This window comes from Dipteris shenzhenensis, chromosome 16, assembly GCF_047967505.1.
Source record: "Dipteris shenzhenensis isolate YYH24624 ecotype China chromosome 16, Dip_SZ_1.0, whole genome shotgun sequence".
In the NCBI taxonomy this organism is placed as follows: domain Eukaryota; kingdom Viridiplantae; phylum Streptophyta; class Polypodiopsida; order Gleicheniales; family Dipteridaceae; genus Dipteris; species Dipteris shenzhenensis.
In genome coordinates, this window is record NC_141611.1 from 53572913 (window position 1) to 53717091 (window position 144179).

At 44.9% G+C, this 144179-nt stretch overlaps 1 protein-coding gene across 1 annotated transcript; it reads right to left on the minus strand.

Moving 5' to 3' along the window:
- Positions 1-18218: 18218 nt before the first annotated feature.
- Positions 18219-105304, minus strand: LOC147893132 (monooxygenase 2-like). The gene is made up of 6 exons (XM_087387595.1): positions 104969-105304; positions 104588-104734; positions 103771-103833; positions 102693-102858; positions 63440-63665; positions 18219-18964 (listed from the first exon to the last, which is right to left on the minus strand). The coding sequence occupies exons 1-6, from the start codon at positions 105244-105246 to the stop codon at positions 18387-18389; spliced, it is 1458 nt and encodes a 485-aa protein (XP_087243721.1). The 5' UTR covers positions 105247-105304; the 3' UTR covers positions 18219-18386.
- Between the last annotated feature and the right edge of the window lie 38875 nt (positions 105305-144179).

Here is a 144179-nt window from a genome sequence, read left to right on the forward strand (position 1 = left end):
TACTACTCTCCCAAGTGGAGAGTGCCCCCAGTACTTCATCTTCTCTCAAATTTTTAATATATTGAATGTCAATCAATAATAAATATTCTCTACTTTCAATCAAAATATACTGAAGGGTTTGCATCAAAACCTCATCCGTCATACCTTCATTCTCCTCTTTTTGCTCTCCTTCTCTTCCTCTTCTGGCAAACCTGTGGGGGATGATGTCCCGCCTGCTTCGGGAACCACAACCAACTCTGTCGTCTACTCTATTTCTGTTGTGTGCTTTCCCTTGTCCAAAGTTGCACTAGACCAATCTAGAGCAATGGCGGTTTCTACAACAACATTAGGATTCTCCTCAATGTCCACATCTTCCCCTACTGTGCTAGAAAAAGAGTTGGCTCTACATTGATGAATGTAGGTGCGTCTGTGTCCTCCATTTCCAAAAAGGGATACAAAACGAGTTCTTATACGACCCACTTGTAGATCCAACTCTTCATCCTTGGAAATCCTTCTAAAACTTTTTGGACTAAGGGATTTGCAAATTCTTTGCAACCTAAACTTGAAAGTGCTATCAGCCCGGCGATAGTTAATGAGGAGATTCACAGGAACCCACTGTACTCTATCTATTTCTAGCCGGATCAGGTAAGGCTTGATTTTCTCTCACATAATCTACCACATCTCTAAAGAGATCTAGATGCTTGTGGACAATGCCGATGACATCTATCTGACCATCAAAAATGTCATACAACTCTACCTCTCTACTCTGATGATGAGTAGAAGCGACAAAGTCATGGTATGCCTTGCAGGGTGTGGCCATTGGAGATTTGTGTAAGATGGCAAGAGCAGAGGCTGCCTACGAGGTGAGGACAATAAAGGCTATGTCATACCTAATGGCCCTTTATATAGTTGACTTCAGTCTCTTTAAATACCTTAAAAGTCCGACTACAATTTAGGTAATAAAATATTGGACAACATAATATATTGGCCTAAATAATTTGCCATCATATTCCACTCCCGCCTCCCTTACCACTCAAAATAATGGATTTTTTTTTTAAATTTAGGGGGCCCTATGTTAGTACAAATGACATCACACTTAACAAAAACTATTACATTTAGTCAAGAACTATTTCAAAACTTTTACATTTATTCAAGTGCTATTACAACACACTTCAAAAACTATGTCATATTTTCAAAATTATTACAACGCACATCAAAAACTACTAATTTTATTAAGTATACTCATTGCCAGTACAAATGACATCACACTTCAAAAACTATTACATTTATTCAATACCAGTATGAATGGACAAGTTACAAGGAGGCTTCCCTTTCTCAAGCATTGATGTTCCTTCGAGTTGCCTTCTTACTATCTTCCCATTTAGTGTAAAGAAAAAATCACTATCATCAAAGGTGACAGCGATGTATTCTCAAGCGTGCTTCAAGGTCTAACTACCTGTGACCTCAAGATATTGGAAATCCCCATTGGGCATATGTACCTCTACCTCTGTGGTGTCCACTACATCACAATCCATAGGTATCCATGTGCCATGATTATTTTTCCAACATCTGTAAGCGTATCTCATGTAGCAAATACTTTGCACTACTTGATATCTTATTACTATACTCTCTTTAGTAAGTATACATCGAAAATGGTCTCCCTTCTGCAAACCCTCCCTAACATCCCACATTGGGTATATAATATTATCAAGAAATTCATTTTCTAGGCCTTTGCATACCCACATGGTCTTTGTCTTATGAATGAAGACTGATTTGAAAAAATAAATAAATATAATGGAGGGCATGAACCAACTAACATAGATTTTAAACCAAAAGTAAATTTAATTGATGATTAAATATCTGATCTCATCTTCATTCTAAATGCATCTATAGAGAATGGATCACGAAGAGGCCATTCTGGACTATCAAAGTTAGGGAGAGGAATAGGACGTAGGCTTCCATATGCACCTTCTCTTTGAGGAACTTGGTAACATGAATTATAGAAAAAAATACTAGACTTTGTCAAGGAGGAAGCACTCCATCCTGAGAACATTAATTCCCCAATATTTGAATGGAAAGCTTGAAATATTCCCGTGAGACTATCCAGAGGCTGGGTTTCAACTTTGGTAGAGGGAAAGATATCTACATAGAAAGCAAAGAAAGATGTTAATGGGCCAATCAATTTGTCTCTCTCACTCTCTACCTCTCTCTCTCTCTCTCTCTCTCTCTCACACACACACACACACACAAATCTCTCCCCTCTATTATCTCCCCCTAACACCCCTCAACCCCTCCATCTCTCTCTCTCTCTCTCTCTCTCTCTCTCTCTCTCTCCCCCCCCCCTCTACTATCACCACAAGACACCCTCTCTCAAAACGCATGCTCACATACAATCATTAGAATACACAATTGAACTGAAAATGAAAAGAAGTTAATGTAAAAGAGAGATACACTTTGAAGGAAAGCAAATTTGACTGGTAGGATCCAAGTTCATGTCTCAAGCAATGTACACATGCTGAACCTTCACCTTAAGTCCTTTTTTTGTATTACAAAACCCAACAATACTGAGAGTGCTCTCAACGAAGGCAAGAACGGAAGAAGGAGAGAGAGAGAGAGAGGGAGACACAGAGCCACACAATTTTTGGTGGGTGCATAACCACCCTAATCTTCTTTTTCATTCATTTAGATATGTGTTTGAGTATTGTACATAACTGGGGTTAAGGCACAGTGACCTTTAACCCCCACAACCTCCCACTTAAAGGACAATGTGCCTTTAAGAGAGAACAACTAGTGAGCATACTATCCAATGCCCATCAATACATGACAATACTCAAACCGCTGACTAGGTAGACTCTTCGTCAGCATATCTGCAGGGTTATCATCTGTATGAACCTTGACAAGCTCTATGCGCTTGTCCTCAAGTACCTCCCTGATGAAATGGTACCTGACCTCAATGTGTTTGGTCTTTGCATGAAAGACCGGATTCCGTGCTAGCTGAATAGCACTCATGGAATCACTATGCAATGTCGGTACACCTGTATGAATCCCCAAATCTCCCACTAGCCGGTCAAGCCATATAGCCTCCTTGCAACCCTCTGTGGCTGCAACATACTCAGCCTCTGTGGTAGACAAAGCAACGCACTTCTGTGCGCGAGACATCCACGACACTGCACCACCTGCAAAGGTGAACACATAACCAGAAGTGGATCTCCTACTATCCTGCATAGTCTGAATCTGTGTACCCAAGTACACGCATGTCTCCTTTACCAAAGCAAATGCACATCTCCTTAGTACCCTTCATGTACCTCATGATGCACTTAACTGCCTCCCAATGCCTCTTTCCTGGATTAGCCATATACCGGCTAACAACTCCCACTGCAAATGCAATGTCTGGTCTAGTAGCTATCATAGCATACATAAGACTCCCAACTGCTGATGCATAAGGAACCTTGGCCATCATGGCCCTCTCCTCATCTGATTTGGGACTATCTGTATGACTCAGTTTCACATATGGAGGCAATGGAGTACTCACTGCCTTCCCCCCCTCCATATTGAAACGCTGCAATACTTTTGTAACATACTCTTTTTGTGAAAGCCAAAGGAGTTTCCTACTCCGATCACGCGTGATGCGCATACCAAGAATATGACCTGCAAATCCCAAATCCTTCATATCAAAGGCCTCATGCAACTTGGCCTTTAATGCATCTAGCTCATAAGTATTATTGCTAGCCAATAGCATATCATCCACATATAGTGCCAAGATTATCAAGCTATTATCCTTAGCCCTTTTAGTGTAGAGGCAGTGATCAATTTCACTCCTTCTAAAACCCTGGGACCGAATGAAAGCATCAAACTTCTGATACCATTCTCTAGGTGCTTGCTTAAGACCATAGAGACTCTTCTTCACCTTGCAAACTAAATGCGCTTTGCCCTTTTCTTCAAAGCCTTCCGGCTGCACCATGTAAATTTCCTCATGCAAATCCCCATGCAACAAAGCTTTCTTGACATCCATTTGCATAAGCTCCATATCCTCTACTGCCACTAGTCCAAGCATGCATCTAAGTGTGGTCATCTTCACAACCAGAGAGAATATCTCATCAAAGTCCACACCCTTCTCTTGCTTGAACCCTTTAGCAACCAAACGGGCCTTGTACCTAGGCACATTATCACCTGTGACCTTCATTTTGTAGACCCATTTACATGGCAATGCTTTCTTTCCATGTGGCAAAGAAACCAAGTCCCAAGTCTTATTCTTCATAAGTGAAATCATCTCTGATTGCATAGCATACTCCCACTTGTGTTGATCCTCATGCATCATAGCCTCTTTGTAGCAAGAAGTCTCCCCGCAATCAGTAAGCATCACATAGTCTACCCCTGGAACAAACCTATCAGGCAGTCTAGACACTCTAGATGATCTTCTCAAGGGCATTTCAGCTTGCTGTCCCACTTGCATATCAGCCACATTTGGCTCATCATTTCCACCAATAGATGATCCATCATCTACCCTTGATTGTATACCTGTGGGAGTACTTGGTGGTACCATTTCTTGCACATTTGGTGCATGGACAGCTTGCTGTCTATCAACATATGCAGGTGGATTCACATCCTAGAAAGTGATTCTCCTCATTTCCACATCCCTCATGGGTGCCTTATGCATCTTCTTCTCATTGAAGACCACATCATGGCTGCGTATGATCTTCTTTGCTTCTGGATCCCAGAGACGATAGCCCATCTCTCCACTTTCACCATAACCCAGAAAGATGCATTTCCTAGACTTAGGATCTAGCTTCTTTCGAAGCTCTTTTGGCACATGTGCATATGCCTCACACCCAAATATACGCAAATGAGAGTAAGAGGGCTTCTTGCCACTCCATGCCTCTTCAGGAATACCACCATCCAAACTCTTACTAGGTGATTTATTGATCACATGCACTGCAGTCTTCATTGCCTCAGCCCAAAAACCACCAGAAAGACTTGTATTGGAAAGCATGCAGTGCAACCTTTCTTGAATGGTACGGTTCATCTTTCTGCAATTGGATTTTGCTCTTGAGTACGAGGGGATGTGAGCTCCCTCTTAATCCCACGTGTATCACAGAAATGCTGAAAGTCATGAGAGAGATACTCTCCACCATTGTCAGTCCATAGGCATTTAAGCGTTCTACCTGACTGATTCTCAACCAAGGCCAGCCATTTCTGAAATACTTGGAACACATCACTCTTCCGAGCTATAGCATAAGCCCACACTTTCCTAGTTGCATCATCAATGAATGTCACATAGTATTCAGCCCCGCCTAATGACCGTGTAGGCATGGGACCACATACGTCTGAATGCACCAAATCAAGCTTTTCAAACTCTTTCTTTCCCATTCTTTTATGGGCTGATTTAGTCTGCTTCCCATAGAAACAGTGCTCACAAAATTCAAAATCAGAGAAACTCAAATGCGGTACATAACCCAAACGGCATAAGAGTTTCATTCCATTCAAGCTCATGTGCCCCAACCTGCAATGCCACAAAGAAGTGCTTGGCTGCTCGGTTATTGCAACAACATGATCAAATACCCCTGATACATGTAAGGGATACAAAGTCCCATACTTGGCACCCCTGGCCAAAAGCATAGAGCCCTTCTGAATTTTCCAACTCTGATAGCCAAAAGTGGTGTGAAAACCAGCATCATCTAGCTGACCCACTGAAATAAGACTCTTGGTCAGCTTATGCACATGTCTCACATGTTTCAAAACAAATGCAGACCCATTTGCAAAAGAAAACTTTATGTCACCTGCTCCCACTATGTCACATGCATAGTCATTTCCAAGATGCACACAACCTGTCTTTCCACTATCATAAGTCGAGAACCATTCCCTATGGGGAGTAACATGGAATGAAGCACCAGAATCCAAAATCCAATCCTGGGAATATGCATCATCTGAAGTGGTAAGCAACTCTGTAGATAAACTAGACATGAAGAGAACATCATTGTCACTATCATGTGTGACTGCATTGATCTCCTCGATCTTCACTTTTCCTTTGTCCTCCCTTGGACTCTCTTCCTTTTGATTTGCACCCCAATTTGCATTCTTTTTCTTATCCTTTTGCTCTCTTTTCAGCTTGTAGCAATCCTTTTTCATATGGCCCTTCTTGCCACAGTGGTAACACTCAATGTTTCGTGCCCAGGATTTGCTACGAGACTTCCCTCTTTCTTGGGACTTCCCCCTGAACTGTGATCTGCCCTTTTGCACATTTAAGGCTGCATCCTGCTTGTTGCCATCCATAGACTTCCGTCTAATCTCCTCGGCCAACAAGCTACCCACAACATCATCAAATTTCAGTACTCCACTAGGTGCAGAGTTACTGACAGCTGTACGGAAGGTATCCCATGAGGATGGCAATGAACATAAGAGAAATATTGCCTTAGTCTCCGCATCAAAATTCATTTTCTGAGCCTGAAGCTGGCTGAAAATAATATTGAATTCATTCAAGTGAGAAGCAATGGAGACCCCTTCCTTCATCTGCAGCTCAAACAACCTCTTCATGAGGTAAACTTTATTAGAGGCAGTTTCCTTCTCATAAGTGGCACACAGTTTCTTCCACAAATCTTCAGTAGTCTGCTCATTTACTACTGTGAAATAAACTGACTCTGCAAGATGAAGTCTAATAGTAGACTTTGCTAATGCATCCAACTCATTCCAATCATCCTCAGACATATTTGCAGGCTTAGCTTCAATACCTGCCAAGGGTTTAATCTGCTTCTTTTGAATAAGCACATCCTTTATTTGTTCTTTCCACAAAGAAAATTTTGTCCCATCAAACTTTTTAATGCTGAAAAACTCCTTTTCAGACGTGGAAGAGGATGCCATGATGCAAATGAAACAAAATCCCAAATGCTAGTGCCTGCAAGAGAGAATCACACCAAATACTAGGTGCACCCAAATGTGTATGCCACAATAGACTGAAATATCACCAAAATTCAAAGCTCAAAGCATCAAAAGATGCATCTGACTCATGTGCATATACTATGCATCCATATGAGCAAATCTAGCCCAAAAGAAAATGCCAATAAGTGCCAAATGACTCAAGCATAAACACTGTCCACTGGCATATACATCAATTATATCTCATCCAAGAGAGCATAGCACTATCAGTGCATCACCAACAATGTGTCAAAGTTGTCCCTCAGCATAAAATAGCATCCATGTGCAAAGCGTCCATAAAAAATAGCATCCCACAAGGCAATTTGGGCCTATCAGTGCATCCAACAAGGACCGCAATGCATCCAAATGGCCTATAAATCATCCATTGCAACCCAATGCATACCACGAATGAGCGCACACTGCTCAAACACTGCAACCAGAGTGATTTGCATAAGGTATGCTCAAAAAATCATAGTCCCACGATAATGAGCGCTACTGAAAATAGAACCTGAGATGCTTCCAAATATGGGCGCCATTGCGCATAATCAGACTCGGCAAGAAAATCTGCAAATATCTCTCTTCTGCCAGAACTCCAAAATCCCAACCGATGAGTGAGAAATGGGAGTCAACACTTATCCACTGCCATGTGGCATAAATCTAAGGTTTCAAAACCTTAGTATGAAAAATGCATAACAGAGAGACGAAATCGAATACACAGAGATTTATAACTCTGGAAATCCTTCACCGAATCACGCAAGAACTGATAGGAAGGGGTTTTTGGGCGTCCGGAACGCAATGGGACAGACGGTTTTGGAAACCGTGGTCTCAATCACTGGGTCTAACACACGGACTGAAAAACGTTTTTGGAAATAGAGCTGTTTGTAAACTCCACCGGAGTGCGAATGATGAACAACATAGAAGTGTTAGGACCTCCTGAGTCCACCGGAACTAACAGATCTGCAAATGGTTGCTCCAAACTTGAGTTCCAACACCCGGGCAAAAAACGTAGGAACTGACACAGTGACTCAGAAATCCAATGAAATGATCCCAGATTCAGGAATGAAGGTGTTTCCAAGCTCCTGAAGTAATGTGGACACCAAAAGTAAGCAATAGTTGCCTCTACAAGTCAATATGGAGTCTTTGTCCATCGCACGGAACAGAGAAAAGCTCAAAAAACGACTTTTTCTTTCAAACCACTTAACAGTCTCTCAAAACCACTTCGTAAAGCCAAAGTGACTTTTCCAAAGCTTTCTCCAAGGTCTCTGCACACTCGGATGCAAGTCAAGTCACCCACAAAGCTTCCCACAGAGCTTCTCCTTCCTCCCACAGAGCTGCTGAGCTTCTAAGCATTCACACACGCTCAGCTAGATCACCTGAGCTCTGATACCAGTTGAGAGTGCTCTCAACGGAAGCAAGAACGGAAGAAGGAGAGAGAGAGAGAGAGGGAGACAGAGAGCCACACAATTTTTGGTGGGTGCAGAACCACCCTAATCTTCTTTTTCATTCATTTATATATGTGTTTGAGTATTGTACATAACTGGGGTTAAGGCACAGTGACCTTTAACCCCCACACAATACAACCCTTCCAATGCTTCTCTTTCTTTACTCTATCCTTTCTAGAATCCTTAAATGGACCTATTGCAGATGGTTGCATTGTGACCCATGACATTAACCTAAACTCTTGAGGGATCTAAATATCACTGTTGTCCTTCAAAATGTGACCCACACAAGATTGAATTGATAGATTTGGCCTAGGGGAAGGGGAGTGCTTCACCATTGTAGAAAGAATGGGAGCAAGCAAAGATAAAGAGGTTGGGAGGAGGAAGAGGTTGAGAGGAGGAAGAGGTTGGAAGGAGTCGAAGTGGAGGTTGAGAGGAGGCTGAGAGGAGGTACAGAGGAGGAAGAGGCTCAAAGAAATGTGGGGAGTTAATGGGGATAGTTTGGGGAGACTCTTGGAAGGAGTTTGGGGTGCTAGGGACACTTTTGGAAATTTTTAATTTTTTGGAAGGAAAAAAAAGTCACGGATTTGGGGGCTACCAAGCGAGCCTAGGAGGGGTATGGGGACCATCCAAAAGTGAAAGGGGGGGGTAAATGCCTCAAGAGGTGGTGGGGGTAAGAGAGAGGCAAGTGGACGCCTAGTGGGGACCAAGGAGAACTCTCCACCAATGAGAGGCCAATATGGAATCCTCTATTCTTTTAATGCCCAAGCCTTCCCATTGGCTAGTTTGCTAATCACAAATCTTAAGGGACTAATCCAAGAGGCCCTTTTTGGGTCCAAAATTCCCTTAATGTAGAGTGTTTGACGATTCAGCATGTCTATTCATTTATGCCTTATCATTATTTGTTCTATTCTATATTTATTTTTTAAAATTATGATTAGCATTATATATTTCTTTACATGTTACTAGATACCATAATGTACCAATAGCTTGACTGTAAAACGAGTACAAAACATCCCACATATCATCAATCTCATCATCGGTAGAGGATACTCCGAGCACAGAGACAGGAGCAGACTTCTTCCTCGGTTGATCCCTCTTAGAGCTCTATCATAGAGTTCTTTCACCTAGATCACATGGACCCCAACGAGATGAGGCCTCGACATGATTGTGACCCGCCAGAGCACGTGACCCGACAGCTCAGACTGAGGGTCGACACACAGATCACACTTGGAGACATCTCCTCCTTGTTTAGAGTCGGAGCCCGACTGACGGGGGTCACAGTAGCCCTGGTTAGACGCAGAGCTACGACTAGGAGACGTGCCAGGACCGCACCTCTGAGTGGCGACAGCACTCTATTGCCGACTTCATGCCTCCACTGCCTCATCCATCCTAATATCTTGCTGTTGCTGAGGTTGGAGACATGGCCTTAATGAGGTGCATGTTCACATTCATGGGCATGGCGACTGGGCCGACCAGATTGCATACTGAATTGATTGATGATGCCATGGGCATATTCCCCTAAATAATTTAATAGAACTAGTTGTAGGATCATGCCATATTTGCATGGATTCTCTTCCAGAGAGCGGCCTAGGCAAGAGTGTGAAGCCACTAAAAATTAGGCCAGAGTTGTATCTGAGCTGGTGTAGTCGAGACTAAGGCATCTTGATAACATGTAAACACCTTCAATATGAGCAAAAAGAATTGTGCATGAATTTCCTAGGAGGAGGATGTCGGTGCCTAGAGTCACAACGAATGCTATAGAATGAATCGTGATGCTTCCCATGCCTTGCACTTGAAGCTTAGCATGATCACCAAGATACACAGGTACAGGTTGAGAGAATTGAGTATAAGTGAGAAACTGGGACTTGTGAGAGGTCATATGTTGAGTGATACCAGACGTTCTCAGACTAGTCACGTGACAAAGAAAGAGTTGTCATTTTGCATAATAGATGTGGTTTGGGTGTAGAATATTGAATGATTTTTGGGCTAGGGCCATGATGAGATAGACTCTATTCGATGAACTTCAATGCCTCCTATGATGAGGCTAGTTGGGGGCACTTTGGAAACATCGAGACTGGGGGTTAAATATTCCTCAAATGAGCTAGGGTTGCCACCTTAAGAAGCATTATAGAATGCTTGTGGGGAAGAAGCATTGGGAGAGGATGTGTTCCTTCTCATTGTGTCTTCGTATAGTATGCGGCTTATTAGAGTATGGAGTTTGAGTCCGCTCGATTACTTTGAGTAGTAATAAAGGACCACCAAGAAGTTGATAATACAAATAGGAGGATTGTTGCTTCTTGTGGAGGTCGTGAAGATTTCATTGCCTCTTCTATTTGTTCATTAGAGAGCCTTGGTGTGGCCTTCCTAGTGTAGAATATTGGTGTGGCCTTCCCTTGTGTAGATTCTTGTGATGCTTCCTCTGGAGGCTATGATGCTCTGGGTGTACACTAAGTCTGTACTTCCTCTAGAGGTTGTGATGCTTTGAGAGCTATACACACTGTCTCCTTTTTTTAAATTGCATGCTCCTCCCCAATGGTAGCAATCAGTGTTTGTCATAAATATGTGTAGACCCATCTCTGTATAGTATGTCAGCATTGAGAGATTTTAGTTTGGTTCAAAATTTTGATTGAGGAGCAATATAAAGTTGTAGCACATTCTCCACCCACAACCAAGCCCGTCCTTTTGCTCTACTACTTTACATTCTTTGAACTTTATTGTTTCTTGCAAGTCACCTTCATGCTGCGTGACTAGCCCAATAGAAACTTTGATGTTGACCTACTCATCGTAACATATAAGAGAAATAAATGTGTGCATTGCACAGTCAAAACACATTGAGAGTACACTTACTCTTACATTGTGTGTCATGATAGGCTTGCATTGAATTGGATATATAATAGTGATTGGCTTAAAGATCCAAAATGAATAAACTCCAATGTGAGTTGCATGACCAATTAATTAACAATTATTATTTGACACAATCTTGATAATCAAAGAGTAAAAATAAGGTTACAATGCTACTTACTCCTAGTAATATGCCATAACTCGCACTGCATCCAAATTTAGAGGTTGCAACTAGGTGCAAACATCCACTATGGGCTTTTCCTTGTGGCTAAGTATAGCAGAAATGAGAGAATCGAGCATGTACACCTGGCTTCTTGTTCGAATCCTAAAAACTATGATATAACCAAACTAGATGAAACATAAAATAACATTAGCTCATTAGATCTAATCAATATATTGAAGTATGAAGCCAAGATTTTTTTTAGATCAAACCTGAGGATGGCCATCATTACATTGTCATTAACCTCTTCTCATAGTTGGAGGGATTGAAATCTCCCTTTACCAAATGAAAAATATTGAGGTTGTTGTCAAATGACAACTTTGACATCAAATGGCTTTCCATTTTCTTAGAACACCATAAAGAGGGCCCAATTTGAGTTCTCCACCCAGCCACGACTTTCCAGAGTGCTCCCCCTCCTCCAACACCATGAACTGCCTTGTTTCTTCTCTTTTCTTTTTTGGAGTCTCTCTCTGGAAGCCTCCCCTGAACCTAGTGCATGCCATGTGTTCTTCCTATGATGCCGTGTCATTTCCAAGGTCCTCACCCTTTTAACCCCTCTTGGCATCCCTCTTAATGCTAGATCTATTTTGCCTAGGCATTAATTTGTGTGTCCACCGTTGCACTGTCAAGCCCTCTAGCTTCGCGCCTTATACCATGGTCGCACGGTATTATAGTTGATGTAACACATTTTCTCCAATGTAGCCACGTTTCTAGAAAATGTGTGATTGATAGCCAACATCTTATCTTCACTCATCTTTAGCTCATTTGAGTTTGCAACAGAACAAAGATATCTTAACTGTGCATCTTCCTCATCCTCCACCGCCTATAAATAAATATGAAAGCTCATGAGACAAAACATTTAAATAAAATGCATGTTAAAGCAATAGTAAATTTAAGGAGAGAGATCTCATACCGTTTCATATTGTCGTGGTCTTTTTATGTAAACCTATGTAAACCTATTTTCCATCATTGTCATTAGTTTCCTCTTTGTCATTTGGCCTCTTTCAGTGCCTCATGTGCAACCATTTGTTCGTCATCATTCGCATCATCATTTACAACCTCCTTACCTTTAATTGCATCATCTGCAACCTCCTTAAGTTCCCCCGCTTTATGGTATTATGTGGTTAGATCAGCAAAAGCAAGCTAATGTGTTTTATGGCATTCTTTCTCTCTATAATATTTGTTGGATACCCTTTTCTGAGAACATCTTCAAATAGATACCCCATCCTACACAAGGTGACCTCCCAAGCTGGCGCCTGCAAATATTCCATCATGGTAAGCAAAAGACTGCCACTTTTTTTTGGATGGTTGTAGTATTTCTTTAGATGGTCTTTGGATCTACGAACTTCTTTCTCTTCTAGAATCAAGTGCAAAGTCTTAGAATTCCCTCTTATGTTATTCTATAGGCAGCGGTCGGTGTGTGGACTCCATATACACAAGATGAAGGATTCAAGGGTTTGGATCCTCAAGCCACATTCTCTCTTCAAATTCTTTTTGTTGCATAGACACCACTATAGATCTTGAAGCTTTCTCATATAGTTTTTCTAAGCATCAAGCATGCCCTCCTTGTCTTTGTTATCAACAAAAATGACAATATTACATATTGACACTCTAGTAATGGTGATGTGTAGTATCCTATTAATGAAGTAGTGAATTTCAATGCTAGAAATTTTGTCCATGAAGAATAGTTGCGGCTTCTCTCATATTGAATCATCAGGTAGGAAGTTCTCATATGAAACTCTCATATATGTCACATGCTTTTTAGATTCTAAAATTCTCTCTCCATTGAATTGAAAGCATTTGTTGTGCTCTCTTGATGCCCTCATTTGATGATCATTGGCCAACATTTCTACTATGTCAGCACCTGTTGTGGGATTCCTTTTCTCATGAACAAGGTCACTACTTATGACCCATCTTCTTGCTTTTTCATCCACATATGTGGCCATGCCTTTTCCTTGGGTGTGGATAGAGCTGCTATGTGTTTCACAATATTAGAGTCAATATCACATTAACCAACCCGGATGCCTTTTTGTGCAAGCAAATATTGAATAGCACTATCCACTATATCACACTTCACTTGCAATCTTCCATGTAGTAGTCTTTGTCCTTCTTGCCAAAAACCATTCTTTTTTGTAAATCTTCTCTACTGCCATGGTTACATAAGTGTCTAGTAAGAACTTTATAGGCTCCACATGCTTGTTGTCACCACTCTTTTCTTGGCCACCCTTATCTTTCGATTACAACCATCAATTGGCTCAAATATTCACTACAACAAGAAAATCCTCTTTGCATCCTTCGAATATCTCGGCATCTACCTCTATGTACCAGTGTCATGTGAGACTTGTTAACCGATCCGACTACCTCGATCGGATAGGCATATCAGTAATATGGCAACTCTGACCGTCGGAGTCATCCAGCCTAGACCCACCTCTGATAGGCCTTTAAGAGGGCGACTGCTCCTGTTCAATGCAATGATGCCCTTGGTTAATGCAGTACCGCACATGCGATCGTAGCCGTTTATTAATACTGCAGTTAGTTCAAACCCCATGGTAGCTTACGATGACCATTGGCGAGAAGTAGGGTTTATACCTTGCCCCCGTTTGTAAGTTGTTGATTCTAGACTTCTAAAATACAAGTGAATTTGCTCAGTTAGACTTGTCGATTGAGTCGTAGTACTCCACGGGAAACTCTGAGCTCTGTATTCCTCAATTCTGTGTGCTGGCTTCCAACCTTATCTTTGTGTGTTTATTGTGTTTCTTTTTGGTACTTTACCGTTGTGTTTGATTAAGCAACTCGACTTGATTAACTCGCTTGCTTCGTTTCCTGGATCGCAACGGTGCTAGAGAAATGTTGTGTTAATACGACGAGTTAACTAGCATAAAAATCATTTAACACTTTGACAACCACAGACTACTACGATTGTCAACCTTGGCTTTAACACTTTCACATCTACGTTGTTTTCTTTCCCTTGTGGTACATAGCTGTACGAGAAGCTCAATATAGAAACTGCGAGTTGCGTGGCTCTCAGGTTTTCCTCGAGTCCGTGGACTACGAGGAAGCCAGTAGCAACGCTCTCGCAACAGCTGGAGAGCATTCCAAAGATTCTAGCTCTCTTTCCGTACGCTTTATTGCAACCGTTAAGTGGTATCCTCATTGCACTTTCGTAAGCTTCGCCAATCGTCTTTCACTAGTTACGTTTCGTGTTCGCATTCGTCACCCAATCATGATTGTTAAGCTCGAGGGATTTACAAGGGCAAACTTACGATATCACGTGAGTGTACAATAGGAGGGGGTTTTGAGATGAGACATAAGCTTATGCATTAGGGGTGTGGGCCCTTTTTAGGTTTTCCCAATCTTAAATTTAAGTTAGGGGGGCCTTAACATCTATGGGGGGGAAGAGGAGGGGTGTAGGGAAATATAAGTTTTTACCCCCTAAACATCAAAAGTACACATACACAATTGACTAGTGACAATCAGCCATGTACAAGTGTGCATGAACTAACCCCAACCTATGGCTAGTTTTAGGCCATGGTAAGGAAACAAATGAATATTACCTATTGGTGAATATTTGAAGATGGTCTAATCAATCTCACATAAATTTTATTATGGTCTAATCTAAATAAAGGAGAAAGAATGTAGATTTAAGAAAAAGGGGGACAGTGTGCGCTTTTAGTGCTATTCTTAAAAGCTTCTATAGGGGTGTTTTATTATGCTACATGGACCGTATATAGGGCGTTTTCTTGGAGTTCATGCACGCAGGTGACGTCCCCCTTGTACTAAGAGTGAATTCCCCAGGCTGTTAAGTATCCCAGTTTCTCTAATTTCCTAGAGGAGGATGCCGATGCACGTGTTATGTTGCTTGAAAGTGCATGTCAGGCAAATGTTCCCATGGTGCAACAAGCCAAACCCATAAACATGGTGATGTTCCTAGCTGCTCTCCACACAACAGGACAATGATTTGGGCTGCACAGTACGTCGTTACCCCATTCCCAAATTTTGCTACCCTTCGTGTGGTCTTTCTTGCTCGTTCCTGCGTAGAAAAGAGGATAGTTCACGTCCTCGAAAAGCTTGGATGTATGAACCGGTACCTCACATTGCACGACTACGTCGCCAAGTTTCGCACACTCGCCAGTCGCCTACCACAAGCACAACACCCAGCCCAGGAAGTATTGAATACATGCTTCGCGCATGGGTTAAATCATAAACTAAAACAAGCCGTTACATCCTCAGATATGGCGACGTTGAACTTCGACAATATTGTCAATGGTGCATGTCGTGCCGAACAAATGCTAGTTCACACGAAGCGTGAATCAACAATCCATTGAATTGACCACAGTTCTAATATGGATTTTGATGATAGGAGCACATATGAGAAAGCCCGCAAACCTCGTGAGCATAGAAGAGCGACTAAGACACTCGAGACATCATCCATAGATCGTGGCCTCGTTGCCACCCACTTGCTTGAAAATGACACTAAAGCCTTGCAGCATCTATGTCACAATGTGTGGTGTCCCAAATGCCACAACAACGGCCATGGACTAGAAGAATGTGGCCTCAATTAGCTATGGTGTGCCATATGCCATACAGCAACTCATACAATCAACCAAAATTGTTTGCCCACACATGCACGCGCATACTTCTTTTTTTTTGTGTGAAAATTTCGTAGCTTTATATTACAAAAGCACTATCCCAAAAACGGGATGTGGAAAAATACATCACGAGAATATCTCAGTATAAGACAAATACATATCATGATCTATGTACTTAGTTTGCAAGCAATCATAGAAAGATTGTTGTAGAGAGTGCCTAAAGAAAGAAAAAGGTGAAAAGGTAGATATATATATAACCATTTTAGGGAAGGCGTTTGTTACACACAATGAAATGATGCACCTTATCACAAACTTCAATACAGATAGAGAATTTGGAAGGCATTGGCGCTTTGTATATGATGATTGTGGTATCTTCCTGCTTTGACTTTTGATATTTTACTGGTATTTGGTTTAGGGATCAGGGGAGATCATCTTTTATTGCTGCAGAGCAAATAACAAATTGCCGATTTATGAGGAGGAACAAGCTTCTACTTCCACATTAAGAAAAGGCCTATTAAGAAACCTTGCTAGTCTCAAGTTCATCCACCTCGTTTGATTCAGTCCCGGTTTAGAGAAATTTGAGTATATATATTTGAACACTTTTAAGGAAAGTATAGAAGATGATCAACACTTATGACACAGGGTGCAACACCTTGTGTGTGACATTGAGTTAGTTGAGTCCATTCAGAGGCAGCTAAACCTGACGTGAGTAGGCCTTATATTCTGCACACAGTTGCAACCCCCAACCAAGGGGGGAGGGGACTCAGAGGAGTTTGTTGACTACAGTCATAATAGGCGCACACAAAAAAATGCTCAGTTACAAAAAAGATTACAAAAGACAGTGTGGATATAAATTTAGAGCAAAGTTTGACTGACAGACAATTCCAGGAGCTGTGCAATCTATTAGTGGAGCAAGTTGATGTCTTCACGAAGTAACAGAAGGATCATGGAAAGCAACTACATAACTGGAAACTACCATGAATGTGATTGGCACTTTAGAAAAAATATTGCAGACCTCACTGAGACCATTTGCTAGGAGAAGAGAGCAAACCAAGACTTTCTCAGGAGTGCAAGCATGAAGGAGGAAGCCCAGCAGGCTCCACACAGTACAGAAGATGAGGAAATTATAGAAGTCTCTGAGTCGATGGTTACAGAGTTAATAAGCATAGTAGAATACTTTGTTGGACCAGCACATGCCCTTTCCAAGATTAAAGACCTCGGGCTGCTCCCAAGTCAGCCTGAGTCTGGTCATGTACCACTGATGTTCACTGTACCAGTTCGGGGGACGCATAGGTGGAAGGAAAACCAGTTGCTACAAGGAGGAAGCCAACTGCTAAGAAGGCCAAAGTATACCATGCACACCTGTCATCTACATTGAAGGTGTTATTCAGCCTATAGAGCTAGCAAGTTGAAGCAACCTCATGGTATCCAAAATGTTGTCTGCAGCAGATGAAGCTTCTCTTGCAGGAGGAGACGTTATGGTCCATGCAATGGGTGGTTTGATAACGAGTGTCGAGCTGCTCGGCTAGCACTCATGGATACATCAGGAGAGGGATGGAGGGAAAGAAAAGGAAATACAAAGCACTGCAGTTAGTTTATCTTTGAACCACGATAGAAAACTCAGAATAGCAGACTAGTTGAGGGGCCATACCAAGAATAGGAAGCCAGACTTCAAGAATATCTCACAAGAGGACATGCTGGCCTACGCAAAAGAGCTGAATGTCATCCAAAATGCTGAACAAGTGACAACACAAGACTTTCAAAGAAGAAGTTACCCATTTTTCTTGACGACTTCAAAGAAGTCTAGAAGAAGGATTCTAATGGCAAAGCAATGGACCCTCAAGGATTGTCAGTTGAATTGTTCAAGTGGAGGGGAGAACAGGTGTTGCCAGGTGCTGGTCAGTGGTATCACTTCTCAATTATTCTTTTTGTGAGGGCTTTCCCATGGAATGGACACTGAGTACGGTAGTGCCTATACACAAGGCTGGGGATTGTGACAGATAAAACACAATAACAATCCATACAGAACTCCTTTATTGCATCTTCCTACTGTCTCGTTACTGTTTTACTGATTGGATCCTGTAGCAACTTCATTAAAAACATATTAGTGCTGAAAGATGGATTAGGTGGTCACCTCCAGTGCTCTTCTTTCCTTCTTAAAAATTAGGAGCTACACTACATAAGATCATTTATTGCTCATGCAGGGAATGCTAAGCTCTGTGAAATGAAAATGCTTGACATTTAGTCCCATTAAAAATTTTCATATAAGTATTGCACTCTTGGACATCAAACAGCCCCTAGTAATGCTCCTTCACATCACATCTTAAAAGAATACCTACGACCTGCTTTTTCAAAAACTGTTGACGAACCTATCAAGTGCTTAGCACATGAAAAGAAAAGCATGCACTAAGGGGCTGATAATGTTCCACAGTCGTATAATGTGTGCTCAATGAAGCGATCTAAGTTGAATATTCTTGGTAGTAACTTATCACGCGTTGTACAAAAGAATTCAAGGTCCACCTGCAAAATAGCACCGATGAGATAAGATCTTAGAGCCAAAGGGAACATCCGATGCCGTCTTTCAGTTGTGTAAGATTCCAGAGCAAGCTCTATCCTCTTCAATTCTTGTGGAATATCATTCTCTTTTACAGGTCCGATGCCTTGTAGCATCTCTCTCTCAATGCTAGGGTATTTTGCTAATGCTTTAGACAGCATGCGACCAAGGATCACAGCATCTTCAAGAGCACAGCATCCTCCTTGTCCAAGGTTTGGTGTCATAGGATGCATTGCATCACCTGCTAATGTTACTCCATGATTGGAGGGAGAAGGGCTCACCAAGGGCCACATCCATCGGTCTGATATTGCACGTCGACTCAGACTGTCAAGTGGGGATCTCTTTATTGCATCAATGATCATGTATGGCCATCCTTGGACAAAATTTAAAGCTTCCTCCCTCACACGCTCAGGATCTGTGATCTTCCCACCTGATTAAAACATCCTACAGGCTGTTGATGAATATGATCCAAAGACATGAAAATTGAAAACAGCAAGTGCAAGAGCAAACAGAATTATTTCAGAACACATCAATTGATCCATCCACAAATGCTTGGATTTCTATACAAATTATCAAGATGCACCGACCAAGTGCTCAACCTCTCTCTCTCTCTCTCTCGGAAGGCCTTTGACTCAGTCCCGTGATCCTATATGATTAGGCGACTTCAGGAAATGCAGATCCCAAGAGACATGATTTGGAGGGTGATGAGCCTATACGAGTCAGTCAGAGGGAGAGTACGTGCCCTTGGAAGGCTGTCAGATTGGGTCGAGAGCATGATAGGGGTGAAGTAGGGATTCCCCCTCTCACCGACACTATTTGGACTCTACATTGATGAGACCACGACCTTCATTGACAGCCTACGAGGTGAGGGATCTCGTTGCTGGCTGATTTGATGATACATATACTGTTGTATACAGATGACATAGTCGTCTCTTCAGGTGCAGGCTTACAGAGACACCCAGAGGCCCTAGCGGTGTCTTGCAAAGCAAGAGACTTGATTGTCAACCTTGGCAAGACCAAAGTTCTGATTTTCAAATCAAAGTCATTTTTTGGAAAAACAAAAATCAAGGTTGCATAAATTCCTGGGACTGTAGTAATAAGATAACTGGAATATGGATTACTGTCTGGAAAAGAGTCCTAGGTGGAACCAAGGTGTTTTAGCCTTTAGAACAATGCAAAAGGCACACTTCTTAAATTAATAGACAATATTCCTTCATGCTATGTTGGCACAAACAATACTCTTATATGGGTGATAATCTTGGGCCATTAGGCTTGTCAAAGAAGCTGGAAGAGAGGTTAAACTGTGAAGAGATGGAACTTAGGATCACAATGAACCATATTATCGAAAGAAGAAAGTATGCTACCAGTACAAGGGAAAGCATCATGACTATTCATCCAATACCATCACACACTTTCAAAGATGCATATGAAAGAACTATCCCATAAGGAAATGGAAGAAAGGGCTGGCACAAAACATGGTATAATGGTTGGAATACGAGGGAATACACACCACCAAAGATGTCCACACAAGATCTTATAAAACACACTAGCTCTTTCTCATAGATACGATCCTGAATTTGTCATCTTTAAGTCCAGAGATATCATGAGCCGTGTAGCTCCTGCGAGCCCTCCTCCCTCCTTCCGTAGCCTCTACCTCCCTACCTTCCTCCGCCTCACCTACGCCCTCGCCTCGCGCCCCTTGCCCTCGCCCTCGCCCCCCTCGCCCTCGCCTCACATCCCTCGCCCCTCGCCTTGCCTCCGCCACCACGCCCTCGCCCCACACCTCGCCCCTCGCCCCTCCGCCCTCACCCCTCCGCCCTCGCCCCTCGCCCCTCCGCCCCTCGCCCCTCCGCCCCTCCGGCTTCGCCCCTCCGCCCTCCGCCCTCGCCCCTCGCCCCTTCGCCCCTCCGCCGCCGCCCTTCTCCCTCGCCTTCGACCTCCGCCCTCCGCCCTCGCCTTCGACCTCCGCCTTCCGCCCTCCGCTCCGACCTCCGCCCTCCGACCTCGCCTTGCCACGCCCTCGTCTCGCCCCCCGCCCTTTACCCGCCGCCTTGCCTCACCCCGCCATCGCCTCCTCTTCCTCCGCCCCGCCTCGCTTCGCCTCGCCTTATCCTCCTCCGTCACACCCAGGCTCCATCCCTCGTCTATCTCCCCCCCCCCTTTTTGGATCTTCTGGCTTAAACTCTCCACTGCGAAAGCTGCGAGCAACCTGATTGCTGGTTCCCCCACATCTGTGGATGGAAAGATCATCATGATAGTCCCTTGGTACCGAGGATTCAGCGCAGCGGACTTTGATGCTCGTTTCCGCATACCTCGCCACCCAGTGACGCTAGTTTTTCTAGGCCTTGCTGCTGAGTTGCGGCCGATAGTCAGGGACCTGGGTTCCCACTTTGGCTGGGTGATGCATGACACTTTCGTCGACGCGGTTGCTGCGGCAGGAGCTCCCAGAGTCCGTGTGGCTGTGGCAGACCCTGCATCCCTCCCTGCAGTGATTGAGATCGTGACAGATGCTGGCAGCATTACTCAGAGCATGGTAGTCACAGGACAGCCACGCCACTGCTTGTCCACGCTTCTCCAGCTCCTCTCGGCCCCCCCCCCTCAGCCCCCTCCCCCTCCCTCCGAGCAGCCACGTCAAGAAGAGCAGAGGCAACCGGAGTCCGGTCCAGAGGTGGCTGGCGGCTGGACCGAGGTCAGAAGGAAAAGAGGAAAGAATAAGAAGACTTCTAACAGAGGCAAGGAGGCAGAGGTTACCCAACCTGCAGCAGCGCCTCAGAGACCTGACAGGCAGCCACCTCAGTTCATCATGTGGCCAGGAAGCTCTTCAACCTCGCTTGATCCCCCTCTTCCGATCTCCGCAGCCTCAGGTCCCCCTCTCTTCCGATCCCCACCTCCCTTCCACTCAGCCCCAGCCCCTACCCCAGCCGCAGCCCCCTCTTCCCGACCCGCAGCATCAACCCCCGCCTCTTCCTCTTCAGCCCCCTCCTCTTCCTCTTCAGCCCCAGCCCCAGCCCCATCCCTCCTCCCCCGCCCCTCTCAGCTCTTCCGCAGTGTCAGCTGCACTGGTGGTTCCTCAGCCGCGGGCAGCCCCCACTCCCCCTCCTCCGCCCCCCCCGCTAGTCGCTTCTGTGGAGTCTGAGTTGCCTACCCCTCAGCCTCCTTCCCCTTCCCCACCCCAGGCAGGGCATCCCGAGACTGCACCACCCCTAGAACAGTCTTCCTTGTCTGCTAGCCCGACCCCCTCAGTTGCAGACTCTGGCAGGCCTTAGCTCCAGGAGAGAGAGCTTCCTCGCGACTTCTACAGATCTGGTCCCTGGGATTACTTGGATGTGGCCGACCTTCGGGACCTTCCCAGCTTGCCTTGACATCAGTATCTTCCTGCTCTGTAAAGGGGCAGATGGGAAGATCGCAGCCTTGGCCCCGAGGGATGGCCCCAGCTTTGCTTTCACCTTTCTCAGCGACGGCACCGAGATTTGAACAAACGACTCGGTCTGGGAGGCTCTCAGAGAGCAGACGCACGCTCCAATTTGCTCCTGGATAGGCCCGTCGGGTGGACAGCTTCTCGAGACTCAGTGGTCCGAGGGTGACGTGCGCCTGCGGTGGCGTTGCGCCGCCAAGCGTTTCAGATTGATTGTGATCCTCAGGCCCCCTCTGTCGTGGCCCCTCCCCCAGGATGTCAGAGCCTGGACTCCTCAGAAACTTCGCGCCTTCTACGGGATGACCACCTCAGAGATCTCGAGTTGGCTCGAGAAAGCGTTTGTCCATGGCACCAAAGGCCGCACACCTTTGCTAAAAGTTTTGAAGAACGGGCAGGATGACCCCGCCTCCCCCTCCAAACCCTCACAAAAGCGTCAGCGCCTTCATTCCGAAATTTCAGCCTCTTCATCGACCTCAGCCGCGAGCAGACAGTTGTTCGCAGCCTACCAGTCCTCATCATGAGCTTACACCTTGTCTCCTGGAACGTGAACGGGTTTCATTCTTCTGGCACCCGTGGTCCTAGGAAGCTCATCTTGAGACAGGAACTTCAGCCAGCAGTGATTGGTCGCTTGGATATACTCCTGCTCCAAGAGCATAAGCTTTCAGTGGCTCATTCCCGTAGCTGCGGGAAGATCCTCCCTGGACGCTCTCACACTTATTGGGAGCCCTCGATCGGTGCACAGGGGAGGAGTGGCGGTGTCTGCACTTCCGTTTGCGAGTCGTTTGCCCAAGGAGTTTTTGGCCATGGTACGTTGATCCCAAGCCGTGCACTTTGGGTTGGCCTAGAGTTGGAGGGCTCCAAAATAGGAATCCTCAACATCTATGCACCCACAGACCTCCGATGCAGAGCCACCTTCTGGAGGACAATCACAGAGATTCTCCCAGACATGGATTCGTGGATTGTTGGAGGCGACTTCAACAATCTGGAGACTTTGGAGGACCAGCAGGGCAGAGGACCAGAGTTTACACGTATAGCTCAGGCAGAGCAGTCCGCTTGGGACTCCTTTATCTTCGCGACAGGAGGTAGGGACACTTGGAGAGACCCGTCCTTCCGCCGATGGCACGGGAGCTTGGACTTCTCGTGGGGCTTCCGCAGGGAAGGAGGCAGACTCCTGGAGAGACTGGACAGATTTTATGTCAGTGATTGGGCCATCAGCAGAGGTGGTCAGGTGGGTGTAGTGCCAGGGACGACACTCTCCGACCACGCGCCAGTGCTCTTATCACTAGACTCGGCAGCTCAGTCCCTTCCTCCCCATTCGTGCAGGATTCCTGATTCCATCTTCTCTAGGGAGGAGGTGCGCAGTAGTATCGGTAGCCTTTGGGACAGAGATTGGGGCGAGTGCATGGATCTGGTAGAGTCGGTGGCGCAGGCTCTGCAGGAGTCCAGCCAGATTTGCCAGCTCGCAGCCCTTCAGGTTCGCCAGGAGTGGTGGGGCAGAGAGAGAGCTCTTCGTAGGGACCTCGCCTCCATTCAGCGACTCCACAGGCAGCTCCGGGTTCGGAGGAGCTTCGGATCCAGGCCCTTCGAGCCAGAGCCCTTCTTGAGGAGACTCTCCAGCATCGCTCAGAGTTTTCTTATCACGCCTCCCTCTCCTACTGGGCTCGGAACGGCGACCGGATGAGCAAAGAGTTCTTCAGGACGCATGGCCAGAGGGCAGCACAGGTGACCAGCTCCGGAGTCTTAGGACAGCGGAGGGGCACATCGTTACTGATCCGGAAGAGGTCTTGGGGTTGGCTACCGACTTCTACAGGACTCTTTTCCAGCAGGAGCAGCTTGCCCCCCGTACTAGACGTTCCCGCGAGGAGGCGTGGAGGCACATCCCAACCCTTGTTCAGCCCAACATGCAGACGACGTTGATGGCACCGTTCACCACTGTCGAGATGCAGGAGGCCTTGATGGCCATCGATGGGCAGAAATGCCCTAGCGAGGATGGGCTCTCTCGTGCTTTCTTCACCTCTTTCTGGGATCAGATCCATCAGCCCCTCCTAGCAACCCTCCAGAGGATTTTCAGCAGCGGGCATATGCCAGAGAGCCTCTCTTTGGGATTGATTTGCCTCATCCCGAAGGGAGGAGACCGACAGGAGATCCGTCAGTGGCGCTCGATCACTCTCCTCACCACTGCCTACAAAATCCTTGCCAAGATGATTAGCGCCAGAGTTCGCGGCCACTACTTCCTAACCTCATTCATGACACTCAAACAGGCTTTGTCCAGGATCGCAGTATCCTGGATAATGTCTTCACCTTCTCAGAGGCGACGGAGTGGGCTCAGCACAGTGGGTCGCACTTAGCCATCCTACTTCTCGACTTTGAGAAGGCCTACGATTGAGTGGACTGGTCCTTCCTGGAGGGTACGTTGGAGAGACTTGGATTCCCAGTAGGATGGATTCAAGGTATCTCAGCGTTATACAGGACAGCTTCCAGCAGGGTCATCATCGGCGGCAGGATGGGAGAGCGATTTCGATTGGAGAGATCAGTGCATCAGGGTTGCCCCCTCGCTCCTTACCTGTTTCTCTTCTTCGCCGAGGCGATGACATACTACCTTCGGGAGGTCAACCGGGATCCGGGGTGTTCGCCTTCCCATCAGGGAGGACATGGAGCTCCTGGACTCGGAGTATGCAGATGACACAGCGCTGTATGTTCAGGATGATGAGATGATGCTGGAGAGGGTGAGGCTGGCCTTAGAGGTCTTCTGCTCGGCAGCCGGTGCGAAAATCAACTGGAACAAATCAGTTGGTTTTCTCACAAACCCTGGGGCATGCTCACAGTGGGGGAGGTTTTTGGGTTTCAAATGGATCCCGTGGGGGCAGACAGCTAGATATCTCGGCTTTCAGGTCGGCCTCGACATCATGCCAGCTCAGCAGTTTCTCCCGGTGCTAGATTCCATTCGACAGAAGCTGGCTTTTTGGAGCACTGCTAAGCTCTCTCTTGCAGGTCGTGCTCTTGTAGTCAACCAGGTTCTCCTGGCCACGGCCTGGTATGTGGCCTCTTGTTGGTGCTTCTCGAGGTCCAACGTGGCACAGCTCAGGAGGATGGTCCGGAATTTCTTGTGGTCTGGGGGGGATAGTCTCAGAGATACCAGAGCCAGGGTAGCCTGGCAAACAGTCATTCTTCCGCAGGCTGAGGGTGGCTTGGGGGTCATTGATCCTGAGCTTCAGAGTCAGGCCCTGCTAGGCAAGTTAGTTATCCGCGGTTTGACCCCGGGGGGGCAAACGTGGAAGATGTTACTTCAGCAGGGGATCAGTTCTTGCGTCCCGCGCCGAGGTGGAGAGTGGCTACCGTCCCTCCGGTGGATCTTCACCTCTGCACCACTTACTCAACCCCGCTCCCCGCTCATTCGTAGCCCTCTCACGGTTTGGAGGCGACTCCGTCTCAGTCTCCTCCAGTCCCCTCCTAGCAATCAGAAGGAGATCGACCGCCAGCCGCTCATCTGGAACGATCAGGTCAGAGATACATTAGGCCTTCAGCTGGGGGAGAGGTCACATATCCTGTGGGACGGTTGGATGCGGGGGCCAGCCTGGTCCCTTCGAGTTTGGAGGGACACTTACAGACACTGGGAGACCGTTGCTCTAGCAGCCGCAATCGGAGGTGTCCGTGGAGCTCAGGCGAGACGCACAGAGATAGACGGAGCGATTCCTGCCGGTTGGTTGGTTTCACCCGAGATTCAGATCCTCATGCCTGGTGATGACCGTTGGCTTGGACAGTTCACCCCCCGTGGCATCCCACTGGTGGTTGCAGGCCGGATGGATGACACCTCTGTTTCCTTCTTCGCGGTTTTGGGGGACGGCCAACTCAGGAGAGAGGGTGTGCTCATCGACCCCCTTCTCTCGTGGCAGAGGGTTCAGGTCGTAGGCCTCGTGGGGAAGGTTTGGCGGATCGATCCTAGTATAGAGCAAGATCAGCTGCAGTTATGGCAACTCTGGCTTTGGGAGGGACGGGCCCTGTCAGAGCTTGATTAGGACCTAGGTGAGTGGAGATGGCCAGAGGTTGTGGCAGGCCAGGGGCCGACCCCTTTCTTCACTTACAGCACGACATTGGGCAGGAGAGTTCTCGGGAGGATGCAGAGCCGCCCGCCCACCCAGTGGCCCAATTGGTATGCTCAAGGTATCTCCAGGCTATTTTTGCAGGCCTTCTGGAAGGCCTTGTGGGAGAGCTGGCGGCTGCGGAAGATTTCCTACTTCCTTTGGCTACTCGCCCACAAGGGTCTTCCAGTGGGGAGCTGGTTGCGGCAGATTGGTCAGGATGGACTTTGTCAGATTTCTCATGAGGACGAGGAGTCACCAAAACACTGCCTGTGGAGCTGCACTCGCGCCTAGGAAGTGTGGAGGTGGACCTTCAGGATCCTTACTCGCGCAGCACCGAGTTAGGTTTGATCACCTGGGGCGCGTTCTGCTGGTGCAGCACCACACCTGGCTATCATCAGTTGTTCGAGGCAGGCCCGCAGGACCCCATGTTCCTTATCACACAGGGGACTTGGGGGCCGCTTGAGGGCATCCCGCCGCACTTGGCAGAGGCGGACACAGGATCTCAGGAGAGGCAGCCAGTCTGGGAGATTATTAGCAGCATCGTTGGATGGCACATTTGGACCTCGCGCTGCGCGCAAATCCTTGGCGGTACCTCTCTTTCGACTGCCCAGGTCATGGCCGACATCTGGAGTGAGATTATACACACACTCAGAGGCCAGTGGGACCAGATACAGGGAGATTCCCGGGCTGGCCGAGAGAAGCGGAGACGTTTCCTCCGAGATTGGGATACGCAGGGCCTCTTCTTCGAGCATACTTCTCAGGGCCTTCAGTGGCGCTATTCACCACCTCTCTAGCTGTTTATTCACACCCGCCTGATCCCTCCGTGAGAGAGAGCTTTTTGTTTCCATTTAGGGCTGCGTCCGATTTGTGAACGCAGCCCCGTCAGCTGCAAAACTGACCTCATGTATCTTGTTTTTTCGAAGTAATATAATCAGCACTGTTTTTTCGGCAAAAAAAAAAAAAAGAGATATCATGAGCCACAATACTAAAAGTGGAGCAAACGATAGAGCTTTCTTCAAATCATGCAAAGGAGACAGAAAAAAAATCCTAGAAAGGATCTAACTTCATGCACAATCTTCAAATCTTTGACCATTCCAAGACTACTTTGAGCTTCTATAGATACCATCTTTCTTCACTCTTCCAAGTTGCCTTTTTCTCAAGATCCTATGTATATACTCTACTTTTTCTGATCAAATCATGCAAAGGAGAATAATGAATGAATTTCTTATAGAAAGAATACAATCCTAGAAAGGATCTAACTTCATGCACAATCTTCAAATCTCTGGCCATTCCAGAATTACTTTAAGCTTCTCTAGATCATCTTAACTTCTCTTTCAAAGACAGTGCGATCCAAGAAATGGATCCTTCAAAGAAAATCTCTATCAGAAATCCATTGTGGGATATGTCAACGGAGAAACAACCTCTCTGAAATGTCCTAGTGTGGGATATGTACACAGAGAAACAACCACTCTAAAATTTTTCTTATCCTACCACAGTGATAAGATACAAGATATAAGTAGTATATCCCACTCCTCTCATGGTATATGAGCCACATGCCTTTTTCCAATTCTTGACCAAACAATTCATGCACCAATTTTCATGTATTTTTTGCCAATATTTAGAGACTGACCTTAGTAACTCCACCGTTACTATACTCACTGAAATTATTTGGATTTGGCTCTCTTTGATATTGTTCCTCATTCTTAAAGACCAATTGAAATTGATCAAGAGCTTAAATTCTCCCTGACTACCACCCTTAGTCATGTTTGCAGGATTCTGGCCTAGTGTGTGTCTTTTTGAGCTTCCACTTGTTGGAGCATCAATGGAAACATGGTGTGGACACAAGATGAAGAAAAAGCATTTTTATTGATATGAGAAATGGCCAATATATAGGCACTGGTTACACTCCATGTATGACATCATATGTGAGCTCAATAGAGCATCTAGATCCACAAATTTCTCCCAGCACAGCATTAAAGAGTTGTTTATTGCAAGGACTTATGGGTTAGCTGCGGAACTAGAGGTATGGGTGGGATCTCTTCCTATGTGAACTTTAGATAAATTTTTCCTTTTTGAATGGGTAGAGGGAGCGGGGGCTTGTAAATGTCCGAGTGCACATCAGGAAGACATTGTTACAAGGGTAAGGTTCGACAGACAAGAAGACCTTATGCTGTAGCATTCATACGGCCACCAGTCCGCCACGAGTCTGAAGGTCGCCTCCTGTGGCTATGGACTTACACTTCAAATATGAAAACATGGTGGGTTTCCTAAACAGCTAATGTTATCTGAACAGATCAAAGACTATATTCAAATGCCTCCTATGTTGTTGAGCTTTGTTCACAAGGTGTGGAGGTCTATTAGGTAGTGTACTTCCAAGTATTAGGTCTATGTTTAGGCCTTCTAGTTTCTCACGCAGTAATCTGTTGCTGTAAAGTTTGTAGAAACCACCCCTTAAACTTTCAAAAGCTGTCCCCTATCTATAGAAAAACTATCCTCGTTTCCCACCTTATTTGACTCTCAAAGAAAGATAAATAAGAGCAAAGTGCATTCTTAAGACTTTCCCAGCCTAGATTTGATTGGTCATATCTCGATCTAGAAGTCCAATGATGCTTTCTTCTGCCAATAATCAAACAAAGGCTGCATATGATAGTGCCACAGCTGTACCAATATGCCATCAACCTCTGCTAGTTGCCCACTATGTCAGTGAAAGGTCCCAAAGCAATCCTCACTTGATCGACATCTGAAACAATACTAAGTGATGAAGCTAACTCCAATGAAATCATGTTATGGGTGAAACTTGAATCAAAATGAAACAAGATTGGCTACTCCCCAACATGTATTCATGCCTTAAGAAGCACATGGGCTGGACATTCCTCCTCCTAGTCTGCCACCATCTATATCTTTGTTTATCCCTTTTTCGATAGGCCTTGCTAGTTTTTGCCTTTCTTTTCCCAGAAAGGATAACCCAAGAGCTTAAGGGCACCCCCTGAATACACGACTCTCCTTCATATTTGTCTACAATGACTCTGGATTCACCATCTCCTCAGTTTATCATTTTATCTCCTAGATTAAGACTTAGTCTATCTCCAGCTTGGGCTGAAAACAAATGGGCTCTATTGACCTGGAATCTCTCTCTCTCGCTCTCTCCTCCGTCTCCCTCTTCCTCTCCATCTCCATCTCCCTTTCCCCCTCCCTCTACATCAAGCTCCCCCTCCATCTCCATCAAGCTCCCTCTTCATCCCCCTCCTCCATCTTCATCTCCTTCTATCTCCACTCCATCAAGCTCCCTCTCCATCACTTCTCTATCAAGCTCCTTCTTCATCCCCTTCTCCATCAAGCTCCCCCTCCCCCTCCATCTCCCTCTCCATCAAGCTCTCTCTCCATCTCCCTCGGGCCTCTCCATCAAGCTCCCCCTCCATCTCCATCTCCCTCTCCCTCTCCATCAAGCTCCTCTCCATCAAGCTCCCCTCCATCTCCATCTCCGTCTCCCTCTCCATCAAGCTCTCCCTTGGGCCTCTCCATCAAACTCCCTCTCCATCTCCATCTCCCTCTCCCTCTCCACAGGGCCACCCGCCGCCCCCGATGACCGAGCTCGACTAGGCCGCGTGACGTCAGAGGCCAATCATCTATCGCACGGTTTTTTCCGACCTCCCATTTGACGGCCCCTCTATGATTGGTCTCTGACGATCACCACCTGCACATATATATTGTATCTCCCCCCTCTGCCCCATTTTTGGTGCCCCCCCCCCCTTCTTTTTTGTATCATCTGGAGGTAGACACATATTTTTTGTATCAGGACTAGACACACCGTCCTTCATAACCTCTTTTTTGTAGAAACAGTTGGCTGGCCCGTTTTGAGACCGCCACCGTTATGCTCATTGTATCAGTTATCTTTAGTCTCATAGACCTTCACGGTCTCCCGAAGACTTTAATAAACTTTCTTTCTTTCTTTCTTTTTCTCCCCAATTTCGGCGTGTCCTTGATCATATTTGTCCTTCTGGCATGTCCTTGATCATATTTCCCCTCTACTACCCCCGCTAACCCCCCCACTACCTCCCCCCCCCCCGCTACTCCTCCGCTCCCCTCCGCTACCCCCCCCCCCCGTTACCCCCTCGCTATCCCCTCCGCTACCCCTCTGCTACCCCCGCTAACCCCCCCGCTACCTCCCCGCTACCTCCCCGCTACCCCCTCCGCTACCCGTCTACTACCCCATCCGCTACCCCTCCATACCCCCTCGCTACCTCTCCGCTACCCCCCCGCTACCCCTCGCTCAGCCCCCTCCCCCTCGTTTTTTTTTTTTAAGAAGTTATAAAAAACAAAAAACAAAAACCCCGCTCGCAGCTCCGACTCCTCTTCCTCCTCTTCTTCTTCAACAGCTCCGACCTCCTGCAATCCCTTCTTTGCCTGCTGCTGCCTCCCCCATACTGAAGGGAACAGGGCGATGAGGACAAGAGACTAGGCGAGCCCTTCTGTCCAAATTTGCATACGCGTGGAGATGGGGAAGGGGAACGGTGACAAGGCAAAAACACAAAAGCAACTCAATTTGGAGGACTTCAACAAACGCAGCAACCAGAGCGGTCTGACAGTGGACAGTACCGCGGCCCAGAAGAAAGGGGCCCACCCAAAGCCCATGCCACTCACCACATCCTCAACCTCTATGGTTACTACCACTATTTCACCACCATCATCCGCCTCGTCATCTACGCCACCTCTCTCCTCCCCCTCTCCTACATCATCATCACAGATCTCCTCCCCCTCTCCTGCATCATCGTCACAGGTCTCCTCTCCAGTAGCCTCACCAATGGCCCCGACCACGGCTCCACAGTACTTTCCCCTTGTATCACCTCTACCTCTCAGTCAACCACCTTTCATCACCTCGTCAGGCCCCGCTACTCCTACATACCACTCCCCCGCCCATATCATGCTGTCCCCACCCTCAGTACAACCTCAGCAGCCCACCTTCATTCCAACCCCTCTCGAGATCCAGTTCCCACCTAGACCAGGACATCTTAGGCCCACACCAGATGCTTGGGACTCCCTATTGGCTGACATACATAGCATTTGAGACCGTCACACAGAGCTGACACAATCCACCCAGGAGCAAGCCCGCATTATACACGAGTAGGGAATCCTTATCCAGGGACTCAAACACGACATCACACAGCTTCGAGAGGAGCTCGGGACCCTCAAAGCAGCACCTGGAGGGACCCTAGTCACAGAGATGGAGGCACAGATAGCCACAATACAGTCGGCTATAGCAAAGACGACTAGATGGGTGGACGTGGCGAAACAGGAGCCCGCAAAGGCAACCATTTCAGCCGCCATACAGGAGCAGCAGCAGAGGGCTTCGAAGGCCCTCAACATTCGGATACGAGGGATCACGCGAGATAGCACCAGCACCACTATGACGCCCATGGAGGAGGTGATCACCTTTGTGACCACCACCATGGGGGTCCCCGACCATGGCATAGAGGGAGCATGGCGTGTTGGGAGAGATCCCAACCGAGAGCAGCCCCTAGTCATTCGCTTCAGAGATTCACATGCTCGACTAGTGACACTCCAACGCCGAGCCGCTCTACGAGAGCATCCCACCTTGTCCATGGACGAGGATTTGACACCACTACAGATTGAAGAGCGACGAGTTCTTCTGCAACAACGAGATGTTGCCCACAAGGAGGGAAAATGGGCCGTGGTCCGAGATGGTAGGTTGTTGACCGGCACCCGTCGGGCTCCCACCCGTAGCTCCTAGGGAGACGGGGCCTATGAGACTCAGGTTTTCGAGACCCTAGACTGCACCATTTGGAACTGTAATGGTACCTTATGGTCAAACCCAGGGAACTTCTCGAAGTCTTATACAGGACGAGACATGGTCTTTTACACGGAGACACACCAGAGCCCAAAGCATCCACTACCGATAGTCAGTGGCTACACATGGGAGTCCCTTCAGGGATGAGACGAGGGATATAGGAGGAGTCCGAGGATCAGGCGGGGTCGAAGTATTGTACAGGTCTTCCCTCGCTGGAGCCATTTCCATTGAGAAAGGACGCACACTCCCAATTCACGTGGATTCGGATCCGACACACAGACACCCGTGAAGCAATATGCTACTTTCTGCCAGACACATCTCACTTTGCCAAAGTGGCACGAGGAGGGTGAGACATCGCCATATGCACCCTTACATCTGGATATCCCAGACCTTTCAGCCCGCGGGGAAGTTCTCCTTGTTGAGGACTTCAACACCAGGACGAGCCTTGATCTGGGCAGGTTGCATGATCTCATCATCTACAACAGGCTTGACCTATGGCCCTCCTCAGGTGGTTTTACTTGCTTCCCACACGGGGGGGGCACTAGTGTAGTAGATTACATCATGGGATCCCCTACCTTCACTTCATGTATCACCGTAGCACCACTCCCTCCAGGAGCTGATCACACATACCTATTCTTCACTATCGCCACCCCACGCTACCACACACACCACATAGGAAGCACGACACCTACCACGACATACACTTTGATTACAGCCTCTCACCTGCCTACTCTGGACGCCTAAAAAGACTCCTAACCTACATCGACCACATACCACTCATAGAGGACCGTGCTGCCCTGATTAGTTGCACACTCCACGAGGCTACCCTCCAAATCTTTCCCTACACCACACGGTCCACTAGACCACCACCTATTGGTTCTGTACCCTGATACAATTGGTACGATGCGGAGTGCAAGGCTTATCGCCGACAGCTCCGACTTGAAACCAAATATCACCTCCCAAACACACCAGACACGGTACGCAAGTACCAACGTCTCGTACGTCGAAAAAAGCAGGCATTTCTCAGTCGAAATGAGGAGGACCTGCTGCACGTCTTGTACAACAACTCTAAGGATTTTTTGCGGACATTCCTTGAGCATAGGTCTCCATCACCCCTCACCCACATGAGAGTCTGACACACGTATGCACACCATCTTTATGATATCCCACACCAGCCCACTCCACATCTCATACACACATCTCGCCCCACCACTTGTACGTTGTTCACCAGAGGGGAAGTCAAGGACGCGACATTGAAATTGCACAATGACCGAGCTAAGGATCACGAGGGAGTATGCACTGAGCTTATCGCATATGGGATCCACATGTTAGCCCCGATCTTAGCAAAGCTATTCAATGACGCTGTTTGCCTTGGCTTCCCCCGCACTTGGACACTCAACACCATCACCCCCATCCACAAGGCAGGGGATCCCATGGACCCAAGTAACTATCATGATTCGACATGTGATGTCAAGGATCTATGCAGCTGTTTTGATGTGTCAGTCAGCCTGTTCGCAAAGATGAGAGGGCTCAGAGTAGAGGGTCAGGCCGGAGGCGAGACCATGGGACTATGGATCACATACTCACACTCAGGAGTGTCATTGAGGAGGCCAGATCACGGAAGGAGAGTATATATTGCTGCTTTGTGGATTTTCGCAAATCCTTTTACATAGTACCTCGAGCTTGTCTCATCACACGGCTACAGACACTGGGATTTGATCAGGAGATCATCTGGGCAGTCATGGCATTGTATGAGAGAGTCTCAGACCAAGTTTCGACAGGCGCAGGTTGGACAGATGAGATCTTGAGTACCATAGGGGTCACATAGTGTTGTCCCTATCACCGACCCTGTTTGGCCTCTACATCGATGCGCTTGAGACTTTCATAGGAGCGTTCGAAGGGACCGCTTGCTCACTTGCCGGGATCATCATCAAGATTCTTCTATAACCAGATGACATGGCACTCTTGTCGTCCATACCCGAGGGGCTCCAACGACACCTGGATGCACTGCAGGCTTTTTGTTTATCCCATGATTTGGAGATCAACCTTGGCAAGACCAAGGTCATGATCTTTAACACCTCTCGAGCAAACATGTAACAAAAGCAGTTTACTTTTACTTTAGGTGGGTCACCAGTTGAGATCGTATCCTCATACACTTACTTGGGGGTCATCTTCTTCCGCCCGATCTTCACGATGAGACCAGCGATGCACGCCAGACTGAGCAAGGGATACACCTCACTGGCTCGGCTAGAGAGACAATGCTTTCCCTCCCACTTCCAGGACCCTCGGACCAAGGCTCTTCTCTTCGACTCCTTGGTCCAACCAGCCGGTATATATGGCAGCCCTTGTTGGGGGCCTGACATGTCAGAGATAGAGTGGACACGGGTGGAGCACCTGCAGATCCTCATGCTCTCACAGATGATCCGAGGGAAACCATCTATACCACATCACATCATTCAGGCCGAGTTTGGTGCTTCTCCACTCCAACTAGATGCAGCCTTTCAAACCATTACATATCTACACCGGGTTAGATCATATGGGGACTGCACATCATGGAGACAGAGGTTGCCATGGTTGGCTCTCGATTCCTCCATGAGGTTGGCAGCAGAGGGAGACGAGCGATGTTGGTATGCACGGACTCACAGATGGTTTGTGAGACTAGGGTTCCACAGCATAGGATACCTACTTTTCAGTACAGTTTAGATGCCCCTCCAGTACTCCCACCCACCATCCCGATCGGGCCACACACCAACCATGTCATTCGAGAGATCTCCTGCAGCTACACACCTTTAGGACCTGGTTGGAGCCGAGGGAGCTTCCAGTGAAGCTGAGTTTCTACAGAGATTACTGTCTTTGTATTTCGGAGGAGGAATTTATCACACTACCGGGGTACACTGAGCTTCATATGCCTCACTCACTACGGATCTCCATCAGACAGTTTCGGGTATCATCACACTGCCTCCGCATAGAGAGTGGCAGAGCAGAGGGGATTCCTAGGGAGCATCGCTTATGCATATTGTGCGACTGTCATGAGGTTGAGTCGGAGGAGCATTTTATTTTCAAGTGCCCAGTGTACTACGAGATCCGAGGTTGCTACCGTTGCCTCTTCAGAGACAGCTCCGGCCTCCTTTCGAGATTCCTTGCCTACCCAGATGAGAGATGCCTCGTAGCCTTCATTCACGAGGGGGTCTGACACGGAGAGTACTTACTCAAGCGACGGGGCTTGGCCACATCATCGGGCACCTCTTAAAGCAAGATCACAGAGTTCTTCTGATCGAGTGACATTGATCGTCGAGTCTCTAGCCGCAGACATGACAGAGACCCCGACCCGACGACCGCAACACAACACACGAGACATCGAGGGGATACACAGATCACTCTGGGGGACCTCCCGTCATTGTTTAGACCGAGGATACGTCCCACGGGAGTCACGGTGGCTCTGGTCTTGCATCAAGCCTCGTCCAGAAGACCGAGACGCACGGCACCCCTTGATGGGCGCCAGCATCCCATCACCGGCTATGCAACAGCCAAGGCTACATGACATACGGAGGATTTCGCTCCACTCCAATCCTTTTCTTTTCATTCTTACATCCAGATGTATTTGATTATGTATTATCAGACTTAGGATTCAGCACGGGTGATGATGCTCGTTTCAGTAGCTCCACCCTTATTGTGATTTGTATGAGGTTTTCTTTTAGTCTCATAGACCCATCGGTCTTCCGAAGACTCTAATAAAATTTCTTTCTTTCTTTCTTTCTCCCTCCCTCTCCATCTATCTTTCTCTCCATCTCCATCTCTCTCCCTTTCTTCAAGAATCAAGATTCAAGCCTCTCCGTTCCTCTCTCTCTCTCTCTCTCTCTCTCTCTCTCTCTCCAAAAGAAGATAAGTTTAGGGCACTACAAAATCCTTCAAACTTCTCACGTGGAAGAGCTTCGGTGAAGATGCCTGCAACATTGTCATGTGTTGATACATAGATCATAATGATCCCACCTGCATGCAACTTCTCTCTGACATAATGATAATGAAGCTCAATGTGCTTCGTGTGAGCATGAAACATAGGATTCTTTGCCACTGCTATAGCACTTTGACTATCAGTGAGAATTGGAGATGGACCTTCCAATAAGAGACGAAGATACACAAACAAACGATGCAGCCAAACACATTCAACTATCGCTATGAAAGCTGCTCTATACTCAGCTTCACATGAGGAAATAGCCACAGTAGATTACTTCTTGCTCAGCCAAGAAATGCAAGCTTTGCCCAAAAAGAAACAATTACCACTAGTGGACTGCCTAGTATCATAGTCTCCAGCCCAATCTGAATCACTGTAAGCATGCATCTGTAAGTCACCCCCCTTGGGAAACATCAAGCCATAAGACTTTGTGCCTTGCAAATAACGGAAGATGTGTTTTACAGCCTGCCAATGTGTAGTCTTTGGGCTGTGCATATACATGCTCAGCTGAGATACTGCATACTGAATATCGGGCCTTCTATTGCACAAATAGATGAGGCATCCAACAGCCTGGCTGTCAAGTGTGACATCCACTGATTCACCTGCATCATACATAGTAAGCTTCAGCCCCGGCTCCATGGGAGTGGCTATAGGCTTACAATCTTGCATGTTGAACCTATCCAAGAGCTTTTACACATACTTGGATTGAGACATAATGATGCCACGCTTGAAATTTAACATGCCCAAATCTGTCATGTCAAATTCAGCTTTGAAATCAGCAATTATTTCCTCATTTGACCTTGTGAGCAGCATGCCATCTACATAGAGAATAATGACTAAAATATCCCCCCCATCCTTCTTGATATAGAGGGTGCTTTTCGTGGGACTATTATGTAACCCCTTACCTGCCAGGAATGCATCAATCTTAGCATACCATGCACGTGGGGGTTGTTTCAGCCCATATAAAGCTTTGTTAAGCTTGCAAACCTGAAGTGCATTGCCAGAAAGTTCAAATCCACGAGATTGTTTGGCATAAACCTCTTCTCACTTTGAAAACCCATTTGGTACCAATGGCATGTTTCCCTGGTGGCAAATCCACAACATCCCAAGTCTGATTTTTCTCAATGGACTCCAATTCATTGTGCATGGCATGCATCCAATGCAGATTACCCTTGGCTTCTTCAAAAGAGCCAGATTCTTCTTCATCAAGAAGAGTATCTGCATAAGCTGTCTCAACAGAAAGAGCCTCCCCTGCGTGCCTTACTACACTACGAGTCCTACCACTCTCCCTGAGAGTTTGTAGCAACCAATTCGGAACTGTTTTGGCTGTATGTATCTCTTGAATCTCTTGCCTGATAACTTCATCCACACCCTGTGGAGGTACAAAATCAGCATGTGGCTGAATCGAGGCGTGTGGATCAAGAGAAGGTTGCTGTAAATTCTGATTTCCAACATGAGCCTCAGCTGGGAAACCAAATGCTAAAGGAAGCATCCCCTCAAAAACATCATGTGAAGAAGCTAGAATAGTAAATTCAGCATGTGTATGTGCTGAATTCTCTGAAAAAATAACATCTCTACTCACAAAAATCTTGCAAGAGACAGGATTGTAAGGACGATAGCCTTTGCTTTGTGCACTATACCCAACAAAAATGCACTTAGTGTTGGGGAACTGAAGGGAAAGCATGAAGTGAACACAAAATGAGAATTCTTGCATATAGAATGAAGAAAGGTGAGGTCCTTATGTAGGCACCTCTTACATGATCACTGACATCACTGATGACCTCTGAGCTCTACAATCATCTCCTCAATCTGCTCCTAGATTCTCTCAATCATCCTATGTGGCATCTACCACCACCTAACAGTGCTTATGGGCACCTAACTGTGCCTCTAGCACACACACATAGAAACCAAGGTGTGCCTGGGGCATACACCTTGAGATATCCCATCATACCCCCCCTCAAGGGAATGCCTCAGGCTATGTCAAGGATACATCTAGTCTCATAGTTTCTCATATCATCTCATGGTCGTCAAGGGTAAATCTATGGCTAGGTTCTCATGCTAGCAAGGGGTTCCCAAGGGTGTGAAGTAAACAAAAGGGATACAAAAGACCTTCCAATGGTTATCTCCCCTGCATGTACATGCACACAATGTCTGCAGGAGGTACCATGGAGCAAAACACATACACATGGCCTACATCATATGGTGACCAGAGGTGTTTACAAAACACACAATAGTTTATTTCATTCATTTTGGACGACTATCCAGGCTGAGTACCTTGACTCAACAAAAAAGAGAGATATGGAGCATATATGGAAATGATTCAAAAAGCATAATCTTCATAGGATGCCTCATCTTGTGGAGGCACATCAACTGAAAGTAGATTGGCAGTCTTTGGTTTTGAAGTTGCTTCCTTTTTTGCTTTGATAAACCAATTAGCTTTTTCTTTTGTAGACTTCTTTCCATTCCATATCTTCTTTTTCAAAAGCATAAACTTGGCTTTTGTTTGCCAAGTATGGAAATTAGTTCCATCCAACTTCTCAAAAAAGGTCTTAGCTTCCATGGCAAGGTCTTACCCGAGGGCAGTGTCTAGTGCCTTACAAGTGAAATATGAGCAATAAAAAATAATCCTTCAAAGAGTAACTACTTGAATACTTTGATTTGGATTTCTCTATGTGACTTAAGTAAATGTCAAAGCACAAGGCAATTAGTCAGAGCAACATTTATGCAAGATGTCTAAGCAAAAGATGACCAAGTAGATGCTAGAAAATGAGCATAGCAGACTGAAAATAAATCTTCGTCAAACTACCAGTCAAACTTTGACTTGCATAGTCAAGCTTTCATGGCCAAAGAGGCAGCTCAGAAATCTGCTCCAATTCGTCATGTAGAGCTCGAAATTCAGAGGGGTTTTGCACTGGAAAGGAAGGTAAACATGTAGAGCTTCACCCTCAGAAAGGAATCGCGCAGAAGATAAACACGACGCCTAGCATTGTAGAAGAACCGTGGACTGGTTTTTTTGCGAAATCTACCCGAATGTTGCTCCAAATGAGCTCAGACTTGTTGAGCCGCAAGGTTGTGATGTCGCCCAGCTCCCTCTAGAAGGAATTAGACAATGTTGTTCTCCACAGTGAGAACCAAGAAGAAGGTCGACGCAGCTTCCTGAGACAATGCCGCCCCGAAAATGGCAAGATAGCTTGTATAGCTCGTTTTGCAGATTCGCCCTGACCTTGGGAAGACTCTCCTGAAAGATGAGATGCTGAGAATGCAAGTTTGAAGAGAACTCTCACTTCCAAAATCGACTTTGGAAGGGAAGGTGGAAGATGGAGGTGAGGAAGAAGATGATGATGTGGCACCTAACTAGGGCTTAAGGAGGATCATAGGGCTCTGATACCAGGGGCATACATCTTGAGATATCCCATCATTAAGTGCCTTATTTGACAACTTATAAAAACTCTGAAGTGATCTACTGAAGGCTTTCTCCCATGCCATGCCTCATAGGAAGTGATTGTCTTCAAAGCTTTTGTGGGAGCCCGATTCAAAACATAATTTGCACACACGAGGCAATCGAGTCAGGCAACTTCTTACTCGTAAGCATGCATCTATCCATCTCCATAAGAGTGCGATTCTTCCGCTCAGCTTCACCATTTTGCTGAGGTGTAAGCCTCATTGTAAGCTGATGCGCCATGCCTTTCTCCTTCAAAAATGCCTCAAACTCATTAGACATATACTCCCTCCCTCTATCCATTCGAAGTGTCTGCACCTTGAGTCCTGTCTCATTTTCAACCATAGCCACGAAGTGTTTGAAATGCATAAACACTTCTGATTTTGCCTTAAGACCATAGACCCAAGTATCATCTATGAGTGTAACATAATAGAGATAACCACCAAAAGCAGGTGTCCTCATGGGACCGCAGATATCACTTTGTCTGACCTGTAATTTACGAGTACCTCTTGCTGCACCATCCTTCTTAAAAGGAAATCTATGCATCTTGCCAAGGATGCACCCCTCACATGCATGAGGAGGAGGTGACTCCAAAGGAGGCAATGCATCAACCATAGTATGCTTCTGAAGTGAAATTAACCTGCCATAACTCATGTGCCCATATTTGGCATGCCATAACTCCGCACTCGACATCGCAGCAGTGGGAGTACTCACTCAAAGTGCAAGATCGTATCTTTTTTCATAAATGTCAAGCTGAAAAAGACCCCGAGACAGAGTGCCAGACAACATCAAAGCATAGTCATTCTCTTTGTCTTAGACTGCATACTTAGCATCATGAAATATAACCTCCTCTGTTGAGAGAGGACACTGAGAGCATATTCTTCTTTATACCTGACACATAAAGAACATCTGTAATTCTGAAATCTGTGCCATCCGTGGATGTTAGTATGATGTCCCCCACTCCACACACTGAATAAGAAGAATTATTTGCACATGTCACCTTCTTTTTAGTAGATGGTGGATGCAGAGATGCAAAAAGGCTCTTCTTAGAAGTGACGTGCTTAAAAGCACCACTATCAAAGTACCAAGTGTTCAGTGTCTCATTGACACTGAGAGAGCAAACATCCTTTGAAGGGTCATAACTACAATTCAAGATAGCATATGGGTCATCCTCAAGAGTGGCTGTAGTATCTGGACTATCCATTGAAAAATCTGAATTACAAGACAGAAAGGCATAGTGTTCTTCCACAAAGTTGGCTGTAACATCTCTCGCATCATGTGCATTAGGAACAAATGCATCTGAGACAGCCATACCTGAATCCCTTTTCTATTCTTTAGCTATGCGCTTCTTGCATTCACCAATGTAATGACTTGGCTTCTTGCAATAGTAACAAATGCCCTTCTTCTTAGGCTTATCTGCATCACATTTAGCCTTATAAGAGGGCTGTCCTGAATCAGCTTTATGCTGATGTGCGGGCTGATTGGCATGTTGCTTCTGCTGCCCTTTTCCTTTGGGCTTGAACTTAGAAAGCATGGCATGCTCGCCAACCCGTGTTGCCATATTTCTTCTTGTTTGCTCTTCCTACAACAAAAGTCCAACCAACTCGTGAAAAGAGAGAGGATTGCTGCCCCCCCTCAATGACAAATTCAGCAAGGTGTGGAAACCAAGATAAGACTCTAGAAGAGAATTCAGAGTAGTGGTAATCATCTCTGTATCCGGAATAACTTCATCTATATTCAGCAATTGTTCCCTCAAATCCTGAAGTTTTGTGATGTGACCATTCATGGAATCTCCCTCATCCATATGCATATCAGATAGCTCTCTCTTCAGGAAGGAAACTTCGGGCTTACAAGCCTTATACTTATTAGGTCTTTATGCCCTTAGTTTAGGCAGGACCTTAGGCCCTTAGAATAGGTTAGGGAGAGGAGAAGAGAGACAGAGAGAGAGAGAGAGAAAGAAAGAAAGAAATTTTATTAGAGTCTTCGGAAGACCGATGGCTGTATGAGACTGAAAGAAAACCTGATACAAATCACAGTAAGGGTGGAGCTACTGAAACGAGCATCATCACCCGTGCTGAATCCTAAGTCTGATCATACATAATCAAATACATCTGAGTGTGACAATGAAAAGAAAAAAGACTGGAGCGGAGCGGAATCCTCCGTATGTCATGTTGCCCTGGCTGGTGCATAGCCGGTGATGGGATGCTGGCGTCCGTCAAGGGATGCCATGCGTCTCAATCTCCTGAACGAGGCTCGACGCAGGACCAGAGCCACTGTGACTCCCGTGGGACGTATCCCGAGTCTAAACAATGACGGGAGGTCTCCCAGAGTGATCTATGTGTCCCCTCGATGTCTCGTGAGTCATGCTACAGTCGTCGGCTTGGGGTCTCTGTCATGTCTGCGGCTAGAGACTGGACAATCAATGTGACTCGGTGGGAAGAACTCTGTGATCCTGCTCTGAGAGGTGTCTAATGATGTGGCCAAGCCTCGTCGCCTGGGTAAGTACTCTCTGTGTCGGACCCCCCTCGTGAATGAAGGCTGCGAGGCATCTCTGATCTAGGTAGGCGAGGAATCTGGAAAGGAGCCCGGAGCCCTCTCTGAAGAGACAGTGGTAGCGAGAAAGAAAGAAAGAAAGTTTATTAAAGTCTTCGGAAGACCGTGAAGGTCTATGAGACTAAAGATAATTGATACAATGAGCATAACGGTGGTGGTCTCAAAACGGGCCAACCAACCGTTTCTACAAGAAAGAGGTTATGAAGGACTGTGTGTCTAGTCCTGATACAAAAAATATGTGTCTACCTCCAGATGATACAAAGAAGAAGAAGGGGGGGGCACCAAAAATGGGGCAGAGGGGGGAGATACAGTATACATGTGCAGGTGGTGATCGTCAGAGACCAATCATAGAGGGTCCGTCAAATGGGAAGTCGGAAAAAACCCTGCGATAGATGATTGGCCTCTGACGTCACGCGGCCTAGTCGAGCTCGGTCGTCGGGGGCGGCGGGTGGCCTTGTGGATGAGGGCAACAGTAACCCCAGTGGGGCGGGCCGAGAGCAGAGACGAGATGTCATGGACCTGGATGTGTGAGTCTGTCCGCTGACGCAGCTGTCGTGGCTCTGGCTCTCGCTCACGTCCGCGTCGTCGGCTAGACTGAGAAGAGGTATCCTGTGACTGAAAGAAGTCAGTGATAGGCCGCTGGGTGTCCTCACACTATGTGTGCTGCTCGTGTCGCCGTGCTCGGAGAGAAGTATCTCGGTGGTGGGTCATCTCATGTAAGAAAGCGGCTAGGCATCGCTGATCCGGGAATTGCAGCATGTGTGGGAGGGAGCCGAATCCGTTGCGGAAGAGGCAGTGGTATCGGCCTCGAATGGCATAATAGATAGGACATCTGAGAGAGAGAGAGAGAGAGAGAGAGAGAGAGAGAGAGAGAGAGAAGGGGAGGGAGGAGGGGGGGAGGAGAGAAGAGAGAAAAGAAAGGACGGGGGGAGAGAATAGGGGGTGGAGGTGGAGGGGGAGAGATTGGAAAGGGTGGGAAGGGAAGGTGGAGATGGAGGAGAGGGAGGGAGGGAAAGATTGGAGGGGCAGGAAGGGGAGGGGTGGGGGAGTGGAGGGGGGGGGGGGGGGAAAGGAAAAAAAAGGGGAGTGGTGGTGGAGGTGGAGGGGGTTGAGGAGATGGGGGGGGAAGGAAAAAAAGGGAGGTGGAGGGGGAAAAGGGGAGATGGGAGATGGTGGAGTGGAGGGTGATGGAGATGGGGGGTGGAGGAGATGGTGGGTAGAGAGAGAGGTAGAGAAATGGTGGACTAGAGGTTGATGGAGATGGGGAAGGGGAGGAGATAGGGGAGTGGAGGAGATGGGGGGGTAGAGAGAGATAGAGAGATGGTGGAGTGAAGGTTGATGGAGATGGGGGGGTGGAAGAGATGGGGGATAGAGAGAGGTAGAGAGATGGTGGAGGGAAAAAGAATGGGTAGAGGTCAAAATTCAGCACAAGTAGTTGGAGCTGCTACTCCAGGGGCTCCCACAACAAAATAGAAAAGATGGGATTCTAGAGATGAACAAGCTCTATCAGTGATTTCTCTTTCTATCAAGAGGTTCATTATTCCTCACATTGGGTCATGCAAGACCTCAAAGGCCGCTTGGGAGATATTGGAGAGTATGTTTGCAGCAAGAAATGATGCCATAGTTTCCTTTCTGAAGAGAGCTTTCTCATACGCATATGTATGAGGGAGATCCCATGAATACTCACCTCACAAAGCTTCAGGATTTCAGGGAACAATTGCTAAATATTGATGAAGTCAGAGTCAGAGCCCGTTCCAGGATCTCATGCGCCTGTACGAGGTTCCCTCAAGACCTCTTTCTCTTCCCTGTCGCACAGTACCTTCCTTTGTTGCTATGCGGAGCGTCCTTTTAGACACCCCTCCCAGTACAGCTCGTCCTCGCAGCTTTTCACTCCTGGTTTATCCAAATCTTTTGCGAGTGCGGTCACAGATTTCGCTCAGTACCCAGACAGGCGTGAGGATTGGGAGATCCTAGCAGATGAGATCGAGCGAGATTATCAGTCACCCACGCTGACAGGCACCTCGTCGCAGATTCTTCCTCTCCCTCTCACCTATTCCAGGAGCAGAGTTAGGACGGCTCAGCCCTTTTCAACTCTTCTGACCCCTAGACCTGACCCCAGGATGGTTGACAGAGATCTGCCCGTTGAGTTTTGGCCCTTTTTGGCAGGGGTTACCACAAACTCCCTCACTCGATTGGAACTTCTCCCGGTGTTTTACCGACAGTCAAAGGAGTACTTGGGATCTGTTACTCTCTCCAGAGAGGGGCACATTCTTCGTTTCTCCGCAGGCAGCTTTCAATCTCGGGGGAGCGAAAGCTGGTCAGCTGAGTTACTTGACAGCGAGATTGCTAGACAGCTCATGAGCATGACTCAGTTTTCATCGGTTCACCGTATTGTCAGCTCACAGATTCATTCATGCCCTAGGACTCTTCGATCTGGCTTCGGTGGCAAGGCCTTTCTGTTTCTGTTCTTTGAGGTTCAGGGAGACTTTGATTTGCCCAGGAGTGCTGGTTGGTTTGACTTTCAGCTCTCAGTTCGCGCCAAAGTACTATTCCCTTGGATGGAGCCATTTTACATGAGTTGGGGCAGATTTGGAGTTTGATCAGAGACCGACTTTGGATTGCGCCGTCAGAGAGAGAGATTTGTGCCGCTGCCATTGGCACCCCCTCACTTCCATCCGATGTCTAGGTTGTCCATCATTTCATGGAATGTGAGAGGACTGAACGGCCGCAGATTTACCTCAGATGCAGATGGTCGTAGATCGAGAGTTCCTAGATTGCAGTTGCTTAGGGACTCCCTTCGGTTTATTTCCTCAGGGTCCCCTCCAGACATTGTGCTTATCCAGGAGCATAAGCTCTCCCAGGACAGGATTGACAAATGCAAATCCTTACTCAGAGGATAGAGCCGGACATATTGGAGCCCAACGGATGGCACGAGGGGACGAGTTTGCATTTCAGTTTCAGCCAGGTGGGCCTCAGAGATCACCCAAGAGGGTACACTAGTGGAGAGCAGGGCATGTTATGTTATTCATCATATTGAGAGCACCGCAGTTGATGTTCTCAATGTGTATGCTCCCACGGATCTAGCCCACAGACGTGCTTTTTGGAGACAGCTCAGAAAGTCCCTTCCTTAGGCAGACACCTGGATTGTTGGAGGAGATTTCAACATGGTTGAATTCTCTGAAGACAAATCGGGCCAGACAGAGGGTGGCCTTTTTGATAGGGAGAGAGTGGAGTGGGATAGTTTTGTTTTGCATGCTCGACTTCACGATGCAGCTCGATTGGACGACTTTCGTCACTTGGCTGACAGTCTTTAGTTCTCTTGGTCCGGGGTTTTCCATGGCTCTCTTTCTTTGGTCAGACTTGACAGGTTTTATATTGGCCAATGGGGCTAGGCCAGAGGAGGACAGATTGGGATCCGCCCGGGTTATGTTTTATGTGACCATGCTCCAGTCCTATTGCAGATTCTTCCTACCTCTCGATTGGAGAGCACAGGCTCTGTGAGAGTTCTGGACTTTGTTTTTCAGGACACAGAGTTTGTGGAACGGTTGCGAGAGGCTTGGTTGTCAGAGGACACTCCTGTGGATCATGGCTGGTTGATGTGGGTAGACGGGGCTTTGGCTAGAGTCAGCATGGCCTACCAGTTGAGGGCAAAAGAGGAGAAGGAAAAGCTCAGAATCAGAGATCGGAATGCAAGAGCGGAGGTATCCAAACTTCACAGATTGATTTAGAGTTTTCCTCATTCTCTTTTCATCAGAGGGCAGCTTTCGGACGCTCAAGAGAGACTAGAGGAGATTCAGGGCAGGAGGGCCCAATTCAGGTTTTACTCCCAGCAGACTTTCTGGATCCAGAAGGGGGATAGATGCTCTAGAGAGTTCTTCAGGGCAGTGGGTCAGAGATACTCGTCGGACAGTCTTCGTAGACTTGTGGATGAGGCCGGGTCTCTTCAGACGGACCCTCACCGTCTTGTTGAGATCACTTCCGATTTCTATTCCACTCTTTACACCGCCGATCCACTCACCGAGGAGATGATCAGAGCCAGAGAGGAGATTTGGAGTCATGTCCCCCAGATGGTCTCAGACAAGATGAGTCATGTTTTGGATAGCCCACTATCACTCCTGGAGATCAAGGACGCGTTACATGAGCTGCCCAAAGACAGATGCCCGGGGGAGGACGGTTTGTCGCCACTTCTTTTTAGAGCTCTTTGGGATACGATTGGGCCACATCTACTCTCTGCCTTTTCAGAGGCTCTCGATACAAGATCTTTGGGTGAGACATTATGCACATGTATGATTTGTCTCATCCCGAAAGGGGGAGACAAGACAGTCCTACGCAATTGGAGACCCATTACACTTCTAGGGACAGCCTACAAGATCCTAGCGAAGACCTTGGCTCTTCGCTTAAAGCCTATGCTACCAGATATCATCAGAGCTACTCAGACAGGATTTGTCCAAGATCGGAGTATCTTGGATAACATCTTCACTTTTTGGGAGGCCACTCACTGGGCGAAGGAGAGTCAGCAAGAGATTGCAGTTCTTCTTCTCGATTTTGAGAAGGCTTATGATAGGGTGGACTGGGGTTTCTTGGAGGGCACTATGAGGAGGCTAGGCTTCAATGATAGATGGATTTCATGGGTCTCCTCACTTTACTCTCACTCTTCTAGCAGAATGGTGGTCTGTGGAGGCGACCGGCTTTTCAGCTATCCACATCGGTACGACAGGGATGCCCGCTTGCACCTTACCTTTTCCTTTTCGTAGTGGAGGCTATGGGATACTTTATGCAGGCTACCAGTCATGGCACTTTGGGCCTTCATCTGCCTATCCGGCAAGAGCAGGAGCTTCTAGACACTGAGTTTGCTGATGACACGGCATTGACAGTCAGAGGAGATGCATATAGTCTTGCTACTGCTGCGGATTCAATTGACAAGTTCTGCCTAGCCTCAGGGGGACTTGTCAATTGGAACAAATCAAAAGGCATCTCGACTGGAGCTCATACCCCAGCATGGGGAGGAGACAGAGGCTTTGTATGGATACCCAGAGGCACCTCCATGAGATATCTAGGCTTCCAGGTTGGCATTGAGGTGTCCCCGACGCAACAGTTTGCCCCAATTCTTGAGAGTATCCAGAGAAAGCTAGCCTACTGGAGTACGGCTAGACTTTCTTTGGCCGGAAGAGCGCTTGTACTCGACCAGGTTCTACTAGCGACTATGTGGTACGTTGCATCATGTTGGTGCTTTCATGTTGACTCGATCCGTCAGATGAGAAGATTGCTTCGGAACTTTCTGCGGAGTGGTGGTGATGGTTCTGAGGACACTAGGGCCAGAGTTGCATGGGATACTATCACTTTACCCTCCTCGCAGGGAGGACTTGGGGTTCTTGATCCGGAGATGCAGAGCAGAGCCCTTTTAGTCAAACTTCTTATTAGAGGTTTGACTCCAGGAGATCAACCGTGGAAGCAGTTCCTACTGCATGGGATTCACCAGTGGACCCCCAGAGCAGCAGGCCAGTGGGCAGGTAGAGTCAGTTGGATCTTCCTGATGGACCAGCATTCTCAGCCTTCCTCACCACTTGTGAAAAGGCTTATTCAGATCTGGGATCATTTTCGACAGCACCTCATCAGAGCAGTTCCCTCCTCCAAAGAGGAAATTGCCTGACAGCCACTTTACCATAACCCCCTAGTTTGGTATCAGGGATCTTCCCCTGGTACAGAACTTTGGACTCCCTTGGCCAGATGGCATGCTCAGGGGGTTGTGACAGTAGGAGATTGGTTCAGGGGAGGTGTGGAGATGTCAGAGGAGGTGATCAGAGATAGACACGGGCCACTTGGACAGATTGCTGCCACCAGATTACTGATCATGAGAGCTATTCCTCAGGAGTGCAGGGATATACTTACAGATCCAGCCTATGTTCACCCAATCTCTACTTGGTCAGGTTGTTTTAGTGAGGCTGGGCTATGCATTGGAGTTCTTTTAGGACCGGCACCGTTTATTTATTTTGAGACGGACTCCTCTCACAGATTGTATCCCACTCAGCCCCTTGATCGACAGGAGCTCCTTTGGCAGAGAGTCAGGGTCATTGGTTGCCTGGGTAAGGAATGGGCCACAGATCCTTCCAGGTTGACCATTGCAGAGGATACTAGATGGAGACTTTGGATTTTTCAGGGTCGACCTCTTGCGGAGCTTGATTGGGACCCAGGTGAGTGGGCATGGCCTGCTCCGGTGGCAGGCAATCGTCCTCTTTCCTTTTTCCAGTACTCGACGAGGGCAGGTTACAGGCTTCAGCAGAGAGACTCTCATCACCTACCATCTGCCTCCCAACATTGGCACGCACAGGGACTTACTGCAGAGCTCTTGCTGAGCTACTGGACTCACTTTTGGGGCATCAGTAGAGCCACAAAAGTCTCCTACTTTCTTTGGCTCACTATACATAGGGGCATACCTGTGGGTACTTGGCTTCAGCAGATGGGTAGACCCTCCTTGTGTATGCATTGTCAGCTTGCAGAGGAATCTAGCAAGCATTGTTTATGGAGCTGCCGCAGCTCTAGAGTGGTATGGACAGGTATCTTCAGGTTGTTCTCACATGTTACATCCGAGTCCTTTCTAATGACATGGGGCGCTGCCCTTTGGGGGAGAGGATCTAGAGCCTTTACTCTCTTTGAGTCAGAGCCAGGAGACCACGGTTTCTTCATGTAGCGTCACCAGAGACGGGGTCCCACAGAGGCCAGCATCATGGAGCCGCAGGATTTGCTTTTGGGACCTATACCAGCTCAGGATTCCCAGCCTACTTCAGCCGCAGGGTCAGCCTGGGAGGTCATTTCCCATTACCCTGTGGCGGATATGGTGTTCGCGATGTTCTTTTGTCCTTGGGGGCCATTTATGCACGGAGGCTGACACTCTCGCTTCCATATGGGCGGAGATTATCTTCACTCTCAGGAGTCAGTGGGAGCGGTGTACATGCACCTCTTTGGCAGCTCGTGGGAGACTTATATCCTTCATGAGGACATGGGACTGCTCATTATTTTTTCATTTGACCCCTTTTGGGATGTCGTGGCATTTTAGACCACCATCATGGCTTTTTTGCCACATTGTTGAGGCTAGGGATAGAGTACTTTCTCTCCCACCTGTTGTATGATTCGTTTTGAATGGAATATATCACTCTTTTATCAAAATATTGATGAAGTCATTCTGAACTTAGAGATGATTACCACCACTCTGGATTCTCTTCCTAAGTCCTATCTTGGTTTCCACACCTCGCTGAATTTGTCATTGAGGGGGGGCAGTAATCCTCTCTTTTCACGAGTTGGTAGTACTTCTGTTGCAGGAGGAGTAGACATGAAGAACTATGGCAACCCGAGCTGGCGAGAATGCCATGCTTTCTAAGTTCAAGCCCAAAGGAAAAGGGCAGCAAAAGCAATAGGCCAATCAGCCCGCACATCAGCATAAAGCTGATTCAGGACAGCCCTTTTATAAGGCTAAATGTGATGCAGATAAGCCTAAGAAGAAGGGCATTTGTTACTACTGCAAGAAGCCAAGTCATTAAATTGGTCAATGTAAGAAGCGCATAGCTAAAGAATAGAAAAGGGATTCAGGTATGGTGTCTCAGATGCATTAGCTCCTAATGCACATGATGGAGGAGATGTTACAGCCAACTTTGTGGAAGAACACTATGCTTTTTTGTCTTGCATTTCAGATTTTTCAATGGATAGTCCAAATACTACAGCCACTCTTGAGGATGACCCATATGCTATCTTGAATTGTAGTTATGACCCTTCAAAGGATGCGTGCTCTCTCAGTGTCAATGAGACACTGAACACTTGGTATTTTGATAGTGGTGCTTCTAAGCACGTCACTTCTAAGAAGAGCCTTTTTGCATCTCTGCATCCACCATCTACTAAAAAGAAGGTGACATGTGCAAATAATTCTTCTTATTCAGTGTGTGGAGTGGGGGACATCATACTGACGTCCACGGATGGCACAGATTTCAGAATTACAAATGTTCTTTATGTGCCAGGTATAAAGAAGAATATGCTCTCAGTGTCCTCTCTCAATAGAGGAGGATTTCAGGTTATATTTCATGATGCTAAGTGTGCAAACTGAGACAAAGAGAATGACTATGCTTTGATGTTGTCTGGCACTTTGTATCGTGGTCTTTTTCAGCTTGACATTTATGAGAAAAGATCCGATCTTGCACTTTCAGTGAGTACTCCCACTGCTGCGATGCCGAGTGCAGAGTTATGGCATGTCAAATATGGGCACATGAGCTATGGCAGCTTAATGACACTTCAGAAGCATACTATGGTTGATGCATTGCCTCCTTTGGAGTCAGCTCCTCCTCATGCATGTGAGGGGTGCATCCTTGGCAAGATGCGGTCCCATGAGGACACCTGCTTTTGGTGGTTATCTCTATTATGTTACTCTCATAGATGACACCACCAATTATACTTGGGTCTATGGTCTTAAGGCAAAATCAGTTGGTAATTGATCACTACCTTGTACACCACATTGGCACTGCAAGGGGGCATTAGAATTATTATTAGATTCTAGGCAGTGGTCAATGTAATGTAATAAGTCGGTTAGGGGCACTTTGCCCTCTTAGAGGTTTCTGCCCCTAACCACAGGCTAATCCCTAACTACGGTTAGTGATTAGATAGGGTTTTGTCACTTAGACAAAACCACTCATCTCTTTCTTGTACTACACTTCATTTCAGTCCACTATTGAGTCACCTACGTTCAGCTCACTCTCTTGCTCACTCGTGCTCTCATTCTTTCTCACAGAATACTCATTTTGCCTAGCCTCTATATCTTGTAATTCCAGCTTGATACACTAATATTGGTTAGCTATAAAAGGTGAATTTGGCTGCTGCTCAAGAAACCTCCCAAAAGAGGCAAGGTCTAATCAAAGTGTTCAATCTCTCTTAGAGTTCTCAAATGGGCATGTCTGTGGGGCTGAGTGTCTCACCCTGTCCATGGACGAGGATTTGACACCACTACAGATTGAGGAGCGACGAGTTCTTCTGCAACAGCGAGATGTTGCCCGCAAGGAGGGAAAATGGGCCGTCGTCCGAGATGGTAGGTTGTTGATCGACACCCGTCGGGCTCCCACCCGTACCCCCTAGGGGGACAGGGCCTATGAGACTCAGGTTTCCGAGACCCTAGATTGCACCATTTGGAACTGTATTGGTACCTTATGGTCAGACCCAGGGAACTTCTCGGAGTCTTATACAGGACGAGACATAGTCTTTTACGCAGAGCCACACCAGAGCCCAGAGTGTCCACTACCGATAGTCAGTGGCTACACATGGGAGTCAACCTTCAGGGATGAGACGAGGGATACAAGAGGAGTCCGAGGATCAGGCGGGGTCGCAGTATTGTACAGGTCTTCCCTCGCTGGAGCCATCTCCATTGAGAGGAAGGACGCACACTCCCGATTCATGTGGATCCGGATCTAACGCACAGACACCCGTGACGTTTTCATAGCAATATGCTACTTCCCGCCAGACACATCCCACTTCGCCAGAGTGGCACAAGAGGAGAGTGAGACATCGCCATATGCACAATTACATCAGGATATCCCAGACCTTTCAGCCCGCGGGAAAGTTCTCCTTGTTGGGGACTTCAACGCCAGGACGAGCACGCGCCAAGCACCACTCGTGGACTTCCGAGACGATTCTATCATGCTACCAGACATGGACCTAGACGAAGCAGGTATGACTAGGACCTCATCGGATCGACACGGGCCTGTTACACCATATGGACACGCGCTCCTTGATCTGGGCAAGATGCATGATCTCATCATCTACAACCGGCTTGATCTATGACCCTCCTCAAGTGGTTTTACTTGCTTCCCACACGGGGGGGGACACTAGTGTAGTAGATTACATCATGGGATCCCCTACCTTCACTTCATGTATCACCGACTTCACCGTAGCACCACTCCCTCCAGGAGCTGATCACACATACCTATTCTTCACTATTGCCACCCCACGCTTAGCCACACTACACACACCACATAGGAAGCACGACACCTACCACGACATACACTTTGATCACAGCCTCTCACCAGCCTACTCTGGACGCCTAAACAGACTCCTAACCTACATCGATCACATACCATTCATAGACGACCGTGCTGCCCTGATTAGTCGCACACTCCACGAGGCTGCCCTCCAAATCTTTCCTCACACCACACGGTCTACTAGACCACCACCTCTTGGTCCTGTACCCTACAACAATTGGTACGATGCGGAGTGCAAGGCTTATCGTCGACAGTTCCGACTTGAAACCAAATGTCGCCTCCCGAACACACCAGACACGGTACAGAAGTATCGACGTCTCGTACATCGAAAAAAGCATGCATTTCTTCGTCGAAATGAGGAGAAGCTATTGCACATCTTGTACAACAGCAACTCTAAGGATTTTTGGCGGAGATTCCTTGAGTGTAGATCTCCATCACCCCTCCCCGACACGAGAGTTTGGCACACGTATGCACACCATCTTTATGATGTCCCACACAAGTCCACTCCAGATCTCATACACACACCTCGCCCCACCACTTACACATTGTTCACCAGAGAGGAGTCAAGGACGCAACATTGAAACTGCACAATGGCCGAGCTAAGGATCACGAGGGGCTATGCACTAAGTTTATTCCATATGGGATCGACAGGTTAGCCTCGATCCTAGCAAAGCTATTCAATGGCACTGTTTGCCTTGGCTTCCCCCGCACCTGGACACGCAACACCATCACCCCCATCCACAAGGCAGGGGATCCCATGGACTTGAGTAACTACAAGACTATCATTATTGGACATGTGATGTCCAAGATCTATGCAGCTGTATTGGATGCGTCAGTCAGCCTGTTCGCAGAGATGAGAGGGCTCAGAGCAGAGGGTCAGGCCAGTTTCAGGCAAGACCATGGGACTATGGATCACATACTCACACTCAGGAGTGTCATTGAAGAGGCCAGATCACGAAAGCAGAGGGTATATTGCTGCTTTGTGGATTTTCACAAAGCCTTTGACGCAGTACCTCAAGCTCGTCTCATCAAACGCCTACAGACACTGGGATTCATCAGGAGATCATCTGGGCAGTCATGGCACTATATGAGAGAATCTCAGGCCAGACGCAGGTTGGACAGATGAGATCTTGAGTACCATAGGGGTCAAACAGGGTTGTCCCTTATCACCGACCCTGTTTGGCCCTCTACATCGATGAGCTTGAGACTTTCATTTGGGCATTCGGAGGGACCGGTTGCTCACTTGCCGGGATCATCATCAAGATTCTTCTTTATGCAGATGACATGGCACTCTTGTTGTCCACACCCGAGGGGCTCCAGCGACAGCTGGATGCACTACAGGCCTTTTGTTTATCCCATGACTTGGAGGTCAACCTTGGCAAGACCAAGGTCATGATCTTTAACACCTCTTGAGCAAGGATGCAACAGAAGCAGTTTACTTTTACTTTCGGTGGGTCACCAGTTGAGATCATATCGTCATACACTTACTTGGGGGTCATCTTCTCCGGCCCGATCTTCATGATGAGACCAGCGATGCAAGCCAGACTGAGCGAGGGATACGTCTCATTGGCTCGGCTAGAGAGACAATGCTTCCACTCCCACTTCCAAGACCCTCGAACCAAGGCTCTTCTCTTCGACTCCTTGGTCCGACCAGCCCGTATGTATGGCAGCCCTTGTTGGGGGCCTGAAATGTCAGAGATAGAGTGGACACGGGTGGAGCGCCTGTAGATCCTCATGCTCTCATGGATGATCCAGGGGAAACCATCTATACCACATCACATCATTTAGGCCGAGTTTGATGCTTCTCCACTCCAGCTAGATGCAGCCTTTCAGACCATTATATATCTACACCAGGTTAGATCATATGGGGACTACACATCAGGGAGACAGAGGTTGCCATGGTGTGCTCTCGATTCCTCCATGAGGTTGGCACCAGAGGGAGACGAGCGATGCTGGTATGCACGGACTCACAAATGGTTTGTGAGACTAGGGTTTCACATCGATAGGATACCTCCTTTTCAGTACAATTTAGATGCCCCTCCAGTATCCCCACCCACCATCCCAATCGGGCCACACACCAACCAGGTCATTCAAGAGGATCTCCTGCAGCTACACACCTTTAGGACCTGGTTGGAGCCGAGGGAGCTTCCAGTGAAGTTGAGTTTCTATAGAGATTACTATCTTCGTATTTCAGAGGAGGGATTCATCACACCACCGGGGTACATTGAGCTTCATATGCCTCACTCACTACGAATCTCCATCGGACAGTTTCGGGTATCATCACACCGCCTCTGCATAGAGAGCGGCTGAGCAGAGGGGATTCCTAGGAAGCATCGCTTATGCATATTGTGCGATTGTCACGAGGTCGAGTCGGAGGAGCATTTTATTTTCAAGTGCCCAGTGTACTACGAGATCCGCAGTCGCTACCACTGCCTCCTCAGAGATAGCTCCGGGCTCCTTTCCAGATTCCTCCCCTACCGAGATCAAAGATGCCTCGCGGCCTTCATTCACGAGGGGGTCCAACACGGAGAGCACTTACTCAGGCGACGAGGCTTGGCCACATCATCAGACACCTCTCAGAGCATTGATCGTCCAATCTCTAGCCGCAGACATGACAGAGACCCCGACCCGACCGACAATCGCAGCACGACACACGAGACATCGAGGGGACACACAGATCACTCTAGGGGACCTCCCGTCATTGTTTAGACCCGGGATACGTCCCATGGGAGTCACAGTGGCTTTGGTCTTGCGTCGAGTCTCGTCCAGGAGACCGAGACGCACAGCACCCCTTGACGAGCACCAGCGTCCCATCATCAGCTATGCACTCGCCACGGCAACATGACATATGGAGGATTCCGCTCCACTCTAGTCCTTTTCTTTTCATTGTTACATCGAGATGTATTTGATTATGTATGATCAGACTTAGGATTCAGCATGGGTGATGATGCTCGTTTCAGTAGCTCCACCCTTACTGCTGTGATTTGTATCAGCGACCCATCGGTCTTTCGAAGACACTAATAAAATTTCTTTCTTTCTTTTCTTTCTCCTATAGTGGTGTATAGCTCCCTTGGGTGGCCTCTACTACCATTCGTCCCACCCATCCAATGGGATGGATATCCTCTAGGTTCCATCATGTTTTGTGAGATGACCACTCGGATGTCCTATTCCAAGTAGAGGTCATCTGAGACCCTCATTCCTCTTTGAAATAGTCTCTAGTGTGGGTTTATCCCAACCACAAGATGATGAAGAGTGATCTAACATTGGCATGGCTGCTAAGATGCATGTGGCTCCTCCCCTCTCCATGGTCCAATCTCCTACATAGAATTGGAACAAACTTCTCTAGCAGCCCGTCATGTTAACGCTGCGCAAATGAGCTTCCCCTACATTCTAGTGAATTGTAGCTCTGTCATGGGTATCTGCCTTTGATGAACAACATAAACTGTTCCCAAAATCCCCATTATGTAGGAGAGACTAGCCCACCTAAGCTTGTCCTCTACTAAACTCAAGCTTTTCAACTCCAACCATCCATGAGTCTACCTTCTGATAAGTTGGTATCGACAAGGTCCTCTTTGTTATCCACAAGCGATCCTTAACGCAAGGAGCTAAATACACATAGTCTCAAGCCCATTGCAACTGCTCATTCATCCATGAGATCTCCTTAGGCAAGCAACTCAGGTTCAAGGGCTGGACTCAACCAAATACAATTTCCTCCACTCCAATGCCACAATCAATTACCAAAGCATTGTGCCTTTGCCTAGTAGGATGTTTCATATCTACAAATGTCAAGAAACATCTATTCCTAAAACATAAGGATGTCCATTGAAATCCCTGCTAGGGTCCTCTACAACTCTTGAAGAAGATTCACATGTTGCGACTACTGCTTGGGATGATCATGAGATCCCTGCACATTCTAACTCATCATGGTCCATCTCATGGTACGAGTCGAGGGGTATTGAACAAGGCCTTGTATTGAGTTGGAAATCATGTAATACTCTCAAATAGCAGGGTTTTTGTCTCTTTAGATGAAATCTAGAAACGGACTGGCAGCTCATATATTTCATCAATGCACCTTGCAACCATCAAGACATCTACAACCCACACTATTAATTTCCGCTTCTGCAAACAAGAACAACGATCAAAAGAGGCTCTCATACACAAGGAAGACTCCGGTCTGGTTCAAAGTAAGAGCATCACCCTTCTTCCAATCCCAAGACACTCAAAACCTTCCTTTGCTGCTCAAAAACATCAGCTTTCCTACACTTCTCACAACAAATATAGGTCGCTTGTCGTATTCTGAGTTTTCGACCCTCTCTCCTACCGATTTAGACCCCAACTTCTTCTAGAAAATCGTAGATCTCAATCTCATACTCCACACTACTTTGTATCCATCTTATCTGTTTGCAGCTTTCACGATTTCAAGATGAGGGGAGGACAGGCTCTTGCACTATGTTGTGGAGGGGGAGAAGTATTACATGTTAGTAGATAATATGTAGATTAAATTTATTTATTATCTCAAAGATGTATAAATTGATTTTGAATCAAAATTTTGGTTTTTAATAGGTTCTTGATTTATTGCTGTCACATTCTCAAAGCAATATTCAAACAAAATGTAAATTATCAAAACATTATCCAGGTAATTACCTTCTTGAAAGATATACAGTAACTTCAAGCGACCAGTTGGACATAAAAACAGCTTTCCTTAATGGGGACTTGCAAGAAGAAATTTATGTCAAACCACCTCATGGATTTGAACTTTCTGGCAATGCACTTCAGGTTTGCAAGCTTAACAAAGCTTTATATGGGCTGAAACAAGCCCCACGTGCATGGTATGCCAAGATTGATGCATTCTTGGCAGGTAAGGGGTTACATAATAGTCCCACGAAAAGCACCCTCTACATCAAGAAGGATGGGGGAGATATTTTAGTCATTATTCTTTATGTAGATGACATGTTGCTCGGAAGGTCAAATGAGGAAATAATTGCAGATTTCAAAGTTGAGTTGAACGCTGAATTTGACATGACAGATTTGGGCATGTTAAATTTTTATTTGGGGATCCAGTTTATACAAGACAAGCGTGGCATCGTTTTGTCTCAATCCAAGTATGTTGAGAAGCTCTTGGATAGGTTCAACATGCATGATTGTAAGCCTATAGCCACTTCCATGGAGCTAGGGCTGAAGCTTACTATGTATGATGAGGGTGAATCAGTGGATGTCACACTTTACAGCCAGGCTGTCGGATGCCTCATATACTTGTGCAATACACGGCCCAATCTTCAGTATGCAATATCTCAGGTAAGCAGATATATGCACAGCCCAAAGAGAACACTTTGGCAGGCTGTAAAACGCATCTTTCATTATTTGCAAGGCACAAAGTCTTATGGCTTGATGTTTCCCAGGGGGGGTGAATTGCAGATGCATGCTTATAGTGATTCAGATTGGGTTGGAGACTATGATACCAGGCAGTCCACTAGTGGTAATTGTTTCTTTTTGGGCAAAGGTTGCATTTCTTGGCTGAGCAAGAAGCAATCTACAGTGGCTACTTCCTCATGTGAAGCTGAGTACAGGGCAGCTTTCACAACGACAGTTGAATGTGTTTGACTGTGACGTTTGTTTGCTGATCTTCGTCTCTTATTGGAGGGTCCTTCTCCAATTCTCACTGATAGTCAGAGTGCTATAGCAGTGGCAAAGAATCATGTGTTTCATGCTCGCGCGAAGCACATTGAGATTCATTATCATTATGTCAGAGAGAAGTTACATATGCAGGGGAGATCAATGTGATCTATGTATCAACACATGACAATGTTGAGACATCTTCACCAAAGCACTTCCACGTGAGAGGTTTGAGGCCTTTCCCCTGAACTTATCTCCTTTTCGTGATTGATCACTTCCTTGTACATCATCACATTGGCATTGCAGGGGGGTGTAAGAATTGAGAAGTTGCATATGCAGGGGAGATCAATGTGATCTATGTATCAACACATGACAATGTTGCAGACATCTTCACCAAAGCACTTCCACGTGAGAAGTTTGAGGCCTTTCCCCTGAACTTATCTCCTTTTCGTGATTGATCACTTCCTTGTACATCATCACATTGGCATTGCAGGGGGGTGTAAGAATTATTGCCATAACTCTAGGCAGTGACCAATGTAATCCATAAGCTAACGAGGATTCTTCAATTCCACATTAAACCTGAGATTCGGCATGAGCCCAACAACCATAGTTGCCAGCCGAAACAGAAACGGAAGAAACAGAGTTTCCGGCTCCCGCCGAAATGGAAACGGAAGAAGAAGATCTGTCCCTCTCATTAAAAGTCTGAGGCACAAATAAAGAAAGAAAGAAAGAAAGGTGTATTAACGTCTTCAGGAGACCTCGCCGGTCTATGAGACAAGATACAAGATATATGTAACCCATGCAAGCCACTGTGGGCTGAAGCAAAGGGCTCGCGAAGGCCCTTGCTGAGTGCTAAGTGCTAAGAATGCAAAAAACTAGTACAACTAGTACAAAATATAGTAGGAAAAAAGAGCAATCAACTGATTAGAACCAGAGCTCCAAGTACATGTGGAGGCTCTATATAGCCTAGCTCCCTGATGGCCCTCTGATGTGATGCAAAGAGCTCCCGTATCTGTGTTTGTCGAGCTGTCTCCCAGGGTGGCGGGGGGCGCGCTCTTTTGGATCTCTGTATCCGATGGGCTACATCAAGAGTAATGCCTCGTCTCTGGTGTTCCCCTCTGAGGAGGGCTGAGATAGGTCAAACCTCAATCGTGCGTGCTCTAATCGCCCCACGTGTCGTGTGGGGTCTCTGTGTCTCTCGTCCAGCCATATCGTGGTGATGACGGTTCTCACTACTACTGATCCATAGTGCTCTCGTCTCCTCGAGCTCCTCCCCCTCGATCTCATCTGACACTAGCTCGCATGCGTAAAAATCAGTGACGCGTGTCTGTGTCAAAATTTACAGAAGTATGGAAAGCATAGGGTTTAGGACCTGTGCGTATTTTGAGCTCGATCGAACACATGGACCTTATTTTGCTCCTTCACTAATGCAACGAGGTGCATAGGATGAAAATGGACCCTCTGACCTCACCGTGTCCACATCCGATGTTGGATGACTCATATGAAGCTCAGTGTACCCCGGTGGTGTGATGAATCCCTCCTCCAAAATACGAACACAGTAATCTTTGTAGAAACTCAGTTTCGCTGGAAGCTCCCTCGGCTCCAACCAGGTCCTAAAGGTGTGTAGCTGCAGGAGATCCTCTCAAACGACCTGGTTGGTGTGTGGCCCGATCGGGATGGTGCGTGGGAATCCAGGAGGGACATCTAAACTGTATTGAAAAGGAACTATCCTATCGATGTGAAACCCTAGTCTCACAAACCATCTGTGAGTCCATGCATACCAGCATCGCTCGTCTCCCTCTGCTACCAACCTCATGGAGGAATCGAGAGCCAACCATGGCAACCTTTATCTCCCTAATGTGCAGTCCCCATATAATCTAACCAGTTGTAGATATGTGATGGTCTGAAAGACTGCATCTAGCTGGAGTAGAGAAGCACCAAACTCGGCCTGAATGATGTGATGTGGTACATACGGTTTCCCCCGAATCATCCGTGAGAGCATGAGGATCTGCAGGCGCTCCACCCGTGTCCACTCTATCTCTGACATGTCAGGCCCCCAACAAGGGCTGCCATACATACCGGCAGGTCGGACCAAGGAGTCGAAGAGAAGAGCCTTGGTACAAGGGTCCTGGAAGTGGGAGGGGAAGCATTGTCTCTCTAGCCGATCCAGTGAGGCGTATCCCCTACTCAGTCGGCCCTGCATCACTGGTCTCATCGTGAAGATCGGGCCGGAGAAGATGACCCCCAAGTAAGTGTATGAGGATACGATCTCTCAACTGGTGAGTCACCGAAAGTCAACTGCTTCCGTTGCTTGTTTGCTCGAGAGGTGTTAAAGATCATGACCTTCGTCTTGCCAAGGTTGACCTCCAAATCATGCGAAAAACAAAAAGCCTGCAGTGCATCCAGGTGTCGTTGGAGCCCCTCCGATGTGGACGACAAGAGCGCCACGTCATCTGCATAAAGAAGAATCCTGATGATTATCCCGGCAAGTGAGCAACCAGTCCCTCCGAACGCCCCCATGAAAGTCTCAAGCTCATCAATGTAGAGGCCAAACAGGGTTGGTGATAAGGGATAACCCTGTTTGACCCCTATGGTACTCAAGATCTCATCTGTCCAACCTACGCCTGTCCGAACTCGGCCTAAGACACTCTCATAAAGTGCCATGACTGCCCAGATAATCTCCTGATCAAATCCCAGTGTCTGTAGGCGTGTGATGAGACAAGCTCGAGGTATTGTGTCAAAGGCTTTGCGAAAATCCACAAAGCAGCAATATACCCTCTCCTTCCATGATCTGGCCTCCTCAATGACACTCCTAAGTGTGAGTATGTGATCCAAAGTCCCGTGGTCTCGCCTGAAACTGCCCTGACCCTCTGCTCTGAGCCCTCTCATCTTTGCGAACAGACTGATCGATGCATCCAATACAGCTACATAGATCTTGGACATCACACGTCCAATCATGATAGTCCTGTAGTTACTCGGGTCCATGGGATCTCCTGGGGGTGATGGTGTTGAGTATCCAAGTGCGGGGGAAGCCAAGGCAAACAACGTCATTGAATAGCTTTGCTAGGATCGGGGCTAACGTGTCGATCCCATATGCGATAAACTCAGTGCCTAGGCCCTCGTGATCCTTAGCTCGGCCATTGTGCAGTTTCAATGTCACGTCCTTGACTGCCCCTCTGGTGAACAACATGCAAGTGGTGGGGCGAGGTGTGTGTATGAGATCTCGAGTGGGCTGGTGTGGGACATCATAAAGATGGTGTGCATACGTGTGCCAGACTCTCGTGTCGGTGAGGGGTGATGGAGACCTACGCTCAAGGAATCTCCGCCAGAAATCTTGAAGTTTCCCCAAGCTTTCAAAATGACAGTGATAAGGGAGGAAGAAGAGAACCTAAGGTGTGCAGACATAAAGATCCAACTAATGCTATCCAGCGGACATCCAATCAGCACCTAAGGTAGGGGTACAAGACCGAATGCATTGAATAAAGATATCTTTCTAGGCTCCTGTCTTGGCATAAGTCCCTTCACCACAAACTTGGAAAGCAAAGCGCTGCACCATAGGTCAGCATCAATGGTATTACGGCCACCTGCCTACGTTGGGAGAATCCATCTCCCAAGCCACTTGGCTCTAGCATCTACTGAGCCATCTATTAGTTGAAAGAGAATGTTGAAACAATTTGGTAAATATTGTATATTAGAGCATATTTTCTTGCAAGGTACACATTGAAAGTGGAGCATACTATGAAAATCATAGGCATGCATAATCTAGAACACAATAGAAGGCCAAACCACCAAGTTCTTAAGCAAAGCAAGATGATAAAATTGTAGCTGAAGAGGTGTGTCCAATAGTAAGTGGTTGACAACTACCACTCTACAAGCAAATTCAAGTCTAGCTGAACAAAAACAGGAGTTTCCTACTGATGCTCTTCAACATAGGAGCGAGCTATTGTGAGAGAGAAATGCCCACACAGACCTGACAGTCCAAATATCTGATGGGGACACCCTTTGAATCCATGTGAAACCAAAATCAGCCCCCCAATCTCGGGTGTCCTCCTCACAAATCCGAAATCCATTGGACTTATTCCAATTAATATGTGCACTTGTACAATGCAAAATAAATCCAAAGGCTGATAAGAGTCTGGGGAGTGGCATCCAAAAAAACAGCATTGTCAACTGCAAGCTCAATATCCAGCAGCTCCTCATCCTGCCTGGGGGAAAGTCTCACCCGAAAAAATATATATCTGAGATTTCAGAAAGAGGCTCATGGCTTCAACCACTAATAAGTACAAGAAAGGCGCAAAGAGCGCAACCCTTTTGAAAATCTGAAATCTTGTTTTCCTAACCCCTCTAATACGCACTAGTTGTGGGCTAATCTATACAAGGAGGAAATCTTGTAATCCAAGCATCTGAAAAACCAAATTCATTAGTTGACATTTTGTTTAATCAATTTAAGCTTTGTAAGTTGCCTTAACCTAGGGCCTAGGAAGCCCCACCAGCCTCCCCCCCCACAACACCCAATCTAGCCAATTGGCCTTAAGATCTGGTCAATGTGCATCATTTTTTGTCCAACCAGATCTCCTATAAATGGCTAACTTAGAGCATCCAATTTCTCCTGGAACTGCTCCTTTTCTGACTTGCCTGTCCATGCTGCAGTCCACCTGGCTGCCCATGTGACAGTTCCACTTGGAGTGCCTGCTGTTCCTGGCTAGTGTCTGCCCATGTGGCAGACCTTCTGCCCTTAGGAGGAAGCCCTGGCTTAGGCCAGGCAGATGCTCACTGGATGTAGATGCCTATGACAATGCATAACAAATTCTTATTATATTATAGAACTCTAGCTATCTTCCCAGTGACAACTGCAACATGATTCCTCATGAAACCCCAGCCAAGGCATGAACACTTAGAAAATTCGCTCCATGAATAAACCATAAAATCTGCCAGACATCCGTGATAGCTTCTATATGATTCCCCACAAAAACAAGGCAAACTTTTCTTGATTCCAACTTGAACTAGTGCACCGACTACACAGAGTTCCTTGAACAAAGATTCACTTCTCAAGATCCAGATCAAGCCATGTGGCTTCCTCTTAGCTGCTCATGAAAGTTCAGTATCAACCTCATGAAAAGTTAAAACTGACTCTTTGTGTCTATACTGGGCATAAGATTTGAGCACCTACCAGTTTAAGGCCAATCCCTACTTTTGCCATAACTTAAAGTAGCAATATCTCAATGGTCAAAGCTGATCATCTCATTTTCTATCAGCATCCTTCTGCACTGATCAATTCTCCAAAAAGTACAAGCCTCTCTCCAAAAGGTACAAGCCTCTCTCCAATAAAAGCCCCCAATATGGTTGACATGATGAAAGACATAGCTGTTTGTAATCTAATTGGTCAACTTGCTCTTAAAAAATCTGTGATTAATCTAAGGGATTCTGAAATATTGAAGGCCAAATCTTTAAGGACATTTTTTAGCCCCTCCCATTGATCTCACCAATCGGGCTGACAGGCCGCTAGAACTTATGCCATTGATAATCCTTCCTTTAGCCCAAGGCTGGACATCCTTAAATTTTTAGCAGGGTCTATGATCCATTTGAGCATATAGAATCAACAAAAACGAGTTCCTCCATGAAGCCGATTTGTCTCCTGTATGTTTGTCCACATTTAATTACGCTTTTTGCAAAAGCTTCCCTGTATTAACAAGAGTAATTGATACGCAGCACTCCACACAAACCTTGTGCATGCCTAAGAACTCATATCACTTCCTACACAGATCTAACCATAGGAACTATTTATAATTATTTAACTTTTCACCACAGCTTTGAAAACTCAAGTGCCTGTCAAACTTCATGAATGTGAAAAGTTTTCCAGCAAAATGCACTTTCATACATGCATGCATGCACATGAGAACATTACAGTGTAAACAATGGGGTTTAACTTGATGTTTGATGTTTTAGACTCAGGTGTGTTTTAGGTCAAGGTAAACAATCTGTGACTGAAAGCAGAACTTGAGGTTTTGAAACCAGACACAGTGAAATGCACGAACCTGAAGGACTATTGAAGACAACAAACCAGTATACTCTATTTGAATCTATAGGCAACAGGCCTGCACGGACACCCCGCCCTAGTATTTGCCTTGCTGCAGCCTTTAATTCATGCCCCTCTTTGTACACAGCTAATCCTCGTATTGCAGTATATCCAACATAACGTGGATCTTGAAATCCCATCCATCTTGCCACGACAGATCCAATGCCATCACATCCAACGAGGACCTGAAAAATCAAGGTTAGAGGGTACAAGTCGGATGAAGCTTGAAAATATCAAGTATTTTCACATCCACTGTTGAATTGCATTAAGAAAAGTTCAGGTTAAGGCTTCTGAGTATGCTGCATCCTTCAATACTTGGGTATCTAATTTGCCATGTATGTCATCTGATGTGCCACAAACATGCGTTCAAGGGGCATTTGAAAAAACCATAAAATAAAATGTCTCCAGGAAAACATCTTCTACAACAAAACCAACAAAGGTTCACAAAGCATCAAATTCATAGCACATTGAGACTTTGAAAACATTGCTTCCTCAGTTTTTGAAAATTTGACATGGGGTTTGAGTAATATTAAAAAAAAATTTTCAACCACTTGTATGACTAGAAAGAAATCCGTTTTTTGGTGGTTAGACTGTGGTTGAGAATGGAAAAATGCGAAGGACTAGCGCATTTAAGAAGCACAAAATCAAAGGATACAAAAACCACAACCTTGTAGAAAGGTACAATTTAGGCATTTTCAAATGCCCCATTAACAACAATTTTAGGGATCTGTTGGGCAAAACTAAATACCTTAGCCCGTATGCAACAAATGCAATGTCTTAAAGACTATTCAGGCCCACTGTGGACTCAATTCCCTCTGATCGTTAGCTAGAGCTAATAGGCACATGAGCATCTGAGACAAATGTGTTTACTTTTGCGAGAGACTGGTCATAGTTTTATTAACAAAATGAGTGCCTTGATTACTCTCTCTCTCAAGTAGACACATGCCAATCCACTGAAAATATATCCATATAAAAATAGCAACTATGGCACTAGTATTGTCATCAGCGGCCTTGGCCCCATGCCATTTGTCGAGTATTGTTTCTGAAAATACACAACCAGCATCAACGCAACATGAAGGGAGAAGGAGTGGTACTCTGCTCCAGCAAGACGCAACCAAAGGATCCCACGAATACTCCGCCCTATCCACCCGTCATCGAGGACCTTTTTTTTTTTGAAAGAAAGAAACCTTCTTTTAATGCTTGAAAAACTCCATACAAAACAGCAGCCCCGAAGGTGCTGAGTATGGAAAAACCGATAAAGGCTCAAAGAAGAAAACCAACCTGTTCCAGAGAAACCCAGTTCACTACCTAGGCAATCTTTGGTACAAGGGCTAACAGCCAAGTGTGGGGACTATACAACCAGCGAATCCCTCGCGGATCGAAGATGTAGAAAATCTCTGCAGGCCAAGCCTTGCAGATGGAGCGCAGGGTGTAGATGATATCCTGCCAGATGGCGACCAAGGTGGCTGAGGGTGGAACCGGATGCTCACCCATCACCAGACTACAATGAGCAACCAAAATGTTCCACGCCGTGATACGGGCTACTACCTCCCATACGCTATCCTTCGAAGGGGAATGAGGATCCCGGCTATCAGGAGGGACTGCCTCATGGAGCTCTATCCTCTGAATGCTCTGACCCTATATCTAGTAGGCTGGAGAGACCTCATCAATCTAGAACGCGTGACCTCCCTCAGTTAGGAGGCCACCATCCCCTAGGTGAAGTCTCTCTGAAAGCACTGCATGCGTGTCATAATCTTGAGGGCTCCCATCTAGATCCTCTCTGTGCTATGACAGCTCCAAAGACAGTGAGGGATCGTCTCCAGAACACCAGTAGAGCAACAGTGACACTGCCCCTCCACCTGCATCTGCTCTAGCCATAGGCCTATGGGCAAGCCTCCGTGGGCGGCCAACTAAAACAAGTAGAAGATCTTCCTCAACCGCAAACTGGACCATAGGCACATCCAAAACCTGGAACGTCCTGAGGCACCCTCTGGGCCACCCAATGCCTCTCCCTCGAAGGGGTCCATGTCGAAGAGTCCTCTAAAGCCTCCTACCAATCCCACTAGTATCGAAAAAGAAGGCAACCTGCTCAGTGAGGCCGATCTTGGAAGGCCAGAACCACTCTCCCGGATCCCACTGGACCTCCCTCACGGGCCTACCTTCCCAAATCCAAAGGCACCATCTTGGGGCATCCTGCTATGGGATCCTGGGAGGATCAATGTGCCACTCCTTCCCCAATCGGCCCACAACTTTGATCATCTACCAATGAATCCCATCCAGGCTACCGTCCATCTCTGGGTCTCTCTCACTAAGTGCTTGAAGTAGGTCTCCAGACCCTACACAGGAGAAACCATGCTGCTTGCTGTCTTGCTAAATCATCATCCTCAAAGGAACCCCAGTCCGAGAAAACTGACCCAACCAACTGTTGTCCATCCACATGCAGAGTCCCTCCCAAGACTCAGGGATGGCTAGGTCAATCTCCCTCATCCGTTGCCCTACCCCTCGCATATGTGCTATGGCTCCAAGCCTCGCCTCTGTCTCCATGAGTAATCTGCTCCATCTGCCAAAGGAGCAAGCCAGGCCACTGTTTCACTATGCGCATCCAATGTGAGCCCACTGTCCGAGCGTACGTCCATCCTGATCCTGATCTCTGGGTGCCAAATGAGAGGCTGGCGCTCGAACTCTTCTCTGCAAATAGGGCTGAGCATGGATGAGCCCCCCTACTAATCTCTACCAGACCCTACGGAGGCTCCTCATCCTAGGGGAACCCTTCCTCGTAAGGGGGCCTTTGAGAAGATCTATATGTGTGAATGTTGCCACTTCCCCCCAGTGTGTGGGCTATTACTGAGAAGCCCTCGCTGTAAGATGAGCTTCCAGGGCTCTGTACCAGGGGTGAGGCTGCGCACCACCAACTTGCCCAAGAGGGCTCTACTCTGCATCTCCGGATCAATGATACCCAAGCCTCCCAATGCCATAACCACCGTCTGCCAAGCGACCCGAGCTTTGGTGTTCCTCGCCCAAAGGAAATTCCGAACCAAGTGTCAGAGCTGTCCAATGCACCCTCTATGAAAGCACCATTACGAGGCCATGTACCAAGCCATGGTAAGAAAGACCTCATTTGCTACTAAGGCACGGCCCACTAGGGAGAGTTTGGACGAGCTCCAGTAGAGAAGCTTGCGCTGAGCACTCTCAAGAACCAAGGTGATCTGCTCCTCTGTTATAATATCAATACCCACCTAGCACTCGAGGTATCTCGTTGTTTGGCCCCACGGTATCCAGTGGAAGCCAAAGGCACTCCCCTACTCTCAAATCTCATGTGTCTCCTCGTAGCTTGTGAAGAAACCGATGGATTTTGTTTAATTTAAGGCCTCACAATAAATAGCCAAGGCTCCCAGGGAGAGAGAGAGAGAGAGAGAGAAAGAAAGAAAGAAATTTTATTAGAGTTTTTGGAAGACCGATGGGTCTATGAGACTAAAAGAAAAACTGATACAAATCCCAGTAAGTGTGAATACTAAAACGAGCATCATCACCCGTGCTGAATCCTAAGTCTGATCATACATAATCAAATACATCTGGGTATGATAGTGAAAAGAAAAAAGACTGGAGCGGAACGTAATCCTCCGTATGTCATGTCGCCCTGGCTGGTGCATAGCCGATGATGGGGCGTTGGCATCCGTCAAGGGGTCCCGTGCGTCTCGATCTCCTGGAGGAGGCTCGACGCAAGACCAGAGCCACCGTGACTCCCGTGGAACGTATCCCGGGTCTAAACAATGACGGGAGGTCCCCCAGAGTAATCTCTGTGTCCCTTCAACGTCTCGTGTAGCGTTCTGCGATCGTTGGGTCGGGGTCTCTGTCACGTCTACGGCTAGAGACTGGATGATAAATGTCACTCGATGAGAAGAACTCTGTGATCCTGCTCTGAGAGATCTCTGATGGTGTGGCCAAGCCCGTCGCCTGAGTAAGTGCTCTCTGTGTCAGAACCCCTCGTGAATGAAGGCCGTGAGGCATCTCTGATCTGGGTAGGCGAAGAATCTAGAAAGGAGCCCAGAGCCGTCTCTTAAGAGACACTGGTAGCGGCCTCGGATCTCGTAGTACACTGGGCACCTGAAAATAAAATGCTCCTCCGACTCAACCTCCTGACAGTCGCACAATATGCATATGCGATGCTCCCTAGGGATCCCCTCTCCTCTCCCGTTCTCTATGCGGAGGCGGTGTGATGATACCTGAACTGTTCGATGAAGATCTGTGGTGTGTGAGGCATATGAAGCTCAATGTACCCCGGTGGTGTGATGAATCCCTCCTCCGAAATACAAAGACAGTGATCTCTATAGAAACTCAGCTTCACTGGAAGCTCCCTCGGCTCCAACCAGGTCCTAAAGGTGTGTAGCTGCAGGAGATCCTCTCGAATGACCTGGTTGGTGTGTGTCCCGATTGGGATGGTGGGTGGGAGTACCGGAGGGGCATCTAAACTGTACTGAAAAGAAGGTATCCTATCGATGTGAAACCCTAGTCTCACAAACCATCTGTGAGTCCATGCATACCAACATCGCTCGTCTCCCTCTGCTGCCAACCTCATGGAGGAATCGAGAGCTAACCATGGCAACCTCTGTCTCCCTAATGTGCAGTCCCTCTAACCCGGTGTAGATATGTGATCGTCTGCCAGGCTGCATCTAGCTGGAGTGGAGAAGCACCAAACTCGGCCTGAATGATTGGATGTGGTACAAATGGTTTCCCCCGAATTATCCGTGAGAGCATGAGGGAGAGAGAGAGAGAGAGAGAGAGAGAAGGCCTTGCCCGTGTGTCCACCTATGAACCTCTGACTGGAACTCCCCGCATAGAGCACGGAAACCATAGTTCCCATGAGTTTCAGAAATGGAAAACGGAAACGAGAAAAAACGGTGGAAACGGAATTTCGGTTTTAAGATTAATTTTATATGTATATACATATACATATATGTACATATATATATATGTATATGTGTATATATATATACACACACACACACACACACACACATATATATATATATACATATACATATGTATATGTATATGTACATTTATGTACATATACATATACATATATATATATATGTACATATATGTACATATATGTACATATATACATATACATATATGTACATATAGATATGTATATATATATATACAGATACATATGTATATGTATATATATATGTACATATACATATATATGTATATATATATGTACATAATATATGTACATATATATATGTACATGTACATATATTATGTACTGATTGAACAACTGGGGTTCTCAGCTGGGAGCAAAAGCCCGGCGAGTGGCTTCAGTACTTTTTTTTGGGTTGGGAAAGTGGCTCTTCCCCGACTGTCCAGATACAAGCGCTACGGGTTTTGGTCCGGTCATTCGGAGGTTCGAATCCTTCCGTCCTCCCTATACCTCTCAATGGGTAGCTGAAGAACTTCGTCCCTCTTTTCTTTATACCATGCTATGTATATGTATATGTAAATATATGTATATATACATATGTATATGTATATGCACATATATGTATATATACATATGTATATGTACATATACATATATATAAATGTACATATACATATATATAAATGTACACATATACATATATATATATATGTATGTATACATATATATAAATGTGCACATATACATATATATATATGTATGTATAGATATATATATGTACACATATACATATATATATATGTATGTATAGATATATATATGTACACATATACATCTACATATATATATATATATATATATATATATATATGTACATGTATATATATACATATATATATATATATATATATGTACATGTATATCTATATGTATATATATGTACATATGTATATATATGTACATATATGTACATATGTATGTATATGTATATGTACATATATATATATATATGTATACATACATACATATATATATATATGTATATGTACATATATGTACATATATATACATATATGTACATATACATATATATATATATATATGTACATATATGTACATGTATATATATGTACATATATGTACACACACATATATGTACATATATGTACATATACATATATATACATATATGTGCATGTACATATGTATATATACATATATGTACATATATGTATATATATACATGTACATGTACATATATATATATATACATATATGTACATATATGTATATATATATATATGTACATGTACATATATGTATATATACATATATGTACATATATGTATATATATATATATGTACATGTACATATATGTATATATATATATATGTACATGTACATGTATATATATGTACATGTATATATATACATGTACATGTACATGTATATATATGTACATGTATATATATACATGTACATGTACATGTACATATATATACATACATGTACATGTACATATATATATATACATATATGTATATGTACATGTACATGTATATATATACATGTATATATATACATGTACATGTACATATATATATATGTACATGTATATATATACATGTACATGTACATGTACATATACATATATATACATGTATATATATACATGTACATGTACATATATATATATACATATATGTACATATATGTACATATATGTATATATATACATGTACATGTACATATATACATATATGTACATATATGTACATATATGTATATATATACATGTACATGTACATATATATATATATACATATATGTACATATATATATATATCTACATATATGTACATGTACATATATATGTACATATATGTATATATATATGTACATGTACATATATGTATATATATATATATATGTACATGTACATGTATATATATGTACATGTATATATATACATGTACATGTACATGTATATATATGTACATGTATATATATACATGTACATGTACATATATATATATATGTACATGTATATATATACATGTACATGTACATGTACATACACATATATGTACATGTATATATATACATGTACATGTACATATATATATATGTACATGTATATATATATATGTACATGTATATATATGTACATGTATATATATACATGTACATGTACATATATATATATATACATATATGTACATATATGTACATATATGTACATATATGTACATGTACATATATATATACATATATGTACATATACACATATATGTATATATATATGTACATGTACATATATGTACATATATGTACATATATGTACATATACACATATATGTATATATATATATATGTACATGTACATGTATATATATGTACATATATGTACATATATGTACATATATATATGTATATATATGTATATACATATACATATATGTACATATATATATGTATATGTATATGTATAGATATATGTATCTGTATAGATATATGTATACGTATGTATATGTATATGTATATATATAGTTATAGTTATAGTTATAGTTATTATTATTACATATGTGACTATGGCATACATTACAAAGTTGAAAGATAGTACATACATCTTCAAATTTCACAATAACTTACAGCTTCAAAGAATTCAAAGTTCAGCAAAGCCTCACACGCTACATCAATTACCATAGATGATAGATCATAAATGACAAGTAGTTTGGGGCCTAGGCTGAAGCCTCATAAAAGTGAATACAAAACATAATCCATGTCACATGTGACATGACAAAATCCTAAAAATAAGTACTATAGTCTATGTTGTAGCCAATACAAAACATGATCCATATGATATATCGGATCCAAAAATTTGACAAGCATCATGCATGCTCCAAGAATCACTCCTCAACATCATCAGCATCCATGCTATCATCTGTCTCCTCTGACTCCTGAGTGTCAGCCTCAGATGAAGATAAGAGAGGATCCTACTCCTCTGGGCCTTGTGAAGTGGAAGCAATGGATACAGCCCTCGATCTTTGCCTATGAGAGCAGGTGGAAGAGCAAGTGGTACGGGTCGATGATGTCAACTCCTCATACCCTCCAGCCCGTATAAATAGGGGGCCTCCATGCCCTCATTCCTCATCCAGTCCTCCAGCCTTCAGCACTCCAAACAGCTCCCCTTCAGCCCCTCTTGTGCAGCCCTGACACTTCCAGAGTTTGGCCTCTGATCAGCCTCAGCTTGTGGCCTCAGTTCAGCCCTCCTACAAGGTGTCTACGTAGCACAACAGTCCGGGATTTGGACCGGCAAACGTACTAAGGTTTGGGTACTGTTTCAGCAGCTCTTTACAGTTCTCTTTTACAGTTTTGCACAGCTCACTTCTCAGCTCTATATTTCAGTCATCTCTCAACTCTCTCTTAGATTCTAATACTCAAAGCTTTCACTCTCTCACTCACGCAGTAACCCTGCATCCCAGTGGACAGCACCACCTCTTCCTTGCCTTGCAGTAGTGCCTTACATTGTCAGTGTGGACAGCATCAAGGTGTCGGTATTGGTTGGTGTTGCCTCTCAGGTCTTTGGGTCTGCAATACGTGTACCAGTGTACTCTTCAAAAGAACATTTCTGTGCTCGCTCGAAGACTGTTATTAGTATCTTTCAGTTCTCCAGTATAAAGAAAATTCTCCCCTCATTCGGGGAGGGGGCTCTTAGTGGGTACAGGGACCCAATCGGTTGTCGACTCCATTCTATCTCTACCCTCATCTCCTTTCTCTCTCTATGGTGCATAACGCTAATTCCTCGCTAAAGGTTTAAAGAAGGTCTTGCTGTGATTACATGGTCAGATTACCGTTGCATGTCACATTGGTATTAGAGCTTCGGTCTGTACCCAGCTTGACTATTGCGTGATGGGATATCTCAAGGTGTATGCCCCAGGCACACCTTAGGTTCTATGTGTGTGTGTTAGAGGCACAGTTAGGTGCCCATAAGCTCTTAGGTGGTGGAAGATGCCATCTAGATGTTGGCTAGATTCTAGGGGAGTAGATGAGCTCGGTGGCCTTTGGTCAGAGGTCATCGACGATGTCAGTGATCATGTAGAGATGCCCTACATATGGCTCTCATTGTTCTTCATTCTATGAGCACTTCTTTTCATTGTGTCTATCTTTTGTTGCTTCCATGCTCTCTTCCAACATGGTATCAGAGCGGTTCTATCCTCCTTGAGCTCGATGTCATTCTTCTCGTGGCTCTCTCCCTCTTCTTTCTCTTGCCAAGTCTGTAGCTCTCTCATCCTCAGCTCTATATTCCACTGTGTGTCTTTGGTCTTGCAACACTCTTGACATAAGCTTACTTCGAGTCAGCGGATGGGTTTCTTCCATTTGCAACAAGAACAACCTCTCATGTCTATAGCTTGAAGGCTGCCGTAGAAGATTTTCATATAGTTGAACGTCTCAGAAGATGCTAGGAGAGGTTCTATAAACCGGTTGCTAATGTGAGAGACTGATTCTGATATAGAGAGGTTGGGATGCTGTTCACAGTATTCTACCTACTGCTATTGCCTGAAGTCATTGCAGGTTTAGCCAAGGGCTTGGTCGTGCTGTAGCAATATCCATCATTTACAATTTTTCTATAATTGATGAAGCTCAGAAGCGTGGCTTTCGTATTCTGATCCGCTCGTACCCACCAAAAACATTTGTTCTAGGAACACTTGCTGCTGTTGTTCCACACTTGTTTTCTCCATAAAATAAAATGTTTATTATTGTTGATCTACTCTGTGCTGACGACATTAAGCGATAGACTTGCTGAGATTCTTTGGAGACTCCAGGCTACCACTCGTGGTTCTCAGGGACTCTCTGATTGGGAGTGTTCTTTTTCTTCCTTGACTGTTTCAATTGATAAAGATTTGCAGGAGTTTATTGGTGCTCGACCATCGTTGTTCATGGTCGTTTTATACTCTCAAAGTTGAAGCTCTTGAAGCTTCTTTGATGCAGAGAGTAGTCAATAATTCAGGTCTCAATTGCGACGGCTCTAAAGGGTTGGCCATTGGTGAACTTCATTCTGCTACAAATTGTTGGCCTGCTACATTGGTTCCACTATTGGAAGCGTATCTCTGAGCTCGTATTTGCAAGAAGAGCACCCTTGCTTTTCTTTCTATGGTCAACTAGGAGGAGAGATGTGTATGTTCGGCAACAATATTCTCTGAAGCTATCAGCCTATTTCAAACTCTAAGGATTTGCAAGATAGAGCGGTGCATTTTGACAATTTTGACATTTCCTAGTTCTTGCATCGAATGATAAGAAACTGCTTTTCCAAACCTGCATCTGTTTGCTGCGACATTTGTCACAAGGTGTTGCAAAATGAATTGTTTTTCAGTTCTTGAGGTTCTATATTCAGATTTCATGGAGTCTTCTCAATCTGCTACTATGGAGAAATTTTTTGGTCCGAACTTCCTCATCTGGCAAAACAAGTTGCAGCTTCTCAAAGAAGGAGTATGGAATTTAGTAAGGGGAAAAGACAAAATTATAACCTGGAAGCATCACAACAGCAAAGCTATTGTCCTCATCGGTTTGACCTTGGCTGATCGAGTCATGCATCACTTGGATTTTGGTTCCACTGCACATGAATTGTGGAACAAGCTAGAGCTTCTATGGTCCTGAAATGCAGATTTCTATTTCTAGGGTGCCCTCCTCAAATCATGTTTCCAAAAAAAAAAGTACTCTAAAACTTTTGCAGCCATTATGAGTATGCAAAGGTATCTATGATATTTTGTACTCCCCTTGTTTTGTGTGTGTCTTTATCTTTGTAAACACCTCTGGTCACCATATGATGTAGGCCATGTGTATGTGTTTAGCTCCATGGTACCTCCTGCAGACATTGTGTGCATGTACATGCAGGGGAGATAACCATTGGGGAGTCTTATGTATCCCTTTGTTTGACTTCACACCCTTGGGAACGCTTGCTAGCATGAGATCCTAGCCATAGATTTATCCTTGACCACCATGAGATGGCATGAGAAACTATGAGACTAGATGTATCCTTGACATAGCCTGAGGCATTCCCTTGAGGGGGGGTTTGATGGGATATCTCAAGGTGTATGCCCTAGGCACACCTTAGGTTCTATGTGTGTGTGCTAGAGGCACAGTTAGGTGCCCATAAGCACTGTTAGGTGGTGGTAGATGCCATCTAGATGTTGGCTAGATTCTAGGGGAGTAGATGAGCTCGGTGGCCTTTGATCAGAGGTCATCGATGATGTCAATGATCATGTAGAGATGCCCTACATATGGCTCTCATTGTTCTTCATTCTATGAGCAATTCTTTTCATTGTGTTTATCTTCTGTTGCTTCCATGCTCTCTTCCAACATTGCGAGTGTATGGTTGTGTTGAGATCCGAAAAGGACACACAATTAAGCGTCATGGAAGGGTCGGGGAAAGTTGTCAGATTTGAAGTCTATGAAGTAAAGAAAGACAACCAACAAGATACGCTTTCGCCAAGTGCTCCAGAAATGATGGTGAATCTTCTAGAGCAGAATTAGGTCCTCCTACAGCAACTTGAAGAACATTCAACCCAACTAGAAGAAAGCAGAAGACAGTTGGACCAGAGAAAACAACGTCTAGAAGAAAAAGAGCTAGAAAAGCCAATGGAAGAAAGAGGAACCACAGATTTTGAAAAACTGCTCTTTGCTGATGCGTGAGGAACGCCAAAATGAGGAGGCATTGCGACGTGCAAAGCTCGCCCAGGCAGATAGGCAACAAAAACTAGACCAAGCGGCAATGCTTCTCCAGCACAAACAGATGTTAGCCACTATGCAGGCTAGTTTAAGCATGGCAGCAATCACCGCTACAGCTTCATCATCTCAACAAATGTAACAACACTCACCCGGTCCACACCCAATTTTGTTAAGCATAATGGGAAGTGTGACCATTCAGCTATCCTTCAGTTTATTCATCAGATCGTCGCTCATTTTTTGTTAGCACGGATTCAAGATGAGCAAGACAAAGTCCACCTAGCAGTTTAGTAGCTCCACTACCACAGCTCATTGTATCAGGTTTTTCACAGTCTCATAGACCCATCGGTCTTCCGAAGACTTTAATAAACTTTCTTTCTTTCTTTCTTTCTTTCTTTCTTTCTCATGCTTAATGAAGTGATATTTTTGAAAAAAAATAAATAAATAAATCTAAATTTGTATGATTGGACATATTCTAGTCTTACAAAGGTACATTTTGGGAGAGACGAGAAAACTCATCCTCCAGGTTAAGCATATACTGCGGCGGTAGAAAACGGGCTTTAAGATCGGTAACACATGTTGCCCTGCCCAAACGAAATTCGTCTGAAAAGTTGTTGGGTCAGTATGCTTACTAGCCCAATGTTGTCACTAGGTAACCGCTTCACTAGCAAGGTAAGGGTAGTCTGTCCATGTCGAGCCCCAGTCCCGCAAACCATCTATCTGCGCGTGCATACCAGCACCTCTGGTCCCCCCTGCTACAAGTGCCATAAGAAAGGACAGTGCTAGCCATGGTATCATGCTATGCGCGGAGTTGAATTCCCCTACTCCCTAACTCAGTATAGACACGTAACGACCTGAAATGCAGCATCTAGCTGTAATGGGGGTGACTCAAACTCTGCCTGAATGATCTGGTGAGGAATGGATGGCTTACCACAGATCATCCGTGATAACATGAGAACCTATAGCCGCTCCACCCTCGCCCACTCTGTATCCGACAAGTCTGGCCCCTAGCATGGACTTCCATACATCCCTGTTGGACGGACCAAGGAGTCAAAAAGCAACCTTTTGGTCCATGGATCCTGAAAGTGAGAGCGGAAGCACTGACGACCCCAAGATAAGTGTATGATGAAACTGTCTCAATAGGGGACCCATCAAATGCGAACTGCTCCTCGCGCATGACGGCTCAAGATGTATTGAAGATCATAACCTTGGTTTTACCCAAGTTGACCTTCAAATCATGAGACTCACAGAAGGACTATAGTGCATCAAGGTGTCTCTGGAGCCCCTCTGTTGAGGAAGATGAGAGCCACGTCATCTGCGTAAAGCAATATCCGGATCAGCATGCTCGCAAGAGAGCAACCTACCCCTCCCTGTGTCTGCATCACTGTCTCGACCTCATCAATGTAGAGACCAAACAAGGTAGGTGATAATGAACACCCTTGTTTGACCCCGACAGTGCTCATGATCTCGTCTATCCATCCAGATCCTGTCCGGACTCTGCTTGAAACTCACTCATAAATTGCCATGACAGCCCAGACGATCTCCTCATCAAAAGGAAAAAATAGCTCAAAAGGAACTAACAAAAATCCAGGGTGTGTTAGAATTATAGATATAATTCAGCAGTGACCAATGTAATATAATAAGCTAGTTAGGGGCACTTTTCCCTCTTTAAGAGGTTTTTTCCCCTAACCGTAGTTAGTTCACTAACTATGGTTAGTGACTACTAAGGTTTTGTCACTAGGACAAAACCTTATCTCTCACTCATTGTGTTGTACTCTTTACACTCTTCTATTGCAACTCAGCTTTCAACTTCCAAGCTTCCAGCTTTCACTCTCTCTTGCTCTCTCTCACTCACCATTCTCTCACATTTGGTATCAGAGCGGGTTGACCCTACTCTTTGCTTCTCGCCTCCAGCTCCAGCCTAGCGCGTAAGCTCCAGCTCCATCAGTTCACCGTCCGTACAATTCGTACGGACTGATTCTGTACAGTCCCCGATAGCACCTGCGTTGCCATTCGTCATCGTCATTGTACAGCCATCGTCGCCTATACAACTGCAGCGCCGTACAACCTGCAGCCTCTTCCGTACGGCTCGTTGTCGCCAGCCGTACATCGTCGACTGTACATCGTCGATCGTACAACCCGTCGCCAGATTGTACGGTTAGCCGTACAGTTTCGTACAGCTGCGTACAGTTCGTCCGTACCACATGTGTGGCACCGTACACCTGAGTTCATGCGTACACCTGCAGTTCGTTTCGAGCATCTTCCGTACAATCCGTACTGTTGCTGCAAATTTGTACTATTGGGCATCAGTCGTCCGTACAGTTGGGCCCTTGAATCTTTCGTTGGCATTGTACCCTTCGTAGGTGTCTATACTTTGTGCAGGATTTTCTTGCAGGATTACTTTGCAGGTTTTTGCTTTAGAGCAATTTGGGAACTTTGCAGGAAGCCATTGTTTGGCTGTATTTTTGGAAATACATTTGGAGCTTTGGCAGTCACATTACCATTTTGGGGCTTTTGTAAAAATTTGGCACACATTGCAAGCAAATTGCAAGGATTGGCCAAGAAATTGGGGCTTTTGCAGGAGATTAGCTATTTGGGTGAAATTTGGCTCAATTTCAACTCGAAATTTGGGACTTTTGCAATCTGCAGATCTAGTTTGAAATTTGGGGCTTTTGTTCAGAAATTGCAGATTTGGGACTTTTAGTAAATTTGCCCCTTTCTGGTTGTAATTTCAAGCCACAAATTGGGGCTTTTGTGTTGGGAGAGCAATTTCCGGAGTTTTCAATTCATATTGCCTTTCTTGGAGTGTTTTGCAGCACTTTTGGCAGATTCTGGAGAGTTTTTGATGCTTGGACAGATTTCTGACAGTGCAAGTACAAAAATCTAAGTTGCATTTACAGCCCGTGCTTGGCTGTGTTTTTTGGGAGTTGTGCATTTCATTCCCAATAAGGGAATTCAGTTTTGTATCTGCTTCAATCTCTTTCTCAAATATGGCCCATCAAAATCAGAATGACTTCCAATTCGGTGGTCTTTCACAGGAAGACAAGTTGGATGGTACCAACTACTCCCTCTGGAGTTTCATGGTACGCAATATTCTGATTTCTCGCAATTTATGGGATTATGTCAATGGGGATGAAATCCGACCAGCAGATATTGCACCTGCTACCCCTCCCCAGCAAGGAGGTGGAAGAGGTCGTGCACAGGGTGCAGCTGCAGGACAAGTTGTTGGTGCAGCTACAGTCACTACTCCAGAGCAGAAGAATTGGGGTTTGTCATGCATCTCTCTTTCAGTGAAAAGATTTATCATTCCGCATATCTAGTCATGTAAGACCTCCAAGGCAGCGTGGGATATTTTGGAAAGCATGTATGCAGCTCGGAATGATGCAAGGGTATCTTTCTTGAAAAGAGAGTTGAGTAATACACATATGGAAGAGGGTGACTCCATGTCAGTCCACCTCACAAAGCTACAGGATCTCAGAGAGCAATTGTTAAATATAGATGAAATTATTCCTGATTCAGAGATGATTACAACCACTCTGAATTCTCAACCTGAGTCTTATCTCAGCTTTCATACCTCGCTGAACTTATCATTGAGGGGGGGTGCAAATCCTCTCACTTTTCATGAGTTGATAGGACTTCTGCTTCAGGAAGAGCAGACCAGGAAAAATTTGGCTTCACGTGCAGGTGAACAAGCCATGCTCTCAAAGTTTAAATCAAAAACAAAGGGACAGGCAAAGACATCAGTAAATCAGCCTTCCAGTGGGTCAGGACAGCCTTCACAAAAGGCTAAAAATGATGCAAGTAAGCCCAAGAAGAAGGTTTTTTGTCACTACTGCAAAAAGCCAGGTCATCACATAGCAGAATGCAGGAAAAGGCTTGCAAAAGAAAAGAAAAACAGCTCAGGTATGGCTGTTTCAGATTCAGCTCCTCATGCATCTGACAGTGGGGATGCTGCAGCCAACTTTGTTGGACAGGATTATGCCTTTTTATCTTGCATTTCAGATTCTAGGTTGGCTGTTCCAGATGCTCGGGATAGTACAGCCACTTGCAGTGATGATACATATGCATTTTTTACTTGTAGTTTTGACTCTTCTACAGATGCATCTGCTTTCAGTGTCAATGAAACACTGAACACTTGGTATTTTGACAGCGGTGCATCCAAGCATATCACTTCTAGGAAGTGTCTTTTTACTTCCTTGCATCCACCTCCCGTTGGTAAGAAAGTCACTTGTGCCAACAACTCATCATATTCAGTACGTGGCACAAGAGATGTTGAGCTCACTGCCATTGATGGCTCAATTTTCAGACTTTCACATGTCTTATATGTGCCTGGCATAACCAAAAATCTTCTTTCAGTGTCCACTCTTAACAGAGTTGGATTTCAGGTCATCTTGGAGGATGACAAATGTGCTGTCCGAGACAGGGAAGATGACTATGCCTTAAGGTTATCTGGTACTCTGCTGCGTGGGCTGTTTCAGCTTGATATTTTTGAGAAAAGAGCAGCCCATGCTCTTGCAGTTTCTGCCCCTACAGCTGCCATGCAGAATCCAGAATTATGGAATGCCCGATATGGCCACATGCATTACAACGCTTGATGACACTTCAGAAGTATTCCATGGTTGATACATTGCCACCTCTTGAGATACCTCCTCCACATGCTTGTGAAGGGTGCATTTTAGGCAAAATGCATAGATTCCCCTTCAAGAAGGATGGTTCAGTTAAAGCTGTCCGCAAATTACAGCTTATACATAGTGATGTCTGTGGTCCCATGAGGACTCTATCGTTGGGTGGTCATCTCTACTTCGTTACATTTATTGATGATTACTCCAATTTTACTTGGGTTTATGGGCTGAAACAGAAATCTGAAGTGTTCACGGTGTTTAAACACTTTTCAGCCATGGTTGAAAATGAAACCGGACTCAAGATACAGACATTGCGCACAGATAGAGGTGGGGAATACTTGTCTGCAGAATTTGATGCTTTTCTGAAAGGCAAGGGTATTGTGCATCAGCTCACAGTCAGGCTGACTCCTCAGCAAAATGGCAAAGCTGAGAGGAAAATAGAACTCTCATGGAGATGGATAGATGTATGCTGAAAAGCAAACACATGCCTCACAAATTTTGGCTTGAGGGTTTGATGTGTGGCAATTACATTTTGAATCGGGCTCCCACTAAGGCTTTAAAAACAAAAACTCCTTATGAGGTCTGGAATGACAGGAAGCCTTCAGTGGATCACTTCCGAGTCTTTGGATGCCTTGCTTATGCTCATGTGCCAGTTGAATTTAGGCACAAGTTGTCAGATAAAGCCATCAAATGCATATTTGTTGGATACAGTGCAGAAAGCAAAGGGTACCGTCTCTACAATCCTGCTACACGCAAGATCATAGTAAGTAGAGATGTGATATTTTCTGAAAATTCAGCTCACACTCAGGCTGAATTTCAAATGCCTTCGTCTTCAGAGGATGTCTTTGAGGAGTTGCTACCCATTGCCTTGGGTTCCCCTACTGATTTTTCTGATGCAAATCAGAATTTACAGCAACCTCCAGATGCTTCAGTTCCGCCACAGGATGTCTTGCCCCCTCCACAGGCAGTGGAACAGGTGGTGCAGCAAGAAATTGCAGACATAGATGCAGCAAAAACAGTCCCAAACTGGCTGTTACAGACTCTCAGGAAGAGTAAAATTGATGCTCCGTTATCTGGCAGGACTCGCAGTGCAGCAAGGCACATGAAAGATGCTAATTCAGTGAAATCAGCATATGCAGGTACTCTCCTTGATGAGGAGCCGCCTGCCACATTCGAAGAGGCAAAGGACAATGTGCATTGGATGAATGCCATGCACGATGAGTTGCAGTCCATTGCAAAAAATCAGACTTGGGATGTTGTAGACTTGCCACAGGGTAAACATGCCATTGGCACACGATGGGTTTTCAAGGTCAAACGGAAGCCAGATGGCTCCATTGACAGATATAAGGCAAGGCTGGTTGCTAAAGGCTATGCTCAGAAAAAGGGCATAGATTATGAGGAGACATTTGCTCCTACATCCCGGATGACCACCATCCGATCAGTTATTGCAATGGCTGCACGTTTTGAGTGGAATGTTCATCAGTTGGACATAAAAACAGCCTTCTTAAATGGAGACTTGCTGGAAGAGGTGTATGTCAGACAACCTCCGGGCTTTGAAATTACAGCAAATGCACTTCAAGTATGCAAGCTCAACAAAGCTTTATATGGGCTGAAACAGGCCCCTCGTGCATGGTATGCCAAGATCCATGCCTTTTTGACCAGCAAGGGGCTGCACAATAGTCCTACTGAGAGCACCCTCTACATCAAGATGGTTGGGGGGGAAATTTTAGTCATCCTTCTTTATGTCGATGACTTACTGCTCACAGGGTCCAATGAAAACAAAATTGCAGATTTCAAAGCTGATTTGCAGACCAACTTTGACATGTCAGATTTGGGGCTGCTTCACTTCTATTTGGGGATCCAGTTCTCTCATGAGAGACGTGGCACTGTTATGTCTCAGTCCAAGTATGTTCAGAAACTCTTGGACAGATTTAACATGCATGAGTGTAAGCCCATAGCCACTCCCATGGAGCCGGGGCTGAAACTCACAATGCATGATGCAGGAGAATTAGTTGATGCCACACTTTATAGTCAGGCTGTTGGATGCCTCATATATCTCTGCAACACTAGACCTGATATTCAGTTTGCAGTATCTCAGGTGAGCAGGTACATGCACAGCCCAAAAACTATGCATTGGCAGGCAGTTAAGCGCATCTTCCGTTATTTGCATGGCACGAAGTCTTTTGGTTTGCTATTTCCCAGGGGGGGTGACTTGCAGATGCATGCCTACAGTGATTCAGATTGGGCTGGTGATTATGACACTAGGCAGTCCACTAGTGGCAATTGTTTCTTTTTGGGTAAATCTTGCATTTCCTGGCTGAGCAAGATACAATCTACAGTGGCTACCTCATCATGTGAAGCTGAGTACAGGGCAGCTTTCACAGCAACAGTTGAATGTGTCTGGCTGCGACGTCTATTTGCTGATCTTCATCTGTCTTTGGAGGGTCCTTCTCCAATTCTCACTGATAGTTAGAGTGCCATTGCAGTGGCAAATAATCCCGTGTTTCATGCTCACACGAAGCACATTGAGGTTCACTATCACTACGTCAGAGAGAAGTTGCATGCACGAGAGATCAGTATGATCTTTGTGTCCACACATGACAACGTTGCAGATATTTTCACCAAAGCACTACCACGTGAAAAGTTTGAGGCATTTCGCAGTGCCCTGAACTTATATCCGTTTGGTGATTGATCAGCCTTGTACATGACATTGGCACTGCAGGGGGGTGTTAGAATTATAGATATAATTCAGCAGTGACCAATGTAATATAATAAGCTAGTTAGGGGCACTTTTCCCTCTTAAGAGGTTTTCCCCCCTAACCGCAGTTAGTTCACTAACTATGGTTAGTGACTACTAAGGTTTTGTCACTAGGACAAAACCTTATCTCTCACTCATTGTGTTGTACTCTTTACACTCTTCTATTGCAACTCAGCTTTCAGCTTCCAGCTTTCACTCTCTCTTGCTCTCTCTCACTCACCATTCTCTCACAAGGTGGAGGCTGAAAATGCCACCTCAATCCTGAAGAAGACTCAGAGAAGAACAGAGATCCTTTCCAAACTCTGAAAAAAATCTCTCTCTTGGCTGTAGCGGCTCTGGAGGATCCTACATGCTTGCCCAAATGGTCATCAAAGTGTGTGTAGTATCAGTCCATATACTGGCCATAGACTGCGAAGGGTGAACCTGTGAGCCCTCCATTACCTCCATACATCTGGCCCTCCAAATATGCCAAGCTGCAATGCTAGCCAGAATCTCCCAAGCTGTGTCTACCGAGGCATGAGCAGCTCTGAAAGGAGTAAAAGGAACATCTTGGAGAGAGCATGACTCCACAAACTATCGTCGTATCATAAAAAACGAGTCTGAGTCATGTCTCTCGAAAAACACCTGAGGGCCAATAAGAGATAAACATGCCACTAATCCCCAGGTCATGAAGAAGGGTGTTTTATGAAATATGCAAAGAATCCTGGCAACACCCTTCCAGATCGTCCTCGCCTACCTCCACTCCCAAAGGCAATGCTGAACTGACTCAACTGCTGCGTGGCATTGAAGACAAGTAGGGTTAGCCCCCAACTTGAAGCTCCACAGGTTCACTGCAATCCCTCCATGAATATAAATCCAAAAGAAGAGAGTGATCTTTCTATTTCTGAGGGATTTCCAGAGCCTCCTCCAAAAGTAGAGAGTTCAAAGAGCAAGGAGACCACGTCTCCCATTAGCACGAGACAACTCGACAGACGCAAATACGAGATATCTTTACAGCTCACCAGAGAGCCATCATTGTTCCAGGCTTCGATTTTTTAGTCTGTTTCTGAGTCCCAGCTCCAAGATTGACTTGTATTTCAGTTTGTACATGATACTGGATAGATTGATCTGGTCCACTAAGCAGTTGCAGTTGACTATTTCTATTCATGATTATGATTTTGTTAGTAGAGATTAGTACTCAACAAGGGCCCTAGCACGCCCTTTGCTTCAGCCCACTAAGGCTTGTATGAGTTTGCTTTTCTTCGCAGCTCACCAAAGAGCCATCACTGTTCCAGACTTCAGTTTCTGATTCTGTTTCTGAGTCCCAGCTCCAAGACGACTTGTCTTTCAGTTTGTACATGATACTGGATAGATTGATCCAGTCCACTAAGCAGTTGCAATTGACTATTTCTATTTGTGATTATGATTTTGTTAGCAGAGATTAGTACTTAACAAGGGCCCTAGAGCGCCCTTTGCTTCAGCCCACTGAGGCTTGTATGAGTTTGCTTTTCTGTGTACTTTGTCCCATAGGCCCGCGAGGCCTCCCGTGGACGTTAATACAACTTTCTTTCTCTCTCTCTCTCTCTTCTTATTTAAGACATAAAAACCTAAATGGACCCCTTACACTTATGCACTGCTTCCTATAAAAATGCAAAATTACATTCCTAACTTAGAAAGCACATGCATACTCAATCAAACTCTCTTTTGAAACCAAAAGAAAAACGAACTATTCAACTCCCTTCTTTTTGTTTTCGGTTTATGTTCAATCATTCTAAACATACCTAAGGCCGATACTGTTGGTGTAAGCAAACTCTAGGTTGGTCAATATTAGAGCATGGTTGAAAGGAAGGACTCGATCAGCCACTTGTCACTTGCATGGCTGGCTGCATGGAGTACCTCGAGAGAGAGATTAAGGGCTGTAGTCTCTCCTATAATCACGGGTTGCTGGTGGCGCAGTTGTCTCTAGAGTTGGTGCACTTGATTATGCCTTGGAAGCCGATCGTGATGAGCGTGGCGACAGTCTCCCATATAGTTCATGGCTCAGTGCCTCTATCAATCAGTTGTTGTAGCTAAGTGTGTGTGAGTTGTAACTCCAACTCGGTTGAGCTGAGGAGATGAATAAAGCTGTCGCCTATGAATAAACGAGACTGTTTTTCATATCTTTCACTATTATTTCATGCACTAGTTGCTCAGCTCTTGGAATAGATAGCGATCTCCCTTTTCCTTACTGCATGCAATAGTTTTATACGAGCTCAGATCCATCAGTGGTATCAGAGCCAGAGAAGATGGAGAATAAATCTGAACATGCGGTGAAGCTGGTTACTTACAATGGCACTAACTTCCCGATTTGGCAGCTCACACTTCGATTGTATTTGATGGAGAAGGGCTTTTGGTCGATAGTCTCAGGTACTGAGAAGAAACTGACTGGGAAACATGACTCCCCCGAATTGGTGGATCGATGGGAAGAAAGAAATGAGAAGGCTCTAGGAATTCTCGGGCGAGCACTTGGTGGAAGGTATAGCCACCATCTTGATCTCTCCAAGACGGCATGCGAGAACTGGACTGCAGTAGAGACTTTGTTTGGATCGAGGCTTCGAAATTCAAAGGTATTACTGAAGCAACAATTTTTTGGTTTGAAGATGACGGAAAATCAGACGCTTGGAGAGCATCTAAATCGAATGCGCGCTCTCCTTAGGCAGCTTACTGCTCTTGGTGTTCGTATGGAAGATGATGATTCTAAGTCTGTACTTCTTTCCACTCTTATACCAGCTTATGACGATCTTGTCAAGATCCTAAGAGTTAACAATGATGCAAGTTTCTCAGAAATGATTTCGATGCTATTGGATGAAGAAAGGCACAAGGTACTGACCATCGATCAGGAACAAGCATTCGTAAGCAAGTTATCTAAAGCAAAGAACAAGGATGGGCAGAAATGTGGATATTGTGGCAAGCTTGGACATAGAGAAGAATATTGCTTCAAAAAGCGAGATGATATTGCTCAGAAGAACAAAGGAGAAAGTGCACATGTAGCAGAGGAGGTCGCGGGGCTGTGTGTTGCAAGTTCAAGCGACGGAGATGAACGGGCATCCAAAATTCCGTGTTCATACGTAGTCGACAGCATAGATTAGATTCTTGATTTGCATAATAATAATACCTAAGTTTGTCTTGTCCAAAGGCATGATGATCAGAGTTCTCTCTTGCTTTGAGAAGATGTTTACTTTCCGTTCACTTGCTGTGTGGATGATTTAAAAAAACTTCTTGCTATCCCGGACCTCCCTTTTGCTTGAGGGGGGTGTTGGTGTAAGCAAACTCTAGGTTGGTCAATATTAGAGCATGGTTGAAAGGAGGGACTGGATCAGCCACTTGTCACTTGCATGGCGCTGCATGGAGTACCTTGAGAGAGAGATTAAGGGCCGTAGTCTCTCTAGTAATCACGGGTTGCTGGTGGCGCAGTTGTCTCTGGAGTTGGTGCACTTGATTATGCCTTGGAAGCCGATCGTGATGAGCGTGGCGACAGTCTCCCATATAGTTCATGGCTCGGTGCCTCTGTCAATCAGTCGTTGTAGCTAAGTGTGTGTGAGTTGTAACTCCAACAAGCTCGGTTGAGCTTGTTGCCTATGAATAAACGAGACTGTTTTTCATATCTTTCACTATTATTTCATGCACTAGTTGCTCAGCTCTTGGAATAGATAGCGATCTCCCTTTTTCTTACTGCATGCAATAGTTTTATACGAGCTGAGATCCATCAGATACACCATAGATAAAAGACTTCATATCTAAGATTGTCCATACTTTTTTCATTATTTTTCTTGGATTATAGCTCTTGTGTATTAGTAAAGTGATCAAATTACTACATTGAGTGATGAGTGATAAAAGACTCCTTAGTTGTACAAAGGCAGGAAAATCTGTGGGATTGGGAGAAAATGACTCCATTTTTTGCCAAATTAGAAATGTTTTGAGTCAATGTGAGACATTTTTATAATGTGTAAACCACTATATTCAGGTTGTTCATGTTTATCATATATATCAACCTCTAATCCTACGGTAGATTGAGAAAGTCTAAGATCTAAGAAAACACAAGAATCCCATCTTGAAACGCAGTTCAGTTCACAAGAGTCACGAGGATAGATTCCTCCAAAAGCACAAGCGTCTTTGTACATAAAGTCTTGAAAGTCGGGAACACTTGGTACAAATAAATCATCTATAAAAGGCCTAACTTGGCTAAGCTTATGTAAAATGATAGGGAAGGTATTGATAGAAATAACCTGGAGGATGAGTTTTCTCGTCTCTCCCAAAATGGTTTGACTGTGTTGTCTTATAGTAACAGAGTCATCATATTGGCGCAGTAGTTGGGTGTGTCTGAAAGCAATGAGATGAAGCAATTCATTCGGGGATTGGACACTAATATCCGTTTTCGCTTCTAAAACTTCAATCCGCCCGATTACGAGCCACCACGCTAACTCTCGCTCAGAATCAAGAATGATGCTAAACAAGGAAAAGCCCAAGCAGGTCCAGAAGGATTCCAAAGCCCCGCAATAGTCAACCAACACAACGGGTAAGGATCCGAAGAAGGACAACCAATACCAAAAGAAAGACGGCCAGGCATCGGGTCAGAAGGAGTCCATGTAAAGGTCTTCTTACTACTCGTCGTTTCGATCATGATAAGTCTCTCCACGTCGCAGGTAAATATCACGGGCGATGGCTTTTTTTTTTATTCCTCCCAGCCAACTCTCAGGGATCTGATGCGTCATCTTACATATATCCATCGTTGTTTTTCTTCATCCTTATCCCTGAGACTCACAATTCCCTAGATAGTTCCTGGCCACATGTCTTCATTTTAGGCCCCTTCTTAGATTCATCCTTTTTCACCCCTCTCTTGGAGTTCCTTTAAAAACAATTGCCCCTTGGCAATTTGCACATTTAGATGCAACTAGGCCCTAGCCCTATTAGAACTACCTAGTCAATGCCATTACGCCCTCACCTAGGACCTTGGCAGTTACTTCTCTTGACCATTTAATTACGCACATTAACTATTACAAAGTTGGTCATCTAAGAGAAAATGCCCACCGATCTATCCGAGGTCATGCTATCTCGGCTAGAGCATAACATTCCTTCCCTCTTCAAGCATCAGCGTCCTCGATAATGAAATCTGGGAACGCTCTCCGTAACTGGTATACGGATTCCCAGGTAGCTTCCGATAGAGGCTGACCATGCCATGCAACCAACACCGTGGGTATCTTCCGATTTCGTATTTGCATTGTTCCTCGGTCCAGGATTCTTGTTGGCTCGCGCCTTGCAATATCCTCTATCTCCTGAAACAAAACCACACCTTCGATTAGTGAGTCACCTGTATGCAAAAATTTCTTTAAGCGCGAAACATGAAAAACCGGGTGCACCTTACACCCCTGTGGCAATTCTAATTTATAGGCTACACTGCCTATTCTCTTTAGAATTAACCACGGCCCACAGTATCGAGGTGATAACTTAGCACACTCTCCTGAAGTCAACGACTTCGAATGTGAAGAAATTCTGAGAAAAACTTTTTCTCCTTCTTCAAATACTCTTATAGACCGATTTTCATCCGCATACACCTTGGCTCTATCCATAGCCTGGCGGATATTAGCTCTCGCAAGTGCTAGCATCTCCCGCATCTGAACTACAAAGTTCGCGGCACTAGGCACTTTCTGAGGTACTCCAACTATAGTCGGATTGGCTGGTCTATAACCATAGTTCAGCTCAAACGGACTGAACCCGGTAGATGAATGTTTCCTATCATTGTAGGCAAACTCCAACAATGGCAACCACTTGTCCCATGTATGTTGCCTCAATGACACATATGCTCTCAGCATATCCTCTAAAGTCTGGTTGACTCTCTCCGTCTGACCATCCGTCTCAGGATGATCCCCACTACTCATTCCCAACTCAGTCCTTAGTGTCTCAAATACCGCTGTCCAAAAATGACCGGTAAATCTAACATCTCTGTCTGACACTATTGATCTAGGCAATCCATGCAGACGAAATATATGTCTAATGAACAAATCCGCCACTTGCGGGGCACTAACAGACTCTCTAGTCGGAATGAAGTGAGCCATCTTGGTTAGACGATCAACCACCACAAGGATAGAATTATACCCTCCTTGTGTTGCAGGTAGCCCTACAATAAAGTCCATGGAGATGCTCTCCCACTTACTTAGTGTTATTTCCAAGGGCTGTAAAAGTCCGGGTGGCTTCACCCGCTCGGCCTTACTTACCTGACACGAGAAACACCGTGTCACATATTCATGAATATGCTTTTTCATCTTTGGCCAAAAGAAATCTCGCCTCACGAGATCATATGTCTTCTCGACTCCTGGATGTCCCGCACACGGGCTATCATGGCACTGTCGAATGACTCTCTGCCTGAGATCATTCTGACCATGTACTACAACCTTGCCATTTCTAACTAGCATACCATCCCTTATGGTATATCTTGCATAAGTTTCGCCTTTTCTGGATGCCAGGTCATCCTTTTCACTTTCCCCGGGTTTTAACACATGAGCCTTAGGCCATAAGCTCTGGACAAACTCGTCCACTTTTTGAGTTTCTCTTATCTCGGTCATTAGAGCACTCTCTAATACCGTGAAACTCAGGTTGTGCATAATGCGAGACAACACATCAGCTACCTTATTGTCTTTTCCTCTTCGGTACCGAATCGTTAGATTAAACTCCTGCATGAGCTCTGCCCACCTAGCTTGGCGGCCCCTCAAGTCAGGCTGTTTACAAAAATGTTGCAGAGTATCATGATCCACATCCACATAAAACTCTGAACCATACAAATAATGTCTCCATGTTTTCAAAGCATGGATAACTGCATACAACTCCAATTCATGAGTTGGCCAATTCCTTTGAGAGGGAGAAAGCTTCTTGCTTTCAAAGGCTACTGGCCTTCCCTCTTGAAGGAGGACTGCTCCTACCGCAATGCCACTTGCATCGATTTCTAGGAACAACGGTTTCTGGGGATCAACTATTTTTAACACCGGTCCTGAGACCACAGCTTGTTTTATGGTGTTAAAACTTTCTTGTTGATTCTGTCCCCAAATAAAAGGTACTTTATCTGAGGTCAGATCAGTCAATGGCGATACTATTCCGGAATATCCTTTGATATGCCTTCTATAAAACTGGACAAATCCCAAGAATGATCGCAACACGGTCAGACTCTGAGGGATTGGCCAAGTTAGTATCGCAGCCACTTTCTTCGGATCCATTTCTACCCCCTGTGGAGTGATTATGAAACCCAAATATTCAAGCCTAACCATACACAGTATAGTTTTCTTCTTATTCACATAAAGACTGGCTTTCCTCAAAGTACTGAACACTATCCTTAAGTGTTCACGATGCTCAGTAACACTTTTACTGAATATCAAGATATCGTCAATAAAATGTACTACGAACTTTCCGATATACGGACGTAGTAAATCGTTCATAAGCATGACGAAGGTCGCTGGAGCATTGGTAAGTCCGAAGGGCATTACCAAAAACTCATAATGACCAAACCTGCTCCTGAAAGCGGTTTTATGCACATCCTCGGCTCTAATCCGGATCTGATGATAGCCGCACTTAAGATCTATCTTGCTGAAAATCAAGGCTCCATGTAATGCATCTAGCAAATCATCAATCCGAGCCATCGGATACCTGTGCTTAACAGTGATATTATTCAATGCTCTGTAATCTATACAGAGGCGAAACGTATCATCCTTTTTCCTCTTTAATATCACTGGCGAAGCAAAAGGTGAGAAACTTGGTTGAATCTGCCCCAACTTGAGGTATTCTTCCAGTTGCCTACGCACCTCCGCTTCTTCAGCAAAACTCATTCTATAGGGAGGTCTATTTACAGGTTTTGCCCTCGGGATCAGTTCAATCTTATGTTGAACTTTCCGCTCTAGAGGTAACCCATAAGGTAGTTCATCCCTAAAACATTCGAAGAACTCCTCTGTTATAAGATTAGCCAACTTGGCCATCTCACCACTTTGCGTAACATCAGTGCTAGCCGAAGACTCATCCACCGACTCTACCGATGCTGTGCAAAGGTACAAAAACTCTACTTGAGCCTTTCTGATTTCCATCACGGAAACCAACGGTCCCTGAGGTATATCTTTTCCACCTCGTAAGACATAAAGCACATCATTCATCTTGAATTGATATACGTGCTTTTTCCAATCAATGGCTGGATTCTTTCTAGAATGCCACGCCATTCCCAGGGCTATATCTGCATGAGCAAGCTTGGTCATTTCAAAATCAAGCTTCTCAGCATAGTCCTGAATCCGAAGCTCCAACTGGGTAACCCTTTGGTCCCATACTTCAGTTGAACTTCCATCTGCCATCCTGACTGTATACGCATAGTCAGATGGACTTGTCTTTAATTTCAGCCTCTTCACGAGCTTGGAGTTAATCACATTCTGAGTTGACGCCGAGTCAAACAACACAATGACATCATGATTGGCCACTTGCCCTTTCATTTTAATTAACTCCGTATCATTAAAGGCCGTATACCCCGTTGCTGCGGGCTTAGATAGGATGTTATCAGGTGCATTCGTCACTAACTTAGCAACAGATACACATAACAAACAAGGTACTAACCTCTGAGAAGGTCCCGCCAGTTGCATCTGCATATGTTCCGCACTGGGACTCTCCTGCATTTCTACGTCGCATTCAGATATTATCATATTAGCCGTGCGACGATCTTTATTCAGTGGACAATTCTTCCACTGATGTCGCTGAAGGCAGCCAAAGCACAATCCTTCTTTTCTAGCTTTCTCTTTCTGTTCAGGGGTCAACGAGGACTTTGACCAATCCCGGGCTGCCATTGGAGTTATTTTCCTTTTCACCCCAACGGTGGTACTTGTCTTTACTGGTCCCTCAACCGGCTTCACCTGCTTGGTTTGGCCACTTGGCTGCGAGACACTTGTCTTTGAAACCCATTTCCTCGGAAATCCTCCTTTTTTCGGGTACTCATACTGAGTCCCTGCCTGCACAAATCCACCAGATCTACCTCTGGCATCCTCATAGTTCAGGGCTACTGCTATAGATTCATCTAATGTAGTCACATATTTAGCCCGAACTTCCATTTTGATCTTGTCGTTCAGTCCATAGATATAGTCTTTTAACTGAACCGACATAGGGAGAGGGTCGGTTATTTTCATGACACATTCCCTGAATTTGTCAGTGTACTCTGCCACTGACAAGCTCCTCTGACGAATATTTCTATAAGCATCCCAAGCTCGGGATTCTTCATCAGGTGGAAGAAAGTGTTTCTTGAATTCAGCTTTAAACCCTTCCCAGGTGGTTGGAGCAACTTGATCCTTCTGTTGCTTTATCCACCATCTATCCGCTGCCTCAATAAATAGGTGTGTGGCCTCGCGGATTTTCTTTAGATCGGATCTAATCTCACAAATGGCGAAGGCTTCTTCCCACTTGTGCAACCAAACCTCGATCACATCAGAGCTGCGCTCGGTCATCCGACCAGCGTACTTCTCCAGTCTATAATTAGCAATATTAGGTACTTTGACCCTTGCGCGCTCTAAGGAATGTACACTGGCAACTAGAGCTTTGCGCTTATCAATCCTAGACGGTCTAGCCGACAAGGCTTGCACCATCTCCCTAATCTCATTTTGACCAGCATTCACTTGAAGTTGCTGGTTCATAATCTGCTGTAAAGCATCCTCTAATATTGAAATCCTACCAATCAATGTAGGTGCTGCCTGATGTGACATCTGTTGTGTAGACTATACTCTAGACTCACTAGGATTCACTCTTGAATTCTGTCCTTCTGCTTCCATAGGTTCACAGTGGAAGATGGGGGGGTTTGTTTTTTTTTTTTTTTTTTTCTCTTCCTTTGTTGGGTTTTTTTTTTTTTTTTTTTTTTTTAAACAGAAAAGATAAACGACAATCCCTGCTGTATAAAACGAATTAACTGTAACTCAGAATTTTTTTTTGAAAGAAATGCTTCCTGGATTCTCCACGCAATCCGAGTTCGTGCACTCCTGACTTTCGCGGTTATGATCTCTCTTTGCAAATTTTTGACGCCTGCGGGTATCCTTCTACAAGTTGCAATTCCTCCTCAAGCATACGGATTTCCTGCTGGAGACGCTGTAGCTCGGCACGCTTGCGGTGCCTGCCGTACACATCTAGGGTGTGCGGGGTCTAGGAATGGGAACAGCTGACGAAGAAGCCGTAATCTAGTGGTGAGAAGTCTGCCATCACGTGTGCGCTGATCGACAAAGCCAAGGGATGTTGGGAAAAAACTTTGGGTCTTTCGTGGCCGTCATTCCGGTTCATATTTCATCATCGCCTCCTGCTCCGCTATCCCGCTCTCAGCTAGGATCTCCCGGGACTCGCTCCCTTTTAGAAGTCTTACGATGAGCAGATTGTCGCAACCTCAGACCGTCAGCAGGACCTGAAAGTGGCTGTCTTCTCGTCAACGCCTCACGGGCTTCCGTCGATATATTTGACACTCACGTCGCTACCAAGGGTTCCTCGTCACGACAGCCAACAATCCTAATTTGTCGTAGATCGTGCACGTCGCTCATCACGTATCCCCTGATCCTCCACCTGCTGTCCGTCACAAATCGACGGGTTCTACCTTACCTTCGCTCTGATACCAAATGTAAAGGTCTTCTTACTACTCGTCGTTTCGATCGTGATAAGTCTCTCCACGTCGCAGGTAAATATCACGGGCGATGGCTTTTTTTTTTATTCCTCCCAGCCAACTCTCAGGGATCTGATGCGTCATCTTACATATATCCATCGTTGTTTTTCTTCATCCTTATCCCTGAGACCCACAATTCCCTAGATAGTTCCTGGCCACATGTCTTCATTTTAGGCCCCTTCTTAGATGCATCCTTTTTCACCCCTCTCTTGGAGTTCCTTTAAAAACAATTGCCCCTTGGCAATTTGCACATTTAGATGCACCTAGGCCCTAGCCCTATTAGAACTACCTAGTCAATGCCATTACGCCCTCACCTAGGACCTTGGCAGTTACTTCTCTTGACCATTTAATTACGCACATTAACTATTACAAAAGTTGGTCATCTAAGAGAAAATGCCCACCGATCTATCCGAGGTCATGCTATCTCGGCTAGAGCATAACAGTCCAAGCCCAAGATGAGACTCCATATGAGAAGGCTAAAGCAGACATCACGGGAGGCTCTATCTACAGCCCGATGAACAGAAGCGGTAGCACCAAGAACATCATTGCTTTCATTGCCACCACATCGTTGGGCACGGCAAGAAGGATTATCCTAAGTGGCTTGCCGAAAAGGCTACAAAAGCGCCTACTGCATCCATCATTAATATATTGGCTCTTCTAGCCCCACCACCAGCCTCAGCTACAAATGTCGTCTTCCCTGCTTTGAAAGCCGTTTCCTCGGTGGTCTTTAAAGGTAAGAAGGAGAATGACCTCTTAGACTAAAAGAAGGCTCTTATTCGAGCATATGGCACAGCTAACGGGCATCCGTTCATTGTCATGTTTGATGTAGGGAGTTCAAAAGATGCCATACAATTATCGCGCAATAATCAGCTATACCTCAACGCAAAGAAAAGTGAGTTTGGGCTGATGGAGATCCAATATCTGGGATACATCATTAGTGCTCAAGGGATTTGATTCGATCCAGAGAAGATTCAAGTTATCACCACTTGGGCTGTCCCCACGATGGCTCAAGAGATCCGGTCCTTTGTGAGTTTGTGTCAAGCCTACAGCTCGAACATGGATGGGTTCTCAACATACGCAGCCCCTCTTACAGATTTATCAAAGAGGGTAAAGACACACAGACAAATGATTCAAGTAACAAGCAATGCTTTGCAAGCCTTCCATGACTTGCAACAGTTAGCCACTATAGCATCAGTCATGAAGATCACCTCTTGGGATGATCCATTTCTGGTAATCACAGACGCAAGCAATGTCGCCATCGGGACAGTTTTATAGCAAGAGGATGGGCCCGTGGCATATTACAGCAGAAAGCTCAACGATGCCGAAAAGAATTATTCAGTTTATGATACAGAGCTTCTCGGTGTCATTCAGGCATTAAAACATTGGAAGCCTTTCCTCTAGGACGGACTTTCACGGTCAAGACAGATCACCAAGCCCTTAAATGGCTTCAAACAATGCCTAGTTCACAATGGAGAGATCAATAGCAATGGTGGAGCCAAATATTTCAGCAGTTTGGGAGAATGGTTGAGTACATTTCCAACAAAAACAACCCATTGCAGACGTCTAAGTCTGAAAGATTCAATCCAAACCATTGAGAAGGCCACTCTGCTCGAAATCTAGGGAAAGGATCTTGATAGTATGAGGACACAGTACGCGGATTCAGCAAAGCTTGGCACATAGCTCCAATTAGCCACGACTCTTACTCCAGGCCATTACTCAATACAGGACGATTGGCTTTTCTATAAGAAAAGATTATGTGTACTCAAAGACAAACAGCAGTTACTTCTTCATGATGCCCTCACCGACAGTCATTGAGGTATCAATGGTACTTTAGAGAAGTTAGAGCACTATTTATATTAGCCAAAGATGTGGAAGGACATATATGACTATGTTCAGAATTGTCAGATATGCCAAAAGGTCAAGGCTTCCCACAACAAGGCAGCTGGCTTACTTATGCCATTGCCCATACCAGACGGTCCTTTCCAAGACATAAGCATGAACTTCGTGGGACCACTTCCAGCATCTGCAGGTATGTGTACACTTTCGTCTTGCCTTTCATCTTCCTGAGTTGTGCTTTTTGAAAACGCAGCAGCACCCAATCGCCCTCTTTCAAGAGTAACCTAAAAAGGACCATAATACCGCATCTTCAGCTTTGTGTACACTTTCGTCTTGCCTTTCATCTTCCTGAGTTGTGCTTTTTGAAAACGCAGCAGCACCCAATCGCCCTCTTTCAAGAGTAACTCACGGCGATGCTTATCGACTGCCCATTTGTGCTTCTCTTAGCTTTTCTCGAGGGCTGTTTTGACCTTCTGGTAAGCAACATCCAAACTTTCCACAAATATGTCCACTTCAAAAATCTTCTCTTTCGTATGCAGAATGGGAGGTACCTTCCGTTCTCCTGCCACAATTTCAAAGGGGGCTTTCCCAGTGGATGAGTGTACAGTGTTGTTGTATGCGAACTCAACAAGTGGCAACAAAAGCTCCCATTTCGATTGCTGATCCGAAACATAGCATTTGAGAAGATCAAGGGCAATGGAATTGGCTTCTTCGGACTGCCCATCAGATTCAGGATGGAAAGAGGATGAGAAATTCAGCGTGGTACCCATATTCTCAAAGATACCTCTCTAGAAAAGACTTGTCATCCACGGGTCTCTATCACTAACAATTGATTGAGGCATCCCGTGATGTTTAAACACATGAGACATAAAGAGTCTCGCCATCTGGTCTACTGTAATTTTCTTTCTGATAGGAATGAAGTGGGCCTGCTTGCTGAATCTGCAAATAATGGTCCATATCCCATCATGTCCAGATGGTGTACGAGGAAGATCAAAGATAAAATCCATGGCAATGCTCTGCCAAGGTCGATCGGGAATAGGTAGAGGCTGCAGCAATCCAGCCGGCTTCCGCCTATCATATTTCACCTTTTGGCAAGTGATTCATGTCCTGACATATGCCTCGACATCTTTCCTCAATGATGGCCAAAAGAAATAGTGCTCCACAGCTTTGATGGTGGCATCAATGCCTCTGTGTCCTACATAGGGTGGAGCATGACTCTCTGCCAACACTTTGGGCCTCAACTGTTTCATGACACACAATCTGCCATGCATCATCAGAAATCCGTCTTTGAGAGTATAGTGCTCATGCCTCTGTCTATCGACGAACTGATCATAAATCTGTGAAAAATCAGCATCATTGGCATATTGATCCTTCATGGCATCAAGCTCATCATGATATGCAATGGTCACTGCTGAAACTTGTGGCTTAACAGACACTGCATCTAGAGTGGGCTTGTGTGAGAGTGCATCTGCAACAACATTCTTCTTCCCAAGCACATGGACAATCTGAAAATGAAACATAGAAAGAAAATTTGCCCACCTCATATGCTTCTCAGACAACTTTCTCTGAGTGAGAAAGTACCGCAGTAATTGATGATCGGTTTCAACATGAAAATCAGCACCCAAAAGATAATGCTTCCATGTCGAAAGAGCATGGATGACAGCCAACATCTCTTTCTCATAGATGCCAAAATTCATTTCAGCATCCTAGAGCACTCTACTCTCGTATGCCACAACTCTTCCATCTTGCATAAGTACCCCTCCTACGCTGTTCCCACATGCATCTGCTTGGACAGCGAAGGGTTTGCGAAGATCTAGCAAAATAATCACAGAGCTGAGCAAAATCGCTCCTTCAGTAGGTCAAAAGCTGCAATTTCTTTGGGACCCCATCTGAAAGTGACCCCTTTCTTCTGTAAGGCATGTAAAGGAGATGCAATCTCTGCCAAATACCGAATGAACCTCCTATAGTATGAGCACAAGCCCAAAAAGCTGCATACTTCATGGATGTTCTTCAAGTGTGGCCAATTCCTGATGGCCTCTACTTTGGCAGGGTCCATCCTAACTCCATCCTAGGAAACAATGTGCCCGAGAAAATGGATCTCATGCATGAAGAATTCACTTTTCTTGGCATTGACAAGCAGCTTATGCTTCCGTAGCTCCTCGAGAACAATTGCCAGGTGCTTCCTATGTTCGGCCTCATCCTGAGAGAACATGATGATGTCATCGAAGAAAGTGCCAACAAAGGCTCCGTGCTCTCTAAAAATCATGTTCATCATTCTGTTGAAGGTGGCAGGTGCATTGGTTAACCCAAATGGCATGACAAGAAACTCGTACAGACCAAATGTGGTACGAAATGCTGTTTTGTGAACATCCTCTGGCTGAATTCTGATCAAGTGATAACCACTCTTCAGATCAATGTGGCTGAACATTCCAGACCCCTATAACCTATCCAAAATATCATCTATCCGAGGTATAGGGAATTTGTTCTTAATGGTAATCTTATTGAGGGCTCTATAGTCAATGCACATCCGCCAAGATCCTTCTTCTGGACCAAGAGCACGGGTGAGCAGTAAGGTGAAGAGCTGGGCTGAATCAGCCCCTTCTCCAGCAGGTCCTTGACCTGGTTCATAATTTCCTCTTGCTGGGCTGCACTGACCCTGTAACGAGGTCGGTTAGGAGGACTGCTACCAGTGATTATATCTATCGTGTGGTCTTCTGGCCTTTCAAGGGGCAACTCTTGTGGAAGTGAGTCAGAAAAACAGTCTGTCCGCTGTTTTTCCAGCTTAGAAAAATGAAACTCTTCTTCTACTGACTTCTTTTCAGATGCAAACACTAAGTACGCTGAAAGATGCTTTTTCATTACGTTGCCAATGGCAGAAGCACATACAATAGGGATGGATTCTCCCTTCAATTTAGCATTCAGAACGTGGGTCTTGCCACGGTGAGTGATTATGATTGTTTTATTCTTTGTATCCAAAACAGCCCCAACACAAAAGTGCCAAGGTATCCCCAATAACACATCACAACCATTCAACGGCCTAATGTAGAACTCTTCTATGTCCACGTAGCTCTGAATATTCATCCGCAGCTTGCCTATCACCGAAGTAACTCACTGGCTGAGTCCCAGACAACAAGCCATATCTGCATCACACAAAGGACCCATCTCTTCTGCCCTTATTCCTAACTTTCCAGCCAGCTCTGGAGAGATAAAATTGGCCTTGGCTCCCGGATCGAAAAACATCACAGCTGTCTAGTCTCTTATCTTGCCCAATGCCCGGCATAACTCTATAGCATCTGTATTCTGCATAACTCTTTAGCATCTGTATTCTGAACAGCCCCAATCAAGTCTCGCAAAAGACCAGCAGTGGGCTTGGGCTTTTTATTCTTCTAATCGGTCCTCTTTTCCTCCTTGTGCTCACCCTGCTCAGAAGGAGGGACCTTCCGCTTCTTATGTGGGCATTCAAAATCCCTGTGGCCTTCCTCCTTGCAAATATAACACTTGTTGGCATCATAGAGAATTTGCTTTTCCTCATCAGACATGCAGGTCGGTACTCACCTCTGTCCTCCAACAAACTTTGCCTCATGGACTGCGAAAACTTTCTTAACTTCTTAGGGGATTCCGTCTTGCTGTCCTTTGACCTTTGATGTCTTGCTGCCCTTTGACCTTGATGTCTCCTATGAACTTCCTTTGAACCCAGAAACTTTCCCTGGCATTAGTGCATAAGCTGTAGTGGCATTCTCAACCAACTGAGACATATTGGAAACCCTTGTCTTCGTGTAGTAGTCCCGAATCTCCTTTGGCAACCTGCAGCAATATCTTTCAATTTGCTCGGACAGCGGTACATGTCTGTAAGAATTCAGTGGCAGTAGGGCTTCCCAAACTTTTTATTGTAGTCCTCCAAATTTCTACAATTTGCAGCATCCAACCTGTACCAGGCGGTCATGATATCCACCTCAAAAGTGGTAGTGAGCCATGCTGCTGAGAAGACCTGCTTGAATTCGACCCAAGTGGTAGGTGCTCTGCCTTGCAAGAGGAGGTTGGTCCACCATTGGAGCGCATTGCCCTTCAAAAAGGTGGCTGCCTTTCGGAGAATGGCACTGGTGCCAATCTCTGTTGGTCTTATGAAATTCTTTGGTTGTAATTTTTTCAAAATCTCATTTCTTGTAATCATAATGACAGGGGATGGTTGCCAGATGTGGGAACAAGGTCAAGATGATGGTGGGGAATGAAGTGGTTGCAATTGGTGCAGTGTGTGTCATAGATCCAGAGATAATAGTCCCTTTTCCAAGCCATCTATCAACACAGTCCTCTACCATATTAAAATCGCCTAGGGAAAAACAATTTCCCTCTGCAGCAAGCAAAGACTCCCATGTATCCTTTCTGTCCTGAATACTATTTGGTGCATAAATATAGATTATAGGCAGCATCAAACTGTTGCACAAATGTCGAAGCCTTCAATCTGTCCTCCATCCCATTGAAAGTCTCAAACTTGACAGTTGCCCCTCCCTCCTTGTAATCTTTCAATTTGACTTTAGGGGTGAGATTGTCATAAACGGGGGGGCTGTAAAAACAGTGGGGGCATCACTGCTCCCGCATTCAAAGCCATTCCAACCGTACCCATGGTGGGGTTTGGCATTCCAAGTCCCACTCCCTGCATCTGTGGCATATTCCAAGTATTGCCCATTGTCCCAGGCATTCCTGTCTACATTCCAGGCTGCATCCCAATGTTTGCGTTACATCATATTGGCATTTGCAGGGGGCATTCCACCCATCATGGGTTGCTGGAAATTCTGCATTCCCGGCTGCGTGCTACCCATAAAGCTACCTGGCATTCCGGGTGCCTCTGCGGATGGTGCTACCATTGCCTGAAAAACTGATCCCCCTCCGAAATATCCTGGATGCATCGTGGGCTGAGGAAGGGCTTGCTGTCCCTGATTGACTGAATGAAAGTTATTGGCATTACCCGCTACAGGGGTGATCGAGGGCATCTCTGACGGCTGTCCACCGAAAGAAACATGCCTAGGAGTCTTCTTATGCTTCTTATGTTTCTTCTGAGATGACTTTTTGCTTCCAAGGGAAGCAACCATAGGGGGAGGAGCTTGCATAATCTCCGTGACAGCATGTTGCAACTGCAACAGGGCTCCCGCTACACTTTGCATTCGTAGCTGAAAAAGTGCCTTGGGATCAAGCTCCTCTGCCTCATCTACCTCATCCTGTGAGTCCTCCGTGGCATGCTCAGGAGAGACTGGATGAGCCCCACTATCCTGCTGGTCATCACCCCCGCTGGTACTGTGCTCCTCTTCAAAGCTCTCTGATGCTTTGTCTTCGTCCTGCCCCTCCTGCTCTAAAATGGTCAATGACCTCTCACGTTGTGACATGCTTGCTAAGATTGATAGCTATAGCAACAATTGCACTGAAGGTGTCCTTCACCCAACACTGCCAGGGCTCACCTCTGTAGGAAGATGGTGACAATCCCAACAATGGAACCACTGAAACCGGCCTTCGATAAACAAAAGGGCAGTGATCTTCTTCTACTCAGTCATAAACTTCATAAATGGCCGCAATGCAAGCTTCAATCACTTCAATCACTTAGCACAACTTAGAAACAAGCTTCAACAACGAGAAAGGTGAGGCTAGAATGCCCCTGCTCAATGAAAATAGTACACAGTGCACCCACTGGCCCCAAATGCCTTGGCGCCCCTTACGGTATTTATTTAATGCTTCTAAATGGAAATGCTTTACAACAAGGATTCAACCCTGCACCGTTCTTCTCTACAAATCCTCTACTTGTCTTCAAGGCATCTAGTCCAAGCGCACAACTAGAATTCCCACTGGCCAGGCATACTCGGGCATTCACTTCTGATCTGACACAACTTAGAGGCATTCAAGCATCCAAACCACTGGTAAACTGAGCTCAAGGCAATCTCAAGGCTATCACATGCATCCAAACTATCCTTAGGCCTTCCACAGGATCACCCTTGCCTTTGGGTGCTTGCTAGAACCTGTAGGAGCCCTGAAAGGACTGCACACAACACACATGCACTGGAAAAAGCTGCAAAGCAAGAAAGAACAAGGAAAAACAGAACCTAGAACCAACTCCCACTGTCTATGGCAGAGGGGCGAGCTCCTTCCTCGCACCTATCCTCTATCCAGGCTCCCCACAGGGTGCACGTGTCTTCCAACAATCAGGAGAAGAGAGAAATGAAGGTAGAGAGCGGAGGGTGAACAAGAAAGAGCTGTAGAGGAAAGATGGTTCACAGACCTGCCCCGAAATGATTGCCTCGGGATCTGTGCCTGAGTCCTCCTAAGAGAGGGTGCCAAAAGCAAAAGGGAAAGTTCCTCCTGCAGCCTGCACTAGTCCAGAACAGCTCCAGAAGCCACCACGCAGCCAGAAACATGTGCACAAAGGTCCAGCACAGCAAAAGACAACCCTGGGCACTTGCTGGAAGCAACTGAACACGTCTGTACGGACGTCCGTACAATCTGTATGAAAATTTTCAGAAAGTTCAAAAATGACTTTTGGCACTTCCTAGAAGTGAGTACTAACCTTGGAACGGTCAAAAACGGCTGAAAATGGCTGAAAACAGGCTTGAAACAGCTCAAAAACTGCACAAGGACCACTGAAAACGTCCAACACCTCTAGGAGAGTGAGGGGAGAGAGATGGAAGGTGGGGGAAGGGCATGCATACACATGCATGACAAATGGCACCTCCTCCTTGCCATTTGCCCCTTTGTTAAAGTCCTAACCCCCATACCAAGGACAACATTGGTTGTCCTTGGGCCCAACTTTTAGACCCCTCTTTTAAAGCCTTTGCCTTGCCCCTAGGACCTAGTGGTGCACCTAGACTTTGCCCTTGGGAACTTCTAGGAAGTGTGCACTTCCTGTAGCCAGTCCCTCACGACCAAACCATTACAACACTTAACCATGGTTAACCCCAGGTTAAGCGTAGGTTGAGTTACGAAGATACTTTACATCACTTTTCACGTCCTCGTGACACCTGCAACAATCAAGGCCCGCCACTCCCTCACATTGTTTGTGTAGTGGAGACCCAAATAGGATCCCACCGTGATATTCCATGTAGCAGTAAGAAGCACCATCTCGATCGACCCTTCATTCTTCATTCCCCTAGATGCTCCATCGAATAACAGAACTGTCTGTATCTTTGAGATGGTGGACCAACAAGGACCATTTAATCCCCTAATATCTGGTTCTCAGTATCTTGCATTTCCATGCAATTTATTGAGATGTTATCAAACCATAATGATCTTCCATACAAGATTGGTGCAGACGGAGGGGATGCAAACAGCTGTTCACTGGCTGCAGTTTTGGGCAGTTTTGGGCACAAATGTCACACGAAGTACAGTGTATGTAATCCTCACACAAGCACATGGCCAGTGAGATTGAATAAGGCAGCAGGTGGTGTGCTTAAGCAGTTAATTCATACTCAGAACAGTACTAACACATGCTAATTGAGGAAACCCAATTTGAAGCTTCGTATGGCTGCAAATGGGGATGGCCTTAACACAGCCTTACAAACCATGACAATGGCAGGACAAAGAATGTGAATGAGCGTGCGTGCGGGGGGGGGATTTGTTTACGTTAAGGTGCCAGGTGGAGGGATGTGAATTCACATGTGCACGTTTGTGTGTGATCTGTATTGCAAGAGAAAATAAACCTTTGTTTGTATTATTGACCCATTCTGAAGCTGAACTTCAGTATAGCCTGCATCAACTTTTCTGATGCGAACAACTTGTGCATTGTAATAAACAGTATCAGGTGGTAAGGGCTCTTTGAGAGCTTCAAGCAATGCCTTTCTCTCAACTCCACGCAACTCAGCATCCCTGCTATCAAAAGATTGTCAATGATTATGCCACATATTTAGTGATGATGCTGTAAATCGACTATTAATGTTTCCAGTGTCATAAACCATCGCGACAGCAAAATAATCCTTCCTATCAATCATTCCTGCCAATCAAGGAAACCAAAGGCTGAACAATCCTAATTCTTTCCAAATCATTCCTACCAATCAAGGAAACCAAAGGCTGAACAATCCTAATTCTTTCCAAATCATTCCTACCAATAAAGGAAACCAAAGGCTGAGTGATCCTAATTTCCAGACGTCCTGTGAGGCAAATTGTTTGTTTTTTTGTTTTGAAAGCCGGCTTTCTGTATACATACAAATACCCACCAGATCTTTCATGGAGAACTCCTTCCCCCAACAACTGTGTAGCTGTCAAGTCCCAGCTTAATTTGGTGGATACAGCCCAAGCTTCCAAAAAGGCAAGGAATATGTCTCAACGCTTAAATGCAACCAACACGGAAACAATCTTACATGACTTCTCTTCCACGTAAAGTGACTTCTATTAGGATATAAGTTAAACCAAAAGGTGGTATTTTATCAGGACACAACCACAGCAGCATCGCAACCACCCTCTGCCTGCATTCACGGTTGGCTCACCCGGTTTTCCATGATCCCTCATCACCTTACTTCAATATGTATTGGTCAAATTTGGGGTTTATAGTGACTAGAAAATGTAAGTAGCCTCCATGCCAAAAGGTCTAGTATATCATATTTGCTTTTCTGAGCACTTTAATTTGGCTGTAAAGTTAAACAACCCATTAAGCACCAGCTGTACAAAATTTGATTAATTCCTCGCTCTTTGTTCTCCTCACGGCAAGATTGCCAGTTACATAAAGACCTACATTTTAGTTGTCCTTGAAGTCATACATAAATTGGTTATAACACGACATACCCGGTAGCTTCATGAAGGCCCCTGCTTACTAGGCATTTACCATCTGCTGCATACAGCTCAATTCTGCACATATCATTATAAATTTTGATAAGCTCTCACAAATCACAAAGTGCGGATGAAATTGATAACCTGAACGATACTAGTGTATTTTGTTAGTATAGAGCAGCTCGATGCTCTCAAGAAAGTTAAGCATTCGCAATGAAATAGGGTACACCTAAGCACCACAGCAGACGGGAAAAACAATGTCTTGTCATTTCATGCCTATCCTCAGGGTATAACCAAACAGGTGGCCTTTCGAACGGTGTGAGCTAATTGCTGCTGGATTGAAATCATTCCTGACGGGCAACATGTACGCAGAACACAAGACAAAGGCCTATCATTTCATCCACAGCCTCAGCGTAAAACCTATCAGGGGCCTTTGAAAGTGTGTTTAATAGCTGATGTGTTGAAATTATTCGTGATTGGTGGCCCACACATGAAAAAACTAGTAGCCATTAAATGTTTTTATTAGACGAAGCGACGATCATCGTAGCGGAGAGGGGATTGAAAGCATGCATGAAACTCGGCTTGGTTCTCATGAAATTGGAAAGCTACCGAAGCACAAGCTACAGCCACAACCGAGGAAATTTCACTTCGCACGCTAACATGCGAGAGCAGAGCATGTAATCTGCAGTAAAGCTAAGAAATTTTCTCGCCACAATGTGAAGGGCTCTGTCCATTGGTGAACAGGGTGAAGGATCATCAGTTGCAAAACGGGATGCCAAACCAAAAGGCATCATTCTTCAACTTCATGGACAAGGAATTGAGGCGAGCTTACGCCTCTAGTTTCTGAAACTTCTTCCGTAGGCCTTCGGCGACCCCAAGGGCTTGAAGTGCCCGCCATGCGTTCGTCCAGATACCGATAGTCGACCCAGCTGTCCTGAGTGTATCGGCTTGCTCTAGCACTCTCGATTTCACTCCCAATCTGCGCGTGCAAAAGAAAAACAGTTGGTGGCAACCATTGAGGACATGTGATTAGCTAGAAGAATACAGCAGGCTAGTAGTCTTGAGACTTTCACTCGTTAAAAGGCCATGTCATGAGCCTCAACTTCGCAAATGATGGAAGATTTCCACATTGATACATCATCGGCAGACACCAATTGGGATGTGTGTGCATCAGCATTAACGACTTGAATGCAGGAGAAGGAAACGAAAGAACCTGTGAAGAGCCAATGCGGTAGCCAAGCCTGCGATACCAGCTCCAACAATCACGACATCTTCAAGGAGCGGAAAGGGAGGGGGAGCGACAGCGGCAGAAGAAGCGACGGAGCTCGAAGCAAGGGAGGAAGAGGCAGGAATGGGAGCGATGGAAGGGGCTGTGAGGCGAGGGAAGGGACGAAGCCGGCGATGTCTACGCAAGAAAAGGCGCAGTGGTGAGGGAGGAGGTGGCGATGGAGGCAAGCAATGAAGAGAGCAGGGGAGAGTGACACTGTCCATGCTGAAACAGCGTTACAAAACTACTTATTTAAGTTTGGGTTCGACACACACACACACAGGGATCACACGCATCGATCAAGAGATTTCGGGAGCAGAAATCTGCTCTTGTTCAACTCAAGATGAGACGCACTTCATTCAATCCTTGTGAGTCCACCCATGCGGTCTCCATTGCGGTTTGTCGCCCCCCTCGGCTTTGTTAGCACTCTTGGAAGCACTTCATTCATCTTGACAATCGTTTGCATTTGGCAGAACTTAAGGCAGTGCTCACAAGTACTTGTACTGACTTGTTTTGGAGAGCTCTTCAACTGCTCCAAGTGCCACAGTCCAAGATAAACACCAATCCACAGTGGATTGGATTGGGTATGTAGAGAAAGATCTGGCAAAAGTTGGTTGAGCAGGCTAGGGCTTTAGATAGAACAACGCTCAAAAAGTGGAGGAAAGAGCATGGCTTTGGTGGTGCTGAGAGCACACAACTTGAGCATTTCAGGTTTAAGTCTCAATCCACCGAAGGTTTTTGCACACACATGCACCTAGATGATGCATTGAAAGGTGTTCTTGAGATGGAAAGATGTGGCCGAAGTTGGATTTAGAAAATTCTGTATATTGTGTTGAGAGAATTTTTCGTTTATTATTTCTGTACAGTTCATTGTGAGCTTGAGTGTTCATTATTTCGTGAGAGAAAGAGAGAGTCTCTTGAGTGTTTTCTTTGAGAGATTTATGTCTTCATTGAGAGAGAGAGATCTTTGTTTTTTTTTTAAGAGTGTTAGTGGATTCTTCCCTTCGCTTGAGAGTTCCAAAAGATATGCTTGCTGAATTGGGATAGAGAGGATCGGAACCAATTCTAGAGGGAAAAGTATCTGGGTCCATTGCTTGAGAGTCTTTTGAGAGGGAGAAGTCCTATGTGTGAGAAGTAGAGGTAGTAGAAGCAAGCATGCAAGCCTACTACAACTCTCAAAGGCTCCAAGGCAAGTGACCCACGACCATGCAAAGCTTCGACCCACAGCACGCTTGCCTTGCATATCCTTGCTAGCTGCTCCAAGCAACATGTTGAGATATCAAGCTCCACTCGTGATATGCCAGGGTGACCGTTGTGCATTTATGTCATCGACTTGTTAGCTGCGAATGCGGTTGGTACGCCGCCCATGAATAATAGCTGGATGATAGCTATCTTTATGTACTCTAGTTAGTGGCTCAGTTAGTATGCCACCTAGGTTAGCTGAGTTTGGTTTGAGACCCACATATAGGGTTCACTTATTCCTTTTGTACTAAGAGAGAGTTCTTTTGGCTTTCACAACTAAGAAGAGGAAAACTGTTTTCAACCTCCACCTTTGTGTGTATTCCCCCATTGTGTATGTGAGAAAGCTACAAGTGAGACTCCTTACTTCTCTCCCACTCTCTTCACATGGTATCAGAGCTCGGTTCGTGGTAAGGAGCTCAAAAAAGCAAACCAAGTTCGCGGTGTCTTGGTAAGAGGATCAGTGCTGCTTTCCTTTTTCGAGTTTGGGAGCAAATCTCTGCAGGTAGCACAGCCGGAAAGTGCAAGAGTGCACTGTCTCAGATTGGGATGCCCTTCGCAGTGCGGCGAGAGGGTAGTATATGATGCGGGCAAGGGCAAAGCCCTTGGTGACATTATTTTTCTGATTCGAGGCCATTTTGAGGCCTGTTTTGGTGGCGGAAGTTTTCCGCAGGCACTCAGGAAAGTGCCCTGTTTTTGTTGTGCGACCACTGTTCTGCAGGTCGGTGAAAAGTTGCCGCAAAAATTGCATCGTATGCTTGTGCGCAGAGATATTGGGAGTGACATAATCATTCTTATTGCCTATTGATGCATAATCATCACTAGGAAGTGACTATGTGGTCATGTTTCCTTGTCTTTCACCACATGCATGCATGCAGGTCAAAAAACATGCTATATAGTGACCCGTATCTGCTTGCCTAAAGTCGCTATATAGTGACCCTTATCAGATTGGTAATGGTCATTATATAGTGACACTGAGACACTTTCCTATAGCGACGTTTTACAGAGAGTTTTTTTCCCATACCAACCTTAAAAGATAGCTTTTCCCAATGATAATTTTTTTTTCATTTTCATACATGTTTGATCCTTTGAGAGAATAAAAGTACAAGAGCATGTACATCAAGCCTTTGAAGCTCATATATTCATGTCCAAGTTTGAGATGAAAAAAATTGTGGAGGAGTGTGGAGTCAAGAGTGTGGAATAAGGAGGATGTAGACATATGGAAAAGAGAGGGTCCCTATGGGCTCCATATGGGGAGACTCTTGACTTTCTCAATATTTTAAGAGTCTTGAGCATCTTTTGATTGGACACATGGTAAGAGTACCTAGAAAGGACATGGATGGTGACATACAGGCTTATGTGATTGATGGGGAAAGGAATCTATAGGCAACAATTGTAAATGGGTGAAGGAGGGTGACAAAATCTCTATAAAAGGAGCCCTCCTCTCCATTGGTCAACATCTCTTCCACCATTAGGCTTCATGTTGCTGTAGCTCTAGTCTCCTCAAGCCTCTTCCATGAGCCTTCTCTTCCTCTTGTAGATATTCTATGTAGACTCTTGAGTCCATCTCTCTCTAGTTCATTCTCTCTCTATGAGTAGTCTTGGGGCTTCCGCTCCCTCTTGTACACATGATACCACTTTCGTCAGTTTTGCAGATTTGCCCTTGTGAGGCAGAAGTTGTGTTTTTTGCAGTGTTCTGTAATGGCGTCTGATGCTCTTTCACATATTGTCACTGAAAAGCTTGACAAGAACAACTTCCAAGCATGGAAGTTTAGAATGACGAATTTCCTTAAAGGAAAAGGCTATTAGGAGTTCATTATTGGAGTTAAACAAGAACCAGTTATTCCTAATGTTGCCAATCAATAGGAGTTGCAGGCATTTAAAGGATGGCATGAGAGAGCCATAAAAGTTATGTACTGGCTGTCTATTAGTATTTCAGATTCTATGATTGTGCATATTTAGGATGCAAGCACGCCGAAGGAGGCGTGGGATACTTTGACAAAAATGTATAGCACAAATACGCAAGCTAGGAAAATGCAGCTCAAGCAGGAGTTGCATAATGTGCAAAGAGAAAATATGAGCATCAATGACTACCACATGAAGGTGAAGAAGATTGTGGATGCACTTGCTTCCATTGGGTCGCCAGTGGAAGATGATTATTTAGTTTCTATGACCTTGAATGGTCTAGGAAAGGATTATGCACAGTTCCGGACATCCATTGCCGTCCGTGAAAAATTTCCTGATTTTGAGGAGTTGATTGCTCTTCTAATTTCTGAAGAGCAGAGAAATGGTGGTGCATCTTCTTCAGGAGGAACTTCAAAAGAAACTATCTTCTACTCAAATGCTGGAAGAGGTAGAGGCAGAGGTAGAGCAGGCCAATCTGGAGGCTGTGGCAGAAATCAGAATATGTAGCAAATTCAAGAAAACCAGTCCTATGGAGGAGGACGTGGTAACCTTAGCGGCAGGGGGAGCCAAAGAGGTTGTGGTGAATGGCAGAGAGGCCAAATGCAAATAGCAATGTTGAATGCTACTACTGTGGTAAAATGGGTCATATGGTTAAAGACTGCTATAAAAAGTAGAATGACATCATGACTGGAAAATTGCAGCAAGGCAATTATGCATCCTCTAGTAGACAGGGAGATGACAGAAATGAGCATCTGTTTATGGTGCAGCACATGACCAATTCTGTGACAAGTGCAGAAGAAAACAATGATGTGTGGTATGTTGACTCAGGTGTGTCAAACCACATGATAGGCCATGCAGAATGGATGCAGGATGCAAGGAAAATGGAAAGACCAGGATTTGTGGAGACTGGTGATGATACTGCACATCCTATTGTGTAGATTGGTAAAGTTCCTTTGTCTATGCATGATGGAAAAAAGAAATACCTATCTGATGTATTTCATTCCTAAATATCACCAAGAACCTGGTTTCTCTTGGTCAAATGGTTGAGCAGCGCTTGCAGGTCAGATTTAATCCTCATGGATGCTTTGTTGAAAATATGAAAAATAAAGGTCGCTTGATAGCAAAATCGAAGAAGAAGGGCAGGATGTTTACGTTGGATGCGGACATGCCTGAATTGAGTGCAACAATGTTTGCACATGGGACTAGTGTAGTTGCAGATATTGATATCTGGCATAAACGCATTGGTCATGCTAATGTACAGCGACTTAAATTAATTCAGACCCAAAATATTGTTGCAGGATTGCCTAAGTTCAAGGTTGCAGAAATGCATAAGGTATGTAAAGCCTGTCAATTTGGAAAACAAGCAAGGAAACCATTTCCTAGACATGTTCAAGAGAGTAAGAAGCCATTGGAATTAACCCACTCTGATGTGTGGACTACAGCAGAAAAGTTTGGGTGTATTTTATGAAAAAGAAAAGTGAAGTGTTTGGGCATTTCAAAGCTTTTAAAGCTATGGTTGAAAAAGAAACAAGCTTGCAAATAAGATGCCTAAGGTCAGATGGAGGGGGAGAATACCTCTCAAATGAGTTTGCAAGGTTCCTGCAGGAGCATGGCATAAAGTAGCAATATTCATGCAGTCATACCCCATAGCAAAATGGACTTGCAGAAAGGAAAAACATGCATATTGGAGAGATATCTCGTGCCATGCTCAACGAAAAAGACTTGCTAGATTATTATTGGGCTAAAGCAGTTGCTACAGCAGTCTACATAATGAATAGGACTCCCAATGCAGCAATACATGGCATGACGCCAGAGGAGAGGTATACTGGTAGGAAACCAGATATTTCTCATTTGAAAGTTTTTGGTTGCATTGCCTATGTTCATGTGCCAAATGAGTTGAGATCCAAGTTGGATCCAAAAGCTGAGAAGTGCATCTTTATTGGTTATTCTCTTCAGCAGAAAGGGTATAGATGCTATAACCCTTCTACTCGTAAGTTTACAGTGAGTAGAGATGTTGTTTTTGATGAGATGAGCAACTGGTATAAACCAGTAAATGTGATTGATGATGTAGATGCACAAAATGGTAATGCTGCACAGAATTCACAGCAGCAATCACAAAATATTAGTGGACCTGTAGTGTCCTCTAGCAGTGGCTCACATACTTCACCATGGACATGCAGATTGAGATCAGGAGGATCTCCTCAAAGCAATGCAGATAGTGGCATGCAAGTATCACGAAAAGGAAAAGAGGAAGTAGATCAGCCCATGGTTGATGTGAATGCAGGTCACTCTTATGTGGATGGTGAATCCAGTGGCTCAGAACAGAGCCTTGATGATGAGTTGGGTATTCCTTTTGTTGTTACACTTGGAGTAAGGAAGACAAGGGATGTTTTGAGAGCACCTGGTAGCGAGCCTATTTTGCGTAGGTCTACAAGAGCTAGGTATCCTCTGGGTAGGCTGAAATATGATGGATTTACAGCCATTCACTATGCCTATATGGTCAAAGTGATACAAGAACCAGAACCCACTTCTTTTGAGCAAGCCATGGGAAAAGAAAAATGGGAGAAAGCCATGGATGAAGAAATGGATGCCTTGGAAGCAAATGCTACATGGGAATTGGTGCCTTTGCCTAAAGACAAGAATGCAATTGGCTGCAAGTGGGTTTATAAGGTGAAGCACAATGCAGATGGTTCTATGAACAGATACAAGGCAAGATTAGTTGTCAAGGGGTATGCACAGACATATGGCATTGATTATGAAGAAACATTCAGTCCAGTTGCAAGAATGGCAACCGTAAGAGCAGTCATTGCTATGGCTGCATCAAAGGGATGGTCTTTACATCAGATGGATGTAAAGAATGCTTTCTTGCATGGTGATTTGCAAGAAGACGTCTATATGGAGCAGCCACCAAGTTATGTGCATGCTGTTCATCCTAAGTTTGTTTGCAGGTTGAAGAAAGCCTTGTATCGCTTGAAGCAGCACCCAGAGCATGGTCTGACAAGATAGGACAATATCTTCTCACTATTGGTTTTCAGATTTCCAAGGCAGATTTCTCACTTTATGTGAGAAAAACAGAGAAAGGTATTATGCTGCTTGTCATTTATGTTGATGATTTGATCATCACAGGTGATAGTGATGAAGATATCCTTCATGTGAAAATGCTATTGAAGCAGAAGTTTGAGATGAAGGATTTGGGAGAGCTGCGTTAATTCTTGGGCATTGAGGTGATTAGATCCACAAGTGGGATATGGCTCTTGCAGAGGCAGTATGGATTGGACATGCTATCCAAATATGGGATGACAGGTTGTAAGCCTATTTCAGTTCCTTTGGAGCAGAATGTGAAGCTGAGCGCAGATGCAGGTGAGCTTCTGGAAGACCCTACTATGTACAGACGCATAGTAGGAAGTTTGATTTATATGACTATTACCAAGCCAGATTTAAGCTATGCTGTTGGGTTGGTAAGTTGGTTTATGCAGGCTCTAAGGAAACCACATTTGGATGCGGCTAGGATGCATACTGAGGTATGTGAAGTCCACATTGCAGTATGGACTATTTTATGATACTGGGGTTCAAATACAATTGCATGGATATACTGATGCTGATTGGGCTGGTAGTATTTCTGATAGACGATCTACCAGTGGATATGTGTTCTCTTTTGGGAGTGTTGCCGTCACTTGGAGCAGCAAGAAACAGCCGATAGTTGCCTTGTCGAGCATAGAGGCTGAGTACAAGGGTGCAGCAATGGCTGCATGTGAGGCAGCTTGGTTGCATAGGCATGCTTTGTTCTAGCATGATAGACTGGGTTACTTGCCATACTGCTCATGTTGTCACAATAAATGACAACTGGACCATCTGTAGAGTGATACCCCCAAACCCTAAACCCTAAACCCTAATGCCCAATACATAAACCCTAAACCCTAAACTCCCAATCCCCAAACCTTAAACCCAAACCCCCAATCCCTAAACCCTAAAACATAACCCCTAAACTCAACACTTTTTAAATTCAAATTAATTTCATCTAAATTTTTATTAGTTTGAACCACAAAATTCAAAATTTATTTTTATGGAAAATATAAAATTTAAACGTAAAATTTAGAAAATAAGGCTTAAAATAAAAAATGCAAAATTTACGTAGAAGGAAATTTTAATTCTCCCTAAAAGGAGATAAACTAAACTAATATATTGAAAATGTAAGCTAAACTAATTTAAAATTTTCAAAAAGGTGAGAAATTTGAAATTGTACTTTCTATATTCCAACACAAAATACATTTTTTTCTACTATATTCCCGAAGTGGATAAAGCAGCTTTTGGATGGCAGAGAACCTCCAGCCATTGAGGAGGAAGCATCTGAACACCGCCGGTCCAAAAGATTAGGGGAGCAAAGAAGGGCGCAGGAACACTTGGTCAACTATGCTTTGATGACAGAGATGATCCGTGGTGAAGAACCCAAGTGTCTTGAAGAGGCACAGGGTGATGATAGGTGGATGGAGGCTATGCAGTCGGAGTATGGCTCCATAATGAAGAACAACACTTGGGACCTTGTGGATCGACCACCAAAACGCAAGGTCATCAGCACCAAGTGGGTGTACAAGACCAAGTACAAGTCTAACGGCACGTTGGATAAGTACAAGGCTCGGCTTGTGGCAAAAGGATTCGCACAGGTACATGGTTTTGATTATTAGGATACTTTTGCTCCCACAGCTTGACTAACCACAATTCGCAGGGAAGTAGCAAGCTAAGGGTGTCCAAATTTTGTTCACTCCCCAATCCTTAGGTATGGATCTAGTCTTTGAAGTCTTCAGACACAACATCAATTGTGCACACAATGGTATAGTCTGATCGAAAATTCAATGCACACACAAAAAATTTCTTTGTGTCACACGGCATGGTTCCTGGGCGGTCACACCTTTGTCACGAACAGAGAGTGTCATATTAAATTCTCAATTTCTCACTCATTTTAGATTAAATGTTATTGAAACTTTGTAGGTGATCTCTTTACATTATGTAGAGCTTAACTTGATTTATTGGTAATTATTTGAATGATTTATCTAATTATAAACAATTATTTATAATAAATAAAGTTATAAAATACATGCATTTTAGTAGCACACCAGATTTTTTTAGTATTTTGAATAATTAAGCAAATCCAATTCAGTGGAAGGTTAGTAGGCACATAAGGCTGTGTGGTTCAATCATCAAATCCCAAATCCAACAGTTAGATTTAGGAAGATTGAAGTTTAATTTTTACTTTTACTCCTTAGAGGATCAACAAAGAATATTAACATAAATCTAGAAATTCTCAAACATGACCAAACATTTCAAAAATGTCAATATTTTTAGTCCTCCACATGATGAATAAGAGGGAAAAATTTTGGTTAAATTTGAGTAAGGGAAACATACAATATGGCCTCCAAGAGTGAAATCTCCCTTTTGTGGGGCAAAAAGGGCCACCCAAGCCTAATACCAAGACAAGGTAGGCTTGGTATTAGGCTTGATGAGGTAGGCTAGGAGCATCACTGACCCTACTGGCAAGCCTTTGGAGTGTGCATGCTGCCCATGTGGAAGGTTGAGTCATCTATTTTTGCCTTGCAACCATGCCACGTTTTTAGACCGCATGGTGCCATGTCATCAAGGAGATGTGACATCACTCCTTGCCATGTCACCTTAGATTGCCACATGTGCTACCACATCAGCCACATGTGCCACCTCATCATTCCACATCATAGGAACTCTTGGAGCCATGTCATCACACCTTGCCACCTTGGCATACCTTGCCAACATTGCCACATCACCAATCCCTCCACCTCAATTTGCCATGTCAGTCTACCACCTCATGAATGCCAACTCATCATGCCATATCACATTTCCACGTCATGGAAGAGACTCATATATTCCACACCATATTGCCACATCATCACCATGCATGGTGCCACATCCGCCACATGTATACACATCATGATGATGGCAAGCCACATCATCAACATGCATGGTAAGTTATACATGCATGTGATTTGAGTGCGTGAGGCATAGAATACCACGATCTAGGTTTATGACCACGATGCGCATGAGGCATAGAATACCACGATCGAGGTTTATGACCACGATGTGCGTGAGACATAGAATACCTCGATCGAGGTTTATGACCAGGATGTGCGTGAGGCATAGAATACCTTGATCGAGGTTTATGACCAGATCGAGGTATTTGGAGGTATTTGGAAATGGCAAAATAATCAAATGACAAATCAAATTGTCATGGTTTATGACCACGATCGAGGTATTTGGAGGTATCCCAAGGTGGCAAAATAATCAAATTGTCATGGTGTGTATGACCACGATTGAGGTATTTGGAGATATTTGGAAGTGGCAAAATAATCAAATTATCATGATTTATCACATAGGTTATTCTCAAATTGCATTAACGAAAATATTAATCAAGATAGGCACATATGTTATGTGAATATTAAACTGAAATAAAATCAAACGATGCAAATATTCAAAATTAACATTGGATTCCATGTATATATAATATGATTAAAATCAAATTATTTGAGTAGACCACAAAAATTAGTTTCAAAACAAAATCCAACGTAATTTTAGTAGCCAATTATTTTCAATCTTAGCACCTTCTCCATCAATAATAATCAAGAGCAATCTAGTAAATGAGTAAGAGCAATCTAGTGGATGAGTTGAGGCTCTCTATAAGACACCATGTTTTGGTTCATTTCACCCATTCTTAGCCATTCTTGCCTCCCCATCACTTTGTCACACCTTCCATCCTACTTTCATTGAGAATGGGTTCTCAAAGCCGTAGAGCTAGTAGACGTGAAAGATGTAGGAACCCCCCCCAAATCTCATTGACGAGGAGTGCAAGCGGAAGGCTCGTGAGTGCAAGAGAGCCTCTAGAGCTAGAGCTTGCGTTGCCACCAGCGATCCACCTCCACCTCTACATCCCACCTCCACCTCCACCTCCACCCCCACCCCCACCCCCACCCCTACCCCCACCTCCATTGTCCCCCCCTCCACATCCTCATCTGCTCCCCTACCTCCAGCCTCCGCCCTTCCCCTAGCCACCTACATTTTGCCCTCCACCTCTACCTCTTCCCCCTCCACCCTCCCCCCTCCCCCTCCCCCTCCCCCTCCCCCCCTTCCTCTTGGCACCTCCCTTCCCCCCTCCACCCTACCATCTCCCATTGATCTCCTTGGCCCACCTTGCAGCAGCAGTGTTGCTTCACGACGTGACTTGCCGAAGTCCACTATCCATCGTTGTACTAGCAAGATTGTGCAATCTTTTTTTAGTGACCTCACACCAGCTTCGTAGTCTACTCTTCTCATGTCCCTGATTGATCACCCTGACTTGGTAGAGTGTAGGAGGCTTGCTGGTCTTGGTGCACGTAGAGATAGGGTTGTATGTAGCGAGGTCCTTAGCTTCTATTAAACATAGGAACTCCAGTGATGCCTTGGCAGCCGCTTCACGTCTTCTTCAGATTGCACCGCACACATTGCAAGCAGGCATGATTAGGAGGCAGAGTCTAGAGGATATTGATACTGATGCTCTTTGGGCTTCGAGTGGTTGTGCACCTCGCAGCGATTGATTATTGGATGATTCCACTAGGTCCTTCATACAACAGTTTTGGGAGGAGCATTGCAAAGCATCCCCGGTGTTCAAGAAGGCATTGCAGAAGAGGGTGTCACACGATGTGTACATTGAGCATGATGCATTTTTTTTGGAGTGTACCTAGACTGAGTTGTACACTCAATTTGTAGAAGAACACCCGGAGTTCGGGATTGGGCAGAGGTCATTTGAGCGATGCAGGCCATGGTTTGTGTGATGCTCTCAGGAGCGTGACACATGCTATTGTCGCTACCACGTGGATTTTGGATTGATGTATGACGTATACCTTGCATACTTTTGATTAGGACAACCATCTTGTCCTCATCAGTGGAGGGCAATTCAAACTTTGAAGTGATGAGAAACTGCAAGAATTCTAGCTAAATTCTCTTCTCGATACATATAAAAACATCATATATTTATTAGAAATCTCTGTTTTTTGAAGAGTATAATGTTCAATCATAATATCGTAAAGACCACTTCACCTTTGGGATCTGAGCTTGCCGTGTTGTCATCCCTGCTTACAAACTACTTGGACCTATGCATCAAAGCTCTTATGGACAGGCTCCAAGCTAGTCTACTGTGACTTGGTATCCATATGGAGCTAGTGCCTTTGTAACATAGATCTAGGAAATATACCTCGTGCTCTTCTTCAAGATGATATATTCTAACAAAAATTAAAAAAGGGTACGATACTTCAGATAACAAGAGTGTATTGAATTTAAATTCCAACAGAACGTTCACCTCCTGGATCGACTATGACAGTACCTCTCAAACCACTGAAGTGAGAATGGCAAATGGTCCCATGGTAGTGCATCTAGACAACGCACTATTCTCCCTCCAATATGATCTGCTGGGCGTCCTATAGGTGTCTATGTATGTGGGCTTCTTAGGATCGATTGGTTTGAGATTTGAGCTTCAAACTGTGCACACATGGAGCTTCACATCGGGTGACAGATTTTATACTGCAGTGTCAGAGAAGAAGCATCATCGTTTTAGGGATAGTAATCTGTGCATGGGGCTGGTTGCAGTGGCCTTCGGCCTTATTATGCTAGCAGTCAGCATTTTGCTACTAGGCAGATGGTGGTTGTATGGCAAGACGAAGAGGATGCATTTTAGTCCGTCCTTCGATGGGGGTCCGCAGTGGTATACATACAGAGAGTTGAGTGCTGCAACAAAAGACTTCGGTGCAAAACAGATACTGGGAAAGGGCGGATCCGGATGGAGGATTCTGTGAAGTGTCCACCTGAGTAGGCAGCATCAAGCAATTGCACAAATGTCAAAGCCTTCAATCTGTCTTGCATTCCATTGAAAGTCTCAAACTTGACAGTTGCCCCTCCCTCCTTGTAATATTTCAATTTTCCTTTAGGGGTGAGATTGTCATAAACGGGGGGCTGTAAAAATGGTGGGGGCATCACTGATCCCGCATTCTGAGCCATTCCAACCATACCCATGGTGGGGTTTGGCATTCTAGGTCCTACTCCCTGCATTTGTGGCATATTCCAAGTACTGCCCATTGTCCCAGGCATTCCTGTATGCATTCCAGGCTGCATCCCAATGTTTGAGTACATCATATTGGCATTTGCAGGGGGCATTCCACCCATCATAGGTTGCTGGAAATTTTGCATTCTCGGCTGCGTGCTGCACATAAAGCTACCTGGCATTCCAGGTGCCTCTGTAGATGGTGCCACCATTGCCTGAAAAACTGATCCCCCTCCGAAATATCCTGGATGCATCGTGGGCTGAGGAAGAGCTTGTCGTCCTGATTGACTGAATGAAAGTTATTGGCATTACCCGCTACAGGGGTGATCGAGGGCATCTCTGACGGCTATCCGCCGAAAGAAACATGCCTAGGAGTCTTCTTATGCTTCTTATGTTTCTTCTGAGATGACTTTTTGCTTCCAAGGGAAGCAACCATAGGGGGAGGAGCTTGCATAAACTCCGTGACAGCATGTTGCAACTGCATAAGGGCTCCCGCTACACTTTGCATTCGTAGCTGAAAAAGTGCCTTGGGATCAAGCTCCTCTGCCTCATCTACCTCATCCTGTGAGTCCTCCGTGGCATGCTCAGGAGAGACTAGATGAGCCCCACTATCCTGTTGGCCATCACCCCCGCTAGTATTGTGCTCCTCTTGAAAGCTCTCTGATGCTTTGTCTTCGTCCTACCCCTCCTACTTTGAAATGGTCAATGACCTCTCCTGTTGTGACATGCTTACTAAGATTGATGGCTACCGCAACAATTGCACTGAAGGTTTCCTTCACCCAACACTACTAGGGCTCACCTCTGTAGGAAAGATTTTGGCAATGGAACCACTAAAACCGACCTTCGATAAAAACAAAAGTGCAGTGGTCTTCTTTTACTCAGTCATAAACTTCATAAATGGCCACAATGCAAGCTTCAGTCACTTCAATCACTTAAGCACAACTTAGAAACAAGCTTCAACAACAACAAAGGTGAGGCTAGAATGCCCTTGCTTAATGAAAATAGTACACAGTGCACCCACTGGCCCCAAATGCCTTGGTGCCCCTTACGGTTTTTATTTAATGCTTCTAATTGGAAATGCTTTACAACATGGGTTCAACCCTGCACTGTTCCTCTATGCAAATCCTCTACTTTTCTTCAAGGCATCTAATCCAAGTGCACCACTAGAATTCCCACTAGCAAGGCATACTCAAGCATTCACTTTTGATCTAACCCAACTTAGAGGCATTCAAGCATCCAAACCACTAGCAAACTGAGCTCAAGGCAGCCTCAAGGCTATCACATGCATCCACACTATCCTTAGGCCTTCCACAAGATCACCCTTGCCTTTGGGTGCCTGCTAGAACTTGTAGGAGTCCTGAAAGGACTGTATACAACATGCATGCACTACAAAAAACCGCAAAGCAAGAAAGAACAAGGAAAAACAATACTTGGAACCAACTCGTGCTATCTGTGGCAGAGGGGTGAGCTCCTTCCTTGCACCTATCCACTATCTAGGCTCCCCGTAGGGTGCAGGTGTCTACAATCAGGAGAAGAGAGAAATGAAGGTAGAGAGCAGAGGGTGAACAAGAAATAGTTATAGAGGAAAGATGGTTCACAGATCTATCCCAAAATGCTTGCCTCGGGATCTGTGCCTAAGTCCTCCTAAGAGAGGGTGCCAAAAGCAGCAGGGAAAGTTCCTCTTGCAGCCTGCACTGGTCCAAAACAGCTCCAGAATAGCTCTAGAAGCCACCATGCAGCTAGAAACATGTGCACAAAGGTCCAGCACAGCAAAAGACAACCTCGCGCACGTGATCAGATGCAGCTGAACACATTCGTACGGATTTCATACAACCATACAAATTTTGTACAACTGTACGGACATCAGTATGGACAACAGTCCATATGAAAATTTTCAAAAAGTTACAAAATGACTTCCATACTAGCCTTGGATCAGCCAAAACATGCTTAAAAAGACTAAAAACAGGCTTGAAACAGCTCAAATAGCTCAAAAACTGCACGAGAACAACTGAAAAACGTGAAACACCTGTGGGAGAGTGAGGGGAGAGAGATGGAAGGTGGGGGAAAGACATGCATACACATGCATGACAAATGGCACCTCCTCCTTGCCATTTGTCCCTTCATTAAAGTCTTAACCCCCATACCAAGGACAATGTTGGTTGTTCGTGGGCCCGACTTTTAGACCCCTCTTTTAAAGCCATTGCCTTGCCCCTAGGACCTAGTCGTGCACCAGGATGTTATATTTGGAATGAATTCAGAGACCATCCAAGAGATTTGGTCTTGGGTGATGTTAAGGCCACAGGGGTGAGGAGGTGGGGAGAGGCTAAGAGGGGGAGGGGGAAGGAGGTGGGGGGGTGGGGAGGAGACGGGGAGGGGCAGAGAGGGAGTGAATGGCATAGGTAGACACTTAAGAGAGCACAGTCACAAAAGGATGTAGATGCAGATGGCAAAATTTAATTTATAACTCTTACCTTCAAGAGAGGAGCTTATGATTGTCTTGATAGATGCGACCAGCAAAGAGTAGCCCCTTTTATGAGCATTTCGACTTTCTCTACAGAGACACATATAGAACTTGTAAATATTTTTGCTTGTGATCAATAATAGTGGTAGTATTTGTTTCAAAAGATGCACTATGCAACTACACACATCATATTAACGTCTCATAAAATGTCTTTATGAGAAGGTCAATTGCCAGCTTAAGACACAGAAGGGAAGGCCATAACTAACTTGCAAATTCATCGGCTCTCTCTTAGTATGTTTGGTTTCTGAGCTAAAAAGTTAAAACAATGATTCTAACCTTCTCTCACAGGAGGAATAGTTAAGTGGATCCAAGATGGGCATTATAGTGATGTATGCAAATGATGTGGGCTCTTTGCATGCAACCCTAAAGACTTACAATAGAGTTACACTTCAGTCCAAAGAAGAGCAATCTATTCTACATCTTGACTCGGAAGTTGAGGCTATAAAAACATATCTGGGCCTCGTGGCTCCACTATCCATCATACGGAAGAACAAGCAACTGTGGAGGAATTTCTTCCTCCATTCATGGTTACTTGGCCAGCACTAGGACGTTTTTTCAAATTCTGAAATCCTGTGCTTCCACATGGCACAATATACACCCTTAGATTTTTTAAATTCTGAAAGCCCAAAAGCTTTGAAAGCTTTTGAAAAGCTGCGTAAAAAGCCAACTGGGTAAAAAGCCAAGGCAAAACCTTTAAATATAGGCGAAACGGACGAACGTAAGCCAAAAACAACGTAGATTGCTTTATGAAGGCTATTGGTTTGTGAAGAGACCCTCATGTATTGGCTTTCGAATGTTCACGTGCCATCACCATCAGGTTTGCTCCTGCTTATACTGAAGCTTGTATCGAGCCACTGCCCATGAATCTCCTTCGTTATGCTTTCTGTGTCTTTGAGAGGTTCAACGAAACTTATGGCTATAGATCGGTCTGTTTAAACTGTTGTCAGTGGGACCTTCTTCCTCACAAACACACTAGGAGACGTTCTGTGAAACCATTTCTCAGTTCTTCCCTCTTCTTCGCTTCTTCTTTCTCCCCCACTCTTCCGTTGCGATTCCCTCTTCACCTCTCGCACCTTCTCCTGCTTTTGCATTGCTTCCTCTGCAGCTTTCAGCTCCCCCTCACCTTCTCGGCTTCCAACATACTTCGCTCTAGGATTTCTGCGACTTGTCTCGACCCCTTCGAGCGTAGAAAATCCGGCGGGAGCGTAGAAAATTAGGCTGACATATAAATGAAATGATTGACGAGGCAATCCGTTAGCGAACGCCATAGTAAGACATTGTAAAGAATCAACGCAGGCAGCATGTCTGAACGGAGAGACGGGATGATATCGAAACCAAAAATGCAAGCAGTACTCATCTCCTAAAGGGGAGATGAAACGACAAACGAGTTATGGCGTGCGCGATATTTTGAAGCCTTGAATTGAAGCACCATCCAGAGGTACAGTTTCATGCCGAAATGGCTGCTAATTTGCAGCTTTGTAGATGCTGTGAATGATCACACAAAGAAAGTTTGGAGCTGAGATCACCTTTGCGTCCATTTTTCCCAGACGTTCATAGATGCCATATGTCGATAGCTTATGAAACTTATTCATCCGTTAAGCTCTTCAAAGACACTCCAACGCAGCGTTTGTGAGAGTCGGAACGTGGGCTTGCAATGAGAGATCCTCTAGTTCTTTAGCTATAATTTCTACAATTGCTTCTAATTTTGATCTGGCAATTCTCGGGCACTAATGATCATGTGCAACGTTTGGGTGGGTAGGAGTGTGACCTCTTGAGACTTTGAGTCATAGAAGAACAGCTTGCGAGAGTCAGACATCTCCATAGTTGCTTCCTCGCTTACGCTGCACACCACCTCTGTCTATCATCAACGCTTGTGCATATCCACCTTGAACATTTGCTTGCTGCAGATATATGACGAGTTCTAGTTGCCATTGGCCGTTGTTGCAACCCATGAACGTAAATTGTCGAGGATTCCATAATAGAGACGAAATTTCTAGACAACCTACGTTGATTCAGAATAGTGTTTAGTCGATTTTTTTGTAAGAACAGCTCGGAACTCTACAGCAACGTCATGAATCTAAGCCAAAAAAAGACAGCCCGACCCTGTTGCCTAGACCTACACCATGGCCATCTCTTTGCATCCACAATAGTGTTATACTCCTTCTGCCACTCATGTCAAACATAACTTCACGTTAATTGTGGAAATTGTATTGAATCTAGAGAATTAGTAGTAGGAAGTGCAACGACCAGCCGTGGTGTCTGTATCAGCAACAAAACATGCCTCCGCCACATTCTTTGATAATGATGAAAATCATAGTTTGCTTTTTGGGTATGGGAGGCCTATTGCTGCATACATATACTCGTGCATCTAGCCGTGCATACAGTCTACGTAGTTCTAAAATCCTTCGATCCAATCTCAGATTGAGCTTCCTAACTCTAATAAAAATATGAGGCTCAAAGTTGTGGAGCTAGCAGAGGTCTTAGTTCTATCTCATTGCAGAGACTCTTCACCGTGCGGCGTGGATATTACAAAATCCCTTGCAGTAAAAGTAATGCTTTTGAAGCCTTAGGCATAACTTTGAATTCTCATAATTGCAGGACTTTTTGTGATTGAAAGCCCTGCGTGATGCTTACATCCCTTGCGTGCATGGATATTACAGAATCCTTGCATAAAAAATTTTGCTCAAAGCCACACAAGACGAGAGCCAGGACTATTTACTCATGCCAAGAATGCTTATGGTCCTCAATCCCAACTAGGTAAGAGAACTACATTCTCTTGATGGACAACCCTGTTGATTACTCTCCCCCTGGCTGCCATATACTCTATCTTCCTAAGATAGAGGAGTCCAGCCGTGTTGCGCTAGCTTGCCACAACCTTGTTTCGTTGTAGGTTGGGATGTGAACCCCCTTTTACAACTTAGAAGTTCCAATCAATAGTGCATATAGGTCGATAGACAAAAGTACTAAAACACTGATGAGAAATTTTGACATTCTCTAGCTCGCTACAAGCTCGCAGCATTGACAAATAATTACTAAAGGAACTAAGCCTCCGAGAGATAGATATCAGCACATGGACGATGTCTGACGTTGGATTGTGTATAGCTTTTGTGCTTGAATTTATCATCTTTAGGAAATTGCACATATGCTAACCAACATATCCAAACATGCAGAACATGAGGAATGCATATTGACTAATCATGATTGTTTTTCAGATTCCAACATTCCAGCAAAGAAATAGGCGACTTCTCGTCGAGCAGTGGACGTCACAAAGGATACTCCATGTAAGTAGAATGTACGGCCATTTCAATTCTGAAATGTTTCTGCACTGTCTGTTGCTCTGGTCCGCATTAATGCGGTACACCTCCAACACTGGAGGTGACTATTCAAAACGGGGGGATGGCACGTTCCCCTATGATATATAATTTTTGGAGAGACATGTGCCGGCTCTCCACCATACATTACGTATGGTTTTTTTTTTTTTTACACCTCATCTTGAGCACGTACACTTCTTCGCACATTCTGTTTCCGCAAGGGAACATTACATTTGCTTGGTTCGACCAACATACTAACCATGTCTGCAACACTTCTGTTTTCGAGATGTTTGCAGCCTCCAAACGAGTGTCTTCTCCTAAAGGTACGCACAACAAAATGTATTTGCTTGATTCAAGTTATTTTATCAATTCTTTCACCTTCTAAAGATAGAGTTTCAGTCCTTTTTGTTTTTCCTGTTGCGCTTAGACAAAACCACGTGAGTGAAATTGTAGCAAAGTTTCGGATGGTTTTTATTATTAATCCCTGTAGGTGTTTAAACCCGAACATAAGACATTGATTCATGTCACGATGTAGAAATGACCACCGGAAACTCCTTCGAACATGACCATTCGTCAATGCTCAGAGCAGCCAAAGGTCGAGCTATTCAACTTGATATAACATCAAGAAAGATGTCCTTGAGGCCAGCTACGTCATCGTGGTTGACCATCGCAGATAGATACAAGCAATGGGTTAGTAATTGCACGGCTATTTTCTCTAGCCTTCAAATCTGCGGTGTCTGTGGCATAACCACGCTACTTTCTGGAAACCAAAGGATCGTTTCTTCGCAAGGCATAGGCATCTCGAGCCACAGCGCCGCACTCGGAAACATGATACTTTTGGATGCCTGCGAGAATATGGGCATGCAAGTGACTTACTGGAAATGCCAAAGCTGCACACGAGATGCCCAGCGGAGCAGATACATTGTGCGGTTGATGCCACAGTACTCTCGGCAGTTGCTTAAAACAAACCACCTCCACACACAACTGCTAAGCATCATAGATATATCCATTTCAGTTACCACGACTGCAAATGCGATTGCTCGTGGCACACTCGATCGAAGGTCACTTCTAGACAATCCTCTGATATCTTGGCGAAACGTCCCACTAAGCTCGGCTCAAGAAATCGTGACGAACGAGCTGTCAGGTGTGCTCGCATACAACATCGAGAACAATCCAATATTGCGCAAGTACAATTCTTTAGCAGAGCGTGCGGACATCAAGATGGGTATGTGCATCTTGAGTCCTCAAACCATTGCAGGTATCTTGGAACTACACGATGAGACAGCTCCCTTCGAGTTAATGTCAATAGCGGAATCTCAGCCTGAGCTCCTGCTTTTGCAAAACATGGTGGACCCCGCAAACCGTCGCGCCTTTGATGCAAGGGACAAGCATGAGTTTGCCTCGATATAGCTATGGGGTACAAAAATGCTTTCAGAGAGGGTCGCTTCATTCCACGTCGACGGAGTAGCAGCAGCTGGCAGTGCGTGCGTTGACATAACCATGGAGTCAGCAATGTTCCCCTTCCTGTTCCCTTTCGAACGGGGCTACTATGATGGCTACATACAGTTCAGCAACTATGTGAAAATGAGAATATGCACCTTATTCTCTATCTACACGCTCTACAAGCCATACTTGTTGATCATGTTCCAGTTAAAATAGGCAGTGATGATTGCCAATTCAAGTAACTCTACATGCTTGCAACGAGACATCGACCAATATAGGAAAGCCAACCCTGCCACGATCGATGAAGACGCAATGAGACACGTGCTTCGCTACAGCATGCCATCAACAATGCCGGGGTCCCCATCGTGGCATCGACGGCAACTGAAGGACCTCATAACGATGGTCGATGCTTGGGGCCTCCCAGATTTCTTTCTGACATTCACTGCAGACGAGGTCCCCGATACACGGTGGCAAGAAATTAATGTGATCAAGAGCATCGCAACACATTATAATGCGCAATTCACTTGGAAGGACTGTCCTGTTGAATGCGTGGCACTTTTCCACGCACGCTTCCACATGTTCATGTGCAAGCATTTGCTTTCATCCGACGGTCTGCTTGGCCGAATACAACACCATGTCGTTCGTTATGAGATACAAAACAGGGGCTCCCTACACGCCCATGTCATATTGTGGGTCCACCATGATGACCGTCAGCGAATTGGAAATGAGATTGCGGCTTACGTCCCCAGGGACGAGGCCCTGGATCCTCGAAACATAAGGCTGCGAGAACTAGTTCTCAGGAAACAGTTGCACATATGCAGGAAAGCGTGCTACGTCGGACCGTCACACCACAGTTGCAAGCATGGCTTCCCTTTCGCAACACAGCCAGAATATGAACCCATCCTCGACCCTCTGACGCAACGTTGGTTGTATTACCGGCCGGGACATGAGCACCAAAACGTCATCCCTTACCACCCTTCCGTGTTACTGTTATGGGGTGCGCACATGAACATACAGCGGGTGACAAACTCTTCAATCTCTCACTACCTCCTCAAGTACGCGATGAAATCTGAACCAATGGGCAAACTGAACATCCGTTGAGAAGACGCCTCGCGTTTGGGGTTGCAACATCTCGACGAAGTAAAGCTGAAACTCATCGCCACGAGCCTCCTATCAAAACCAACCTCTCCAACAAAGGCCGTGCTAAACTGCATGCAGATACCAACAATCACAAGGAGCGAGACCGTTCACTATGTTAACTCCTCCCCACCATCTCTAAGACAACGCATCATCTCGCGAAACAACAACGTCACCCTGCACCCGGTCGACATATACTGCGGGAGACCGAGCGTCATCGAGGATAGCATGTTCTACGATTACCATAGGCAATATGTGATCCGAAAGCCCAAGGAAACGCAACGTGGAACGGTCGGTCTTGACCTCTTAGGCAACAGGATCGCAAAATGTGAGCGAGTAGTCAGATTCACTGACTACCACCCTGGACATCAACCAGAGGGGTACTTCTACAACGTGCTCTTGTGAAAACTCAGCTTCAGGAATGAAACGGAGCTCATATCACCTGCCAACACAGCTGGATCCTACTTTGTCGAATGCCAAATGCGCGGCCTCATATTGAGCAACGAGGACCTCGAGATGTATGTGATCGAATACACGCAAAGGAACTTGCTAGTGATTGACCACACAGACCAGTTGATCAATATGATATTGCAAAAGGTTGCGATCATCCGAGACTGCCCGATGGAAGTGCCTAACATCGAACAACAAACCATCGAAGGGCCAACACGCACGAGGATGTTGGAAAAAATGGCCGAGTTTCGCACCGTCGCCAATGCCGCATTGACAGTAGAACAACAAAGAGTCTTTGAAAGCCTAGCTTCAACAAGCTCGGGGCTGCACGTTGTCTATGGAACACCAGGTAGCGGCAAAAGCTTCTTGATACGGTACTATGTTTCGCATCTGGTAGTGCAAAACAAAACGGCAATACTCTGTGCATCAATAGGGGCGGCTGCGACGCGACTGAGCGGGATTGCAACCACTGTACACTACCAATTCAAGATCCCTGTGCGCAGCAGTCAGTACCCACTGAACATCCATGAGACGGATGAGCGACACCTCGCAATCAAGGAAGCCAACGTGATCATCATTGACGAGATGTCCATGCTAACAAGGATGACTTTCGATCTCGTGGTAAGACAAATCGTCAATGTGACTAATGGCACATTGCATGAGCCATTCAGACACAAAATGCTCATAATTTTTGGTGACCTGGCGCAATTACTGCCAGTCTGCAAACACCGCGAGGATCTCTACGAGCCGTGCCACATCACGTCCTCTGCGCACTGGGCTCAAGCGAAAATGTACCACATGCAATTCTCGGTGCGACATGCACGAGACATGCCGTTCCTGGCATTCTTGCATACCATAAGACTCAGGACGCCCACAACTGACGAGATTTCCGACTGTTTGGGGCAGTGCATTGTCGACAAGGAAGGTGCATGCCACTTCATCGATGCCGAAACAACCATCATTTGCACGCACAGAGTCGATGTCACTACCTTCAACGATGAGCTTGTGGAGAAATTCAACACTCCCGAGATGATTGTGCATGTTCAAATACACAGTAACGCCGCGAGCGAACCAGCTCTCAAAGAATGGTTGGAGGACAAAAGCTTCAATGAGATAGGAAAAATTTGCATGGGGGCGAAGGCAATGATAACGGAAAACATCGACCTCGCAATAGGTGCCGCAAATGGAGCAATGTGCAAAATCAAGAGCATCAATGCAACTAGCAGGGGAGAAATCAACGGTATCATTGTCGTCGTGGACACAACAGCGGCCGTGCTCACATTACGACGCTCGAAGCATCAGCGAAAGGCAATAAATGGAAAATGGTTCCACAAGTCCACATTTCCACTAACCCTAGCATACGCTATCACGGGACACAAATCCCAAGGCGCAACCATATCCAACAAAGCACTGCTCATATTCCGAGGAGTGTTTGCCCCTGGCCTAGCATACGTGATGTTGTCCAGAGTGACTGAGAGAACGAGGCTGCGCATACTACATTGCCCACATCCAGACATATTCAGACCAATTCCACGAGAGTTCTCACAGCCGACAACACAACCACGCGCATAAAGGTATTCACTACCAGAGATTGAACAAGGCAGAGACAAGTCATGAATATGTTACGTCAAACATGCGTGCAAGGAAAATGGTTTTAATATCTTGTCTATTGTCGAGAACAGGTGCAGAGAATTAGAAAGCTCGGGACATTGTAGCATAAGACATGGACGCAGACAAGGTAAATTCCACCAGCATGAAAGAATCTTTTTTTCTTGAAGATTTAAAAAGACAGCTCATTTGAAAAGACGGTGTAATAAGTCGTGCCTGCAAGCAGCTATTTGAGCTATACAAAAGCAACGCGAAGGCAACAAAACCTCCACCAGCAAAGAGGAGGTTCTTCCTAACCACAAAGCAATTCCGGCTAGCAAACAATGCAAGAGAACGTCCGGGAGCTTACATCAACGGCTTCAACACGTATGTGGAACTACGCGACTTCATTGACAACTGCAATAGGCGTTTGCCAGCTAAAAGACAGCCGGGAGGCTTGAGATTCGCAAATGGTACGTAATGCTTCCGAAAATTAAAAAAAACCGCAACAATTGAGAAAAAGAATTAACGAGTTGCAAGAACAACAAACTCATCATGGATTGCACTTCTCCTGCAGGACTCCTCAAAGAGATCCTTGTCGAGCTTGACATTGAGTTCGATGAGACCGATAGGATGATGGAAAGTTTGGAGGGGCAGAAGCTACTAGACATGAAGACGAAAGGGATCACAGTGTATGCGTGCGAGCTGTTGCATTACGGGTACAACGTATCCTTGGAGTTGCTGAGGGACACGACGCGCGATCAAGGAACGGCTATACTCGAACAATTCATGGAACAATTTGGAGGGACGCACGACGCGACGCACCCGGTGACGACAATGGAGAAGCTTACGTATATTTTCAACAGGGACTTATACGAGGAGCGCTTCGGTATTGGAAACAATCCTTTAACGCCAACAGAGAAAAACCAGGGCAAGTAAATAAATGCATTCTATTATGGACGTCAAACGAAAAAAAAAAGACCGAAAACCTCGATGACTAACGTAATTGTCAATGTTTATGCAGGTACGACATTGAAAGACGCGAGCCTCCAGATGAAGGAGGAGCCTCCACTGAAGCGCCCGCGCAAGGGAATCGCACGAGCCTCGTCGTCTACTGCATCACGTGCAAGCCCAACAACAGAAAATACATAGGGAGCACGACGGACCTGCCGCGGAGGATCAAACAGCACAATAAAAAACCACCGACGAAAATGAAAGAGGACTTGTAGCGTTACAAGCCCTTCAAAGAAAATTTCGAAATCAAAGTTTTGAAAACAACAGACACTATAGACAAAGCACGAACTTTAGAGCAGTACTACATAAGGAGCCACAACACAGTAGGTCCATTAGGTTATAACACGCTCGAGGGCCATCCGGCTAGAGCGCGGAAGTACTATTTCCTAAAGCGTAGGAACATAATTTGACCCAAAAAATAAACATTTGTGCCTTCGAAAAAAGGGATCCAATGAAGTTGCAAATGGTGCTGGAACTTTTGTCGTACATGCAATGCAGCTTTGGGTTTGGATTATTCCTGTCACAGTTGCATGCTTCTATCTCAATTTGGTTTTGATTTATTATTTATACATTTCTGAAATACATCTCCCCGTCGTTCGCTCGAAGTGGAATGACAATAGATTTGTTTACAGTGCAAAGAATAGGAATTTGTCTTCCTCCGAAAAAAAGAAAAACTACGTTTTACTGTCGACATGAACAACATCAAGTGCAAGTAGGACTGGATGATAACGAAATCTCTACAAAAGGTTGCATGCAATTGAACATCAATCTTCTGCATCATTTCTGACAACGTGACTCATGTGAACCTCAACAAGATAGCAAAAGAGAGAAGTATTCATCAACAGCCCAGCTGGCCAAGCAATCTAGTTGGCTGTCGAGCTATTGATCTTGAGGGCTTGAATTATGTCACTCCATATATGGGCCTTTAAGTCACCTTGCCTCCAAGAATTTGTGAGCATGTGCCTTTTAGATTTGATAGTTGATGATGCTACCCATTATCTACTCTCCCATACCTCATATCTCTCATATACCTTGGCATCCATCTCCTTTTGAGCCTCAGGTATGGAGTTCCGTATAGCCTAGGTACCAGGCTCGATGTGATAAATCCTATAATGCAGATTTGCCTCGAAAAGTAGGTGCTTGCAACCATCCACAACAAGCCAATTGAACTTACCCAAAGCCACTTGAGCTATGATCTGAAAAGCATCGCAGAGGGCGCTGAGACAGGATTCATGTGTGAAATCTCCATAATCAGCCGACTCCGTCATCGAAACTTGGTCCATCTGCAGGGCTGGTGCATTGACCTGTTGCTCGTGTACGAGTACATGCCCAACGGGAGCCTAGAGCAGCTTCTGCATGGCGATAATCCGCAACTCTGTCTCACGTGGGAGCTGAGGTAAAGGCAGTGCTGGGAGTGACTGCTGCCTTGGTGGGAACAAAGGGTACTGCACAGGGACGTGAAGTCGAGCAACGTGATGCTGGATGGGAGGTTGGAGGCGAGGCTGGGAGATTTTGGGCTGGCAAGGATCATAGAGCATACGAAGAGGGCAAAGACGATGACGATGGCAGGGACGCTAGGGTACATTGCTCCGGAGGCAGCACAGACGGGGAGGGGAACCGAAAAGTCGGACATATACAGTTTGGGGGTATTGCTACTGGAGGTGGTGACTGGGAGGCGAATTGCTGCAGCAGCTGCAACATTTCGGAAGACGAAGGTGAAGGGTTGTTGGTAGATTGGGTGTGGATGAAGCACCAGGAGAACAAGTTGCTCAGTGTGGTGGATGCAAGGCTAGGGCCCATATACAATATGTATGGAGAGGAATTGAGAAGTGTGCTCGAGCTTGGGCTCCTATGTTGCCACCCTTGTCCCCATGCTCGACCCACAGCTAGCCAAGCATTTCACATACTCAAGGACTAGGAGGCCCTCCTTCTGGTCTATCATTTTGTTCAAGCTTGTCTATCACCCTCTTTTCACATATTGAGCCTCACTCACTTCCTTATATAATGGGTACTTTCAAGCCCCATGAGGACGACTCACAAGTGCTAAGTTGGTGGGTGTTAGGTGATGTTCTAATCAATCCCTAGACATTTCTACAAGCCCGGAGAGTAGAAAACTCTATATAGGAGTACATGAATTGCCTATGTATTGATTTTGTAATAAGGTAATCTTTAACATATATGAATGGATTGAAAGCCTAGAGACTAGAAAACTCTAAATAGAAGTACATGAATTGCCTATGTAGTGGTTGTGTAATAAGGCAATCTTCAACAAATATGAACGCACTGCTCATTTGCGTAATGTGTGTATTCGAGGACTTTCCAAGATGCAATGCATTACCAACTTTCTGTCATGATAAATACAATGAGATTGTAGAATTTCAAGTCATTTTTGTGGCATAAGCTTGTATTAAACAGTCAAGTTAATGTTGTTTACATTAAAGACTATACATTGCATTGCGTTAGAATGTTGCTTTATTCTCGTGCATTTGCTAACGATTTTGCTTGTCAATAATGCTAATAGAAAATGGAATAATGTAAATTGTGTTTCTTCTTTGTTCTTTATGTTTCCAATGGAAGAGAAATGCAACAAGACTAAAGGGTTCCAAAAGCTCCCTTATTTATCCACGTGTAGCTTGGTTGAGGCTAGTGTAGGTTGTCTTGTTGGATTGTCCTTCTATGTGTTTTATGTGTCGTTTTATAAGGTGCCTCTTATCATTGTTTACTTGTAGCTATCAGTCCCAAATTGTACATAATTAAAATCTCTTAGATGAGTATATTTAACATTTTCTTAAAGAGTCAATGAATTATTTGAATCCCTTTGTCCTGAGGCAAGAAAGTATATACACTAGGGGAGACTCGAGGTTTCAAAAGGACCTCAAATTAGTGTTTCCTCTAATATTTAAGGATTATTGAGGGATCTGAGGTAGACAAATGGGAGTGCTCCTTTTGTTGGCCAATGCCATGTCGAGGTGGCACATAGACACTGATGAGGAAAGATTCCATTTGCTCCTTCTCGCCACTACTACATAAGAGGCTACTTCCATTGCCTATTCTTAATGCTTTTATGTACTTGGAAAGATTTTCAACTTGTGTAGCCTCCAGGGGTGACTCATGTGTCGTGGGGATCTTGTAGGAATGCCGATGGTGTACCCCTCCAAGCTACTCTAGGTTGAGAGCAATGCATGCAAATGCCATCCACTAGTGTCACTCTAGTGACTCTTGGCTTGTTGCGATCGTGAATCCATACAAAGAAGAAGAAGGAGAGGGAAGGGGAGTGAAGAAGGGAGAGGAGGAGGAGAAGAAGATGAGAATGCTCTTAACGGAAGCAGAATGGAAGAGGGTGAGAGAGAGAGACACACACAAGAGAGCCACACAAGTTTTGGTGGGTGCAGAATACCCTAATCTTCTATGTCATCCATATATATATGTGTTTGAGTATTGTACATAACCAAGGTTAAGGAACAATGGCCTTTAACCCCCACAACCTCCCAATTAAAGGCCAATGCACCTTTAAAGAAGAACAACCAATGAGCATACTATCCAATGCCCATCAATGCACGACAATAATCAAACCGTTGACTAGGTAGATGCTTCGAGGGTTATCATTTATATGAACCTTGACAAGATCTATGCGCTTATCCTCAAGTACCTCCCTGATGAAATGGTACCTGACCTGAATGTGTTTGATCTTTGCATGAAAGACTAGATTCAGTGCTAGCTCAATAGCACTCATGGACTCACTATGCAATGTTGGTACACCTGTATGAATCCCCAAATCTCCCACTAGCTGAACAAGCCATATAGCCTCCTTGTAATCCTCTATGGCTACAACACATTTCTGTGCACAAGACATCCATGACACTGCACCACCTGCAAAGGTGAACACATAACTAGAAGTGGATCTCCTACTATACACATGCCCTACATAGTTTGAATCTGTGTATCTCAGTACACACATCTCTCCTTTGCCAAAGTAGATACACATCTCCTTGGTACCCTTCATGTACCTCATGATGCACTTAACTGCCTCCCAATGCCCCTTTCCTGGATTAGCCATGTATCGGTTAACAACTCCCACTGCAAATGTGCAATGTCTAGTCTAGTAGCATACATAAGACTCCCAACCACTGATGCATAAGGAACCTTGGCCATCATGGCTCTCTCCTCTTCTAATTTGGGACTATTTTCCTGACTCATTTTCACATATGGAGTCAATGGTGTACTTACAGCCTCCCCCCCTCCATATTAAAATGTTGCAATACTTTTGTAACATACTCATTCTATGAAAGCCAAAGGAGTTTCCTACTCCAGTCACGCATGATGCACATTACTACTAAGAATATGACCTTCAGTCCCAAATCCTTCATGTCAAAGGCCTCATGCAACCGTCTTGGCCTTCAATGCATCCATTTCATAAGTGTCCTTGCTAGACAATAGCATATCATCCACATAAAGTGCCAAGAGTATTAGGCTATTGTTATCCTTAGCCCTTTTAGTATGGAGAGGTAGTGATCAATCTCATTTCTTCTGAAACCCTCAGAAGTTGGAATGAATGAAAGCATCAAACTTCCGATATCATTCTCTAGGCGCTTGCTTAAGGCCATAGAGACTCTTTTTCAGCTTGCAAACCAAATGGTCTTTGCTTTTCTTCAAAGCCTTCCAGTTGTACCATGTAAATTTCCTCTTCCGATCCCCATGCAAGAAAGCTGTCTTGACATCCATCTGCATAAGCTCCATATCCTCTGCTGCTGCCACAAGTCCAAGTACATATCTAAGTGTAGTCATCTTCATAATCGGAGATAAGATCTCATCAAAGTCCACACCCTTCTCTTGCTTGAACCCTTCAGCAACCAATCGGGCCTTGTTCTTAGGCACATCGTCACTGTGACCATCTTGTAGAACCATTTATATAGCCTTGCTTTCTTTCCATGGCAAAGTAACCAAGTCCCAAGTCTTATTCTTCATGAGTGAACTCATCTCTTCTTGCATAGCGTACTCCCACTTGCGCTCATCCTTGTGCATCATATCCTCTCTGTAGTAAGAAGGAGCCCCACAATCAGTAAGCATCACATAGTCTACCTCTAGAACAAATCTCTCAAGTGGTCTAGACACTCTAGTTGATCTTCTCAAAGGCATTTCAGCTTGCTGTCCTGCCTGCATATTAGCCACATTTGGCTCATCATCTCCACTAATAGATGATCTATCATCTACCCTTGATTGTGTACCTGTGGGAGTACCTGGGGGCACCATTTCTAGCACATTCGGTGCATGGACAGCTTGCTGTCTATCAACATATGCAGGTGGGTTCACATCCTGGAAAGTGATTCTCCTCATTTTTACATCTATTATGGGTGTCTTATGCATCTTCTTCTCATTGAAGACCACATCATGGCTTCATATGATCTTCTTTTCTTTTCGATCCCAGAGATGATAGCCCATCTCTCCACTTTCACCATAACCTAGAAAGATGCATTTCTTAGACTTAGGATCTAGCTTCTTCTGAAGCTCTTTTGGCACATGTACGTGCATATGCCTCACACCCAAGTATACACAAATGAGAGTAAGAGGGATTCTTGACACTCCATTCCTTTTTAGGAATACCACCATCCAAACTCTTACTAGGTGATCTATTGATCACATGCACTGCAATCTTCATTGCCTTAGCCCAAAAACCACAAAAAAGACTTGCATTGGAAAGCATAGATTGCAACCTTTCCTGACTGCTTTCCTGAATGGTGCGGTTCATCTTTTCTGCAACTGGATTTTGCTCTAGAGTATGAGGGGATGTGAGCTCCCTCTTGATCCCACGTGTATCACAGCAATGTTGAAAGTCATGAGAGAGAGAGATACTCTCTACCATTGCGAGTCTGTAGGCATTTAAGCATTCTACTTGACTGATTTTCAACCAAAGCCAACCATTTTTGAAATACCTGGAACACATCGCTCTTCTGAGTTATAGCATCCTAGTTGCATCATCAATGAATGTCACATAGTATTCAGTCCCACCTAATGAGCATGTAGGCATGGGGCTGCATATGCTTGAATGCACCAAATCAAGCCTTTTAAGCTCATTCCTTTCCCTTCTTTTATGGGTCGATTTAGTATGCTTCCCATAGAGACAATACTCACAAAATTCAAAGTAAAAAAAACTCAAATGTAGTACATAACCCAAATGGCATACGAGTTTCATTCCATTCTGGCTCATGTGCCCCAACCAGCAATGCCACAAAGAAGTACTTGGTTGCTCAGTTATTGCAACAACATGATCAGACACTCATGATACATGTAAGGGATACAATGTCCCACACTTTGAACCTCTTACCCAAACCATAGAGCCCTTTTGAATTTTCCAATTCTGAAAGCCAAAGGTGGTCTGAAAGCTAGCATCATCTAACTAACCCATTGAAATGAGACTCTTGGTTAGATTAGGTACATGTCACATTTTTAAAAACAAATGTAGACCCATTTGTAAAAGAAAACTTTATGTCACCTACTCCCACTATGTCACATGCATAGTTATTTCCAAGATGCATACAACTTGTCTTTCCACTATGATAAGTGGAGAACCATTCCCTATGGGGAGTAACACGGAATGAAGCACCAAAATCCAAAATCCAATTATGGGAATATGCATAATGTGAAGTGGTAAGCAACTTTGCAGGTTGACTAGACATGAAGAGAATGTCATTGTCACTATCATCAGTGAATGCATTGATCTCCTCAATCTTCACTTTTCCTTTGTCCTCCCTTGGATTCTCTTCCTTCTTATTTGTACCCCGATTTGCATTCTTTTTCTTATCCTTTTGGTCTCTTTTTAGCTTGTAGCAATCCTTTTTCATGTGGCCCTTCTTGCCACAATGATAACACTCAATGTTCTGTGCCTTGGATTTGCCACGAGACTTTCCTCTCTCTTGGGACTTCCCCCTAAATAGTGATCTTCCTCTTTGCACATTTAAGGATGCATCCTGCTTCTTTCCATCCATAGACTTCCATCTAATCTCGTTGTCCAACAAGCTACCCACAGCATCATCAAAATTCAGGTGTAGTCCACCAGATATAGAGTTACATCTGTATCGAAGGTATCCCATGAGGATGGCAATGAGTAGTAGAGGAATATTGCCTTTGTCTCTGCATCAAAATTTAGCTTTTGATCCTGAAGCTAGCTGAAAATAATATTCAATTCATTCAAGTGAGAAGAAATGGAGACCCCTTCCTTTATCTGCAACTCAAACAACCTCGATTCATGAGGTAAACTTTATTAGAGGCGGTTTGCTTCTCATAAGTGGCACATATTTCTTCCACAAATCTTCCATAGTCTACTCATTTACTAATGTGTAATAAATTGACTCTAGAAGATGAAGTCTAACAGTATACTTTGCTAATGCATCCAACTGATTCCAACCATCCTTAGACGTAGCTGCAGGCTTAGCTGCAATCCTTTCCAAGGGTTTAATGTGCTTCTTTTGAATAAGCACATCCCTTATCTATTCTTTCCATAGAGAAACATTTGTCCCATCAAACCTTTTCATGCTAAAAAACTCCTTTTCAGACATGGAAGAGGATGCCATGATGCAAATAAAGCAAAATCCCAAATATTAGTGCCTGCAAGAAAGAAATCACACCCAATACCAGATGCATCATATATGTATGCCAGAATGGAGGGTAATATCACCAAAAAATCAAAGCTCAAAGCATCACAATGCATCTAACTCATGTGCATATACTATGAATCCATATGAGCAAATCTGGCCCAAAAGAAAATATCAACTTGCAATGACAAAACAATGGCAAACCCAATGCCAATAAGAGCCGAGTGCCTCAAGCATAAACATCATCCATGGGCATAAGCATCAATAATGTCTTATCCAAGAGAGCATAGCACTATCAGTGCATCAATTGCAATGTGTCAAAGCTGTCCCTCAGCATAAAATAGCATCTGTTTCCTAAACGTCCATCAATAAAGCATCCCGCATGGCAATCTGGGCCTATCAATGCATCCAACGAGGATCGCAATGCATCCAAATGGCCTATAAAGCATCCACTACAACCCAATGCAAACCACAAATGAGCACACATCGCTTAGACTACAACTTGAGTGATCTACATAAGGTATGTCCCAAAAAGTACGGCCCCACGAAAATGCCTCAAAACATGGGAATCATTGCATAATTGGACTCAGTAAGACAATATGTAAATACCTCTTTTCTGTCAGAACTCGGAAATCCTATCCAGTGAGAGAGTAAAAGCCAGTCAACCATTGCAATTGACTTGGAATTGAACCTTTGAATGATTTTCTAACACAGAGAAAAAGGAGACGATTCGACGTCTTAGAGAGACGAAGCTTCTCCAAATCCCCACAGGATCATGCAAGAATTGATAGGTAGGGATTTTCAAGCCTTTGAAACGCAATGGAGCAAACGGTTTTGGAAACCGTGGTCCCAATCACCGAGTCCAACACAAAAAAAAAAAGCTATTTTAGGGACCATATATGTTTGTAAACACCATCAGAATGCAAATTATGAGCAACACAGAAGTTTTAGAACCTTCCGAACCTTCCGGGTCCACTGGAATTGACAGATCTACGAATGGTTCCTTCAAACTGGACTTCCAACACATTGGCAGAAAAACGTTGAAGCAGAGACAGTGACTCAGAAATCTAGCAAAATGATCCCAAATTCAAGAATGAAGGGGTTTTCAAAATCTCAAAGTGCAATGGACACTAAAAGCAGGCAATGGTTGTGTTTGCAGGTCATTCCGGACTCTCAGTTGCATTGAAAGGAACAAGGGAATTGAAATGTCTTTTTGCTCTCCAAAACCACCTGTGAGCTTCCAAAAACCACTCAGAGACTCCCAAAAACCACTTGCAGGCTTTTAAAAGGTTCCAATACCACCTAGGGAACTCAAACAAACACCCACATACTTGCTCCGTCCTCCCATAGAGCTGCACAATAGCAGCCTCTAGGCTCTAGGCACACACACGGGCTCAGCTAAACCACCCACAAACATCAGGTAGACCACCCGAGATCTGATACCAATTGAGAATGCTCTCAATAGAAGACAAACGGAGGCGGGTGAGAGAGAGAGAGAGAGCCACAAGAGACCTACACAAGTTTTGGCGGGTGCAAAATACCCTAATCTTCTATATCATCCATATATATGTGTGTTTGAGTATTGTACATAACTGGGGTTAAGGCATAGTGGGCTTTAGCACCCATAGAAGAAGGGAGAGGAGGAGGAGAAGAAGAATAAGGGAAGAGGAGAATAGAACATGGAATTCATGAAAGGCACTATGAGGGAACAAGAGACAACTCTAAAGAGGAGGAGAACTTGTAGTGAAGACCAAAGTCAACTACTTGGCCTTTTATACATGTCACATTTTGAAGGGAGGGCCAACCATAATATCTTTATGCCACTCTCTTTCCTCATTCCTTACAATCAACTTGGGCCTATTTGGCTCCAAGGCACAATCCTAGCTCTATGGACTTGCCACTATCTGTCGAATGACATCACTAATCAGCGGTGGCATATTGTTAACCAATTGGTTAACATGTATGCCCCCCCTTCCTGTTCTCAATCCAATCCTCTAGATCGTGCAAAGGTCATGGTTATTGGAGCACCGTCGATGAATATCATTCTTGGAGTGCACTCATGTGAACTTTTACCATTTGCAGTGCTTCATAGGTTTTCACTGGATCTTCTGTTGTGGAAGTGTTGCTGTGGGGAGATGGGTAGCATTGGATTGCATTGTAATTGGCATGGCATGGCATGAGTGATTGCAATGTGGTATTAGGGTTAACAGAGTAAGTAAAGTGCATTCTCATGCTCCTCCTAAAGTCCCATACTTGATTTGAGTGGGACTTGTATTGGATTCTTATTGGACTATGTCTTTGACTTGCCATGTTTGTAAGTCCAAAGTTTTGTATGATAGTTTTCCTTGCTTTTCTTCTTTGAAGTCTTTAAAAAACCGTTTTATGGATTATATTTCATTGAGGGCTTTGCTTGGAAGTATTTGAGCCCAATAAGATTGTAGCATGATCTGGAGGATTATTTGTCCGAGTCATTAAATCAAGAGGAGTCTGATAATACACCATGCAAACTTCTAAAATGAGGACTATTGCTGAAGAGGTGTATCACATTTTGGGTTCTAGGAAAGTCCTCTAAATTAAAACTGATCTTACATTGGGAGGTTCAAATAAATAAGTGGGTATTGGTGTTAAGCATGAAAAAGAAGAATAAGAAGAAATAAAAAGAGGAGGGAGAATTGGAGTTAGCTAATGAAGGGTCGGGTTAGTAAATGAAAGTGAAAACAAATATTTGAGGATCACAAGAAACTCATCCATCCCCATTTTGATGTCATTAGATTCACCTTGCAATGAAACGCATCCTGTAGAGTTATTGGTGTAGGAGCACTTATTGTCCCTTATGACAAAATATGAAGAGGGGAGAGGAGAAGAGTGGAGATGAGGAAAGAGGGCACACCACAAATGAATAAATGTACACTAGATTTAGTTGAAAATGTAGAATATATACAAACCCATTTAGGGTTAGGGTTAGGGCAACTAACCCTTTTCTTTATAGCACTCTATATGTGTTAGTGCTATGCACATGTAATCACATGATGTTGAGCGTGGTCTTTCAACACCTTCCCTCAAGATCAACATCATGAAGTAGGCCTTACCTCAAGATGATGATTCTGCGCAATCAAAGAAGGGCTGAACATTACATTCCATCACAATACTTTAATGGGAATGTCCTTCCTCTTCGTCAAACCAAGATCTTGTAGGTGTTTCTCGAAAACATCTTTACCAAGTGGTTTGGTAAAGATGTCTGTAACATTCTCTTTGCTATCACAATGCTGGAGTGTGATGTCACCAAGTAACACTCTTTCTCTGATGAAGTGCTCTATCAATGTGCTTTGTCCTGGAGTGATATAATGGATTCTTGGCCAATGATTGATTATCACAGTATATTGTTGTTGGCTTTGATTCATCAAAGTAAGATGTTTTTGATAATAGTCTTCTGAGCCATATGGCCTCACATGCACTTGTAGTGAGTGCCCTATATTCTGCTTTAGTCAAAGACAAAGAAATAGGTGGCTGTTTGTTTGGACAACCATGATATAGCACCTTGACCAAGGAAAAATGCATATCCTTGTGTGGATCTCCTGGTCTCATGATCTCCGACATAGTCACTGTCACAATATCCATGCAACCTTGGATGCCTTCCTCTATATTCTATTCCAAATTGTCTTGTACCTTTGATGTATCTCAAGACTCTTTTGATTGCATTCCAGTGAGACTATTTTGGATTTGCCATAAACTGTGCTAGTGAACTTACTGCATAACAAATATCTGGTTGCTAGTCAGATATATAAGAGATCCTATGAGTTGCCTATAGTCCTTGTCATTGACTATAGGCTTTTTTGAATCTTTAGTAAGTTTCAAACTCTCTTTCATGGGAGTGGCTGCAATCTTGCAATCTTCCATATGAAACTTCTTCAGGAGACTGTCAACATATTTGAGCTGACTCATAAAGGTGTTGTCTAGATCTCTACAGAACTCAATTCCAAGACAATAGTGCATAAGTTCAAGATCTTTCATGTTGAACTCTATAGATAAGTCTTGTTTTAGCTTTTTGATGAAGCTATCCTTGCTTCCAATCACAATCAGATCATCTACGTATAAAAGTGCAATAGTAATGCCTTCCCCTTGAACTTTGTAGAAGAGAGTATGATGTACATTGGATATTAGAGTAGTAAAATACTTGTCGATTCTGTTGTACCACTTTTGGGTGCTTGCTTTAAGCCATAGAGACTCTTCTTGAGATGACAGACCTGATTCTCCTTTCTTGGTTCAACATAATCTGCTGGTTGTGCATGTAGACTTCCTCGTCTAGATAACCATTGAGAAATGCATTCTTGACATCCAGCTGGAACACATTCCATCTGCTGAGTGTCGCTAGTGATATCAAAAACCGTATGGAATCCATCTTTGCTACAGGAGCATAAGTCTCATCATAATCATGACCATATTGCTGTGCGAATCCTTTAGCAACTAGTCTGGCTTTTTTATCTTTAAATGCTTCCATCTAGATTGTACTCACTTTGTATACCCATTTGTTTGCTATGGCCTTATTTCCTGGTGGTGGAAGGTCGCATAATTCCCAAGTATTATTCTTGTACAAAGCATCCATTTCTTCAGCTTGTCTATTGTGTCTTCGAAGTACACTGGCTCTTTTGTAGCCATGATGGTAGTCATAAGAGCATAGTTGGTGGTTTCAACCTGAATTGCTTTGCCTTTTTGAGCATATGTCAATCTGGCTGGTGGTCTCCTTTCCCTAGTAGACCGTCTGAATTGCTGTGGTTCTTCTCAAGGTGTTTCTGGGAATTCTTGCTCTTCTTCATCAACCATTTCTATAGATGACTGAGTAATCGATGCGTCTATCTCTTGTGTATTTGAGGTTTTCCATTTTGATTCCTCATCAAAGATTACATCTCTAGATATAATGACCTTATGGTTGATGGGGATCATACAACTTGTATGCCTTTATTTCCTCACTATAGCCAACCATGATGCATTTACATGACTTCGCATCTAATTTCTTGCGATGGTCGTCAAGTAGTAAATTGAACCATTGACGCTGCTGTAACCCCATACATCTGTATGAATCAAATCATGAACACCTCTTGCTTGAGAGGTGCTTCTACCAAGTTAGTTCACTTTTGTTTGCTGAAGTAGTATGCTTTGCAAACTTTTCCAAGAAACTGTAGCTTAGGAATCCCAATTGCCATATTTTGACATCAAGCTCTTGAAATTGACATGACCATATCTCTTGTGCCATTTTGCGAATAGTGGCATCTATTGCAATTGAGCTGACATGGCATGCAAATATGGTACTGTAGCTAGCATTTTGAACAAGTGTCCTTCCTTGACTCCTCCTGATCCTACTAGAGCTAAAATCCTCTGGATTTGTCTTTGATAGTGCATTCATCTCTATCGAAGGTGACTCCGTAGTTATGTTTCATTATTTGACCTATTGAGTGACAAGAGGTTCTTGCTGAGCTTCAGAACATAGAGTACATATTTCACCAATCCTTTCATACCAGTGAAATTGCTCATAGGGATAATGCTTGCTGTCCCGTGAACTAGATTCGGTGTATTATCTGCTATGTAGATGACATTCTTTTGACCTTCTAATGGTTTCATCTTTTTGAACTAGTCCTAATGATTTGTCATATGAGATGATGCACTACTATCGATGTACCAAGGATCCTGATTTGCATGGTTGACTTGATGGCTGAAATCTTCTTTTGAATTTCAATCAATGTCTAGATACACTGTATTAGTCTTCTGCATTTCCTCGTTTGCAAGGAACATATTCCCATGTTCATTTGCATAACTGTGACTAGAATGTGCACCACGATGATTTCCTCTTCTGCGAAAATTCCCTCGATTGTTGCTGGATTGACCACCGTGGTCGTACTGCTTCTTCCAACAATCTCCTTCATACTGTCCAAACTTATGATAGTAGTTGCACTAAATGTTTGACATGGTTGATGCATTACCTTGTCCTTGGATTCTTCCTCGATTGGAATGATTTCCTCTTTGCTGATGCTGATGCTGATTTTGACTTTGATGTTGATTTTGTTGCTGATGATGACCACTTCGTTGGAATGATCTACCTCTGCCTCTACTTTTATTTGAAGATGTGAATGCCTGATCATTAGAATGACCTTCGCATGCATGAATGGACTGAGTCTTGAGCTATTCACCAAGTAACACTAATTGAAGTTCTTCCAATGTCAGAATTTTCTGTTGGATGGCAATACTCTGGACTAGACTCTTGTATCCCTCTCCTAGTCAATTGAGGATGACTTGAACCATTTCTGTTGGATTTATGGTCTCTCCTGCTGCTGCGAGTTGATTGTTGTAGTCTTTGATTCTGAGTACATAAGCATGACCGGTTTCACTGCTGTTGCAGAAACTCTCATTGATTTGGTTTCTCAGTGTGAGAATCCTGGAAGTGTTCTTGGACTCATCGAGAGCTGTGAACATATCCCATGCTTTTGTTGATGTCTTGACGGTGTTGAGTTATCCTAGAATGACATATTGCACATTCTGCTTTATCAGATGATATGCATACTTGTCTTTCTCGTCCCATTCTGCCTATGCTCGGGCAATGGTAGGATCTGCTACAAGTGCGAAAACTATTGGTGTAGTTGGAGATCCCACTGTTGGTGCTGGTGTTGTGACAACAGGTGGAGTAGAGCTACTGCTGGCTAGATCATCCAATGCCCCTTCTGCTCCAACGCGGACGACAGGCTCCCTGCTCCAAATGACTCACAAAACGTCCAAGCTCCAACATCCGACAAGGACTCCAGTTTTAGCCCAGCTCCAATGACCATCTCTGCAACAATGGCTTGCGACTCCTCCAAGGTGCCTCCACAAGCAGCTAAGCTCCCTATGAGCTCCATGGACTAGCCACTATGCTCAGCAGACCGGAAGTAGTCCAATGACCCATGAACGCCACAAGCATCTTCATAGCAGCTTCATGAGTCGGCAGAGCTTCACGCACTAATGGAATCTAAAAGATTCTATAAGCATCGAAAAAGATCTTGATAGACCTCCAATCTCCACGTGGCCGATACCCTATCCCAGGGTCACCACTCAACCAAGGCATGGTCTTGACAGAGCCACATGGCACCATATCCAAACTACCACATCATCAGTGGGGTTGGTCAAGTGACACATCATCATCCTTATCTACCACATCACCTAGGGTTACCTAACCCTGGGTACATTTAACTGCACCCCGTGCCACATCAGCACCCCGAGTCCCATGCCACATCACCCCTTATCTCTCCACATCATCAAAGACACCTCAATATGCCACATCAGCATTGTGCCACATCATCATTGCCACATCAGTAGAGCCACATCATCTGGGTTGATCTGTAATCGAGGTTTAGTCATATTGACCCTAAGTAGTCAACTTGACCCTAGCTTAGTCGATTTGACCTTGGTTAAATTAATCTGACCTTGGGTTAGGTCAGTCAACTACCACCTCAGCTGTCCAGTCAGCACTGCCCCCTACAAGCACATTGTGCCCCTGCCTCGTACACTATATGTGACAACCTATGCCACCTCATCACACAGTGCCCCATAGGCACACCTCTTCACCAGTCACTACATGTGACCCCCTGACTACCACATCATCATTGAGCACATTTGCACTCCTTCTGCCCCTCCACCTAGATAGGCTAATTGGGAGTGTTGACCAGATTGAGGCCAAAAGCAAAATGTTGAGAATAAGTGCAACTTTGCTCTTGAGCTTAGTACAGCATTTGCCAAAGAGATAGGAGCTTTGTGTGTCTACTACTACTCCTTTCTACTTAAGCATAGTAGGAGTAATCCTTGATTCTCAAATCGTAACTACGAATCAATTGATTTCTAGGTGCTA

Bases quoted from the DNA above. Each gene is read 5' to 3' on its own strand.
- LOC147893132 (XM_087387595.1), bottom strand. From the start codon at position 105,246: ATGGACAGTGTCACTCTCCCCTGCTCTCTTCATTGCTTGCCTCCATCG. The intron at 104,735-104,968 runs GTTCTTTCGTTT...TTGCACGCGCAG, and splicing joins ACCGCATTGGCTCTTCACAG to ATTGGGAGTGAAATCGAGAG. The intron at 103,834-104,587 runs GTAAGCTCGCCT...TGATATGTGCAG, and splicing joins AAGTTTCAGAAACTAGAGGC to AATTGAGCTGTATGCAGCAG.